Here is a 144,179-nt window from a genome sequence, read left to right as displayed (position 1 = left end):
CAGTGGCGGTCCGTGCATTTTGTCGTAGTGCCTTCAACTGGTAAAATCCACTTCCTAGCAGCATTTAATGATTAAATACAAATACTGGAGCTTTCTAGACATCAGAACCGGGCCCTTGGTATCATGCGCAAAATGGCAAAAATTGCACTAAAATGGGGTAAAATCCACTTCCTAGCAGCATTTAGTGATTAAATACAAACACTGGAGCTTTTCAGATATCAGAACTTCACCCACAATTGAAGTATTTCTGGCATAGTCCATCTTGAAAATGGCTTTAAATCAACACAACAATATATCTGCTTGTGCAGCCCGCTCCAAATAGTTTGGTAGCTCTGACTAGCCAATCATAGTTGGTGAAAGCGATGACGTATCCCTACGCCTGCGAGAAGGCAATGACGTATCCCTACGCCTGCGACAAGGCATTGTGGTGTTGCCAACTCGAGATCTGATTGGTTTAAGCAACAGTCTAATCGACGCTTGTTTAAAGCGGCAGAGCCCGCAGAACTGATTGTGAAGGCCTTGAGGCAGATTTCTGACCCTGGCAACAAATAATGGCTGAAATGTGATTGGTTAAATGCTTCAATATGAAAACACACATCTGGAAGCAGTGCAACCAGGGGGAAAAGCAATTAAAGGAAGCTAACAGACAATTTGTAATTATTTAATAAGTATTGATGGACAAAATATGATGTATGATTCAGATATTTCTTAGGCCAGCAGAGAAGGCCTTGAAGGCCCTGATGGCCCGCCACTGCTGTTACCATGTGACTGTCAATAATATAGACAATGATATAGACTCGAAATCATTTCAACAGTACAACATGTATTGGTTGATACACAAAAAGCGACTAATGTTAAGATTGCTTGTCACTTCCCTGACTTGGGGAAAAAGACCCCAATACTAAAACTCTTCCATTTGAAGCAGGACCCTTTCCTCAGGGGAGGGGCAAACTATTCCACAAAGGGCCGCAGTGGGTGCGGGTTTTCATTACAACCCATAGCGAGGGCACCTTTCCACCAATCTGGTGTCATACAAGTGCAATGTGTGGATTACAGTCAGGTGCTTCTTGTTTTCCGCAGAAATCTCATTGGTTAAACCCTCTGTGCTGGATCAGTTGGAACAAAAAGCTACACCCATGGTGGCCCTCGAGGACCAGTTTGCCCACCCCTGCCTTACCTGGAGAGTGCATACTTATCCACTTCTTTATTTAGTATGTATTTTCCTTTTTTCCAAAACTGTCCGTAATTTATTCTCAGTGGCCTTACCAAACTCTTCACATGTCTGTATTTTTTCCTCAGTGACCATTACTGCCACATTCCATATTGGCCAACCAATACCCATCAGTTCGTAGGGTGCCTTAACCTCTCTACAGCATCATTTAATGATGGTCTCCACACACTGGTTCAGCAATTGTCTCCATGGCAGGCATCGCCCATTCTTTGTGTGGTCATTACTGCGGTGGCTGAGCGGATTGTGGTAGAAGTAGTATCCATGGAAAAAAATTGTCAGACATGATATGTGTGCAGTTTATGCAGGGCATTCTTTCATAAAAAAATAAGGCTCACAATGTCTTTACTATCATATCCACAATCTGGTATTAAACACCACATTCTCCTCACAATAGTTCTTATACTGTAGTTTATTCTGTATTTGAATGAAATGTCAAAATATTTACCAGCACGTAACTGATCATTTGGATTACGCTCTCTTCCACAAGATCAATTTAACTGACAGAGTACTGAGCGCCATTTAACAGCAAACTTTATTCCATCTGTTTTCACGCTAGGTTACTCGTTTGCTCATTTGTACAATAGAACTGTCATCCTGGTATTGTCAGTTTTGGACCTGCAGCCTACCTTTAGATTTATATTCACACTGAGATTTATCTACTGTTCGGTCTTCTCCCGCTGCAAGGGCCCTGAGCTGAATACATTAAAACACTTAGCAGTGTCTTTTTGCAACAACAAGAAAAATTTAAACATCCTACACTTGGATGAAGACATTGGTTCAAGATTTGTAAGACACCCCATGATTTATTTGTGACATGTATAGAAAAGAACCAAAGTTGCTACAGTGTTTTAACGCCCATAGGGAACACGAACTGAAAGGGTGTTGTATTATAGCATGAACCATATGCTAGCATGGATGATAACATATGTTTTAAAAGGGCAGCAGGAGCAGTCCTCATCTTCTGTATCCGACATTAAGAGTTTGGCCAAGTGCACGAGCTTGCCGTCCAACTCGCTGGGATCCATCTCACTATAAGTTAGATTTCTCACTGTGGGGTGTGGGGTTCCATTTGGCGAAAGCTTGAACTACAGTTCTAGCTAACACTTTACCCCAGATATCCACAATCTATTCACAACTCGTTCCGTACCTTGCTCGACGCCGCCTACCACCCTTTATATAACAATGTTTGCTATCGGACAGCCATCCCACCCAAGCCGTTCACCTCAGATCCGCGGGAACTCAGCGTTGTCTTTCTAACTTGTTGAAGCTGATTTTCCAGCTTCCTTCATTTGCCACAAACCATGGACTCATTTATGTTGAGATGTCTCGCTGCAGCTCGATTTCCATGTTCCTCAAATAGCTTCCACTTTAAACTGTGTCTCGTTAGCATGTCTCTTTGCAAGTGCCATTTTCGGGGGTCAAACCGATATTGTTTTGCAAAATGCATACTTAATCTATATATTCCCTTTTCATAGACACTACGCACCAACTGATTTGGCGCCCCATCTATTTTAGAGAAAACGTTAGACTTTTCAGTGCGGCCAATAGGTGTGAAAATATGATACTTGTACTTTGATCTAAAAGATAGCAACAGTAAAAGTTGTTGATGTGTGCACAAAACATGAATCGTACAGGTGAAAACCATAAGTATCATAACACAAACACTACTCGAGTACAAATCGAGGCTTAATTTTAAAAGTGCATACACATTTGTGGGAGGATTCCCTTATAAGTGCTAGGATGAAGAGATGCGCTTGCACCCATCCAGTGATCTGTTATCCTTGTTGTTGTTTTTCTGCGAAGCCTTTCATGTTCAAAGCTTTATGTGTGATTCCGTACTCACTGCTATGAAGCGACAGATTGAGCATAATCTGCGTGAAAAAGCTGAGGTGAAAAAAGAGGAAAATATGTGCGTTACAAATGAAAGGCAGGGGGAGAATCTATAATTGAGAAACCTTGGCAATCTCATATCCACACAACATGATTATGACTAACCTCGAATCTAAATATAGACAGGTAGACATGTTCCTGTAGGTTACAGATGTCATATTTAATATTTTACATGATAATATTTCACAATAAGTTTGGTTAAATTCTCTTTTGCTGAATACAAATTAAAATGTATCTTTAAGGTGTTTAGCTATTACTGTATCTTGAAAAAATAGAGACATCTTTCCAATCACAAAATGTAACTCATATGGCTGTCTCCCAAATCCATAGAATGTGGGCTTACATGGGACTTTTTTGGTATGTTTGTTTACAAATTTGTACAATAGCCACTGAAGAAACTGCTGCAGTTGATATTTAAAAAGTGGTCCCAAAAATGGACAATGGTAAAAATGATTGATGACTTTACATATTTTTCAGTGGGTAAATAAATCTATGAGGTTGATGATTTATGTTATATTTGAGGAAGTTGGAAAACTTTGATGTAGGGTTATGGGTGCAAAACAATGTTCTGAATGTGTTGACTGTCAGTATCAATAATTTTTTCTCTCTCTTTTTCTCTGGACTGGTTTGCCTGAGCAAATAAGTGAGCTGTAGCAGTACTGCTGCCAGGATTGAATCGTATAACCCCCCCCCTTCCCTTTGGGGCTACCAGATAAGTGGTTCAAATTCGAGACTCAAGCTGCATTATCCTACCAATGTTTGATATCTATCAGAAAAGATAGAGGCTAACAAACTACAAATTAAAAACAATTAAACAATCTGTTGCATACAGAAAATTGAGCACACTCTACAGCAGTTGAATTTTTAGATAGGCCACAAGGTGGAAAAATATCAGTCATCATCATTCCATAAGCCTTTTCCAAATCAAATTATATACAGTGGTACCTCTACTTACGAATGCTTATACATACAAAACCTTCAGGTTACAAAACCCTTTGATGTACAAATTAATGTTCCCATATAGAAAAACAAGATTACAAGAAGCAAGTTACAAAACCTCCCAAAACATTAAAAAACATTTCCTGTATCCGTTATTTATTCCGACAAAAGTAAAGGGTGACATAAAGTAGCACTCTATTCTAGGCCAAATTTAGAAAATTACCTGCTGTCCTTGGTACGAGACACCCATTACTTCCAACTAAGCTATCAAGTCCCTTTGATTGCGAGCATATTATTTTTTCTGTGTGTTGTTAAGCCACTCTTCCAAAAAAGAAACAATGATAAAAACAACGTGCATCTCCGGAGAAATATTTATTTTCAGGAGTCATCTTTTGCTTCCCTTAGCTCTCCTTCAAAGATCCGCCCAAACTGAGTGATTAGGTCCCATGCCACCACAGAAAGCCTAGAACTTAAAAAGGTGTTTGTTGTTTCCAAAGAAATATTTAAATTTCCAGACAATTCCTGTCACTGCTATCTTTTTGAAACACACTATCTTTCAATGGGAGTTTAGATTATAGTTATTCAAGAATATACAATAAACTATTGTGTGTGTGTCTCTTTTCTTTTCATTGTAGCTGATTTTCAAGACCTCATTTCAAGGCATCAGCCTCATAGTTCTGAGATCGAGAGTTCAAACCTTGGGACCTTGTGTATCTGGTTTTCCCAGGGCTTGTGTGGGTTTTTGGCAGGTACTTTGCTTTCACCCCACATCCAAATAACATGCATGGTAGGCTGGCTGGACACTAACGTTCCCTTGGGTATGAGTGTGAGGTTGAATGGTTGTCTTGTGCTCTGCATTTGGGAGGCCGCCAATTCAGGGTGCCCCTCTCCTGTTGCCCATAGTTGGCTGGGATAGCAACACACATATAGATATATGTGAATTATGCTGTCTGTGTTTTAAATAGCATGTAAAAATGTGAAAAAAATAGGGCTCTATAGAGTACCAAATAGATTGTTTTTATTTTATGGGAAATGAGTTGGATTGTTCTCCTTAACCTCCAATCTGAGTGACCTGCTCTACCACTGCACCACCCAGCCAGAATGCCTGTCGTTAGTGAATGCAATATTCATTCAATTTCCAAACCGCTTATCCTCACAAGGGTGAAGGTGGTGCTGGAGCCTATCCCACGTAACTCGTGTGCACCAGGTGGGGAACATCCTGAATCAGTGGCCAGCCATTTTGCAGGGCACAATGAGACGGACAACCATTCACACTCCTCCTCATACCTTTGTAATATCTTCTCATATCGATGTATTCAGATTTGTTTAACAGACCCTGAGAGCAAAACACTTATTTATTAAAATATAAAAACACATTTTTGCACAACAGAGCACCATACGCAGTTCATGCATCATTGCAAAAGGTAATTGCTGTAATGGCACTGTAAAATGGGTGTTTGTTTTATGTATACTTTAACTGATTTTTTATCTCTTGCACTCTCTGCCTCTCTTGTTCTGCCTTCTCTCACCCTCCTCCCAAGAAACTTTGTTGGGCTACTATGGCTGTTGTATAACAAACAAGCCTGGAACCCTGTAAATATTATATAATCACTAACCTCCAGGATCTAAAATCCCCAAAACATGCATCCCAAGTTAATTGAGGACTCCAAATTATCAGTAGGTGTCGTTGTGTGTGTGGATAGTTCTCTATGTGACAGCAGAGGGCTAAAAATGCCTTAGTCTGATATTCTGATATGCCTAAAAACAAAATTTCCACAACAGCCATGCATTCCCTTATTAAATCAGGAAGGATACATTTATTAAATTACTACATAAAACAGCAATCAAAATGATGCTCATATGGCTAGTCTTTAGTAAAGCATGAAGACCTAGTATTCAATTCGTCTATAAAAGTTAAAGCTGCGATTGAACACCAATATATGTTCTGATTTTATAATGCTACCCTAAATGCAATAATAATAAGTCTGCTGTTACAATAATCCCACAAAAAACATTTAAAAGCGTGCCCTATAATTTCTCTTTAGTTTGCTTATAACCGTTGTCAAAAGTTTTAAGACACTATACAATTCAGTAGAATAACAGCGTGGATGTACTATATTATGGTCATCACGTGCAAGTAACAATCAAATTGAAAGCTCTCTGTCTTCTCCTGTCTGCTCCTACTGGGAAAAATACATGCAACTCTTTTTTCACAGCTAACTGACTCTGCAATACTCTGTATTACGCTTTAATTGCAGCACTTAAAGTTGTAACTATGCTCTTTATACTATCTAGTTAAGATAATTGTTTATTCTACAAGATTATTCCGTGTTGAATAATCAATAAGAATGCTGATTTCTGCCAAATTACTTGTTTTTTCCCTAAAATGAATATGAAAATGCAACTTTTCAAACACATTTGTCATTAGATGTCTTTTTTTTATTCGTGTTTTCATTCACATTCTGCTTATCCTCACAAGGGTCGTACAATAAGTCTATGAATTATTTTGATAACATTGTTAAACTGTTGCTAATCAATGAATATTGATGACAATTATGCATGCACAAGAGAGTGTAATGGAAAATATATACATATATATAGGATTAAAGCAGCGCGAAAGGGAGTGTTGGCACCACAGTGGTAAGCCACCTTTTGGTAAGCTCCTTTTGGTGCGTTCGGGACTCCGCTCTCTTAGCAGTGATTTCCAAATTTTAGCTCACAGGTTAGCGGAAGAGCCATATGAACCCATTTAGCTATATATGGCTCACGAGCCATAGGTTCCCCACCCCTATTCTATACTGTACTGTTTCCATGAGTAAAATGGGTGTGGTTGAGTAGCAAAGACAAAGTCTAAAAGAAATGAAAAATCTATAATAGCTATAATAGTGTTTAGGTATTAAAATGTCTCTGTCTGTTATTAGCGCTCGGTGGTGGAGCGAAGTTGGACCCAAGTGCAGAGATAAGGCAGCCAAAGGGAATGCGGCAAGCTGGCTCGTCAGGTGGCCATCCTGGCTGGCCCACGAGGAATCGATCAGGGCCCCCGTCGTCAGAGTAGCCACCATCAGGGCCCCTGCCGCCAAGGTCCCCACTGCCAGAGCCCCCGCCATCAATTCCACCACCGTTAAGGTCGCCACCGTCAAGGTCACCACCGTCAAGGTCACCACCGTCAAGGTCGCCACCGTCAAGGCAGGATCCGGCGCTTGAAAGCAATGAGCTTGTCATGGTTCTTGATTGTTTAGTGTGTGTCAGTTTAGATTCATTCTTGGTTATGCGGCTTCATTCTTTCTCTACGCTTTGTGCTCACCAGGTGTATCTCGTCTTGTTATTCTATGTCTGTGTATTTATTCTCTCCGCTTCCATTCAGTTCTTGTTGCGCCGTTGTCCACGTCCTATGTCTGCCTCTATTCTGCTTTACCTATTATTGCACAACCTTTGCCTCCCTGCACTTGGGTCCAGACGTACAAACAGGCAGACAGAGATCTACGTTATTTGAACAAAATGTTGTGACATTTGATCCGTACATTGTTCTCATCTGCACCACCCCCCAGCACACATAACACAACTTCCAACATGAGCTGTCTTATTTTATTGGTAACTTATGTCAAGTGTTTCTTTCATTGGTGCAAGACAGTCAGCTGAACATCTACTGGGTATACATTTGTTCCAAGATCCCTTGCAACAAAGCGATTGTGGAAAAGGAACATAATTGTGTACCACCTGTCAAATATAGACGCAGAGCAACACAAGGTTGAAGTTGGTGAAAGTTCTTCAGTTGAGTATTGGTGCATTGTGTCAACAGGTTGGAAAAGAATAACTCTAACTTGGCTGAGACGAATGTTGCAGTGATCCTATTTGGGAAAAAATCTATTGAATTTATGGGTGAACATTAACAATATTTTCTTGTACAACATACTTTTTAGGCATTTAGCTTTTAAGTCTTTCTTATTTGTTGTTTTAGATAACATTTTTTAAGAACTAAAACTGCAAGAGCAGCTCTGGCAAAAAGGTTGTATGATATCCGCCTAGGGTCCAATGTAAATATGATGTCATGAATCTTGTTTATACGACATATTTATTTGAAACTTTACTATTGTCTGTGTTTCAAACAGTAGGAGTTTGAACAGCTGCTCTGGCTTTCTTCCAATTGCTATGAAAAACAAGGCAGTTATCACAGAGCTGTGCAGTGTCACACTTTTTCCACACAGCAGGGAATACAACCCAAACAAACTCAGTAGCAAACAAACATCTAGGTTCGGGTGGGTAAAATGTCAGATTTTTCACTGACAGCCAACTAGAAACACAATTTTAGCAACTTCCAGCTGAGAGTAAATGGAAGTGTGACCATAAAGGAGAGAGCATATTGACCGATTTTTATTTTCCCCCTCAAGAATTTTTCACAGTAGAAAACGGTTTTGGTATCGGCACTTGATCAATGGAGGAACCAAAACATGTTGAGTTTAAATGTGTCTGGCCACATTCATTCATTAATCTGCCGTACCACTTATCCACATGAAGCTCACGGCGGTGTTGTAGCCTAGATATTGGTCGGGGGCAGGGTACAATGTGAACTAACCACAGGCAATCTGATTGGTTATAAAACAAACCGTCACCACTACCTTCAGGCCGACACGCTTTTTTGGCCCATCTACTTAAATGAATAGTTAAAGGTATGACAAAGCTATGAGATTTCTTGTGAAGTTCACAAGGCAGTTGAATGAAGAATTAGGTATTTTCGTATGCTTTCTATCCATAGGCAGAATAAAGGAAAATGTTCAACGTGTCTCCGGCATGCACCAATTAAGATGTCACATTTTTTGCTACAGCAGCATCATTAGGGTTTTTAATGAAGGAACAAAGTGCACTTTGATGTGAGACTCAACAGGAAGGGCATTCTTGGACTGCTGCTGGAACATATTCTTCCTGTTCTTTAGGCGCTAACCATTAAATCTTTATACACCTTGGGAATCAGTTTTGTTTTGTTTTTCCATGTGCAAAAGTCTAAGTTGGCAAATTTCTTTAGAAAATTTTGCAGTGTATGTCAACTCAATAGTCCACCTTAATATATTAAATATTCTTAGAAAGTTAAATGTTTAAATTAACATAGTACATCCATTGTATGAATGTCTGCTCAGTCATAGTTCACGTATAAAGAATTTAATAATAGAAGTAACTGTCTAGAAGCTTAACATTACATTAACATGGACCGTGAGACTTTGGGTTGTTTGGTTCAGTTCACTTGTGTAGCGTTTCGGTTTTGTTTCATGGCGTACCTTGAATCCATTGTTTAATTTTGGCAGAAAAGCAAAAGAAGTGATTTTTCTTTCTTCAAATCTAATAAGACCTGAGCTTTGATTTACAATTTTGATTGATTTGTTTCTCTATGATCACTAAATCTTCTTTCCTGGTTAAATATAACTAATATATGATCTGTATGGGCCACCTCATGGTACAGTGGTTCTTCCATCCAACTTTGGTGCGGGTGGTCACAGGTTCGATTTTCACTCGGTGGCAGTGTGATTATGAGAGTGTGTCTTCGTCTGTCTCTCTTTGTGCCCTTCGACTGACTAGCGACCAGTCTCGGGTGTAGTCTCCCTTTTACCTGAAGACAGCTGGGTTAGTCTTCAGCAACCCTTTCGAGGATGGGCCGTATGGAAGATGAATGAATAAAAATGATCTGTATGGGCACTGGGTGTAATGGCGTCATGGTTTGGCTGTTCAGTATAAATTGTTTTATTTTTCAAATGGATATTTTCTTTCGATCATCATTAAGGAAACATTCCACCTGTGACAGTTCACTAAATAAACTGCAGGTACCCTACCACCACCAACTCCTGTGTAAATTGAAAATTTCTTTCACAAAGCATTGTTTCCTTGAGTTCTATGCAACTTCATCATCGCAAGTGTTTGGGCTCCAAGGGATGTCTGCTTCACAGTGGAAGCCCCTTATTCATAAAACTGCCTCCTAAGGCGCATTACTTCCTGCTGGGATCCAAGTGCTAAAGTCTTTTCCTCTTCATTTTAAAATTTAATTACCCTTTAAATCCCTCGTTTCACCATGTTTTTCTTCTCTCCTGAATTGATATACATGTATTCAGTTCGCATATCTAATTGACCTCACATAAACATGACAATGTAAGGGCTACGGCTGAATAGTCCATTCCATGTAGGCTAGCAGGTTGTGTACTTTGTTCAGCTCCATTTAAAAATACGAGGAAACAGAATTATTGCAGCTTTACATGCTGCAAGGACAGGGACATTTCATTTAGACTGATCTACCTACATTTTGCAAAGCTGATGGTCAACAGATATTTCATCAGCTTCTTTCCGCTTGCCTTTAACATTTATGAATGATTGACCAAAATGAGTTATACAAAGAAAGATACACAGTGTCTACTGAGAAAGACAGAATAGAGTGATTTTCTCCAAATGTAGATTGAATAAGTAGTAGCAAATTGCTCATGGCTTTGTCATCATTCAGATGTATTTAAAATATCAAGAATTTTAATTACAGATTGGAATTTCGATTCAGGCCTATTATTGTTAAGCATTTCAGGGATGATGATTGAATCTTTTGAATAAGGGTCGAATAACACCTCTTGAATTCTGCAAGTACAAAACTATAAAAATTATAATTTGATAATATTTAAGATAGACAGTAAAATTTAAAACAGCTCTTTGAATATGTCTGCATAAATATATTATTAAACTATGCTTCTTTTATGGTACTGTAGCTGCAGCATTTAAGGCAACTGTTACTTGACCCTTATTCAAAAAACAATCTTGACTCTGAAACACTTTAACAATTATAGGTCTGAATTGAAAGTTGAACGTAATTAATTAGTCCTAGTAAAGCACTTTCGGATTATCTAAAAGACCAGTCCAAATGTACCCAGCGGAGCGCCTGAGCATTGAATTTCTTCTAACCTTTTTTCCCATGAATGTTTTATTAAAAAAATGAATTTTGATCTGATTTTTTTAATGGGTTATGCTTTTCTAACAGATCATTTGGACGAATTTACAATTTTCTATGCACGTTCACCGCTCTCTGCTTTTTTTTTACTTCTTTAGCTCTTCCTATTCTCCATTAGAATTTTTTTATTCCAGAAGGGAGAAGGGTGCTGTTTAATACTAAGTGCCAATTACTAGCACTCTAAGGTCAGCAGGCCAAGCCAGACCACTCTGTGTGTGCAGTCCAAGCACTTTGTCTCCAAGACAGCCAGCCCTCTAACCCATGCACATAAATGCTCACACACTGCAATAGGGGCCGACGTTTTTTTCCTCACTTTCTTCCCACGATGTTTCTCTTCTCTCTCAAGCATGCTCTTGTGCTTTCATCAGCTGGTTGGCTTTCTCTACTGGATCAAATGGTTCTCTTCGCTTCCTTCAATGATAAGGACCTGAGAATTCTTTTTAGCGCACTGGCGCATCACTGTGATAAAACAAATCCAAAACCTGGCCTGCGTTCTTGCATACATGGATACATATCTGTGTCTTTGTGTCTGCCTTGGTCTAAGTTGGTATTTGTGCACACTGCTGGGTAATGAATATCTGATGTAATACAAAAATAGCAACTTTCTCTTATCAAACGTAATATGCGTGTTTGTTTGAAACATTGATCCATCCCGCATGCCTCCCCTTGGCAATCCAAACTAATAGGCCGTCATCATCTCCCACTGTGCACATTCAAAGGCGACAGGCAGTGATTGACAGGTGCTGGAGACACTACTCGAATGAAGTCAAACACTCACACACCAACAATCCACCCACCCACACACTTAGCCCATACCTTTACTGTGAATACATAACGCACTGGATCCCTCACTTGAATCCTTACCTGTTTTGCTTGCATGTTCACATGAATCAATAATAAAGATGGCCATACCCTCTCAAGGCACAAGAATACAGAGAACTATTCATGCTCACATTCATACCTGGGGGCAATTTATAGTGTTCAACCAGGCTACCATGGATGGTTTTGGGATGTGGGAGGAAATCCGAGCACCTGGAGAAAACCCACGTAAGCCCAGGGGAACATGGCAATTCCCCACAGGGGATCTCAGGAGTGAGCTGCTGATGCGCTAACGACCCACCACCAGGCCGCCCCGCATTTAAAGCAGTTCATCATTAGTACATAACATAACATAACATAAGCAGTGGCTCCACACAGTGATGGCCCAAATGGGATCGAATCCTCAACACTGAAACTGTGAGGCCGACGCGGTAAAGACTCGCCCCCGAGCCGCCAATTATGCAATGTATGAATTGCTTTTTATTAATTTGTATCTTTACTTCGGGTTTCAATCATTTTTTGTCCTGTTTTGTTTTTTTTAAACTGTATCTCGCAACTTTTGCCTCCTGCTGGCTGACTGAAGGTAAGTAAGCAAAGTAAGCAGACAGTGGGAGGTAAGTGATCCATTTTATTCTTTGTTGACATCGGTGAGGCAAACCTTTTCGCAGTCGCCGGGATTTGGTTGCGCTCGGGAGGTGATGCGATGTATCCATCACGGCAGAGTGCCAGCAAGTCTGAAACTATCACTTGGTTGGGCTCTTGCCTGGGAAAAGCGCACTTTGTGGAGAAGCACTTTCAATTTCGTCATACGCAGCTGGGTATGATGACAATTAGGCTTTTGTCTAGTCAATGATGATGACAAGCCTAAGTCTGATTTTTTTTATATTTATTTTAAGTTAACTTCAACCATTAAAACTAAATTTGCCATGCCCTGTCGTCCGTCGCCTTCCAACACCTACTATATATAGATCAAATCCCATAAGCGGGACCAGTGAGTGGCCCAGCCTCATCTGCCTTGACTGTCATATTGCCATTGCGTCTACAAGCTCCTCTTACTGTAAAACATGCTCAATGTGTCATTGTCCAGCAAGGAAATTTACTCCAAGAAGGTCAATGTATCCCTTGAAAGAGCCAACTAAATCCACCATCGGCTTGCATGCAGTTGCTCAATTGTTCATCTTTTACGACAGGGATTAGCAAACCGGTCCTCGAGGGCAGGTTTTTGTTCTAACCTATCCAACACAGAGAGTCTATCCAACGGGGTTTGTGCTGAAACAAGAAGCACCTGACTGCAATGATTGCACTTCTATAATACCAGCTTGGTGGAAAGGTTTTCTCTGAAAGGTTGGAATGAACACCTGCACCCACTATAGCCCATTGTGGAATAGTGTGCCCATCCCTGTTTTACTAGCTTTTTTCCCTTTTATTTTCAGCTGCAGCTGTTTAATTTTTTCAACCATGTGGGGCTATTTTCATCAATCACAAAATAGCTAAACGCATGACCTGTAAATGCTTTGATGGGTTTGGCATTAGAGAACTTGAAAGGTAAATGAGTATTACACAAAATCTTCACCCTCTAGTTGCACATTAATTGATTATTTACAACAAAATAAAGAGAGAGAGAGAGAGAGAGAGAGAGAGAGAGAGAGAGAGAGAGAAAGAGAGAGAGAGAGAGAGAAGAGGGAGGGAGGGAGGGTGAGGGAGAGAGAGGGAGAGAGAGATAGAGGGAGAGAGAGATAGAGGTAGAGGGAGGGTGGGAGAGAGAGAGAGAGAGGGAGAGAGGGAGGGAAGGAGGGAGGGAGGGAGGGAGGGAGGGAGAGAGGGAGAGAGAGAGAGAGAGAGAGAGAGAGAGAGAGAGAGAAGTAAGGCTTTAGTCGAAACGTGAATTGAATTGATATGTATATGCATCAGTAAATTCAGTTATGAGCTTGCTTACTATACAAAGTAAACTAGCAAGATACCACAATATACACCATTCACACCACTGAATGCCAATTAAAATCCAGGCTGCCTGTCACACAGCCTGTCAAGCAAATGGACTGTCTCCTCAGTTGTCTTAGAACGTAAATAGCTGTTTAAAAGACAGAAAGCCTGGCTTTATTTTCTAACGTTCATGAAATAATTTTGTACTATGAATGATAAAGGTTTGAAACCAGCTCCTTGGGCATGTCTTTTATATTCAGTTGATGATGCAGTGATCGTAAATCCTGGTAGGAGAGTGAGGAGGTGTGCACGTGAGACTTTTTAATTCAATTCATAAATGATTCTCAGCCTATCAAGGCCTTCCTGCATATTCAATCAATAAACCTGGCACATCATCCCAAACCTAGATGTGTGGTGACTATAAACTATAAATCCAGGCCGCATTGCACTGTTTGTTGACCGCTTTGCAAAAACTCTCCTCCACTAGCTTTTATGACGCGTGTACCAATAGTATCATGTACAAATATTGTCACAAATGTTTATGATGTTAAACTTTTTTTTATCTGTTAAAAGCTTTAGATTTCTAGTTTCTTTTTCTGACCAATCTGCGTGCGTGTTGGTTAAACATGCAAATATGATATGGAAAAGCAAATGGGCTCAAAGGAGTGGCTGGAAAGTAATAATCTTGTGAAAGGAATTGATCCTGTTATCTTTGTCATGTATTGAAATGAATTGAATTGAATTGAATGCTTTTATTGTCATTATACAAGTATAATGAGATTTTACAGTAATACCTTAAGATACTAGCTTAATGCATTCCGGGACCGAGCTTTGTATAACAAAAAACAAATACCTAAATACAAATTAATCCGCCGGCCCGGTGGTTAGCGTGTTGGCCTTATGGCTCTGGGGTCCTGGGTTCAAATCCAGGTCATGTCCATCTGTGTGGAGTTTACATGTTCTCCCCGGGCCTGCGTGGGTTTCCTCCGGGTACTCCAGTTTCCTCCCACATTCTAAAAACATGCATGGTAGGCTGATTGGACATTCTAAATTGCCCCTAGATTTGGGGGTGAGAGTGCATGGTTGTCTGTCCCCTTGTGCCCTGCGATCAGCTGCTCACTGATTCAGAATGTCCCCAACCTCTTGCCCGGAGTCAGATGAGGTAGGCTCCAGCACCCCACACGACCCTAATGATGATGAAGCGATTCAGAAAATGAGATGAGATAAGAATTTCCATTTCCATTTCCATTCTCTGAAAACAACAACTAAAAATAGTATATTACATTGGAAAAACATGTTTTCAATTGTTCTAATTCACCAACTATGCCCAAAAAGTAACAAATGCCTATTTAGTGGTTATGATCTGCAATGAAATGTGAAATTATTATGTACAGTACTGTATGGAACATAACACATAAACTTTAAATTTTACTTAAATGAACTTAGATTACTAAAAACACACTTAAAAATAAGTTTTAATCTTACGTTGGCGAGGCAGCTCAGTCACACGCACACCACTCTCACTCATGTTTTTCTATTATTCCATGCTTAATATTGATTGTCATCATACGCTTTTTCTTCTCACTATCCTTCATTGACTCGGCTTGCTTTGGGCACATTGTTTTTTTCTCTCTACACTGATTAATGCAAAAACATGTGAAAAATGCAAACTATACGGCCGATGCTGGAGATATCTTTACGCGACGGAGATGCGGTGAGAAAGACAAAGCGATGCTGTTCTCATAAGAAGCATCTCATACCAATCCAATACTGTATTAAAAGTGTTGATTTCACTCAACACCAATCAATTCTGAACCTCTCCTTTCCTCTTGCACTTTCAACTCTTCCATGAAAACATCTCAGTGCAGAGGAGGACAAAACCAATACCCCTGATACTGGCCAGCAGAGAAAATTTTAAAAACGAAATCCAGTTGGGGCCGTTTTATGCCAGTGTGTCGTGGCAAAATGTTGCACCCTCCAAGTAGGCATCCTCTCTTGGCAGTGGGATTCATGGGTGTGTTGTTGCCATCCCAGGTGAATGTGAGGCTGTGGAGAAGGGGATGGCTCCAGGTAGATGTGTTAAGGTGTTTTCTGTCGTGTCTTCCCATTTGTTGCTTTTACATCTACACCCACCCCAGAAAACCTGTTCTGTCCAATGTTCCCTCTAAGCTGCGCGCGTGCACAATTGCGCACTACTCTCGTCTTCTCTGCGCAGCAGCAATCATATGGCGCGCAGTAAATAAAATCCCATTTTTTTATTTTATTTTTTTACCCCTTTCCCCATGATGGCGCCGTTTAAGCGGCAGCCAGTGGCAGTAGCTCTGTCCACTCTTATGTTTTTCGTGTTTTACAGCATGTTTTACATGAAAAATTAGAGGGAACATTGACATGCACCTGCTTGTGGCAGGTGTGATACTGGTGTGCCCATAGTGAGCAATGATGATGTCGTGACCGGATGATTCGCCTAAAGACATTTTGCCGACGGACGTTTGACAGACGGACAGGTCGCCGAATGAACATTCGTTCAAATAGCGTTTAATGATTAAATACAAATACTAGTATTTGTTAGTTTAATGATTAAATACAAATACTAGTATTTGTATTTAATCATTAAACGTTGTTTTCAGCTGGATTTGACCGAATTTGAGAGCATTTTGAGCCGTTTGGCGAATGGACGTATATGGACGTTTTTTGCCTCCATCACGACATCATCGCAACATTTTACCAAGGAATTCACTTCCCTGGGCTTGGTTCTAATGTCCAAAGAGCTCCAGTATTTGTATGTAATCATTAAACACTGTTTTCGGCTGGATTTGACCGAATTTGAGAGCATTTTGAGCCGTTTGGCCAATGGACGTATATAGACGTTTTTTGCCTCCATCGCGACATCATCGCGACATTTTACCGAGGAATTCACTTCCCTGGGCTCGGTTCTAATGTCCAAAGAGCTCCAGTATTTGAATTTAATCATTAAATGCTGTTTTAGGATGGATTTGACCCGATTGCTGTCATTTTACGGCTCGGTTCTGCTACATCTGCCCGCCCAAGAGTGCTTATTCCCGGGCTGCCATGCCCGCCCAAGAGTGCTTATTCCCGGGCTGCCATTGATGGTAGACTAACATTGATTTTTACTATAATTTGGACAACGCCGGCGGCGGGCCGGATTAAAAATCCTAACGGGCCATATATGGCCCGCGGGCCGAGGTTGAAAAACTTGTACACACGATCCGGGGGCGGGGCGAGCGCGCGAATCCCGTTTCGGCGAAACCTCCGTTCGGCCGAATGAACGTTCGACGGAACGTCCATTCGGCGACCTGCCCGTCTGTCAAACGTCCGTCGGCGAAACGTCTTTAGGCGAATCATCCGAGTACCAATGATGTCGCTCACACTGGTACTCAGTGCGCTCAGGGAGGCTGTCTTTCTGCCCAGACCAACGAAAAATTAGAGGGAACATTGGTTCTGTCCACAGTTTTTTTATGCACAAAACATACACCCAGGCTTTAACGACAACCTGCACAATTATTTAAAAGTGGTCACAAAAAGCTTAGCAGTCATCCAACCTTTTGCCAACCAACTGTCATTCTACATAAAGTACATTCAATGATATTAGACCTGATACACTGGATCATCTAGCGAAAAAACAGGTTCAGTGAGCCTTGCGAGTGCAAGAAAATTGGGTTGCACTAGCGTTTCTGCCTGGTCTGTTAATGTAAATAGATCCCTTCATGTCCATCAAACACCTAAAAACACCACAGCCACTGTGAAACACATAAACAGCTAAATATATAGTCATGTGCTTTTTTACTCTGCTCAACGTTTCTCGTCTCATAAAAAATACCACTATATTTCATCCAGCGCTTTTACTCTGCAAGCCCATAGGAAATCATTTCCTAGTGTGATTATTGTTATGGCTTGTGTCATAATTCTGCCCTAAATGTAATTTTACCATGATATTTTATGTGTATTCCTCATTCCAGTTTTGTACTTTGGGTTCTTTTCTGTACATTCTCGATTTGTCCTTTAATTTAGTTTATATCCATTACCCCCAGAGAAATAAATTTGTTTTTGTACTGAGATCAAATCAGTTTTTTTTTCATTTCATTTGTTTATTTTTGCTTTCATAGTCCAAATCTCCTGCATCCTCTCCTCTCGTTTCACTTGCTTCAATTTTGGAACAACAGATTAGGCAGATTAACATTCAGCACCAAGGACAGATCCAGCCCCAGTGAAAACATGGAGTATTTTTGCCACCTGTTGGTCACAAAACGCATAACAATTCCAATTGAAGATCTGAGAGTTCTTTAATGTTTTTCTTTCCGTATGCAAGACACGTGTCCATACATCCCCAAATTTCTCTTATTTATACCTTATATAGGTAGATCTGAGAAAGGTCGAGGTGACTAGTCTCTTCCATTTTTACCATGTCTTTTTGATCACATCCACTGAGTTTAGATCCAATGCAAAAGAGGAGTGGCTGAATGAAAATAAGGATTGGATTCCGGTGATGGCAGACGAAAGGAAGAAACAAAAACTTTCACACTCCTCTGAGACCATGCAAGAATTTATTCACAACCATAACCAAAATAAGACTTGAATATAAATTAGTCTATCTTGAGTTTGTGTGTGTTGTGTCTAAAGGCTGTGAGATATCCCATATATGTTAGCATTTAATAATCAAATATCACAGGTTAAATGGATAATACAGATTCTAATGGAAAAATGTTGAAGTGTGTCTGTTTATGTGTATGTTGACCATTGTGATTTGATAAATCCACCATATTTGTTAACACAGAGACACGTAGAAAGTGACTTATTTCAGTGGAATCCGATGGTCCGTGACAAGATGGCATTTCCTGTCTCAGAACCCAATCTCACAGGGAAGTCACCCCTTGAATATGGTTTGAGAAAAGTAAGAAATAGAAGAAGTCAGGAACTGTAAAGCAGGGTGAAGTAATCAATGCAGGCCTGTGGCAAAAAGGAAATAGGAATTGGCACAGGTTGGAATTCATGCTATTTTCTCCTAACCTTTTTTCCTACTTCCCAAGCCCATAGAAGCAGTAAGAGTGATGATTAGAGGTGATTTCAAAGCTTTACCAGTTAAAACACTGTGAGCTAAAAGAGAACTACAAAGGGGAAAGGGAAGCTTCAATCAGACAGACAACTTTGGTTACCCATTCCACAGGTACGCATACTTTAAGCATTTATTATAATGAGCATTAAAATAAAAAAAATTAAAAAACACAAATAAACATGGATCACAAGTTTGAACTGTTTATTTTCACAATAACACAAATCATTATATCCTTTTTACACATTTTCCAATTCATTGATTTCACTGGTTGAGTAGCTTCTTAAGATAGTTATATTTTCTCTTTTCTGTAGCCGTATTGCCACAGCAATGAAATCAATCCTCACCATTACGCATTTATGTAATCATAATGCAACTGTGAAGAAGAAAATACAAGTAATCCATACTGTATGTACGATAATGTGGATCATTCTAATTTTAAAACATGGCAAGAAATCAATTAATAGCAAAGGAAATGTGGCATAATAATGCTTGTACATTAAACAGGAAGACAACACAGAGCATGAGTGACCTTCATGTAAAAGAAAAGTAGCATTATTTTCAGACTATCAATCGCCACATTTTTCTCAACTTTTAGCGCTTTGTTTTATAGTCCAGTGTTTTTTAAATTAAGATTAATACAGGCTGATGCATGTCTCTTCATGTAAATGTCCCATTATACAATGTAGAAACATTTTATTTATTGTCCAATCTGGTCTACCTATGAACAAATGTAGTTTTTCTTTTAAGATCTCCAGGGTACAGATTATTAAAATTACAGCATTTAAATACACAAATCACAATTTATTGTAAACCCAACAAAAAATATTAACCCCTCACCTGCATGCACAACCATTGCTGTGACAACTGTGTCATCAGTTGTATGTACGCTTGCACAGCACATAAAAACTGATAGATTTAAACACCATACAAATTTACAACACAATAGTCAAGCAAATACTAACCGAATGAATAAATAAAAATGCATATTCCTGGCAAAGCCCTGCTAACACAGCCGCATAGATGAAAGGGTTCAGACAGTTTTGACACAGTACCCTTACTGGTGCCCGTAGTTAGCTGAGATAGGCTCTAGCACCCCCCGCAAACCTTGTGTGGATAAGCAGTATGGAAAATGAATGTATTTTATGAATGCTTTAAATAGCAAATCAGGAAAGGGGGTAAGAAAGAAACAAATATTAAGAAGGAAAAGCAGTCTGAAAATCCATTTAGCCACCTTGGAACACGACTTACACACGTGCAAAGTGTTACCTGCTAAAGAACTGGGTGTGTAGCAATGACACAGTGCTGACCACAGGGGCTCAAAAACATGCCCAACTGCACACACGCACACAAACGCGAACACAGCTTGACCACCCATCACTGCCCTCTGATTGCCACCACTTCCACACCCTCTCGCACCCGTTCTCTCCATCTCTCCAGCCTCACTCCCCAACATTCATCCACTTCCCACCATACCCCCTCTCTTTAACAGCCTCTAGCATCTTACCACAACCTGCTTCCGCTTTTTTCCCATAGATTGCCTTCTTAATTCTTGTCACACCATATTCACCCCTACCTTTCCTCTCTCTCTTTCCCTCTCCCACATTAACATATAAAACAACTCAACCGTTTAGGCTTAGGCTTAAGTTCTTGGTGGCTTAATCAGTCAGATGCATAGTCACTTAGTAGCTCATTTGCTCACTTGATTAGTCGGCTGCTTACTCACCTTCTCATTTACGTATTTCTTTACTTTCTCATTACAGTGGTACCTCGACATACGATCTTAATCCGTTCCGGGACTGAGATCGTATGTCGAGCTTTTCGTAACTCGAGCGGACGTTTCCCATTGAAATGAACTAAAAACAAATTAATTCGTTCCAACCCTCTGAAAAAAACACCAAAAACAGGATATTGGATTGGAAAAAAATGTTTTATTTCTTCTAATTCGCCATCTATTAACAAAGTAACACATAACTAGTGGTTTAATGGTAATAAAATGTGTTTAATAGAAGTAAAATTAGATGCATTTCGCGGCAGGTAGAGACAGTGACATACACGGAGGGGGGCGGGGGGGTGTTCGGGGGGACTTTGTCCACGGCAACAACGCACTCGTAAACGAACAAACAAATTTAATTAACTTGGATTAATACATACAGACACTCAAACATACGTTTAATGTAAGTTTACACAAAACTGAATTCTAATTTTGTTTTTTGTTTTTTTAACCTTCGTTCTGGCCGGGTTAGCTGTTTGCCACGCCTCCACCCTCACGTTCGCTATCGATGGGCTATTTGCTGTTGTATTCCCTTCAAAATATTCCGACAATGATGCGCACAAATGTCCTCACAATAGGATAACGCACGACCACTTGCCAACGAGAAGTAGTCTTGAATAAGCGATCGCGGGAGCTAACAGGCTAAGGAAGGAATAACAGGAAATGCAACAGCTGACCTTATACCCACGTATTGATTGTGGGTAATGACATTTTATTCTGAGAAAGGGTGCCATTGGCTATCGGTGTTGTGTGCACGAGTATACTTCATTACCCAGGAAGCCTGCTCTTTTTGCCCGCGCATGCGCGCTTTGCGTTTTCTGGTCCATGTGTAGCAGAAACTCGTCTGAATAAATCATTCAGTGCTCGTATATATCTGTTATACACAAAAGAGATGCAGCAAAAAAGACAGTGCGCTACAATGATAAACAGCCTCTAATGTCATGGCCACCTGGCTTGGTCGCATCTCGAAATTTTAATCGTATCGCGAGCGAATAATTTGATCGAAATTTTCGTCGTACCACGAGCATGTCGCAGGTAGCGCTGATCGTAGGTCGAGGTACCACTGTACTAATTTGCTTGTGATTTTCTGTCCTCTTTGAGAAGTCATTGTCAATTTTCAACACGCCATCACTGCTGTCAAAATTATTTCCTGCCAAACTTAAATAACATTTATTTTCATTCGGGTTTTTTTTGCTTAACCACTATAAAAATTCAACGCTGATATGTGTGTACTAGGCAATGCTTGATAACTTTTATTCTAGAATAACTTCCGGGAAATCCCAAAAACATGCAGGGTAGGCTGGTTGAACACTCTAGATCGCCCCTAGGTATGAGTGTAAACACGAATGCCGGTCTGTTTCGTTGTGCCCTGTGAATGACTCCACCAAATCAAGATGTTCTCTGCCTGGTGCCAGTAGTAGTTAGCTGGGATAGGCTCGAGCCCGCGCCTGTCCGCACTAAAGTCAGGCGAGTGAACCTCTCCACCATCAGGTGGCTACTATTAAAATATTTATGTTTAATTTTCTTATGCCTTTACATGACATGCTATGATGTTTTCTGTAAAATATGCAGTATTTACATGCATAGCATAGATCTAAGAATACCTCCTATCGAAAAAAAGATTAAAACTTGTCACACCAGTCTGAATATGAACTGTCATCACTTTTTGTGGCTGTTACAGTTACTTTGATGCTCAGGCCACCACATTTTTTTCATTCTTTGTAGTTGTATATCCCTCCACTTGCTTGAATATGCTGTTTTGCTTTCACACCAGACGTGAAACAGGATGCAAAATTGTCTTTGTTCTGGTTGTCAAGCTCTTTGTGGTGCAAACATTGTACACATCTTCATCAGCAGGTTATGCTCAGTCATGTTTTCTACCCAAAAGTGAAGACCTAATTTAAATTGTGTAAAAAAATAAATAAAAGAAAATTGTTTATAAAAAATACATAACTAGATAAGACTGGACTTAGCCCAATTATTTCAAATGATTTATTGGAGTGATTTTTTTATTCACCTCTTTGTAAATAGACAAAAAAAATAAGTACTACATGCTAGCATCTCGCAACAAGTTGACAAAAGGGGAATATAATTGCTTCTCATTAGAAGACTTGGACAGACAATCACATAAGCTGCAGGACACAGAGAACCTTCGCTTACTGCCTTCGACTTATCATCAGCCTTTATTGAGGAACCAGGGGGTCATAAGACAATGGCAGACATGGGGGCAAGGAAGCAAATTAACATTAATGCAGTAAGGCTTCAACATTCCAAATAACTAAATAGACGGTCTTTCTAATCTAATTATGACTATTTGTAAATGTGGTGTATTGATTATACTGAAAAGGGTCGCAGGGGTGCTGGAGCCTATCCCAGCTAACTACCGGGCGGGGTGGACACCCTGAATCGGTGGCCAGCCAATCGCAGGGTACAAAGAGACTGACAGCCATTCATGCCCAAACTCATACCTTATGGCAATTTAGATTGTGTGGGTTTTCCCCAGGTATGCTGGTTTTCTCCCACATGCAGGGTAGTTCTGGTTGAACACTCTAAATTGCCCCTAGGTATGAGTGTGAGCGTGAATGGTTTTCTTTATGTTTGTGCCCTGCGATTGGCTGGTCACCGATTCATGGTGTCCCCCGCCTTTGGCCCAGAGACAGCTGGGATTGGCTCCAGCACCCCCCGCGGCCCTAATGAGAATAAAGGGGTTCAGAAAATGAGGTGTAGGAACAAGTAGCTCGTTAGCTGGGATAGACTCCAGCACCCCCGGCCACCCTAAAAAGAATAAGCAGTTGAGAAAATGAATGAATGAATGAGAGAACATGCAGACTCCACACAGGAAGGTCTGAATCTGGGATTGAACCCTCAATCTCAGAACTGTGAGGCTGACGCACTGACAACTCGTCTTGACCATCATTTGTTTCTAAATACATTGAATATGTCTAATATCTTTAAAAACAAAACTACATCATCACAAGATTCCCTTGTTGGATTTTGCTTGCTTTTGTAATGACTTTAAATAAAGAGCCATTAAAATGAGTTTTAGACAGGTTATTTTATCATGTTTTGTTGGGGTTGTTTTACAAGTTAATAACACTGAAACAAATCCAAGTTGAAAAACAATGCAGTCAGATAAGAAGTAATAATTCTGCGAAAGTGGAGATATACGTACAGAGAAAAGCAGGTACTACTGTGTGTATTACAATCTGATAAAGCAACAAGCAAGATGGAATAGGAAAAAACAAGACAATCTTAATTTGATATTAAAGATATTAAAAAAATATGGGTCAAAACTCATTCTCTCTTAAGGAATATTTTAGGAGGAAAAGATCCATAAGATATTCCACCGGCTAGTTAATATAATGTTGCAGACACTAGATTAGACGAGACCAGGAAGTGGAAATGTCAGGTTTGGGAGGGACGTGCTTAGATTGCGATTCACCACCATCCCTTTTAATCACTGGCTCATGTAACCTAGCACGGAAAACTGCAAAAGTGTGTACACATGAGTGTGAGAGTGTGTACTTTTGTGTGTATCATGATAAGAGATACGTACATTAATGGAACCCCACATCTTTTTCATCGTCGCTCCAAATTTAAATGAGACATTTTCGCTTCTTGCCTTTTAGTTCTGAGGCATATTAATGAGATAGAGAAATCTGCTGAAAGGTGAGACAACCTTTTCCTCAATATGTATAAATTGTGTGTGAGCATGTTTGGGGGTGCGCACATTCGAGTGTGTGCCTGTGTTTTTTTTCTGTGCCGAGGGGCTTCAAATGTGTGTGCTTTGGGGTAAAGAGCATAAGAGTTACACAGTGGTGTAGATCAAAGAGAGAAAGGTTGATCAAACATTAGTTAAGGGTTCATTTCAGCTACAACCTCAGACTGCATGATGAGCAAGGTCGCCTGGCAAAAACACCGTCCATCTGGGGCAAACCCAAGCTGTTGGCCCACCTGACTATCCACTCAACTGCGATATAATCAAAATAATATACATATAAATTAAAAGAAAATATCTTTATTGCGGTGGCCAAGTGGAAGAGTGGTTAGCGCGGTGGCCTGACAGTTTTAGGGTCGAGGGTTCGACCCCAAGACGGTCCCCACTGTATGGCATTTGCAGGTTCTTTCTGTGCTTGTGTGGGGTTTCTCTGGGTATTCTGGTTTTCTCCCACTTCCCAAAAACATAGATTTGGCTGATTGAACACTGTAAATTGACCCTAGATGTAAGTGTGAATGCTTGTGCCCTGAGATAGGTGACCATCGATTCAGAGCGCTCCCCGCCTGGTGACTTTAGTTAGCCGGGATAGGCTCCAGTAACCCCCGCAACTCTTGCGAGGATAAGCGGTTCGAAAAAAAATGAATGAATGAATGAAGCTTTATTGATAAATCTAATGGTGTTATGATGAGTCATGCATGGAGTCATGCTGTTCACTTCAGAATTTATTTGGAATGTCAACATCTACAACATTAGATTAATTTGGTATTCCAAAAGAGCCCTTGATTTATCAATATTGTGTGATTTTGCAATGACGCACACAGCTGTGATTTACAGTTTTATAATTGCAGATAATTCTAAACTGTTGCACTGGCAGGCTTCAACACATCAGATCTGTCTGGCCCAGCAGTGGGGCAAAGCCAAGCCCAGGAAATGACATGCAATTTATAAATAAATTATTTAAACATTGTCACACCTATAGAGAGTCAATGACGTTAACATACAGTACAGCACATCTTTCTGGACTGTGGGAGGCATGCATAGTAAATTAATAGCTATATAATTTCTCACTTGATGAGTGGACAGACACCCCATAGAGCCTATTACAGCAGTTCTATACAAAATGTATAATGCCCACAATATTTCCACTTTAATTTTAGATCTAAATTGCCAGACACTAATTTTTGGACTATATTCTGAGCATAATGGCATTCTGTCTCAATTTCCGCGATGCCTTTAAAGGCCCTCAGTTTGTAATAAACCATGCAGTTTTTCTACTTCCAACAAATTGAATACAAACATCCTTGGGCATGATGATAAGAAAACAAAGATGTTTTTTCTTTTTAGTTTTTTTGCTGGTAGCCATCACAAAACTATACTGTATGCATTTAGGAATTTTGATGATGTTATTCAAGCCTGTGTGTGGACAATACACAGTTTGTACCTTGTTCATAGACTTGCACTGGTACCATCTTCAGTCAAATCCAGGGATGTGTTTTTATAAATCTTTGATGGCTTCTCAAAAGATAAAATGAATCAATTATACAAAAAACGAAAATGAGTGAGTTTGAGATAGTGAGAACACAGATGATGTTAACTCAGTGAAGTCTATAGACAATTTAAAAAAATGAGTGATTTGTGCAATGACTTAGTATTAGTGTTATAAAAGGGACTGACTGTTTTGAGACAGTTTTCAGACTGAAATAAACATAATAGAAATTATAATTGAATTGCAACTAATTAGATACTGTCTAATAATTTATATGGCAAACTACTGGATTCTCGCATTATGCATACATATCACCTTATTTTATTTTATTTTGTTTATCTGTGTGAAGTGGGATAGTTTTGACTGGGAAAAAATGGTTTAAAAATTAGAATATTTTTGTTTAGTTTAGTTTTTTGTTTAATCTTGCTTTGTTTTAAGTGTACCTTTCTATCAGACAGGGGAAATTTAATCACAGTCCCAGCAGTAAGCTAATGAGATCAAAATCCCTTAACTTGCTCTGGTCGTGTTCATTCCAATTCTATGATACACGCTATTGACGCCAGGCAGTGTCTATATCCACAACGCTTAAATGCTGAATGGAAATACTGAAGGTGTTCCAGCCCATTCCACCTTCCATCTGAGTCTATCGCTGTAACCTTGTGAGAAGTGCCTGTTATTTCATTATCACTTTACTGCACGGATGAACGTGTGCTTTGCCCTTATAGTACTGGTAAATATATATTGTTCCCTCCCCCAGAGCCATCAAATGTCACAGTGTCAGGTTTTCAGCTCAAAAAATAAAAAATAAAAGACATTCACAGTTGGAAATTCGATTGGAGCAACATGTCGAGCATCACTGGGACTGACTTATTCTTATAAAATATGAATAATGCACAAAAGCCTTGAGGTCTGAAAATCTACATAGCGATAGTGGGGGAAATCTGTTTTAATTGATTCATGAATTGATATGTACTTTTGATGTGCAAATCACAATATACTATTCAATAATCTAGACATTTCCCATAATAAACTGAATTGAATGCCTTTTGTGTAATTGCTATATATATATATATGTTGTATGAACAACATTTAAGAAATAGTTTTGTATATGTCTTCAGACGCTTTACATGAATTCCCATAATAAATAAAATTTCCATAATTTTTTGGGGTGATTAGGTTAAGTTCCCACGGTCCTCTGAAAGTTACAAGCTCAGCAAAAAAGGCCCCATCTTTGCAGTGAAATATGCCAAATGAGTACCTTGACAATTCTCCTTGAGGCTGACGTTGACAGGTTATCCAATTTAGCCACACACCCATGATCTACTGTTATGGTGATAATGCATAGAAATGTGATAAATGTGAGTAGTACTTGTAGTATAGATGATTAAAGCTGACAAATTGAGTTTCCTCAGAGGCTAAACATTGACAGGTGCTAACATCTTGACTAATGTAGTTTCTTAAAATAATCAACCTTGCCAAAAAGGAATGCATATTCATACATACCGTACTCTAATGAAAGATGTGCCAAATGTTGTTGTGAATAAAAGGATAATAATATAATGGTTCCATTAATATTGCTTCACTGTACTCAAACAAAACATGAAATGCATGTATACTTTATATCCACCATTGCTTCTTAATACAAAAAAATATCCTTTTGGGTAGATCAGGGGTGTAAGACTCGGGTTGGTTCGCGGGCCGCTTTAATGTCAACTTGATTTCACGTGGGCCGGACCATTTTAGATATAATATTTAGATGTTTTTTTTAATAAATGGATTAAAAGAACTGAATTAAAAACCCTGAATATTCATTTTTTTTATAGATCTAAAACAATGTTTATTTTATTTTTATATATTTTTAGATTTTACGAAATGACTTTTGAACTAAAAACACAGAAAAAAATATTAAAAAAATACAATTATTGATTTAAAAGGGGGAAAATCAGGAAATTTAATATACATCTATACTCTTCATTTTAATTTGATCCTAAAACTGAAAGTCACCACTCATGATTTACTTTCCCGGGCCACACAAAATGATGCGGCGGGCCAGATTTGGCCCCCAGGCCGCCACTTTGACACATGTGGGGTAGATTATCACATGGCCCTAATAATTTTTCATTTTTTCTACATGTTTTGAAGCCTGTCTGGTGCGTATCGTCGTGTTTTTTAAATGGAGAAAAAAGAAAAAGTATATATTCTCCAGTATTACATTAATATTCCTTAAGAGGGTTTGGAGTAAAAATCTATTCACCAGTCAACCAGAACACAATGATTGTCTCTCCTTTACAAGAGTGCATTTATATAATATTCCCACTGGTTGCTACGGTTAAATTTATGGATTGAGAATGTTCCTCTGCGCTGCTTCCGCTTTCTTCTGTCCTCTTCCACTGGCAGTCTGTTTATCTGGAGGAAGATGAAACGTTGACTTTTTGCTCATTGATATAAATAAATGGAGCTTGAGAGAGGGATGAGATGAAGCCATGTAGGAGGGTAGATACCCCTGGGGCAACAGAACTAGTAGATGTGTATGGACCATGCACAGTAAGAAAGATGGAAAGTGGATGTTGTTAAAATAGAGGAAAGAAATAGAGGAGTAAAGTGGGGAAAATCGGAAATGTTTACATACCACAATGCCAAAATAAATAAAGAAATATACAAGGCTTCACTAAAAACATTCAAGTGTGGCATTCTCAATGCTAAAAGTGTTACAAATGTTAACACACAGTACAGGCTGATGACATTAGGATGTAAGTGATAGTGTCTATCTTTTTTCTATTTGGAAACACATACATGTACATGTTTAAAAAAAAATCGTATCTACTATGCGTAATTGTGAGTCTGCCAGAACTGCCCATGAACTGTTTTTACGTGAGCTTGTAAGTGCACTTAACTCACAAATATGCATATGGTTTCAATGTTGTGTATAAATTAAAGTTGTGTTCAAAACTGCCACGAAGTAGTTTATCTTAGTTTCATAACATCTTTTATCTTGTTAATAATGAGATCAAGTCTGGAGCCTAACCCAGCTGACTACTGATCTCCTCGGCCCCTCCAACAGGTGCTGAGTCCATGGAAAAGGATATGGTAAATTTCAAAAGATAATAAATAAAAATATATTTTTCTCTCTATCTTCAGCATTTCTAGAATAATTTTGAACATAATTTTAATAATAAAAATATAAAGCATGAGTATAATTGTGCATGCTGAAAATTGGTCTGCACATTTGCTTGTCGGAATACTTTTTTTTTAAACACCAGTTAACCTTTCTGCCCTGTCTGAAGCCAATGCGTGATGGCTTTTTATTAACTGTGTCAGGTGATGTATTACCACACTCCCCCCCTGCAAGATTACATTACCTCTTAACTTTCTGCCCATATGTTGTTTCCTTTCCACTCTTTCTTATCTCTGCTCTCTCTGTCTCCCTCCCCCTATTCCTTTGGACTCCTATTACCTGTAATAACATAAAAGGGTAGGAAGTGACAAAAAGAGAGAGGCAGAACTAGCCAAATATGTTACAGAAGATGGTTCTTAAGACAAACCGAATTGAGAGTGACAGAAAGAGAGTGCACATTGCCACAGTTTACCTTGCAATGACTTGTTTTTAAAGCAGTCCTTGCAGCCTGTAATAACTGTTGTAATCTTGAAAACAAATAGTATCAGTAACTGTAGCCTTCGATACATTGGTTGTTGATGTCATGTTCTGTAGCCTACATTCTCTCTCTCTCTCTCTCTCTCTCTCTCTCTCTCTCTCTCTCTCTCTCTCTCTCTCTCTCTCTCTCTCTCTCTCTCTCTCTCTCTCTCTCTCTTGCTCTTTCTCTTTCTTTTCAGCAGCTAATCAATCCACAGAGTATACTGCCACAATCAGCAGACTGTCGGACTATTGCTTACAATAGATTTGATATGCTATAGATAGATGCTGTAATCTGTCTGAAAAATGGTCATTCAATGTCTTGAAGACCTTCATATACTTAAACATGATGCAGGTCTTACAAAATAGTAGATATAGTAGCTTTTGTTCGGGGTGTATTCAATTTTTAATTACACTAGACGTTCTTTCTCCAAGGATTACAAAATGAAGGTTGAGAATTCAAACTTTTACTTCATGGCTGATGAACTGATTGTCCAACTAATGCATTTATTTAGATTAACTGTGACCATTATATTGGGCAAAAACAAATTGGCCATGTCTCAAAGTTAGCTGTGATTGGGTGTAGCTAACCCTAAGGAGGAATAAGTGTTGCATAAAATGCATTGACATCTCATCACTACACGAAATGTTGTAATTGGTGATAACTTCAATATGTGTTAATATAGTCAGGGTGTAAAAAAATAAATCTTTGAGTCCAATTGGCATTTACTTCTGCACTCGCACATGTTGTCTGCTATACCTGCTGTAGGAGGTGGTCATGCATTAAACCATTATGTTTACATTCCAATTCTGATCGCATAACGGAAAACTTTGCTTTATTTATTCTAAAGCCAGCAGAATGCTAAGTGAATATTAACCGTTTGCGCAATCGACCTTACACAAAGCCTTCTCATCATTCTTTGACTGACTGTGGGAAAAAAAGTCAAATAGCTAAGAAGAAAACTTATTCCTGGACCATTCTAACATGCTGTGTATATCAGAAGCGGCAATTAATATGCACAATTTGCAATCTGGTCTTTGCTGGCATTGACTTCTGGATTAGTTGTCCATTTCCGACTTTTGGGTGTTTACAAATTGCAAGTTTCCCACTGTTCTTTGGTTTTAATATGTTAGAATCGTTATCAGAATGATTTATTAAAAAATAATTTGTAAATCTGACTTCTATTCACTTATTTTGGGCAAAGGGAGATAAATACAACATTCTCTTGTCCTATTTTATCTGCTATGGATTCATAGATGCAAAACGTTACAATTGCATTTGAAGGGATCAAATTGAGATCTTCAGTCATCTCAATAAATAATGTGTTATATTATTTTCAAACATTTCTTTTAGATGTGGTTTTAGAATTGTTATTAGAATTATTTATTAAAAAAATAATTTGTAAATCTGACTTCTATTCACTTATTTTGGGCAAAAGGAGATAAATACAACATTTTCTTGTCCTATTTTATCTGCTATGGATTCAGAGATGCAAAACGTTACAATTGCATTTGAAGGGATCAAATTGAGATCTTCAGTCATCTCAATAAATAATGTGTTATATTATTTTCAAACATTTCTTTTAGATGTGGTTTTAGAATTGTTATTAGAATGATTTATTAAAAATAATTTGTAAATCTGACTTCTATTCACTTATTTTGGGCAAAAGGAGATAAATATAACATATTCAATGTGTACTCAAACTTTTGTGGTGCGGTTTGACATATGAAACTCTCCGTGCGACGTTGTTTATTCTCATTTTAATTTCATAGAATTGCATCAGCTGGCTCTTTACAATGTTTTGGGGCTCACAGAGAAATCCACAGAAATTTGATAAGATCTGTAATGCAAGATAAATGTGGAGATGCATGCTAATAGTCAGGTTTGAAAAGGCCCTCACCAACACTTCTGAGTATGTACTGAGACTTTGCCTGGAAGATGTCAGCAGTCTTCTGAATTTGAATTTGTTTTCATTTCTCCTCTTTCAAGAGAGAAAGTATGGTGTCACTCGTGATGGAAGGTAGTGAAAGACATCATAGCCTTTTATCTGTTTATATTGCAGCATAAGGATCCATGACACATAACCCAGATAAATGCTATCATTAAAGGTGCTGCCTCTCACAGCTCACCCATTTGTCGATTGTCTATCATATCCATCATACCAATACAAACAACACCCATACACAACCACATAAACTTTTTAAGGCAAATCTGTATCAATCAGTCTATATTATAAAGTCTAAGTGAGATTTAGTTGTATGCCAAAATTGAGTCGGTGCCCTGTTGGTGAGTTTATATTAAACAATCGATTGATGTGGGCCAGATTGTGATTGTTCAGTCATACTATTCCTTTGAGCTAATGCTCTGTTTGCACCTATCTATGAAAGGATAGGAAAATTTGAGGACAGGGTTCAGCTCAGATGGGTATCGTACAGATATATATATATAGATATATATTGGATAACTTTATTATATATATATATATATATATATATATATATATATATATATATATATATATATATATATATATATATATATATATATATATTTCGTTATTTCTTTAAAGCGTACAGTATGTTTTTTTCTCATATTTTTTTCCTAAACTAAAATTCCAATTTATCAGATTTGCACTTTGTGTTAAAAGTGCAAAAATGTCATTTTAAACCATTTTAGTTGGTCCTTTTCTCTCCCTTCTTAGAAAATCACATTTCTCATCAATATGCAGCTAGCTGGATCCAATTTGAATATTCAATATTGTAGTGGGAAGCTCGTGGGCATAGGCCATGCATATTTTGACTTTGACACATCACAGAGACAGAAAAATTGTTCTTAAATGCTTTCCTATGTCACAATTATACAGAAATAAAATATTAATTCATTTGACAATCTCTCTTAACGAAGTTCCATTTGTACATTTGCACAGAGAGAAGTATTTGAGTGAGTTTCTCTAGGTCTAGGATGTCCTACAACCAAAATGCTTACATATTCTCAATTTCTAATTGAATAAAACATAGACTCACTCGAGACCAACAAACTCATACAGAGTGTCAAAGCTTGGTCATCGTCATATTGGAGATGTTCAAAAGTGACCCACAAGAGATCGCTGAAAAAAAAACAACTCCGTCACAACATCAAGGAGACGACTTTTTCTCGTGAGGAACACGAGCAAAGTGCCTCTGGGCTGTCCAATTAAATGGTGCACAGTGATGGTCATATGAAAACAAAGTCACTTTTTCTTTTTTAGCCCAAAACTCCTTCAATCCATGGCTGCTTTGCTGCTGCAATCAAATTGTGTAGATGTGTTGTATAATGACAATAAAAACCTTCAATTCAATTCAAATTGAATTCATTTACAAATACTGCTGCATATATGTAAATCACATCAGTTAATTTTGTGTAGTATATCCGTTATTTATCGTACAGTAAATACATACCGGACGGACAGTTGAGTGGTTAGCGCGTCGGCCTCACAGCTCTGAAGTCCTGGGTTCAAATCCAGGTCGGTCCACCTGTGTGAAGTTTTCATGTTGTCCCCGGGCCTGCATGGGTTTCCTCCGGGTACTCCAGGTTCCTCCCACATTCCAAAAACATGCATAGTAGGCTGATTGGACACTCTAAATTGCCCCTAGGTATGGGGGTGTGTGCATGGTTGTCCGTCTCCTTGTGCCCTGCATTCCGCTGGCCACCGATTCGGGGTGTCCCCTGCCTCTGGCCTGGAGTCAGCTGGGACAGGCTCCAGCACACCCCGCAACCCTAATGAGGATAAAGCGGTTCAGAAAATGAATGAATAAATACAGTACAGCATTTACAGCATGACTTTTGCCTTGCATGTTAGAGGGTCATTTAACATTTTGACTTAATATGTAGATGTAGCATTAGTGCATTAACTGTGTTTTTTTCTCATTCTGAAATGTTTCCAAGGTCATGTGGTACTTTTGGGGTTGGGGAATCTTTGACATGAGTCTAATTCAATATGTAACGAGGTACACAGGTCGATCTGTCGACGAGTTAGAGTATGAACTGGTCCAGGTTCAGTAGGGTACGGCAGGAGCTCTAACTGCTTCTCAAGGTATGTAGTGATCATTCATTCTTCTTCCAAAACAGTAATGCTCATGAGGTTTAGATATCGCAGCTAACGAAGGGAAGCAGACGGGGTATACGCTGAATCTGTTGCAGAATGATTCATTTAAAAAATAATTCAAAATAGATGTGTTTAATTGTAACCAGTACGTAAATTTTGTCATGTGTACTGTTTCATACTCTCCAGTAAAAGAACAAATAATAATAAGACTTACCAAACATACCAAACAAACAATATATTTTTATTTTATTTTACTGAAAAAATATTTCAAATTTGCCACATAATTACAAGTTTATAATCAAATAAATCCCTTTCATCAATCACGTATAAAATTTCCATTGTTGAAATGGATGCCACTCAGCTGACATGCGGGTATATAAAGGAGTCGATTAGCAGACTGATGATTTATATTTTGTATTGACCAGAGAAAATTGTATTTTTCTTACTGGTATCATTTGTTTCTGCCATTTCTGTTTATGCAAGGATAACATTTATCTTACCCCGTTTGTGGCATTCCAATTAATCCCTGTCTTCTGCATTTTGATTCATGTGTTCATGTAAATTGTGCCTACATGTTGAACAAATACAAAGTCAAAGCCCAGCAACAGATTTTCTGTGACTTTGTATGCAAATAAGAGGACAAATGCAATTGTTTTCGGAGGTAGATGATACAATGAGCATGTTTATTTGATCTTCTTCCTCAAATCAAAGTTGTATGTTTATGGCTGCGATCAAAAGCTCATGTTTTATTGTAATGTTACATGTTAATGTTATGTTCCTCATCAATATAATATTCACTTGCCTGGCTCTAAAATGTGCACTACATTAGTGTTGCTCTAGATTCTCTATCACTTCTTTCTGCTTAAAAATATAAATAAATCACCCACTCCAAGTCAATTTGATATCAAACACAACTATTTCCTGACATCTTTCAAGTTGAAATTACACAATTGTACTTTGGTAGTTATTTATGGACATAAAATTTAGGTTTGATTATTGATGCAAATGTCACTCTAGTATATGCATAATTAACTTTTGAAATCAATCCATCAATTATTAAGAGGGGGATATATTTTGGAAAACAATCATTCATCTTCCATTACACTTATCCTCACAAGAGTCACATGGGTGTTTCAACTCATCCCAGCTAACTATGGGTAGTATACGATGTCAAGCAAAATGCATAATCCAAAAGCTTTGCAAAAAGCACGGATGCAAATCGCAAAAACACAAAGGCAAATAACCCCAAAATAAAAACTCAATTGCCACAACATGTATGCAAACAGAAGATTTGGAAGTAAAGTAAATTCCACGGACATAAACATTAGAACTGCAACTGCTTCACACAGCAATATACAATATTTTCATTCATTCTGGAGCCTAACCCAGCTGTCTTTGGGCGAAAGGCAGGCTAGACCCTAGACTGGTCGCCAGTCAATCGTAGGGCACACAGAGAGACAAATGACCATCCACACCCCAATCATACCGCCACCAACGGGAATTGAGCCCACGCCTGCCCGCACCAAAGTCAGGCGAGTGAACCTTTACACAACAAGGTGGCTTCAATATACAATATATACATGTCATTTATGAGCAGATTTCTGCAACTTACATTTTTAAGCACTGTACATGTTTTTTAGAACAAATAAACGAAGAATTCACCACAACATACATTAAATAAAACACAGATGCCAGGGGTTCTGCCACCATTAAAAAGATAATTGGATAAGCAAGAGAAAATTAGATGGGTAGATTTTTTTTAAGACAGTAACACTTATTCTTCTGATTAATAGCGGATTGCAAACAAGTTTTAGTCTCAAACCACTTTCTACTGTATAAGAGTGTGAAGGGTAAGTAGTTGATAATTGTTTTTGAATCAAAATAAATCAATACAAACTTTTGCAGTTCCTAACGTATAGAAATTCTCTTACAGATTTACACTTTGGGACATTATATTAGTACTTTGTGCAGCAGCAACAGTGTTGTAGTGCTGATTTCTATTTCCAAGGAATTTAGACTAATTCCGAATCTTCAGTTAGCATTCATGCTGTGGCTTTTTGCATTTGTGTTGTGGCTATTTGCATTTGTGTTGTGGGGAAATGGGGTTCGTATTGTAGTAATTGGGGTTCATGTTGTCTTATTGGTGTTACGATCGCGCCGGGACGTCGTGGCTCGATCGGAGGGACCCAGTAGCGGGGAAGCAGGAGGGGACGAGACGAACTGTGCTCATGATAGTAACTTTAATGACTCAAACCGCCTTACAAAATAACAAGGACTTGTACATCCCAAAACGAAACAAAACCGGAGCATGGAGAACAGTACCTTTGCAGCGATGTATGTAGTATCACGCAGTACGATCCGACATTGAATGCCAATTCAGTCGTGTTTAAATACACACATCCGGAAGTAATCATAAATCACTCACAGCTGCTCGAACCTAACGGCAAGCCAGGAGGGACAAACGAGCTGCTCCTGACAATTGGGGATCATTTTTTGGCAATTTGCATTCGTGATTCGCTCAATCTCAATTCATGGTTTTCTTTTGCACTGATGATTTGGTGTTCATGATGTGGCAATTTGCATTTCTTCTTTTTTACTTTTTGCAAAGCATTTGCAATATGCAGTTTGGTGGAATTCATCTGGAATTGATTACGAGCCAATCGCAGGGTACAAGAAGACAAACAACCAATCATGCTCCCAGCATCCAATGCTGATTCCCTCATGTTTACCATACATTTCTCAGAGGAATTTTGTTCAGGTTTAACAAAGTAAAGCAGAGCCAATTGGAATCCAATCCGTTCAAGGATGGTGGCGGTGGATGATCATTATCTCTTTATCAGATATTAAAGCTCGCAACTTTGGGCAAATTATCACTTTTAAAACTATTTAAGCCTGAGCTGTTTCATTGATAACATTTTTCGAATGGCATTTTTGTCAGATAAAATCTCACATGAACACAGATCTAAATGTACATTGGTTTATGCAATATTTTACATTGAAAAGTACAACTACTATGAACAATATAGCATTTTCTGCAAAGGATAACATAATGCAATATTCTTTTATACTATCTTACTAGTTTCTGCATACAACTTTAACTTGGGTCTACATTACAGAACCTGAAAATGAGGTTAATTTATTTCTGATTTAACATTCTCATCTTACGAGAGCACTCTCCTCTCCTTGCACTATTTTTCATCACAACTTCATCCTAATTTATTGCTTCAAAGACTCTTTATACTTGAAGAAATGAGACCCTGAGTCCCTGAACAGAAGAGATAGGTCTGATGAACACCAGAAAGTTTCTGACAAGCACAAGTCCTAAGCTGAGTGTGAATGTTTGAGGTGGTGTGCATCTTTTCTTTGGGGATGAGAAAAAATCTTGTTCCTGCCTGTCTGCCAGGGATTTGGAATTAGACGAGAGCTACCTGTTCTTGCCCTTCTCTCTCATCTCGTCAAACTAATTAGAAGGAACTAGTGTTGAATCATAGTGGGGACACATCGTTTACTTTCACTCTGTTTCATAATTATGTGTGTGTGCCTGTGTGCGTTTGTATCGATTTGCATCAGTGTGTGACCAACGGATGATAAAGAGTGGGATTTTTTAGGCTAGCCATTGCACGTATTTCAAAGCCAAAAGTGCCAATTAAAATTGATCAGACTCACTATGGGCTTTTGGGCTGTTACAGAGACGAACAACACATCTAACATAAAATTCAATCAGACGATCCATCTGTTCAAGAGAAGCTGTTTGCCTGTCAGTGATGCCAGACAGAAACAAACAGGCTATCTAACAGCCAGTAGAAAAATCGGCACGAGTGGATTCTCAGGACAGTGAAAAGGACCAAGATTAGTCTGTAATTCTAGCCCTTTTTAAACTATTCCCCAGTCAATGACACTCTGAGTATAAATAGAATTCTAATGTTGTCTTTTTCAATAATAAAAACAGAACTGAATTGTTATCTGGGATTATACAAAAGTCAATCGAAATATTAACTTTACTGCGAATGTCTAATGGGTGCATGTGCACTTTTCACCTCTCTATTCTTTAAATACATCCATCAACTGACCGGCCCAATTACCTTATTTGCCTTTTGACACAAACATCGATTTCTCAACTCAAACGAGGAAAAGTGGCCTTAGCAACAGCAACTATTTGCTGCTCCCTGCTGGGCATCAATGAAATATGTTATAAATGTAAAGCTTGCATTTGTGAGGTATAATAAAAACGTAATTAACCAATGATTTAAATAGACTCAAGAAATATATTTAAATAAAATAAGGACACAAAACAGGCAACATTTAAAATTATTATAAATTCTTGGGTATAGAAGAGGAAGGTAGAGTGAGTTGTTTTTAATTGCTCATGCAACAGTGCAATGAACTGACCCAGAGCTTCGCCATGAGATCAACCCAGCTTTGCATAACTATACTAGTTTTCTCCGAATAGATGGAAATGTTTTCAGTAATTAAGGCTTTCATGTTTGATTTTGGAGTGTTGTCAAATCCCTGGTCTCACTGCGTAATGATGCGCACATTATAATAGATACATTTCAATGTTTACATCTGTTAAATGTATTTGAATAAGGGTTGATTTTGGCATTTGGGAATCCTGTGTGTGCACTGTGAGTGCACCTGCACACTTGCTAATTCTACATTGATATGCAGATGTGCTTGCTTGACTAAAAGCAAGGTTAAGTTATTCGGAGATTCGCCTAATTTAGTCAAAAACACACACACAAACACCTGAACGAGGTAGGTAACAATTTGTTGAATGTAAAAACTCAAATTGCAGGAGAGAGAGTCAACGCCACACCTCCATGTATAAAGTAATCTAAAAATAAGACATTTTCAGGGTTTTTTTCCGTACAGTAATGTTGTTGTTTTTTTCAATTCAAAATGGTTTTATGATTTTTAAAAAAAATGACTATATTGTCATCATTCCTATTCAAAAGGATGAGTCAGACAGATAATGTGGCCGGACGCACTTAGCGTCACCTCAAATTCTACAAGGAGTAAAGGCACAGTTCAACAGCACTATCCGTTAAAAAAAATACTCCATAGAGGAGGCAATTTAAACTCTCAATTTTTTCTCTTCATGCCTCTAATCAAATGTTTTCAGACAAAATTCATGAATTGTCATGTTCCATAGTCAAGCTAGTGAATTTCTTTGTACATGTATGTGTGAGTTTAGTTTTGTGTATTGCATAAACCAAAGAAAAAGCCCAAGGTCAGGCATAGTGTGCCTCAAGACTGTAGTAAGCAGACTCTTTTTAGAGTGGTGTTGCCGGTAACACTGACAGGGGTGTACAAGAGAACACAGGTTCGTTCACATTGATGTCTTTTTCTTCTATGCAGGCATCTAGCTGCTTGCTCACCTAGGTTATGAGACTAAAAAATAGATTGATTTGAGACTATAGGGTACGTTACAAATGGTAGAGATTTAAAGTATACTCCCGGACAGCTCCTCATCTTTTTGGGCCATAAAAGATTTGATTCAGTCTTTATGAGACTGATAAAAGCAAAACTTTCTTACTCAAAACAAAATGCAAAAATCACTTGGACTTTTTAAGACCATGAAAGAAATTAAGGACATTTACTGTGAAGTAAACAAATCAACTCTAGCATCTAAAACAACTAAATGTTTAAAATGATTATAGAAATATCTAGATAGATAAGTAACCAAAACATCAGTCGCAACTGACTGGTAGATGTCAAAGAGAGTGTCAGTCAATTGCATCCTCATTTTAAAATAAAATAAAATATTTGATCAGTCATATAATGTAACCCACTAAAGATTTAGAAGAGGAATAATACAGAGGAACACATCAGAGACCCCTATCGCACACCCACCATTGAGTTTGGCATTAATGACACATGCTGCACATCCATTTTTTTTCTTGATTACATTTTTCCCAAAGATGTCATTTTTGGAAACTTATGGACACTGACACTTAAAACTGAGAGGGAGCTCTTTGAACATGCATTGGAAAGAGTGTTTGATATTTTTTTATTTTCCAGAGGGCATTATACTCACCTGATTAGGACCAAGAATTAAGAATTTTAAAAAATTAAGCTAAAAGAAAAAATTACGTTATTGAAAACAAATACGGACAATATTTAGGATTTAAGTATTTTTAATGTGAGTTAAGGGACAGCGTAGGATGCAGGCACCTGTGGTCTGCGAGGATATTGTGCGATGTACATCTCGAATATATCTAAGGCAAGAGTGTGGGGTTGCTGCAAGAGGAAGCAGGTGCACCTGTTGTTTATATTGTATTTCTGCACATAGATCCCCAGGGAAAGCAATAGCCAGACTCTGTTATCTTATATTACTTCCATACTGAAAGGAACCATTAAATTAGCAGTCCTGCGCTGGCAAAGAGTTTCAGAACCAGAGTGCCATACAACAAGCAGTTATAGATAAATAAAATAAATCAAAAAGATTATTTCCATAGCTAGTATTGACATTGAATATGAAATCATTTGGCTGTAACATTTTCATGAACTGCCAACTGATAGATGGAAAAACAAAATGAATGTAGAATATGCATTAGCAGCTTCATTCCATCAATATTCATTAAGGCTTAGATGCACAAATGAGCATTTACCTATTATTGTAACCCTGAGTTGTTTTACATAAATGCATATTCGTGTGCGTGCGTGTGTGTTTGTGTATGTGTGCGTGTGTTTTTGTGTGTGCATCATGGACAGCTTTATTTAAAACCTATGTAGTACTTAAATTGAGCAGCCTCACAGTTCTGGGGTGGTGGAATATTCTCAGGTCAGTCCTAACTGTGTGGAGTTTGCATGTTGTCCGCGGACTTGCGTGGGTTTTCTCCGGGTATTCTGATTTCCTCCCACATTCCAAAATCATGCAGTATAGGCTGGTTGAACACTCTATGTCAAAGTGACCCGCCGCATCATTTTGTGTGGCCCGGGAAAGTCAATCATGAGTGCCGACTTTCTGTTTTAGGATCAAATTAAAATGAAGCGTATAGATGTATATTAAATTTCCTGATTTCCCCCTTTTAAATCAATAATTGTAATTTTTTAATCAAAATTTTCTGTTTTTAGTTCAAAATTCCTTTTTCAAAATCTAAAAATATATAAAAGAAGCTAAAATAAACATTGTTTTAGAGCTATAAAAAACTGAATATTCAGGGCTTTTAATCCAGTTCTTTTAATCCATTTATTAAAAAAAATATCGAGCCCATAGTTAGCTTGGATAGGGTGCGGCACCCCCAGTGACCCAAATTGACAACCATCTATTTTTACTTACTTTTATCAGTAATGAGCAGTTGTAAGGTATTACTCTTCTGAGTTTGTCTATATATATATATATATATATATATATATATATATATATATATATATATATATATATATATATATATATATATATATATATATATATATTATATAGAGAGAGAGAGCGAGAGTGAGAGAGAGAGCGAGAGAGAGAGCGAGAGCGAGAGAGACAGCGAGAGAGAGAGAGAAAGAGAGAGAGAGAGAGAGAGAGAGAGAGAGAGTGAGAGAGAGAGAGAGAGAGAGAGAGAGAGAGAGAGAGAGAGAGAGAGAGAGAGAGAGAGAGAGAAAGAGAAAGAGAAAGAGAAAGAGAAAGAGAAAGAAAGAGGGGGACGGAAAAAGAGAGAGAGAGAGAAAGATAATCATGTGACTTCACAGTTTCTTATTTAGTAATTGACAAATTGATGTAACAAAGGAAAAGCGGTCAAATGGTGATATAAGACAAGCTTTGCACTTTATTATGTATTCATGTTCTTAAGAATTAGGCATTAGAAAACATTGGTTGCTTATATGTTTAATACCTTTTCGAGATTAGTAAATTCAGGCTACATTTCCAATAGATGATATATATTAAAGGTCTCATGGACTAGCTCCGAAGAAGTATTTTTACATTATATTGGTAATTGCTGTGTGAGTGAACATGACGGATGTAAAACTAAAAATGGAAAGTGATGCTGAGGAGACTGACTGGTATGGTCCCATTGTCATTAATATAAATACTACATTTATTCATTCATTTTTCATACCGTTTATTGTCACAAGGGTATTGGGTATGGAACACACCCCAGCCAACTATGGGCATCTGGCAGGGGACACTCTGGATTGGTTCAACCGGGCTAGCATGCATGTTTTTGGGATATGGGAGGAAACCCAAGCAAGCCCAGGGAGAACTAGCAAACTCCATACAGGAAGGTCAGAACCTGGGATTGAAACCTCGATCTTTGAACTGAGAGGCCGACACTAACCACTCTTCTACCAGCCGCTCTATTTAGATACATAGGTTTTAAATAGATGTCCATGAGCTGATCACATTAATTTTCAGAGGATGTAAATTGGGTGAAAAGTTTGGGTTTCAAAAATGTTTGTTAATTTTTCCTAGAATTTTTAAGAGCTACATAATCCTAACAGCAAGCAAACAGCTCACTAAGGTAATAAAAAATTACAACAGTGAAAGAGAACCAAACGCAAACCTATGAGCCAGTAATAGACACGTTTTGAATTCACGTCTTGGCTGCTCATATTTCACTGCCCCAGCACTTTCTACAATTACAAGCTTATTTAATGTCATTTTAATCAAATGGGTTGCTATAAAAATATGTAGTGACTCTATCTTACAACACAGTACGGCTAAAATAATATTTTTGTCTTATTGTTTCAATAAATACATTTGATTCTGTCAATTTAAAGTCATGATGGCAAAATTTGAGAAAAGATCGCCTTACGTTTGCTTTCTAGTAAGAGCTAAATCCAGTAGGGGTTAAAAGCAAGTTATATACAATACATCATAAAGGAAATTGTAATAATAATAAATAATGTATGCATTACTCATTTAAAAAAAGAAAGATGCTACTTTGATTTGCAACACCATAAATAAACTGCTTCATTATAAAATCCTAAAATTCTCAAATAGAGGGAAAAATATTTGTAGTTTGTTAACTTCCCTCTTACTTTGTAGGTTCCACAGAGAGCTGGTGGAGCCAAATCATCCACAGATGCTTTCTATGACTTCAGGAGTGGATAGTAGCACTGCGGGGGAAAATGAAAATATATATCACTATGAGACTCAAGTCCAACTTTTTAAGCAGGTCTACATGTCTTCCTTTGTAATTTTTCTCTTTAATTAATTGTAGACCTAATATAAGTGCAATTGTTTAAAATATGACATTGCTTAATATAACCTCTTATACATACCCTATCAACATTTTAAGTGTTACATGTATCCATGCACAAGATACTGGACTCTCATCATTGTTTTATTTATTTTTTTATATATATTTGAATAGGAGCGGATGCAGGTTACAGAGCTGTGGCAAACAGCAGGATTGGAGATGGACGAGTTGGAGGAGATTTACCAGAAAATAGCCACAAATGAACAAAATGCCAACACGACAGGACAACAGCTACCAGTATTTCAATCTTAACATACAGCCCGGAAAACTCGGAACGAAATAAATAACACAGAAAATTGATAGATGTTTGAAATCATGCCACAATAATGCCAGCAATCATGTCTTCTGTCCCTTGCAGGCAAACTGTAATTTCTCAAAAACAATAACGGGACACAGCACAGAGATGGAAGATTTACAAACCCAGCTCAAGTAAGTAACATTTTGATACATGGTAGCTGTTGCAGAAAGTATTTGAAAGCAGACAATGGTTTTGATGTTGTCAGCATACCTGCATTGATTACTGTTGTGATGACATTGACTGGCAACTAGTCCTGGTCCTTGACTCTCATCCGAGTCAACTGTGAAAACGCCCCAGGGCACTTGCAATCCTAATGAGGTCAAGCGAGAGAATGGATTGATAATTACTGTTTTGCTTCTTGAGCAACATATCTGCGATAAAAAAAAAAAAAAAAACTTAAGGCTATTTCTTGTCCTTCCTGACAATGTTAAACACTTCCACGGCTAGTTTTCACTTTGAATTGAGAATTTTTGTAGTGAATGATGATAAGAGTGGCCACCTGCACATGAATGTCTTTTTCAAAATTATCTCACGCCCCGGCATTGTCAGAGAGCCAGTGAGAACAAAACCTCAAATAAACACATGAAAAAATGACCAAAATGTAGTTATCAAATCAAGTCATTCAAGCATGTTGTCGTAGAACAACCAAAACTGACCTGAGAACAGCCATGGCAAAGGTGGATGAGATGACCCATCAGCTCCAGACTCTTCAACAGCAGCTAAAGAGACAGGTGAACAAGGAAATTAATTATTTTGAGTAGAATCAAGAATAGAAGAATAGAGAATGTCACATATCCAAGTAAATTCTAAAACAATCCATAGGGATATGTCAAAATTTGAAGTATAAGCCTGTCCACATACTATTGTCAGTTACGAAAATAATTACGTTTTATAAAGGTTAATTACTTCTTCAAACTCTATGAGGTGAAGATGCAGAAATGTCCCAAGACTTACTCATGGTATTTTATATGAATTTGCCATTTTTATATCTTTCATAACTAGCACTACTGTTCTAATATTGAAATAATTGGGAAGGGAAAGTTCTACCAGATCTGGCTTTTCTGTAAACAACATTCATGCTTAGGAGGATGATAAAACGGGGGCCTGGAGGACAGAGGAAGCAGCACAGAGAGAAATCGAACAGCTTCAGACAACTATCAGGCAACAGGAGACCAGGTGATTGTGAGAGAGAAAAAACATGCTACATCCACCAACAGTTACTATTCTTATAGTGTAATTATTTATGAAATTCCTGGAGAGGTCATTCTGGGATTATATCAACACTCAACACTTTTAATGTCTACATTCACTCAGAATAAAAACTGCATCTCTAGAGGCAGAGACTGCGCTCAAAGATCAAACTATGTGGGAGAATACAGCAGGGAACCTAAAAGCCCGTTGTGCTGCTTTAGAGCAGGAGAAATATGAGGGTCTGGAGAAAGTGCGAGAATGTGTGCAGATGGCTGAGGAGGCAGCATTGCAAAAGGATGAGGTACAATACTGTATTTTATTTTCTATTTATGTTCATCTTAAAGATGTCCGATTATGAATGCCTGCGGTATACTGGTCTTTCATTTGAATTGGTGTGCAGAACCCTCCATAGATAACTTTACAATACAAAAAAGTAATTCTGTTTAATTTATAAAATAATAATAATAATGATAAATAAACAGATTGTTTTTATTTATATTTGTCAACAATTTTGGAACGATGGCAATTAGCTGTGTGTGCGCGAGTGTTTGTATGTATGTCTATATTCAAACTGCCTTTTGGGTGTGCCTGGTAGGCCTACATTTCTATGTATTCCATATCTGTGGCTCCCAAACACTGTTCAGCAAAAGTACTATTATATAATAATATGTTTTCAGTGTGCCATGAAAAATCTGTTTATTAGCAAGAATATTTATTCACTCCCAAAAAGTAAGATTTGTTTTACTCTTTGTCCATCTATGTCAGCATAGATTTACTTCCAGTCGTTTGAAGCATTAAGTCTCTGACCCAGGGGTGTCAGACTTGGGTTGGTTCGCGGACCGCTTTAACGTCAACTTGATTTCACGTGGGCCGGACCATTTTAGATATAATATTTATATATATTTTTAATATATTTTGAATATTCAGTTTTTTATAGATCTAAAACAATGTTTATTTTAGCTTTTTTTAAAATATATTTTTAGATTTTACAAAATTATTTTTGAACTAAAAACAGAAAAAATGGATCAAAAAATTACAATTATTGATTTAAAAGGGGGATAATCAGGAAATTTAATATACATCTATACTTCATTTTAATTTGATCCTAAAACAGAAAGTCGGCACTCATGATTTACTTTCCCGGGCCACACAAAATGATGCGGCGGGCCAGATTTGGCCCCCGGGCCACCACTTTGACACATGTGCTCTAACCTATGAGCTGACCCTCCATGTATCTCACCGCAGGCACAGTTAAGAGCAAAGCAATTGACTCAGGAGCTTGAGAAGACAAAGAAGGGTTTCCAACAGTTCATCCACAATGCTACTCTTTCTTCCAATAATGAGGTAGAGAATGCCATATGAGATTAGGAAGCAACAACGGCGGGCAAGTCTTTCAGCAGATATGACAGTATGCCAGTTTGAAAATGTGGGTCAAGTTAAAATATTAAGAGCTTTTTTTCAAGAGCAAAAGGGCAGAATGAAAAAGAGTGAAGATAAATTGAGCTGGACATGATTAACACTCTAAAATATTAATCCATCCATGTTCTTAACAACTGCACTTCATTAAAAGATAGATAAAAGAGAATGTATAGGTGATTTGTTCACCCTTGGGTCATCAGTCATGGCACAATTGACAATGTAAAGTTGGTTTTCAGTAGCTGTATTCAAGCTACGGACACAAATGGAATAGTGCTTGACAGTACAGGCAGACAAGTCTGACAGACATGGGGTGGCAATGGATGGTTATTGCAGGCACTGTGTTTCAATTGTGAGATTCAATTGTCTACACAAATGTGTTTTAAGTGTGATCATTTTTTAGAGACATACAATACTGTACAAATCCAATAGAGCTGCACAGTATGTGCTGCCATACAATCCAATTTCAAAATAAAAGATAGCACAGTGATACCTCTATACGTACTTACAATTTTAATTTTTGTCAGACGTGGCTTTGTGTCAAGGTTCACTGTTTAGACAGCCATATAAACATCCAAAAATAAGAGAAGATACTCCTTTCTGGTCAGGAGAACTCTGGCAGTTCTGCGCATATATTCTTAGAAGGCCCTATTTACATGCTGTCAAAAACTCTAAAGGGAGGGGTGAGCACAAGCAGTCTGGACGCTTGAGATTGGTCGTCTATGTCTCTGTATGTGAGTGGAATTTACAATGCATATGTATTAAGCAGCAACAAGGCACCCAAAAATTTTGTCTTGTAAATTTGGCAAGGCAGTTGCTAAGTACTTCAGCTTTCTAGCCTCATCTACAGCTTGCATGATATTCTCAATATTCATTTAAGCCAATTGACTGGAAAGGGGGCTTTTGCATCTGACAGTTACACTCACACTCCACCGAGGGCCGCCTAGAGCGTGCCGTTTTCCAGTCAGGCTTCATGGTGATGCAGCCCCACCAAGGTAGAGAGCCCAGTGGAGATAGCCAGTGGGAGACCAACTCTACCACAACAATTTGAAAATAAAATACAGGATTTTTGAATTTTATCAGATTTAGTGTTTCGTAACCTGCAATTTCTTTTGCATCCTGAGACAAAATGTTCCCGTTGAGGCCTTTTGTAACCTGAGTATTTTGTATGTTAAGACATTTGTAAGTAGAGGTACCACAGCACTTTACTTTATTTCTCACAGTGGTGGTCCGTGTATTTTCTCGTAGCGCCTTTAACGGGTAAAATCCACTTCCTTGCAGCATTTAATGATTAAATACAAATACTAGAGCTTTTCAGACATTACAACCGGGGCGGGGGGGGAAGACAGCGTTGGACGTCAATGGCGAAATTGCAAGAGTTGCACTAAAATGGGGGTAAAATCCACTTCCTAGTAGCATTTAGAGATTAAATACAAACACTGGAGCTTAAATACAAACACTGGAGCTTTTCAGATATCAGAACCGGGCCCACAATTGCAATATTATTTAGGAATATAGCCATATTTTACTCACCAAAAATCCTTCTTAACTGTACACAATATCCATCCTCCTTTCTTTCTTCCTTCTTTTCTATCGCCATCGAAGCTAATGCTGAAAGTCGAGGATGTCCTGTCGTATTTCTGGCATAGTCCGTCTTGAAAATGGCTTTTAATCAACACAACAATATATTTGCTTGTGCAACTAGCTCCAGATACAGTTTGGTAGCTCTGGCTAATCACTAGCCAATCATAGTTGGTGAAAGCGATGACGTATCCCTACGCCTGCGAGAAGGCAATGACGTATCCCTACGCCTGCGACAAGGCATTGTGGTGTTGCCAACTTGAAATCTGATTGGTTAAAGCAATAGTCTTATTGACGCTTGTTTAATGCAGCAGAGCCTGCAGAACTGATTGTGAAGGCCTTGGGGCAGATTTCTGACTCTGGCAACAAATAATGACTGAAATGTGATTGGTTAATGCTTCAATATGAAAACACACATCTGGAAGCAGTGCAACCAGGGGGAAAGGCAATGAAAGGAAGCTAACAGACAATTTGGAATTATTTAATAAGTATTGATGGATAAAATATAATATATGATTCAGATATTTCTTAGGCCAGCAGAGAAGGCCTTGAAGGCCCTGACGGCCCGCCACTGATTTCTCACCATCAAAAGATTGTACTTTAACACACTCGCCCACCGAAGGCCAAAAAATTCCTTTGTGCGGTTTGAACCTACTGGCAGCTGCATGAATACTGAGACTACATGCCTGTTGTTTCCTGTGTCTTTGTCAGTATTTCAGTTTTGTAAAGGGCAATTATCATTTAAGAATGATGACACGCTTACAATATACTCGTAAATGAAATTCGCTTCATTGACTGAAATTCACCACTTCTTTGACAGCTCACTAAGATGCGTCAGCAAAGCAACAATGAAACGCAACGTATGGCAGAGGAATTGTCTCTGTTGCAACTGGCAAGTTTTTCTCTTGCTTTGTAAAAATCATCTCTTCTCAAAATATGCTTACACTTGAATTCCACCTATTCCAAGCATTGTTTCTGATCTATGGCTGAATCCAATTCATCACCGACTCCACCTATTTGTAGGATTGTGTGGAAAAACAGTCTCAAATTGAGAGAGCTAAACGAGAGAAAAAAGTTTTGGAAGAGGAACTAACAAAGGTAAATATTACCTGATCCAAAAACAGAAAAATAGCTAAATACCTATACAGTCACAAACTTTCCTACATTTTATCATTCAACAGTTTTATTAATAAGCTTATTCTTACAGTTTATTTGTATGTTTTTACTTTAGGTGACAAAATGCAAGCTTGAACATGGGCTTGGGAGAATTGAAGCCCTTCACCAGAGGTGTCTAAAAGCAGAGCGTATAAGGGATGATTTAAACATCACTTTGCAAAGTACCCAAAGCAGACTAAAAAAGATGGAAGTGGAGTAGGTAGAATAGTTACATAATGATTAAAATCTATTAAATGCTATTGGATTATAACATGGTATCACTACAATATATTGCGCTTAGAAAACTGGGCTCCTTTATTGTCTATATATATATATATCTTTAGGCACAATCAGGAGTTGTCTCGATACCAGGATGAAGTGCAGCAACTCAAGAGCTATTTGACTGCAGCAAGAGAGGACTCTGTCAGAATCAGCTATGAGCGACTCCAGTTGCAACAGGAGAATGTTCAATTTCGCAAAGAGATGGATGAGCTGCGCAAAGCTTTCTTGCTGGTCCAAGAGAAGACCAAACAAAAGGTATACATTTAGGAATTTAAGAAAAAAATTCTTGGTTATTTTACCCATTCTTTTATATTTTCATGCATTTCTGCAGCTCTTTTGGGACGTTAGCAACAGATAAAATGCCAGCATATATTTATTCGACCACTCAAGGGACATGTACGTTTTCTACAATTGGAATTTGTCATGGAGAGTAATTTCCCTTGGGGTTTTTTAATCACTGAATATCTGCTATTTTTTTTTCTAATTTTTAGATGACACAGATGGAGCAAGAGTATTTAATGAAGGAGAAATCACTAAAAGCAAAGATGACTGAGCTAGAGGACACGAGTCGTAACTCAAGTGCCGATCTGATGAGCCTTGTCACTGCACAGCAGAAAAGCATCCACAGATGGAAAGTGGAAGCTCCAAAGATGGTTCATTCTTTTGAATCCAAAATTAAAAATCTGACGTAAGCACCGAAAACGATAGTTAGGGAATGGACGGTACAATTGCATTTTTTTTTTTAAAGTTCAGTGGACACTCATGATACAAGCTTTTTCATCGGCGAAAGAGTCTCATTATGCAAGTAAATTTTTATGATATGAGTGAATAAAAGAAAGGCCTCTTTCACTTGTCGTGTCCAAGAGACGGGGTAAAGAAAGGCCTCTTTCACTTGACGTGACTGGGAATGCCATCAGGAGGCATGCAGGTTCTTCCTTTTGCTTTGACACCCTAAGTTTCTCAGCGCCCGCTTGGTTGCATATGGGCATTTGACAATAACACAATCCCACATTTGCCCATCTAAAGCTCATCCTTGTTTTCTCCAATGATAAATTTTTTTATCACTGTCCATCTGCATCATTGCTACGTAGTTACAATTGAATTGAAACGAATGCTTTTATTGTCCGAACGGCTTTATTCTCATTGGGGTCACGGGGGGTGCTGGAGCCTATCCCAGCTGACTCCGGGCCAGGGGCGGGGAACACCCTGAATCGATGGCCAGCCGATCGCAGGGCTCAAGGAAACGGACAACCATGCACACTCCCACCCATACCTAGGGGCAATTTAGAGTGTCCAATCAGCCTACTATACATGTTTTTGGAATGTGGGAGGAAACCGGAGTACCTGGAGGAAACCCACACAGGCCTGGGGAGAACATGCAAACTCCACACAGGTGGACTGACCTGGATTTGAACCCAGGACCCCAGAGCTGTGGGGCCACATTGTTTTTATACCTTTTAATGTTTTTTCAGATTATTAAGTCTAAAAAATACCTTGAATTATATTCAGGAGTAACTGGGTCATGGAAGATAACATTCTGTTAGGTGCACATTTACATTGTTTGGTCGTGAAAAGTATTGGGCTTGTATCATGGGGGTCTATTATATCATGTCATGGCAAAATGAGGGTCATCATGAATTCATTCATCATCCATACTGCGCATCCTCGTAAGGGTTGCTGAAGCCTAAAATAATGGTTATAGTTTTTCTTTTTTTCAGACAAGAGCTGAAACAACACCAACAGCAATCATATGAGTTTCAGATCCAGCTCACAAAAAACAACAATACAAATGTTGAGGTTTGTGAATGAATTGAGGAGTTAGGTGGATAATATTGATATGTTTCAGTGTTTCAGCTTCTTCAAACTTTGTGAAATATGACTGCTTTGCCAACGATCCAGTACAGACCTTGCTTACACACATCAACTATTGAAGATAGGCTTGATTAATTTCACGACATTAAGTGTTAAACAGGATGGGTAAAATATAATCCACAAAGTAATCCCCTGATAAATGTCAATGACAAATATATGAAGGCTCACCGTGATTATTGGTGTTTCGGTCTTTGTCACATATTCAGAAAACAAAACACAGCGTGGTTGCACAGCCTTCATGTAAATAAAATGATTTTATTGATGGGCAGACGAATGCACATTTAAAAATCCACCCGTGTGTGTGCAGCTGCACATCCATATGCATATTACATTTTTATAATAATATATTTCGCGCGCCCCGCCCCCGGATCGTGTGTGTAAATGTTTTTCAACCTCGGCCCGTTAGGATTTTAAATCCGGCCCGCCGCCGGCGTTGTCCAAATTATAGTAAAAATTAATGACCTCATTCATTTCCCTTACCGCTCATCACTCTCAATTTAAAGTCTCAAATACGGGGAGATTTATTAGAGAAGAGTGGGTGGGCGTATTATAACCGGGCCTCTTCGGTTCTGGAGGGGTATTTTACCCAGAAATAGTGTCTCATGTGTGGGTAGATGTTTTATAGACTAATTTGTGTAAGAATATTGGTCCAGGAAGGTTCTGGGGTTCTGTTTACCCAGAAATAGTGTCATCAACATGGGTACTTAATTTACAAGGAGTGGTAGTATTGCAACCGGGCCCTGTCGGTTCTGGAGGGGTATTTTGCCCAGGAATGTGGTCTCATGTCTGGGTAGATGTATTTTAGACTATTTTGCGTACAATTAGTGGTCCAGGAATGTTCTGGGGTGATTTTTTACCCAGAAATAGTGTCAAAAACAGGGGTATGAGCGGTAAGGGAAATGAATGAGGTCAAAGAGAGCAGTCTTTAAAATGAGAGTGATGAGCGGTAAGAGAAAAGAATGAGGTCATTGATTTTTACTATAATTTGGACAACGCCGGGGGCGGGCCGGATTAAAAATCCTAACGGGCCGTATATGGCCCGCGGGCCGAGGTTGAAAAACATGTACACACACGATCCGGGGGCGGGGCGAGCGCGCGAATCCCACGGCGGCCGAACGTCCGTTCGGCGAACTGTCCGGTCGCCCAAATGTCCGTTCGGCGAACTGTCCGGTCGCCCAAACGTCCGTTCGGCGAACTGTCCGGTCAACCAAACGTCCATTCGGCGAACTGTCCGTCGCCTAAACGTCCGTCGCCCAAATGTCCGTCGACAAATCGTCCGGTCACGTGTAGAATGTGGAACACTTTCTGCTGCATTTCCCATTAATAAAAAAGTGCAATGTATCTCAAGTTTTGATTGCTAAAATATATATTCTGATTTTGCAGTATGAGAGACAGCTTGCAGAGTTTAAAAAAAAAAGTCAAATCTACAAGACAACTCACTGAAGCTAAGGCAACAACAGTAATGCCTTCACATCAGGTAAGACTGATGCTCAGTACAAGTGCAGTGATATGGTATGACGGAAGTACAATGTCCGTTTAAATCAAATATAGTAGGTAGTGTTAAACTCCAAATGACAACAACTTAAAAATACCATGAATCTTACAATCAAGCTGAAGCATCCCATTTTTTGATATGCGTGGTCTTGTGGAATTGAAAGGCTCAGCTTTGTACTTAGCTGTGTTGTAAAGTACCTTTACGTATATAGAAACACATGAAAGTCCTAATCACAGTGTTAACATTTCTTACTAAACAGGAATTATGGTTTGCATGTCTATGATCTGAAAAGTATTATAGTATATTTACTATTGTAACAACTATGTGACCTCCATTCAGTTCATATAGAGCCATTGTTCTCTTGAGTACTCGGACGTTTGGTCGCCGGACGTTTGGTCGCCGGACGTTTGGTCGCCGGACGTTTGGTCGCCGGACGTTTGGTCGCCGGACGTTTGGTCGCCGGACGTTTGGTCGCCGGACGTTTGGTCGCCGGACGTTTGGTCGCCGGACGTTTGGTCGCCCGGATGTTTGGTCACCCGGACTTTTGGTATAAAGGACGTTTGGTCGCCCGGACGTTTGGTAGAACGGGTTCAAACATGACAGAGAGTTTACTGTTGAAACCAGCTCTCAAAATTATATTCATGAGAGTTTAATATTTAAATACTGTTGAAACCAGCTCTCTACCAAACGTCCGGCGACCAAACGTCCGGGCGACCAAACGTCCGGCGACCAAACGTCCGGCGACCAAACGTCCGGTCATGGTTCTCTTGTCTTTAGTCGACATCTTGAAATAGTACATTGTTTAACATATCATGCTCTCTTAAATAAAAGCTATTATAAGTTTAACCTCCTATGACCTGGCGTGTGGACATCGCATTTTTGGTTGTCAAAGACTACAATGTTAAATGTTGGAATACAAGGCGCTAGCGTCCACTTATGATGTGGACATAATTTTTCTCATAAACTACATCATGTAAAAAGATAATTATTGGTTTTTACACTCATCAAGTCCCAATGAGCCTAAATATCAAAAAGAAAAAGGAATGCCTTGAAAGAGTCTGGGTCTTAGGAGGTTAAGCATATTTTCTATTTCTCTGACTAAGAATATAATCAGATGCAGTTTGGTGACCCACTTCAAGCAGAAATTGAATTAAAGTATACTATTTAAATAAAAGTGCATTCTTTTGTTGATTGTTTCACCCCCGCCAGCACCACCCCCTGGAGCTGTGTTTTGGCATCTCAGCGGAGGAAAACAAGTCCTGGTTCCTCTGAGGACAAAATAGCCTTATGCTTGTGTGTTAAGCACATTCATAGTCCAAGCCACCTGATTTGCAGATACCGAGTCCTGAGCCCAATACATCGGTACAGTGTGAATGAACAAAAAAAATGCTAAAAAATATAAAATATTTTCACACTCCAGAGATTATTACTCTTGCACAATGCTATCTAATTCTAATCATTCGCTTCTTGCGAGAGTTTCCAGAATGTTTGCCTTGAGACGTTGATTACTTCTGATTCCGCGCCTCCTTCCTGTGCTGCAATGTTGTGTGGTATACAATATTGGTTTTGATTTCTTTTGGAAATATCTTTGTACAATATTGTGTATTCCGAAAATTTAAAAATAAAAACATATAAAACCTGATCTTTTTCGACCGGTTCTGATCTTCGCACCTGTAGTCTAAAACATTGGTGATCAATGACGGACTGCCCGATGGTGAAGTGGTTCTTCCGCCTGACTTTGGTGTGGGCAGTCTGGGTTCGATTCACACTCAGTGGTAGTGTGAGTGGTTGTCTGACTCTCTGTGTGCCCTACAACTGACTGGCAACCAGTCTAGGGTGTAGTCTGCCTCTCACCCGAAAACAGTTGGGTTAGGCTCCAGCAACCCCCGCAACCCTTTCGTGGATGGGCAGTATGGATGAATGAATTAATGAATAAATGATCAATAACTGACAACTAATGCTTTCAGTCCTCAGTTATTATATAACAATTCACATATAGACAGACCCCACACTATCATGCAGCAGACAAAATAGTTTCAAATGAAAAGCATTGTCACAGGTTTACACCAATGTGGTATAGAAAATTCAGAAAGGGTATAGGAAATACAAAAAGTGGAAGATACACTTGGGTAAAATGCAGCGAAATTAAAACCAAAACAAAGTTCCTTAATAATTAAATATACGTACATGTTTGCTGATGAATGTGGTTACATGCAAATCCGGAATATACTCTATATCAGGGGTGTCAGACTCGGGTTGGTTCGTGGGCCGCGTTAACGTTAACTCGATTTCATGTGGGCCGGACCATTTTAGATATAATATTTAGATATTTTTTTATAAATTGATTAATTACAGAAAGTCGGCACTCATGATTTACTTTCCCAGGCCCCACAAAATGATGCGGTGGGCCAGATTTGGCCCCCGGGCCGCCACTTTGACACATGTGCTCTATATGATTGAGAGGATAAATCCGTTTCTTAAATGATCAGGGTTTCCCCTTCCATAGATCAGATCCTGGCTTCTCCCAGCCGTCCCCCATGATGCTTTGAAGGTGGAAATCACCAAAATACTTCAGGGCATGGCTAAAAGAAAACGAGAAGATAACATCTCATGCATAATGTATACATAAACTGTTACTGATTTTGGTGTGTAAATAGAGTAAGTTTTGTCTGAAATGCTGGATTTCACATCAATTTGTAAAAGTTTTTGATGATGGTAAATGCTTTGCAGCAAATTAAGAATGTAGTTCATTGCTAAAAAAAATAAACATGGTATTCTCATTATTCATATTATGGTGCTATAAATAGGCTGGAACAGTAGATGCTTTGTTATAAATGCATCATTGTTCAGTTGTATGGTCCTGCTGACATGCAACCCAAGTAAGCTTCAAATTTGATAGACTGATGGATAATTGTGCCATATGCTGATTTAGTGGAAAAATCTAATTGGTTTGTTGTCATAATTAGCTGTAAAAGAAAATAATTTTGTCATAGATTGTGGATACTTACAAGTTTGGCTTTTGTCCCTTGACAATCTCATTTTTGGGGATTGGGTAGAGTGCTTCGTATGTGCGCTTTTCCCCAGAGCCATGAATAGCATAAGAGTTCATCTTGTTTACATTGGGAGGAAAGTATATCCAAGGAAGTAGAGCCTCACCAGCCCATCTGTTGCCAGTGATTGTAGCATTAAAGACCATAGGCAGTTGTTGCTAGAACAGGTTACAGAAGAAATATTTTCAAACATAGCACAGCAATGTAATAACTCTTTAAGTAGCATTTGGTCACTTTCATTACATTTGCCTACCTGGAATGGTTGGCGAACCCCAGAGAGAAGTAATATTAAGTGCTGACCATGTCTGACGTGAAGTCACAGAAAAAGATGAAGAAATCAGAATTTTTTTAACATTTTTTAGTACATGTCCATGGCTGTGTCAAATATGATTGAAATACCCCTAAAATTTTACTTACGGGCAAACCTCCACCTCTAAGTAATTGTCTGTGGTACTATCAAGAAAGAAGGACTCCACAACTAATAGGATAGATGAAAAATATTAAAAAAAAACAAAATTATTAACATTTATAATACAAGATTACCGCATATTTTGACATTGCATTTGTTCCTTGGTATGCAAATTGAATTGCAAACAAATACATATACTTTAGACTGAACTCTTGCCCACCTTCATAATCCCAGAGCCCAGGGAAAGGCTGTCTAGGTTGTCCTGTTGGGGCTTCTGGGTCATTGAAGAATGGAGCGGAAACCCTCATTTTTAGCCCTTCAACACCAGGAGACAGGATGATCCTAATAGGGTCATGATTCACAGGACTGCTGTCCCAAGTGTATAGGATCTCATATTCAGATTGCATATTCAAGATGAAAGTAGAATTGCATAAGAACCGTGAAATTCCATATGACTGGAAAAAAAACAAAGTAATTATAGACTTAAAGAGAATCACAACTCAGCATCATGCAAATGGCTGTCACAAAATGTCTTATCCATGGTGTTTACAAGTAGGCTTGCCAACACCCTGAAATAAAAAATGGGTGACAACTTCGCCTGGTCCAATAACCATCACCCTTATTCATTTTTTTGTATGTTTATTTTTATTTTTTGTAAGTTGATTTTTTTTATGAATTATTTGAATCAAACCTGATTCAGTTGCATATTCGAGTCTTCTGAGCACAGGGTAAAAACAAGAGAATGAATGAATGTATTTAAATTTAAAGAAAACTACTAGAATAAAATACCTTTCCTGCATAATATAAGACTGTTTAACATGCCCCAGGTCTTTCCTTGTATAATTCTTCTTAGGAAAATTTCATCTATATGAATTGTTATAATTACCCATTAACCTATTAAATTACTATAATAGGCCAATAAACACACAAAAATATGTACTATTTCAGTCACAGTGAGTGCCCTCTAATGTCTAATGGACACTCATGCACAGACAAAATAAATTATTTATTCATTCATTCAATTTCCAAACCAGTTATCCTCACAAGAGTCGAGGGGGTGCTGGAGTCTAGCCCAGCTAACCATGGGCAGTAGGCGGGGGACACCCTTAAATCGTGGACCTGGATTCGAACCCAGGACCCCAGAGCTGTGAGGCCGACGCACTAAACACGCTCTCCACCGGGCCACTGTTTTTTTTTTTTTTTTACTTTAATTGCTTAATAAGGGGAATTACAATCATTAAAAGGGGGAGCAATTGTGCGAGGTTGACAGGTATGCTATGTGAAATATGTATTTCTTTTTTCACAAGTTCCTTTTTAAAAATATTTTCGACCATTGCGAAGAGCGGGATTTCGACTTGTTGTTGTCTGTCATACTCGTATGGTCATTGGTCACAAAGCAGGAGAGGCGGGGAAAATCTTTGCCTATTATTGTTCTTAAAAAGCCTCCAACCACCACGTGTTCTTCTTTCTACAAATCGGTAGTATTTTTGAGTTTCATGATAATAGTATACTTTAAATTCATAATGGGAGGCATACTTTCGTTTCTAATTACGTTTTTCAAGGGACAGTTGACAACCCTATTTACAAGAGATTAATTATGCATCGCTAGTTGCTGTCTTGACCACATAATCATGTTAGATCCTCGCTTTTAATCCGTTTACGCAATGTGCAGCCATATCAGATTAATATCCAACGGAGATGTGTTCGTCCATATTTTATTGACGCATAAACAAAGGTCAGAGGACTACCCGACGTATAGTTTCAGAACTGTCCTGCTGTTACTTTTGGGAAATTAAAGTGACATCACTTCCTAATGGTCATAATATAAAGTTCCCAAAATATATACCCGTATGTATTTTTTAATTGTATTAACATAGTTGCTCAAGAGTGTAAACTGCAGCAGTCGACATACCTCCGTACTACTTCCTTCTTCCACGGTGCGGAACCATTGTTGTTCGATTATGTACACCCCGGACCAATCGGACTGGACAGCATAACTGTCATTGGCTCCTGTTGTTTGGCTTCAAAACGGACGGCGCAACTCAATTAAAGAGCTCAGTGTAGCCGTACTTATTTTTTAAAATCATTTCAGAGAGCCAAAATATATTAAAACAATCCCTTCGTCTTTAATCAATGATTGTATTGGTTATTTTTAACATCTGAAACAGTGTTAGCGGACAAATTAGCTTGCTTCCTGTTTGCATCGGCTGTCATTTTTCACTCCTAAACTGTAATAATATTAATACAGCTAATGCGCGGCATACTTATTTGGTACGTGAACAATGCTTATGTTTTTTTCTAGGTTAGATCGAACCTAATTTTATGCTTTCTAGATTGCACCAGCAACATGGAAAGGGACGTCGAATATCTGCGTGATCAAGGTAGGGGAACTAGAAATAAGTAAAATGCTGGCACTTGTTTATGGCCAAGATGGTCCGTCATGCATACAAGTGGGTTTGGGAGCTTGTACAGAAGATTTTCCATATAATTTCTTCTTCATAACAATACCATATCTCAATTATTACAATGAACCAGACATTTTCATCTTTTTCAGCATATATATACATATATATTGAATGAGAAATTCATCTGCACTTGCATATTTTTAGAAGAAAATTTTAAAATTGTTTGTTTTTCTCAGTTCATAGACTAAATTCTTCACTCAGCCAGTATCAGCATGGGGAGCATGTTCCATCTCAGGTACCGTATATGTCAACAGCTATTATATATGCTAGTTATAAGAGTGTTAATAAATGTTTTGTAGTGTGACTGTGTAATAGACTGCATGTATTTTTTTTAGATGGAAATGTGAGTATGGCGGCCCGGTGGGTCGAGTGGTTAGCACGTCATCCTCACAGCTTTGGGGTCCTGGGTTCAAATCCAGATGGGTCCATCTCTGTGGAATTTGCATGTTCTCCCCGGGCCTGCGTGGGTTTACTACGGGTACTCCAGTTTCCTCCCACATCCCAAAAACATGCTTAGTAGGCTGATTGGGCACTCTAAATTGCTCATGTGCGTGAATGGTCGTCTGTCTCCTCCTGCCCTGCAATCGGCTGGCCACCGAGTGTCCCCTTCCCTTGTGCTGAAGTCAGCTGGGATAGGCTCCAGCACCCCCCGTGAACCTAGTGAGAATAAAGCGGTTCAGAAAATGAATGAACAAAAAAAATGTGAGTACAGGAACTCATTGCTCTCTTAACTCTCTCTATTTTTCAGGTTGAAGAGGAAAAGACTGAGAACGCTGCTCCCTGGCTTTCCGATAAAGGGTATGACACAATATATTCACTTTAAGACACAGTTTGATAACAAAACACCATAACTATTTGTAAATTGAGTTATGTCATGATGTTTTTAATTTGCTGTTCTACAACTGCTAATATAAAACATTGCACCCTCCTTCCCACTTTGTATTACAGTATAACGGCCCCACTTATAGCTGAATATGACCGGCACATTGATAAAATGTCTCAGCAGCTGCAGAAATACGAGGTGAAAAATTATGATTAAATAATTTGCTAATCCTCCAAAAGTTTTTAGATCAGATTTCTCAATTCTGACTAAGTACTATGTGCATCAGGTTAATTGTTGTACCAGAAAATTTTACACTGACAAAGGTTGTTTATTTGTTCCATTTTTCGACCTTAACCTGCAATTATCATTTGTGTTTTTTAACCTGTTAACTGATTCCTCTTACTTAACTTATGACTGTTCTTACATTTTAAAAAAATGTTTTTGGACCACAAATATTCTTCTTTATTCAGCTTGATTGTGTTTGGTATCATACTTCCATTCATGTCTACAGGTGTCGATGGCAGATGTGAAGAAAAAGTTGGAGTCTGTCATTCTAGAAAATGAAAGGTATTCGAGTTTTGTTGTTCGTACATCTCATCTCATTTTCTGAACCCCTTTATTCGCATTAGGGTCGCGGGGGGCGCTGGAGCCAATCCCAGCTGTCTCCGGGCCAAAGGCGGGGGACACCCTGAATCGGTGGCCAGCCGATCGCAGGGCACAAGGAGACGGACAAACATGCACACTCACACCCATACATAGGGGAAATTTAGAGTGTTCATTCAGCCTACTATGCATGTTTTTCGGAATGTGGGAGGAAACCGGAGTACCTGGAGGAAACCCACACAGGCCCGGTGAGAACATGCAAACTCCACACAGGTGGACCGACCTGGACTTGAACCCAGGACCCCAGAGCTGTGAGGCCGACGCGCCTACCACTCGCTCCACCAGGCCGCCTTGTTCATTTATGTTTTTGAATATGTTCTTTTTTTAACCCAGCGTGCGTGGGTAAGTTTCGTCTAATCATTTTCATGCGCATATGTGTATACATTTTAAGGCTCCAACACGAACTGTATTTTATATTGTGCTTGAAGTGTAATGTTGTTATTTTTTTCCTTGCTGACAGGCTCCATGCAGAACTAAGAGAATCAGTTGAGAAGCAGCTTCAGTCAACGACAAAGACCTCCGAAGTGGAGTGCAGCACTATGGAGGAGGAAGCAGTTGTTAAAAACCTCCAAGAGCAGATAAAGCTATCAGAACAGGTCTCATTACTCCTTCATTTGACAAGCAGCTGATGCTTTCATGTTATTTATTTATTTTAAGGGAATTTGTATGTCTATAATTAATGTTAGATTTTAAGGAAGTGTTGGGGTTTCAGTTAATCTCTCATCTGATTTTCTGAACCACTTTATGATCATTAGGGATGTGGGGGGTGCTGGAGCCTATCCCAGCTGACTCCGGGCCAGTGGCGGGGACACCCTGGATCGGTGGCCAGCCAATCGCAGGGCACAAGGAGACAGACAACCATGCACACTCACACCTATACCTAGGGGCAATTTAGAGTGTCCAATCAGCCTACCATGCATGTTTTTGGAAACTCCACACAGTTGGACATGACCTGGATTTGAACCCATGACCACAGAGTTGTGAGGCAGACGCGCCCCACCGGGCGTTAACGTGTAAATTGTTAGTGGTTTTGTAACTATGTCTTACCTTTAGTAATCGAATTGCAGTACATCCTGTTTGACACTTCCTTTTTAAAACTTTTTAAGACAATCTTATCATGTAGGGGCATATGTCAAGGCATTACTGTATATTTATATATATATATATATTTTTGTGTGTGTGTGTGTGCGTGCGTGTGTGCGTGTGTGTGTATTTATATGTACTATGTATTTATATGTATTGGATTAGGAACGGATGCAAGCTATGGAATTGTGGCAGACAGCAACTCTAGAGCTTGATCACCTCCAGGATTTCTACCAGAAGAGCCTCACAGATGGACAGAATGCCAATGCCAAACAACAGCAGCTGAAGGTAGTTGTCATACAATTTTATTCACAGATAAATTAGCTGCTACTTTACTACTTGTGTTAAATGCCATGGTTTGGTCTGGCCATGCCTAATTAATAAGACAATGCGATAAACTAAATATCTTCTCGTAGGATCAGATTGTGGTTACGCAACAGCACGCACATCAGCTTCAAGTGACCAATCAGGAACTGCAATTGGTATGTACTGGATAAAATATGATCATATTTAAGATGCCTTTCTTTGGCCGGGTTCTAAACTTGTTTGTGGATTAAAATAATTATTAATTTAGTCACCTGCTCGTTGCTCATTTAGTTACAACATTAACAAATGTTTCATTTTATCACCTATTTGGGCAACCCCCCTGATTTTATAAATAAAAAAAAAAAATTGCTGGTATTGTTAAACATCTATCATTTTCCCCTTCAGATTAGCTATATCATTTGTTACACATGCCAGCTTGTCTAAATATAGATATACCTCTATTTAGTTACTCTGTAGTCAATCAGTTCCAGAAGTGGTTTTGTAACTTGGATTTTTCATAAGTAAATCAATATTTTATATTGAATTAGCATAATTCGTTCAACGATCTTTAATAATACCCCCTAAGCCCTTTAAAAATAATGAAAGTATACTAATTTTGCATGAAATTTGTATACTAATGGATGTGTGTATGGCAATAAAGAAACAAAAAAGATAAGAATTATTTATAAAGTCATTAAAATGAATAAGAAATGCAACAACATTTTACTATGTGGGTGAATTGCGAGTGCCAGCGGAGTAAACATACTGTGACATTGACAAAGAAGTCCAGGAGAAGCTTTGTCAGGTTTTAATCATTTATCGGGGAATTCCAAGAACACAACATGGCTACTGTCCGCCGTGGCGACGCCAACAACACTGAACCAAAAAAACAAAATGCCAGATTGCTGCGGGTAATTCATGAGAGTTTCTTTGCATGTTTGATAGTTCTTTCTTGTATGTACCTGTGCACACAAATAATATGCATGAAGGCATCTGGAGACCTGATTAAAGTCAAATATATATGAGAGTAACACTATATTCAACTAATGTATTTTTAATTAGAGGACAAAACTGGGTCTTTACGTTGTAAAGTAGAGTTGTTGTAAATTTATGATGGAACTCTCCTGAGTTTGTTTTGAGTTTTAGAATACTAGAACCATGCCAAAGAGGTGCAAAGATTGTGTCTTGTCACACACAGACCAATCAGCAGCTTTTAATGACGGTTACAGAGCAGACTACAGAGATGGAGGCGTTATCCAGCCAGCTCAGGTAACTTTTTTATTTATATATCAGTACAATATCTAAGCCAATTACTCAAGATCAGTGATGGGGCAGTAGCCAAAAAGATTGTAAATTGTTTTTGTTTTTTTAAATTTTATGATCATGATCATAGGACCTCCAACTGCAAGCTTGTTTATGGTCATGAGCCTGTATGGTTATGTATGTATGTATGGCAGTGGCGGGCCGTCAGGGCCTTCAAGGCCTTCTCTGCTGGCTTAAGAAATATCTGAGTCATATATTATATTTGGTCCATCAATACTTATTAGATAATTCCAAATTGTCTGTTAGCTTCCGTTCATTGCTTTTCCCCCAGGTTGCACTGCTTCCAGATGTGTGTTTTCATATTGAAGCATTTAACCAATCACATTTCAGCCATTATTTGTTGCCAGGGTCAGAAATCTGCCTCAAAGCCTTCACAATCAGTTCTGCGGGCTCTGCTGCATTAAACAAGCGTCGATAAGACTGTTGCTTTAACCAATCAGATTTCGAGTTGGCAACACCACAATGCATTGTCGCAGGCGTAGGGATACGTCATTGCCTTCTCGCAGGCGTAGGGATACGTCATCGCTTTCACCAACTATGATTGGCTAGTGAGAGAGTGGATTAGCCAGATCTACCAAACTGTATCTGGAGCGAGCTGCACAAGGAAATATATTGTTGTGTTGATTTAAAGCCATTTTCAAGACGGACTTTACAAGAAAAAAAAAGCTGGACATCATTAAGAAAGGTCGGACAACTCCAAAGCAAGCATGCCTGTCACAACCGAGACCGAACATTTTCAGCACTAAATCAAATAAAAACGTATACCAGAAATACGAAAGGACAGGCTCGACTTTCATCATTAGCTTTTATGGCGATAGAAAAGAAGGAAGAAAGAAAGGAGGTTGGATATTGTGTACAGTTAAAAATGATTTTTGGTGAGTAAAATATGGCTATATTCCTAAAAATTATTTCAAGTGTATGAGGTTATTATTGATAATTTTTATGTGTCACAGCTTTAGCTGCAGTAGAGGTTTTATAGCCATAAAATAGCTTTTGAGGGTTGAATTGAAGGCATCGCTAGAAAATGCACGGACCGCCGCTGATGTATGGTATGCTTGGTTTATTGGAGACATGTGATTATCATTGCTACTGGGGCCTCCTGGGGGGGGGGGGAAAGTTAAATCTTATATGTTGAATTTAGAGGAAAACTGTGAGTAGCTATAAATACAAATCTTATATGTTGAATTTAGAGGAAAACTGTGAGTAGCTATAAATACAAATCTTATATGTTGAATTTAGAGGAAAACTGTGAGTAGCTATAAATACAAATCTTATATGTTGAATTTAGAGGAAAACTGTGTGAGTAGCTATAAATACCAGAGTAACCAGTGTTTCTTCTTAGCAAATCTAAATTAACTAAATAAGTGCATCGTGGTAAATCTACTCTTAGGATTATTCTTATTTCTGAAAGTTACTAAAGTGATTAACAGTCAATGCAATGCCCTACTGCCCACTTCTTAAGAAATCCTCCGCAATTTTGTTGTGTTAAAAAAAGTTTATGAATACAGAGTCCACTAACATGTTGTACTATACCAATTGAGGGAATATTGAGAGCTTTCACGATTACCTGAAATGTGTTGCAGAATGACCAAAAGTGATCTGGGGACGGCCACCAACAAAGTGGAGGACATGAACAAACAGCTGAAGTTAGTGCAACACCAGCTAAAGAGACAGGTGGACAAATAAATGTTAATGCAAAGGATAACTTCTTGAGTGGAATTGCTGAAGCAATTTTTTAAATATGTTTAAACCTTGAATGCACTGAAAAGAAAATTCCTGACCGAATCAGAAAATAAGGAAGCCAAAGTTGGAAACTGTAAAAGCAAAATGAATTACACAATTTTCTTTTAAAAAAACGGCTATATAGATGTGACCAATGTTCCCTCTAAGATGCGTGCGTGCGCAATTGTGCACTACTCTCGTCTTCTCTGCGCACAGCAAATCATATGGAGCGCACAAAATAAAATCCCAATTTTTGTAAAAAAATATTTTAGCTGTGAGGCCGATGCGCGAACCACTCATCTGCCGGGCCGCCCATTCATAGATATTAATCATTACATTTTATTATTACTAAATCATTTATGTGTAGTAGACATACACCTGCTTATGGCAGGTGTGATACTGCTGTGTGCCCATAGCGAGCAATGATGATGTTGCTCACACCGGTACTCAGTGTGCTCAGGGAGGTTGTCTTTCTGCCCAGACAAACAAAAAATTAGAGGGAACATTGGTTGTGACCCTTCTGTTTTTTGTTTGTGATGCACTTGCATTTTTCTATCGCTCAACACAGAGACAAAAAGTGCTTTATAAAACAGAACCCAAAGCAGAACAGAATGTACATAAAGGTTTTACACCATTTTCTCTTTAAGGACTAAGAGTAAATCCTTCTAATCCAACAACAATCAAATTGTTTCTGAAACAATAGTCAAACATTTCAAATTTACTCTGTGTATATATAGAACATACACAATCCTAAACCTTTCTAAGATATTTGAAGCTGATGCATTAGACATAGATGGATTGAAATCATACTAAACCTGTAGATTAGGAATAGAATGTCACTTAGATTAATAAGTGAGTCCAAAAAAAATCACCCCTAAGTGCTATTTGAAAACGGATGAGCATTTTATAGTACACATTCAGACTGTTCTGTGAGAGGTCATTCTGGTGCATCCCTTTGCAACCAATATAAGAAGTATTCTGGCAGTGCCTGCAGTGATTTTCCAGTTTTTCCAAGAGGAAAAATAATTGTCTGAAATACTGTAGATCTCACCTTCAACTCTGATTTTATGTGGTGTTTAGGTGACTCAGCCCTCTTAATAGGTTACCTGGTGAGGCATTACCTTTACATAGTAGTCACCCCAGCAGGGTGACACGCCAGAGAGGACCATTGGCAGGCTGGACATGATTTATGGTCTCAGTAACACCTAAATAAAATGACCACTAAACTGCTTAGGCTGTTGTCTTGCAACACAACCCCAGATAAATGAAAAAATGTGGATAACTGGTGAACCTGCTGTTTAGACAAAGGACATGCTGTGTGTTTCAGAAGGAAGAGCTAAATGAGGCTCACAACCGAGAAGAAGAAGCCGAGAGACAAATTCATCAACTTCAGTCAACCATCACTCAGAAAGAGACAAGGCAATGACATGAACTTAAGCTTAATGTTACAGGCACAATGCAGTGACGCATTTTACAATTCATTTGTCAAATAATTTTTACTTCTATTTCTTGAATATAATAAATGTGGAGATTGGGAAGACATCAATTCACCATTTTTATTCCCTTCACCCATTCTGCTAGGCTAAAAACAACATCTCAGGAGGCCGATGATATCCGAGGATTGCAAACTATGTGGGAGCATATGTCAAGTAATTTTAAGGCCCGATGTATTACCTTGGAACAGGAGAAGTTTGACGCTCTGGACAAAGTTCGTGAGAGTGTGCAGATGGCTGAGGAAGCCGTGCTGCAGAAAAATGAGGTAACCGGCAGTCTTACTTTGCTATCACAATGGATGCATTTGTCTATGAACAAAGCTCTGAAAAACGTCTTGAAAACAGTCAGAATTTGCAAAGGTGCATATCAGGAGAATTTAATATAGAAAATTATTATTAGTGCATCTGACCAGCAGAACTCTGGAATATTTGTCCCCTCACACTCTGTGAAATATCTTAGAAACAAGAGTTCATGCCTATATTTCTATTTCTGCATATTATTTGTGCTAATTTTTTCTTACTGTGTGATGTAATTCCTGGCATTTTCTGATTTTAATTATACAAGGTACAGAAAATAATGTTTATTTGCCATTATAAGCATTTGATATAAATAGTTTCAACAGTGTACTGGGCATATTCTGAGCACTCTTAAAATCAATGTTATGTGCTTGCTTTCTATAGGCTCTATTAAGAGAAAAGCAGATGATAGAAGAACTTGAGAAGACAAAGAAGGTCATTCCACAGCTAATTGAGGATGCTGCTTTGCGCACCAGAAAAGGGGTAAAGGGTATTTATTATTGCTTTCTGAAGCAAAAGGAATTTAGGATTATTTCTATCAAGGCTAACATAATGTAGTACTTGTAATATCTTTGTTGTGTTTTTCATCAGACACGGTCTGATTTATTCTCCATGTGAGCTCTTAATCCTAGTGCATTGTTGGATTTTAAAGTGCCACTTTCATGTTAGAAAGTCCATCATGGAATCAAAAAATGGATTTCACTGGGCCATAGCTCACAGATCTTTTGATCGTAAAATAAACCATAGAAGCCCCACCTGCAGTTTTAATCCCAATTTAGGACATCATTTGCCATGATGCATTTATGTTAAACAGGTGGATCTTATTCGCAAACAGTGCAATGTTGAACTTCGTCGTATGGCTGAGAAGGTGTCATTATTGCAACTGGTAAGAGTCTACCTCACAAACAGAAATGTTTCCAAATCACCAAAAATGAAATTTACTCTTCACCACTCTGTTTATCAACTCTGTCTTTTACTATCTTATTTTTGTGTGTGTTTTGCTTACTCCCCTTACATGTGTGCAGGAGTGTACAGACAAAGAATCTCAAAATGAGAGATTAAAGCGAGAAAGAAAAGCTTTAGAGGATGAGCTAGCAAAGGTGTGGTTACTCTGTAATTTAGGCTGTACCCAGTCAAATAATTATATAAGGGTTATTTTCTCATCTTCATGAAATATTACATTATCATTGTCAAGCATGAAGTAAATGGTTTGTGCTTTTCTTATCGTTTTTCATGATTAGATGGCTAAGGAGGGCAAAGCAGAACCAGATCTTGAGAAATTAGATGTTCTCCACCAGAGGTGTCTCAGTGCAGAAAGGATGAAAGATGAAATCAGCATCACCTTGCAAAATACCCAGAGCAAACTGAAAAAAATGGAAATGGGGTAAGTGGAATCCATTACGACTTTTCTTGATGACGTTTCCTCCCCATGCTCAGTTACTTCCTGTAATTTACAGTACAGTAGTCTGACTATCATTATCCAATTTCTCTCTGCCTCATTTTTGTCTTTAGCTACAACGAAGATTTGTGCCACAGTCAGGATGAAGTTAAGCGGCTCAAGGATTGTTTGGCTGTGGCAAGAGAGGACTGTGTTAAACTCAGTGATGAGCGGCTCCAGCTGCAACAAGAGAACTTTCAGATACGCAGGGAGATGGATGAACTGCGCAAAACTACCTTTCTTGTTCAAAAGAAAGCTAAACAACAGGTAAGGTTAACAAATATAACAGTCACACAAGCTACAAGAAGAAAGATTCCTATGATTTGAGATGAATAAATGAAAACTGTACCTAACCAGTCCTCATGCTTTTCTTAGGTGTCACAGATGGAACAAGAGTACAGCCTAAAGGAAAAGACCCTTAATGCACAGATGACTGACCTAGAGGAGAGTAGTCGCAACTCAAGTGCTGACCTGATGCGTCTTCTGACTGCACAGAAAAAAAGTATTCAGCGATGGAAAGATGAAGCAAAGAACATGGCTCAAGCCTTTGAAAATAAGACAAAAAATCTGAAGTAAGACCTGATAAACTATTTATTGAAATAATACTAGATCTGTTGTGAAATATTTCCACTGAAAATCACCTTCATCAAAAACCCTACTGGTAATATTGACTGTATATTCTATTGTAAAACTGCATAAGTAATTCTCAAAGTGGTTCGCAGACAGAAAATAACTTCATTAACTCTTTTTCACTAAGCCAGCTGTTTTTGTCTTTTTCTTTTATCTTTCAGGGCAGAACTCATTCAACATAAGAAGCAGTCACATGCGTTAGAACTACAGTTCAAAAATAACTTAAAAACTATTGAAGAGGTGTGTGAAACACAACAAGTATAAGTATATGTGCCAAAAGTGTCACATCCACATGAAACACATTTTAAACATGCAATTGAGACGTCTGAGTGTTTATCTATGTGCGTGCACCTGAGTTGATTCTTTAGCCTAGTATATGTGTACCAAAACACGTTCGTAAAAGTCAAAACAGATGCGGACCTTAAGGCCGAGCTTGTACTTTTTTTGCAGGCAAATGTATCGTAATAAAATGAAATTAAAACCCGGACAAGATACAATCAATAAAATGAAAGAATCTTATTTCGGACAGTGGATTGTTGCAAAAATAGTGTCACAATAATTACATGATCGTCTCCATTTAGATTAATTATGTGTTCTGTCTGTGCAGTATGAGAGACAGCTAGCTGAGTCTCAAGAGAAAGCCAGTCGTCTCCAACGACGTCTGACTGATGTTGAGCAACGCGCAGCTACTGCTTCACAACAGGTACAACTAATGTTTATTGCATGATTGACTTTATTTCTAATAGTACATGTGCCCTTATATTTGTTTTTGTATTTTCTTGCAGCAACATATAAGATACCATGTTTTAAATGATAAAAACGTGGGTGTGTGTAAAAGTAATGTAATTTTTCTGTTTCCCCCCACAGTTTACCTTAATGGCATCCAAGCAAAGAAAAAGTCATTTTTCTGATACAAAGAATGAATACACTAATCCCTCGAATATCGCAAATAATGTAGACCAGACATGGCCGCGATAATCGAAAAACTGTGAAGTAGGATCACCCTTATTATTACTACCATATTACAGTCATACCTCGACTTAGGAATGTCTCAAGGTACAAATTTTTCAGGTTAAGAATTTTTTTATATGCAAATGAGTGACTCAAGATACGAAAAGTCCCCCTAAAAGTAAATGCATTTCCTTATCCGTTATTTTATTTTGAAAATATTGTTGCGGACGCATTGGTTCTAACTTTAGAGACCTCGCTACCCTCTACTGGGCTCTCAGTCTATCTCATAATGACAATAAAAGCATTCAATTAAATTGGCTGTCTCCCAACTCCCAGCTCTCTTACATGCCTGTCCACCTCAGCTAAATGTTCCCCTTATTAATGATTGCAATTCCCCTTATTAAGCGATTTAAAAACCATACAGATGCAACGTGGCGCATATTTTCACACACACACACACACACACACACACACACACACACAGGGCACACGTAAAAGTCTAAAAATGTATGAAGTACTCCAAAGAGGACAGCTTTCGGCCCTGGTAGAACGGGCTCTTCCCGCCATCTGGCGGACAAACACAAGTATTACGTCTCCCAATATAACGGCCGCAGAGGGGAACTACTTTCAGTGGCGCTGGGAACATTTTCACATGGATTTTATACCATTATATTCATTTTAAGACATTAATAAATCATTTTCTTATAATTTTCTCTAATTTTTGTGTGTTTATTACATCTTTCATACAAAATTGGGACCATTTGAACAATTTTAAAGGGTTTAGTTGGCAGTTGTGTGAGGACCGTGGAATGAATTAGAGAATTTACATATAAAGTACACCTTTACTTGTGAAATTTTCAAGTTACGAAAAAAGTTCTGGAACCAATTAATTTACGTAAGTAGAGGTACGACTGTACATGTTTTTGCACCTTTTCAGAAATACAAGTACACTAGTACAATTATCAAGAAATGTATTTATTAAATATTACAGCTATTAGCTTATGAAAAGACTAATGTATTAACATCTAAATATAATCTATATATTTAAAAAAAATGTAAATATTTTAAGTATTGTAGTGACAGTGAAAATACTTCCTCTCCGCTTAATTTAAATGAAAAAAAAAACACAGGTTATTGGGAGCTTTAGTCCAAGTCATTTTCATCAGATTCGAGAGGCATTGGATGGATCATTGATCATCGTAGGGGAGCTTTCCAGGAGAAGCATTCGCGAGAGGTTTTCGGCGCACAAGGAAGATGTTGATGGGGAGTTTCTTTTTTGGTACAAATATGCTTTTGTCTAGGACAGGGTTCGGGAACCTTTTTGATGGAGAGAGCCATAAACAATTCATATCTTTTTAAATGTTAATCTTTGAGAGCCATGCTCCGAATTTAAAAGTCGACATACATGAAAATGTGTGCCTTTTTTAGTCACGTCACCACTTTTAAAGTACAAAAAGTCTCTGAATTCTTTTGACGACATTGTTCCGTTGTTGCTAATCAATGAGTATCAATGAGAATATCCATGCATAAGAGTGTAATGAAAAAAATACTATGATTATAAGGCGCTGTAGGTAGTGTCAACGCCATAATACCAACATAAAGATCCCATTCCTGTGGTTTCTCACCAGCAGTTTCCATAGTTTACCTCACAGAGCCATATGCACCCATCAAAAGAGCCATATGTGGCTCCCGAGCCATAGGTTCCCTACCCCTGGTCTAGGACATGAAACTGTCAAGATGATTGCCATATTCCATGGCCATGATCATGTTGTCATCAATCTCTGGGACACTTTTCTTCAAACTGTGAGCCATATTGAAATGTTCTTGCCAATTTCTCAAAGTACGAAGAGCATGTTCTTCATCTTTATTGCCATCATTGTTTTAAGTGAAATTAAACTTCCACTCCACGCAGTCTAGCCGTCAATTACCCATCCAGGGAGCTCTATTTTCAGATGAGAGGAACGACATCAGCCCGCTGACCAGACTTAAATGGAAATTGAACTTCAACATTGGTGCTCTGCGGCGTCTAGCTATCTGCGCTGCCCAACGGACTATTTTCGGACAAGGTCGATAGTGTCTGCCGATGTACTGTAATTCATTCATCTTCCATACCGCCCATCCTCGAAAGGGTTGTGGTGGGTGCTGGAGCCTAACCCAGCTGCCACGAAGCGGCCTTGTACAGTAATGTAAATGTAAAATAAGTTGCAACATATTAATAAGTGATGGGCTCTTTATTACTTTGTGTATGTGAGTTTATGTTTTCATAAATGTACCCATTAAAAAATAGATACAATGAACACATTTCCATTTCCATGGAAACATACCTTAAATCGATCTGTTTCTTTTGTGTGTGATTTTATTATTATTATTACTATTGTAGATTTGATCATCCTTGACAAATGAGTTAAAGATATATTTGTCTCCCTTTTTATCTCTTATTTCTGTCAGTGATTATGATGGTGTGACACATTTGTGCAGTCTTTTTACAAACAAATCGCACTAATTTCTGGGTAGTGTCGTCCCTGTAATTTGGGGTAGATGGAAACAATCTTAAATTATTGAAATGTACCTTTTTGCGCTGGTATTTTCTATTAAACATTTTTTTTTCGATTTTCAACTTTTAATCAACTCAACCTCTGCTTCTTTCAAAGTCATGTATGGCGTTACTGCCGACTATGTATAGTAGTAGTACGTAGTATAAACTGTTTGCAATGCATGTTGGGAAAACCTTAGGTTGCTTAGAGACCCTAAATATGGGCTGCTGGCGCAATGCTGACGCGATACTAGACTAAAATACGTATTCTGGAACGTATATATAAAGGTAGGCTAGTCTTAATATACTGTGTTTCATGATCACAGCAATATAAATTTAAACGATTAAATAGAATGGTGGTCACAGATTTAAATGTTAGCTTTTCCTATTTTTTTTAGATCAGAATGTTTAAATTATTTTAAATTCAAATTAAACGACGGCCTTCATAAAATTGTTATTCAGACAACTATGGTGAAGGGTTCAATAAATAGGCAAGCATGTTGCCATGACAACAAATCATACGATTATATAGTAGAGTAAGTGCAATACTGTATTCTGCGTGACCATGGTTACATCGGTAGCGTCACCATTCTATAGAAACCCTTTCACTAATTTTACAGCGTTATACATAAATTGACAGTATTATTTACGGCTACCGTCCACTCAATGAACGAAAAAAGTTAAACGTGTTTCAAAAGTATACATCCAGACAAGTTGAGATGCACGCCCTCTATAGATGGTGAATCGGTACTGACAGGTTAATACTTAGCATTCAACTAATTATTTCAACAACAACAAAATACTTTGGATATAGCAAATTTCGACGCCTCAAATGCAGGCATAAGCAAGAAATAGGTCGTCAAAGCTAAACCAGCAACAAATGTCGGACGCTTCCACTCGCCACGCTCCGCGTAACTATCTTTTATTTAGTTTATCGGCGCGTTTCCGCACGTGTAACACATTCCATGACTGATGTCATTCATATTTCCATCTCTTACGAAGTTTATGAACAACGTGTCACATTAATGGCCGTTTTTGCAAATTGACTCGCGACGGGATGGAATAAGAAATTGATTAACAGGACGTAATAGTGAGTTATAGTAATGCCACCCTGCAGTCTTTTGGACATTGAGAGAGAACATTTTTACCTGCAATGGCATCTACCTCTTCTGGACATAGCGAGGAGGAGGATTTCATGGGTAAAAAAGATAATATAACATAACAGTATACTTTTGCACTGACGGGGTCCTGTATTGGGTGCCTGCACATGTGCAGATACTAAATAATAAGATATAATTCAAGAGACATATTTCCAATGTGATTTGCAACTTTTGTTTACAGAATGGAAGTTACTGGTGTTCAATTACCCCTGCTATGTTAACTCTTAGCAGGATAATTTGCATACTGCTCAATTAATGTGATGCAAACATAAAAGATTATCCTTGTATGTTACTGCTTTTTATGTAGTAATCATTGCAGAGAGTGCATGGGTTCTTGATGATATTTTGATTGATGCAGACATGTCTTTATTTGTGAGCTTTAACATGACCATTAAGAGGATTCCAGTATTTTCCAATTCTGACACTATACAAATAATATATAATTTTAATCTGACAACTAATTTCAGAGCTCGAGCACCCACAGCCGAAAACCTCCAGCATGTTACCGCCACTCCATGATAAAGGCACACAGGTAAGACCAAAGATTGATAGAAGAGGTGGTACAGAAACAAGATATACATATGAAAAATTGAAAAGTAACTGATTGGGTTTTTTTCAGTTTGATCATTTGCAATGTGGATTACCACTCAGTAGCGGTGCAATTGTGAGAGCGACTGGTTGTCTGTCTCTGTTTGCACTCTACGACTGACTGGCGACCAGTTTGGGGTGTAGTCCGCCTTTAGCTCAAAATCAGCTGGGATGGGCTCCAGCAACCCACAACCCTGGCAGGATGAGCACTGAGTGGAGTTTACATGGTCTCCCCCGTGTGGGTTTTCTCTGGGTACTCCGGTCTCCTCCTACATCCCCGAAACATGCAGGGTAGGCTGATTGAACACTCTAAATCAGCGGTCCCCAACCTTTTTCTCACCGCAGAACGGTAAAGCTCTTCCTATCTTTTTGCGGGCTGTTGTGTGGGGAGGCTGACAACTTAAGACAGAAGTGTGGAGAAGGGGGGGACTTAAGACAGAAGTGTGGATGAGTATCTTCTACTGACGACGTCCACGACAGCAAAAAAAGCAAGTCCCAAGCATATAGCAATAGCATTTATTTATTATTATAACAACTTTCTCATTTCAAGTAGAGCAAGATTGAAAATACTAATATTTATTTCTCTGACAAACTGCCACCAGGTGGCTCGCAGACCGTAACCAGTCCCCGGCCCGGCGGTTGGGGACCCGTTCTCTAAATTGCCCCTAGCTAAGAGTGTGAGCTTGAGCATGAATGGTTTTCCGTCTCCTTGTGCCCTGCGATTGGATGGTCACCAATTAAGGGTGTCTGGTACCTGGTGCCTGTAGTTAACTGGAATAAGCACCACCAGCCCTCACAACCCTTGTAAGGCTGAAAGTTTTGGAAAATGACTAAATGAATGCCTGCTGATGATTTCTCTTTACTTGATATAGTCTCTGCTGAAGAGACGAGTGAAACGGAAATTTCCAAGTGAGGACCACCTAAGATCACAAGAAAGAAGATACTTCCCTGGGTGGCATTCTCGGGAGCCTTCATCTCAAGAAAAAGAGCCACCACTGAGACGCAGCGTTCCATCAGTTGTAAAACTGCCTCCATTGCAACCTAGCACCAAGGTCAGTGATACTCATGACCCATTTGACTGTGAAGTGATAATCACACATCCCCTACATTTTTTTTTCATTTCAATTTCTGAACTGCTTATCCTCGCAAGGGTTGCAGTGGGTGCTGGAGCCTAAACTAGCTGAATTCGGGCCAGAGGCAGGGTACAACCTGAATCTGTAGTTAGCCGATCGCAGGGCACGGGGAGACGGACCACCATTCACACTCACACACATACCTGGGAGCAATTTAGAGTGTCCAACCCGCCTGCCATGCATGTTTTTGGAATGTGGGAGGAAACCAGAGTACCCAGAGAGAACCCACAAAGGCCCAGGATAAACATGCAAACTCCACACAGGAGGAAAGACCTGGATTTGAACCCAGGACCCCAGAACTGTGAGGCCGACGCGCTAACCACACAATCACTGGGCTGCTAATATTAAAACCAAAAAGTACAATTCACATTTTCTTTTTACATTAAAGCTGTATTATGACTGCACTACAGTTTCTCCCGATGAAATGTGTGACAACATAGTTGTCTGTTTGATTCCAACACAGCAGGGTGGCAAAAAGAAGGGTATACAATATGCACACACCTGCTCCAACATGCGAGAAATAACATATACACGGAAGCATAGTCCTGTCCTTTTAATCTTGTTTTTACACAATATTTATCCATCTCAAAATCTTGAGAACAGACCTTACGATTCTATTAATAGCTTGATGTTTGAGAATTTAAGGAAATTAGCCAATTTCATTTTTCTTTGGACCAAATCAGTAAATGTGCAATTAATTCTCCCTTTATACATGTCAGGTTTACTAAACTCATGCATATCGTATTCTTTGGCTTTGAAAAAGAGTTTGGTTAAATGATGCAATGTGTTTGCTGTTTGTCTTGTTTGTTTCTACAAATATTGGATGTTTGGTTGAAATTGAGTGTTGTGGGCCTTGATAGAAAGATTTTACATTTTGCAACGCAGTGTTTAAATTAATGAACTCGGGATGAGCAACTCTTGATAGAGAGCCCTTCCTTAACGCAACACAGGATTTTGGTGATTAAGCGGAGTGTTTTATTTCCAGAGATTCACACTGTTGGAATAATGATTCAAACCTTTTAAATCATTATTAGTAATATTTAATTAAAAAAGGAAAAACATCTTTCAACAAACTCTGCGGCGAACTTGCAAGGAGATGCAATGTGACACCGTCTTAGCCCCCAGTGCATTCTGAATTGCAGTAACTGAATCATTGTATTTAATCGCGACACTCGAAAAACATGGTTATGTAATCAGTACAATAACACCCTCGCTGGTTAGAAAACAACAGTGTGAGGAATGCTTTCAAGGTAAACAAAGCAAAGCCGTATTTTCAAACAATAATGCGATTATCGCCATCTTCTGCTGGAGTCCCGTCAAAACAGTCCCGTTGTGTTCTGCCGAAAAGCGTGTGTGAAAACAATGTGTCCTCGAGCTGTGGGGCCTTGAGGAGACGATGTGGAGGAAAAGTGTCCATGGTTCGTGAATTGGTTTATAGCCTTATTACTTATTGAAAAATGCTTACAACACATATAGAATATTCCATAATAATTCTAACACACACCATTAAAAAAAAATTAATGTAAATTGCGTTAGACGCATGGATAATAATGGATCATTTTGACTTTATTTGGCCTTTGAAAAAATGATACGACTATTGTTTCATTGGTTGGAGTATGGTCAGATAATCCTTTAAGTTCTCTTGTTTATTTTACAAAAATGTAACAAATTAAATGTTTCTGATATTTTCATCCTTAAATTATACCCATCTCTCAGTAAGGTTTTTGTTTTTGCTTGCTTTCAGAATCAAACCTCACTATATAGAGCCTCAACCTCTTGTCCTGCAAAAAGACCATTTTCTCTTAAAGAAGATGCAGACCTGGGCACCCCTTCTGAAGTCCGAATTTTTGAGCACAGCAAGGATGACTTCACGATGGTTAGCAAAGATGGTGTGTTGTCGACGTGTCGTGAAAATTTTGACTTTGTAAGTCTTGAGCGGTTTGAAGAAGAATATCAACTGCACCGCAAGCTGGTCCTCATTCCCTTCTTTGCCCGCTTCAAATTATTCAAACCTTTCTATATCTGGCATAAAAAAGTCTGTGCCAAGAAGATGCATGCTGCTCAGGAGGCTCTCAAAGAGAACTTGTTCATGATCGATCCGGTAAGTAAATCTGTCTGTTTTACTCTCAGTAAAAATACAGGTGCAAGAAAGAAAACAAATCTGCTGAATGTATTACAATCTTTCATGAAGTTACATCTTATCTTCACGAAAGCTCATTGATACATGTTTTAATCATTGTCTTAGAACTACCATTAGGAAAAATCAAAACCTCATGCTTGGGAGAAAAATGATGACTCCTTTAGTCAAAATGTATTTGTGTTTGAAAAATAATAATAGGTGTCCGGTTTTAGTACACTGTGCTAAATTAATGAATTTGGTGGTACTGACTTCAGTTATTTAGAACGGATTTGAAAAAAACATATCTGTCATGCTTCAGCCAAAACAGCTTTCATTTGAACTACTTTCAAGAAGTGTTGAATGAAGAATCAGACTAGGTTTATATCGTTATTCTAATCATTGTGTGAATCAAGATGTGTAAAAATGTGCCCAAATTTGCAATTAGAGAGTAGTTGTATATAACACTGTATCCTTTATCTTGTGTTCCCATAGGATCTAAGCCCAGCACTGTCAGACATCAGGATAATGAGCTATGAAATCAGAACTACAGATCTGTGTCATATTGAAAATAGACACACATATACTCTACAGGAATTTTGCGAAGCTCAGTTCAGTCAAGTGAAAGAGGTGAAATTGTTTATTCCTGAAAAGTCTTAATGTTTGTGTGACTGCTAGTGTTTCTATTGACCTTCACATAACCCTCTTTGTAAACTGTTTTATTAGGCACTGAATGACCTGGAAAAATTCCATGACCTGGTAAAGGAAGTGACACTGTCTTCCTGTACAAACTTCTTGTCAGATCGTGTGTGCATTTTTATTTTCTTGATGGTTTTGAACCCAAATATAGGTAACGTATAAGGAAGTGGGTATTTTTTTTTACAGATAGTGACAAGCTAAGTGAAATTCAAATTCTGTTGGGGATCAACAAGGGCTTCTTCTGTCAACGCCTCACTTGGTTGGGTTCTCTTGTCTTGTTCATGGTTCTGTTTCCAGTAAATGTTTCACATAACCTCATAATTCCTCCCTCACCTCATACCCATACAGCTTCATACGACTTGTTGACTATTTAGTAGTCAACACCCTGCACACATTGTTTGTGAGTGCTGTGGACAAGCTGCTGGATGCATTCAAAGAGCAGCTTAGTCAAACCCCAAGCCATGATATCATTCAAACCTGGGGCCATGAGCTGAAGACTGATAGCAACCCTAATGAGGAAAAAGCAGATCGAAAGGTTGGGCATTACTTTTTTACAAGTAAATACACCTTTCATTTACTGAGTGTATTTTAAGTAAAAGGTTTCTACATATGTGTTAATAGGCTGGAGAGGCCGAATCTTCCCTAAGCAAACCAATGTTGATGAGTGAACTTGTTCTTGACACAAATGCCCTGTCCTACCAACCCTCTGAGAAGAATTTTCAGGTTAACAAAACATTAATTCATTTACTGATAAGAATTATTGACAATAATCCGAGCAATATATGTTTTCCTGATTCCAAAAGGAAACTGTTGCAGACATCATTAGGAAGTACCAGATGTCTGTGTTGTCAGTCCAAACACTAACAGCGGATGAGGATTTCATTTTACTTTTAAGTCATGAGTCTTATGAGGTATACAACACTTCTGTTTATTTCACAGGGCTGGTTGCCCTGCCTGTTTTGTCACTATGATACACTAGAAAAACAAAACAGAACAAAAAACAACAACTGTACAGTAAAGCACTGTAAGCTGTGGTTGCCTTCATCCAGTCTGCAGTAGCTCGGGAGTTTGACGTGTGACTGATAAGGTATTAGTTGGTTTGGTTTTGAATTCAAACAAAAGACAGTATACATGACAGTTTCAAATATTACATTTTTTACTACCATCATTTTCAGTTTTAAAAACTACAAAAATCCATCATAAAATGTACAGTTAATAAAGCATTACACTTTAATTAGGGATGTATTTTACAAGTGGCCCGGTGGATTGAGTGGTTAGCTCGTCGGGCTCACAGCTTCGGGGTCCTGGGTTCAAATCCAGGTCAGTCCACCTTTGTGGAGTTTACATGTTCTCCCCATGCCTGTGTGGGTTTTCTCCGTGTACTCCGGTTTCCTCCCACATTCCAATGACATGCATAGTGGCTTATTGGACACTCTAAATTGCCCCCTAGGTATGAGTGTGAGTGTGAATGGTTGTCCGTCTCCTCGTGCCCTGCGATCGCCCACCGAGGCAGGGTGTCTCCCGAGTCTGGCCCAAAGTCAGCTGGGATAGGCTCCAGCACCCCCGTAAACCTAGTGAGGATAAAGCGGTTCAGAAAATGAATAAATGAATGATGGTATTTTACAGTTTTTCCTCCATTCACTATAATCATCGGGTAACCACATCTGCCGGCATTTTACTTTAAAAGCAAGCTTATGTTGTTGTTTTTTAAAGAGTCGATGCCATTCTGTAATGTAACCTCTATTTTCCCTCTAGAGTCAATATAGGGATGCTCCTAGTTTGGAATCGGTCATTGAAAATGATGGCGACATTAAAAGTATCTGTCAAAAAATTAAGGTCAGTTACACTTTAAAACTCCTATTGGAAGTCACACTCCAGATTACATCATCTGACTTTCCCCTCAGGAATCACTGCAGTTCACATTTGAAGCTGCCCAAGTGTGTGCAAGCATGTTTCAGCGTTTTCAGTTGTATTACAAGGAGAATGAAAGTCTAGACTTGGATGCCCTCCGAAAAAAAGATCATGGTAAAGTCTGTTTTCTGACACTTAAGAATTTTTGATCCAAGGCTCACATCTAACTTTGAGATTATCTTCTTGCATATTAATCTTAATTATATTGCTTAAAAGATTTGGAGTTTTTTCGAACATCACTGGATTTATACAACCATGAGCATGAAGAAGCTGTAGCTCTCCAGCCACTGAGACATCTCGGCCTCCTCCTTGTGGACAAAACAGAGATGAAAGAGAAGCTTACCTCATCTCCTCTACGTTGCCTAAAGGTCAGAAGAATGCAGAATCATACTGAGATCGCAGCCACAACTGTGACCAAGACATTGGAGAACGGCACAATACTGAAGTAGTAGTTCACCGTTCTCTTTTATAGGTCATTAATGAGATACTCACACAGCAGGCCAAGCGAAAGCTAACAGGTGTCATGGTAGAAGCTGGTGAAGCTCAATTTAAACTACAACAAAGTCCCACTAATACAACTGAGTTGGCCAGCTTCCTCACTTTCCTTGATGAAATACCAGAAAGGGTAAATTATACATACACATAAATGCTTTTGTTAAAATAAGTATTTGAAGAGAATCTCTTTTTCTCTTTTGTAATATGTTGTACATTTTCTCCTCCTAGATGAAAATTCTGGAGCAGGAACAGGAGACAGTGTGTGAAATGTACAATCTGATCAACATGTCCTCACTTGCTATCAGCGTAGATGATGTGGCCTTTGCCTCGATGGAGCCTTATATGAACTCGTTACACAACATTATCAATGATGCAATGTTTGATAGATTCAAAATGATGGACAAGTTTTCCAAATCTCTGCAGGTAGACATAAAAGATCTCAACCAAAAAGTGAAGAAAATCAAGGAAACCTCACAGGTATGTTGAGGCATTATATTTTGTCATAAATAATTCAGTGATGAGTGTAAAAACATTTTGATTGCCTCTTCTCAATATGAATCCCTAATACATGCTGTAATCTGTGTATGATGTATAGGATCCACAACTCCTAGAAGTCACGGCAGATAACGCCCAAGTGCGTACTTTGCTCGGGGAGCTTCAGATTTCTATAGATGAGCTACAAGCCCAGGCTTCAGCATATACCTCCTACCAGAAACAGTTCAAGGTAATACACTAATTTGCAGTGGCGGTCCGTGCATTTTCTCGTAGCGCCTTCAACGAATCAATCCAACCCTCAAAAACTATTTCATGGCTATAAAACCTCGCGTGTGCGGTCGATTGGTCGCCGGTCTTTTGGTCGTGGTCTTTTGGTCGCCCGGACCGCGACAACGGGCGAAGAAAAGACCGGCGACCAAAAGATCGACGACCAAAAGACCGGCGACAAAACAAGGTAAAACAACACAGTCTACGCATCAATAAAAGCCAACAATGGCCCTGAGCAGTTTCACTGAGCCGACGTGTGAGTGTATAAGAGTTTGTATGTACATGAGTTGTCCTCATAGGAAGGTACGTCAGTCAGGGTCTTAACAAGTTCTCCAACAAAAAACAATAAAAGTACGGAAAATTTGGAGCTTTTCTTTAGCCTAATAATTAATAGGGCATTAAGCATGACTAAATAATAATTCGCAGTTTGTATTTAGGGAATTTGAGCAACGATTTATATGGTAATTATCAATAACCTTCCGGGCGACCAAAAGACCGGCGACCAAACGACCGAGTACCCTGGCGACCAGTCTAGGGTGTAGTCTGACTTTCGCCCCGAAGTCAGCTGGGTTAGGCTCCAGCACCCCCGCAACCCTTTCGAGGATCCGCGGTATGGAAGATGAATGAAAGCAAGAATGCAGATAATGATACCAAAATCATAACAATAATGCTAATAAATATGTATTGCAATTTTCTTAGCACTCAATAATTATCAAAATAACAATAATACGTTTTTTTTTAGGACTAGGACTGCCCCTCTCTACAGTATTGATTTTTTGTTGGGCATCACTGAAAACAAATATTTCCCCACAGCAATAATTTTCTCAAAAAATGTTTGAGGGCAAAAATAAACATATAGATATATATCTGTGGCTATCCCAAAGCCAAATTGCTCAACGGAATGATTTTGTTTCTAATGTACTAATTGCTGTGTATCCTCACCAAATCCTATTTTGTAATAACTGCAGTACAATTAATAGGATTGTTTTTAAGACTCCAACTTACCCACCCGCTTATTAATTTTTTTTTTCTATAAATCATGTAATTAATATAGTTGGAGGTGACCAAGTTTGATGATCTTGAAGAGCTAAAAGCTGAGTTCAGGCTGAAGAAGCTTCTTTGGGTTTCAATGGAGGAATGGGATGTATTACAAGTAGGATGGCGACAGGTGAGGAATTCTTACAATAAATAAAATGCTTGAAACATGGTGATGAATGTACTTACAATCCAACTTAACATATTTCAAATATTGGCATTTATTCATCTTCAGACCACACTTGAAAAACTGGACCTGGAACAGTTAAATTCACATGTCAACAAATACACCAAGTACATCAACCAGATGGAGAAAGGCTTGCCTCGTAATAATGTAGTGCCATGTCTTAAGGAAAAGGTTGAACTTATGAAATGCAGGGTGGGTGAGCAGCAAATAACCGTCTTTGTTATGCATTTCCATCAAACCAGAGCTTTAAAATTTGGATTTTCATTGTGATGAAATACTTTCTCCTGATGAATGGTGAGTGATTAGTCAGCTGATTATCATGATATGTGCATGTTTGTTACCATACAGGTGCCTGTGATCACAGACTTGCGTAACCCTTGTATGAAACCAGAACATTGGAGGAACCTAGAGTCTATTGTGGGGAGCTCCTTGAGTGTGGAGCTTACTGTGGCTGTTGTGGATGAACTCAATGTATTCTCCTATGATGCAGAGATACAAGAGGTCTCCCCTCACCTATTGTATATTTTGCTTGCATGTTGTCTGTCCTCAAAATTAGATGTTTTGTTCATTTATAGGAAAACTATACCATATTTATTTCTGAAGCATCCATATTAGGACTTTGAATTTCAATACATATCATACCATTGATTTTTGAATGTTTTATTTAACAGATACATATTAAAGAAACAAATATTTTTTATTTTAGGTGTCAGCACAGGCTTCAGGGGAGGCATCAGTGGAGACCATTATTAATAAGGTTGGTGGAAAAAAAGACTTTACATTTCTTCTTTTGGAGATAATGTCAGTCGGCAATTCAGCTCATTTACGGAATCTCTTAAACACATTAATCTCAAATTGAGCTGTTATCCAGGTGGGAAAAAAGTTTTTTTCCAGAACACGCACACTGAATGCCATGTTTTTTTCCACTTCATTTGCAACTCTTCTGTCCATTAGTGTGGTATTATTTTGTTTTTTGAGTGATTCTTTTTGGTTGATAAGTCATTGGCAAGTGTGCTTTTGGCATGTGACCCATCTCAATTACATGACAGGTGGAGGACGTGTGGTGGACCACCACTTTTACTCTTATGCAACATGGTGACTCCAAAGAGGTTTTCATCTTGGGAGGCACGGATGAAATCCAAGTAAGTTTGAAGTTAACATTGATATATGATGTATATAATATGTATTGTTTGTTTTTCTATTTTTTTAGGTACTTTTGGATGACAGCATTATTAATGTGGGCACAGCGGCAACTTCGCGTTATGTTGTTCCAATCAAAGCAAGGGTGGATAAACTTCTGTTGAGACTCATCCGTTTCAACCAAACTTTGGTAAATGCTTTGAAAAGAGCTGAAATGTACATGGTGTATTTTCTCTGCCTCCTTGAACTTGTGAAAGTACAGGGTGAAAAAAACAAAACAAAAAAATTGGATTGGAAGAAAAAGAGTAAAATGTATTTATTATATGATGTGTGATGTTCTGATAAGATTAAAATACAGTAATTAAAGATAGTCTCTTTTTACATCTAAGAGAAAAAAAATCAAAAATCAAGAAATTATCAAAATTTGGGGAAAAAAATTTGGGGGGTGTGGGGGTCACCCTCTATTTGGCTTCCCATTCACAAATATGAATAGTATTATTTCAAGCCCTCTCGAGCAGATTCAAATCAATGATAATAATAATAAATACTGGGTGATTATAAAAAAAAAAACAGTATTTCAAAAGGCCTGAAAAAATATATACTTTGCCAACTACTGCTGTATTTGTAAGATCTGAGCATCTCTTTAACATATTTATGTACCTATTCTTCCGGCACAGGATGAGTGGCTTAACTGCCAACGAAACTGGCTATATTTAGAGAGTATTTTCTTGGCCCCAGACATCAAGAGGCAGCTCCCTGCTGAGTCAAAAATGTTTCTCAAAGTGGATAAGTCATGGAAGGCCATAATGGCTAAGGTAAAAAAAATGCCCAATGCTCTCAAGGCGGCCACACAGCCTGGTAGGTAGCGATGGAAAGAAACGCATTTAAACCATTATTTTCACACCCAAAGATTTATATTATCCTACACAGATCTTTTGGAAACATTTCAAGAAAATAATGTTCTTTTGGAAAAGATTCAAAAGTGTCTTGAAGACTACCTGGAGTCTAAGCGAGTAATCTTCCCCAGGTAGGTGCATTCTCAACTTGTTGCAAATTAGTAACATGACCCTGATCATTCTTAGTAGTCTGTATTTATGCTTAATGTAATATAATTTATGCTGTGAATATTTCATTTCCTCGAATGATTGACAAAATTGTTGCATACTTAGCAATGTTTCCTCTCTCTAACCTTAATAGATTCTACTTCCTATCCAATGATGAATTGCTTAAGATTTTAGCACAGACAAGAAACCCCCAGGCGGTGCAACCTCATCTGAGAAAATGCTTTGACGCAATTACACATCTTGAATTTGCCTTGGAGACTGATCAGTCAACTACTGGTGCACCTACACTGGAGCCTGGAGAACAGGAGAAGGTCTACACCAAGGACATTTTAAATATGGTTTCGCCTGAAGGAGAGAAGGTCAGCTGTTGTTACCTTAAAGCCTGCTTAATGACATAGGGAGGACTTTTTCTAATTGGGTGTGGAAGAAAAACAGACAAATTGATGCCACTGACATGTAAATTTTCTTCGCGAACACTGTCAAGGTGACCTTACGCAGGGAACAGAAATTCCTAACTTCTACTTCTATCTCTCACGTCATTGTAACAAAGACAGAAACATTTGGCTTCACAGCATTCATAATTCGTCTTCTGTACCGCTTATCCACAAGAGTCGCAGCTTAGCCCAGCCATCCAGGGGCAGCAGGTGGGATACACCACAAATTTGTTGCAGGCCAATTGCAGGGCACAAGGAGACGGACAACCACCCTCGCTCGCAATCACACCGCCACCAAGTCGGAATCAAACCCAGACTGCCCCCGTGACCGGACGTTTGGTCGCCGGACGTTTGGTCGCCCGGACGTTTGGTCGCCCGGACGTTTGGTCGCCCGGACATTTGGTCGCCGGACGTTTGGTCACCCGGGTGAATATAATTTTGAGAGCTGGTTTCAACCGTAGATATTTAGATATTAAACTATCTCATGAATATAATTTTGAGAGCTGGTTTCAACAGTAAACTCTCTGTCATGTTGTCAAACGTCCGGGCGACCAAACATCCAGGCGACCAAATGTCCGGCGACCAAACGTCCGGCAACCAAACGTCCGAGTACCGACTGCCCCCGCCGAAGTCAGGCGGAAGAACCACTTTTACATCAGATGGCCGCTTGACAACATATCTTGCCCAACAGGCCCATTTTCTATTGTATTTCCCGACCTTTGCCGTTTTACTACTGACTAGTAATATAATAGAAACAATCTTTTGATGCTGTTGCTGATATTGTTCTGAAGCTCAAAACAAATGAAATGCAATCTTGATTTAGTCAAGTGAAGAAATTTTGTTTTGCCAAAGATATAGGATTTGATTTCTTGATCATTTCCTGAAGTAATCTTGGCACTTGTCACTTTCTGCTCTCGGTTGTCAGCGCAATTCAGTGAAAAATACTGGGGTAGTCTGAATTGTCCTGCACATTTTGAAATAATGACATCTCAATTTTTGTAACGACAGCAAGAAGCCATTTCTCAAGCCAGTAGACGGCGGTCAATTTACCATGTCCAGATTTTTCTGTCTCAGACAGTGTATGTCAACTTTGATGACAAGGGCTATCAGCCCTGTGAGCCCTTGATCATGTCAAGCAATTATTGTATCTGAGGTATAAAATGGATGAGTTTGATATATTCCTGTTATAACAGTCAATATTGTGCTTCTATGTGAAAATTTAGGTTGGTTTAACAAAAGGTCTAAAGGCAAGAGGTAATGTGGAAGATTGGCTCTGCAAGGTCGAAGAGGCAATGTTCAACTCACTGCGACAACTCAGCAAGGCTTCCATAGCAGATTACCAAATAACATCAAGGGAAGAATGGGTGGTGTCTGGATATCCTTCTCAGGTACACACACACACACACACACACTCAAAGTTCATGAGTTTAAAATGCTTACAACTAATGCATTTTTTAAACCCAAAGTTGACCGAGTTCCCTGAAATTGTCAGGAAACGGAGAATTTGATCAAAGATAACATTCAAATGAATTTTGTTCGATTGAGAAAAACACAGGTGAAGGAATGTGATGTAGATGTTGGGGTTAGGGTTAGGTTGTCTTGAGTGTCTTGTCAGAAAAGTGTCCGGAAGGTAATCCACCAAATGTTACACTTAATATTTTAATCAAATAATGAACATAGTATGTATTTTTGTGTGGTTGCTCACGTTACCTTTTCCTGTAGTTTTGTGTGGTGTATTATTTGCATTTGCTTGGGTGCATTATGGCATTGGGTAAGTCTTCATTAGTAAGGTTCTCCCAACCCAAAAGTTGTGGGTCCAAACCCTCATCCTGGTTACCATGCATAAGTGTCCATTAGCAAAATACCAAACTCCATGATGCTGCTGATGGAGTACATGAATGGGTAGACAGTTTGAAAGTGAAATTGTAAAAGTAAAAGTGCATTGCCCACTCTCTTTGTCACTTGTTATCAGTATCTGATCAGTCCAATCTCGCTCACGCTCCTCTTTGTCACTTATTATCAGTATCTGATCAGTCCAATCTCGATTATGCTCATTATCAATATCTGACCAGTGCAAGTCCCTTTATTTGTAAAATCTTAAGTCTCATTCCTTTAAAATTAGTTCCCATCTTTTTCCCCTTGTTTTGCTCATTGTTTGGCATTTTTCCCATCAGGTGGTGTTAACCATTTCCCAGATGATGTGGTGCAGGGACATGGAAGCTTGTTTGGAGGGAGATCATGATCACTTTGCTGCCTTGCAGGAATTTGAATACACCAACTTTGATGTAAACCACAGTTAATATTTTCCCTGAAAACATTGAAAAACAAATCTACTTGTCCAGTACTGAGTGTTCTTTTATTTTTCAGAGGTTAAATGCTCTTGCAGCTTTGGTCAGAGGCAAACTACCTAATTTACACCGTAATATCATAACTGCCTTAATCACCGTTGATGTTCACGCTCGTGATATTGTGACAGATTTAGTTGGACAGAAGGTGGAGTACTACAGCACACACAAGCACATACATGATCAAACACCTTTTATTTGTTTTTGTACAAGTTTCATTCATGGCATGTGGCTTTTCCTTGTATTTAATTATTGAAGTCATATAATATTTCCCAGATCATATGGCTGTTTAGTAACTTCAACCGTTATTTCTTAGGTGGACTGCGGGTCTAACTTTGAATGGCAGCGACAACTGCGCTACTACTGGGATCTTGACATGGACAACTGTATAGCCTGCATGGCCCTATCCACTTATATTTATGGCTACGAATACCTGGGAGCCTGTCCGAGGCTGGTGATCACGCCACTTACGGTAACACGGACTGCGTCATCCCACTTGTATAAAATAAGATTCACACTGGAAAAGGCACAGAAAGTGTGGAGCAGATAGACCTGTGTAACTTTTAAGCACATAAATGAAATCACAGGGTTTTTTTTCAATTGGCCAATCTTAAAATAAATTAGGAAGTTTATACTGTGTAGTTAGTGTTTTTGTGTTCCAGCAAGTTGTTTTGAATTGGAATTAGTTATTTTCTGGTAATATTATTGTAAGCATACAGCAAATAGAAAGTATAGATTTAGGTCTACAGATGACAATACCTTTACAAAATATGGGAACAACTGTTAAACATACCTAATTTTATCGCCATGTAGGATCGCTGCTACTTGTGCCTAATGGGAGCCCTACAGTTGGATTTGGGAGGTGCTCCAGCCGGACCCGCAGGGACAGGGAAAACTGAAACTACAAAGGATTTGGCTAAAGCCTTGGCAATTCAGTGTGTGGTCTTCAACTGTTCCGATGGACTCGACTACAAGGTCTAATTTGACTTTTGGCATAGCTATATTGCCAACATTTTAAAGTAACTATGTAGGCAACCTTCCCTATTAAATCCAACTGTTTACGGAGGAGAAATATTGATGAGAAATTGTATTTACAACTGAAAAAAAGCACACATTTTTGGGAATAAAAGTGTGCATCAATTTGAAAATGAAAATAGCTATTGCAGAAATAGATGAATTCAGGTAATAAATCTTAGTAAAAAGTGGCGATGAGTACGAATGACAGTAATTCAAGTGTCCAACTAAATTGCTGCTGTGAGCAGGTGGGCTTTTAGGTATCACTGACCAGAAGGTTAAACATAAAAAAGAATTTCCAAAGTACTCAAAACATGCTACCACATTTTGGTGGTTATCTGAAGATGATTGTGCACAGGAACTTTGCACCTACTTGGATTTGGAGTGCCTTTTCATGTGAAAATGTTCAATGTTAGGTGAATTCAGGCTTGTGCTATTGCTTGTTTTATATAGTGCTGTTAGATGGCACTGTTGCCAAAGGAATGAAACCTACTCCTTGCTCCTTTTCATCATGCTGAACAAATGAGATGCAGTATTTTACTTTATATTAAATTCAATCCAGGAATGTTTTAATGAGGAAGATTTGATAACCACAATGTCCTCTCAGACATTCCTATTAATTTATCATTCTAATTGCTACTAATTCCAACCACATAAATGATTATATCCTCCATTCAAAATAAAGACAAAAACATCTTTCTTTCAGATGATGGGGCGTTTCTTCAGTGGACTTGCACAGTCAGGTGCTTGGTGCTGTTTTGATGAGTTTAATAGAATTGATATTGAGGTGCTGTCAGTCATTGCCCAGCAGCTCATAACCATACGAAATGCTAAAGCTGCTAAGGTAATGTGCATACATGTACATGAACAACTATCACCACCATCTGACACCTTTGCACTGTGGAATACAAATTTCTTTCTATTTTTTTTAGATGACAAAGTTTCGATTTGAGGGCAGAGAAATAAAGTTGGTGATGACCTGCGCAGCATTCATTACCATGAACCCAGGCTATGCAGGGAGATCAGAGCTACCTGATAACCTTAAATCTCTTTTTAGGCCTGTAGCTATGATGGTGCCAAACTATGCACTGATTGCTGAGGTAAATGTTTTGCTGTACATGCCAAATTTGAACATATGAGCAAGTTAGTAGAAAATACAAGTGCCTCATTGCCTAATACAGTGGTACCTCTACATATGAAATTAATCCGTCCGAGAAGGTAAGTAGAGAAATATTTTACATTGAGTAAGCACAATCTGTTCCACAATCTTTAAAACTACATCCTAAACCCTTTAATGATTATAAAAGTATACCAATTTTATATGCAATATGTATTCAAATCTGTGTATATATTTAAAAAAATAGAAAAAAAATATATTCATTCATTCAGTTTTTGAACCGCTTATCCTCACATGGGTTGCGTGTGGTTCTGGAGCCTATCTCACCTGACTTCGGGCATGAGGCGGGGGACACCTGGAATTGGTGGCCAGCCAATCGCAGGGCACAAGAAGACAAACAACCATCCACACTCACACTCATACCTAGGGGCAATTTAAAGTGTCCAATCAGCCTACCATGCATGTCTTTGGAATACGGGAGGAAACAGGAGTACCCAGAGAACACCCACGCAGGCCCGGGGAGAACATGCAAACTCCACACAGGTGGACCGACCCAGGTCTCCCACTGTGAAGCCGAAGCGCTAGCCACTCACCCACTGGGCCGCCCTAGAAAAAAGATGAGGAAATTATTTATTATGCCATCAAAATGACTAAAAAATACAAGGACAAAGACATGTTCCAATGAGGTGGAATTGCGAGTGGTAGCTGAGCAAAGATACGTATAGACACGTAAAGGCACAACTTAACAACTTAAAATTATTTTACGCGCACTCATAAAAACTCATATAAACAACTCCGGGTCAAAGGCACACAAATCAATGCCAACGAGTCTGAAATTATCACTTATTTGGGCCTTTTGCCGGGAAAGCGCACCTTGTGGAGAAGCACTACCAATTTCGTCATACGCAGCTGGGTATGATGACAATTAGGCTTTTGTCGAGTCAATGATGATGACAAAGCCTATGTCCGATTATTATTATCAGGAACCCACTCAAGGGTTGCTCCGCCGTGGTCCCGGAAAGAGATGAAAAAGTGCCCCTAAAAGGGCTTTTGTTCAGGCGGTCACATTCATACTCTGGTGGTGGCCGCTACCCTGAGTGAGACGGCTCTCCTGTCACTTGGAGCATGCCGTTTTCAGGTCGAGCTCGCGCGTTCCTTCAGGTTGGAACCGGTGGCCGCTACCCCTTCATAGGCCGGTTGTAATGTCTGCCTACTGTACATTAACCTTGGTATCATCATCATCGAGATTTAGCTTTGTTCTAGGCAAAGGCAGGCCATAGAGGTATTGGGAGCCAAAGGGAAAGCAACACTACCACGCCAATTTAAAAAAATAACATATATAGGAAGTGTATTTGCTTTTTGGGGGATGGTTGATTTCATTTGACATTTCGTGACTTGGACTTTTTTCATATCTTGGAACAAAAGTTTTCCCATCGAGGCTTTTCTGAAATCAGAATATTTCATATGTAGGAGCATTGGTAAGTAGAGGTACCACTGTATTGGCTAAATGGCTTTTGGAGCTTTGCACCTTTGTTTGTACTGAAATCTCAACCTTTTTTTCATGCAGGTGATTTTATATTCTGAAGGATTTGAGTCCAGTAAGACTTTGGCAAGGAAAATGACCCAAATGTACAAGCTTTGCTCTGAGCAGCTGTCCCAACAGGACCACTATGACTTTGGAATGAGAGCTGTCAAATCGGTTCTTGTCATGGCAGGGTCAGCAAATCACACATACAATATAGTGTATAACATCTTTAGATCTGTTAGATGTGCAATATTTTTTTTATTTTCTTTTTCCTTGAACTCAGCATACATAGTGTTACTTACGATTTTGTAGAAGTACTATGACACGACATACTGACTAATCAATTGATTCTTTTTTTTTCAATCGTGTGTTTAAGCATTTTAGGTCAACCACTGATGATCCGTGTATGAAAAGGCAGCTGCCAGATAGTTACTACTAGATAACTTTTTTTTCCATTAATTGGAGAACATTAGCAATTGACAAGTGGTCTTATGCCTGTTCGTTGCTCGTTCCATCTTCTTTCTAATCTTCCAATTCCACACATTCTTTATCCACCACTTTAATGACTATATTGCTCTTGGCCCTTAATAGATTGCCAACCTCAAGCCGTCAGCACATTGCTGGTTCAGATGAATGCATGCATCTTTATCACATTTACATTTAAGATGCATCTATTTCTTTCAAAGTTTGCTAAACTAACCAATCTTTCCTCATTTCAAAAAATTAACCTTATCTATCGTAACTAACCTTAACTCTCAACATTCTTCAATTAAGTCACAATTATATTTAGTCTAAAGCATAACCTTATTGTGTAATTTTCTCAAATTATTTGAAATACTTATTATTACTTATTATTCATGTAAACCCCCATGCGTATAGTGTAATCTAGGATAGGGCAAGCTACAGCAACTCATTGTGCTTGTACAATAAATGTTCACATCACCTGATTCATCTTTAGGTCTCTGAAGAGACAGAACCCTGACCTCATTGAGGATGTGGTTCTGATCAGAGCACTGAGGGATTCCAACCTGCCAAAATTCTTAACAGATGATGCAGAACTGTTTGGGTAAGAGTACAATTTTTATAAGAAAAATAAATTTTATCATTCTTTTGCAGCACTTCATTTGTTGCAGCCTTAATCAAAGCAGCAATTACTACTAATGTCTACGTTCACTTAATGATTTATCAATAATTAATGGCAGAGATCATCACCATCGCACAAATGTTCTTTTTTTAAATACGTAAAATATGATTCTGCATACTTGGTGCACCTATTCTCTACATTGCCCCTATGTATGAATGTGAGCATGAATGGTTTATCCGTCTCCTTGTGCCCTGCGATTGGCTGGCCACCAATTCAGCGTGTCCAGTGTCAGTGCTCCAGCACTCCCTGCGACCCTTGTGAGGATAAGTGGTCCAGAAAATCAATGAATGAATGATTGTTGCACCTATTTTACCTTTGGGCAGTCACCCCAGTCCTCCTTGCAGCACCTTGTTGCGTCGGATTGAATGGTGAGCATCGTTGTACAGCTATTTTAATTTCTATCTAGAGCTGTTCAATCAAATTCAAGTCTAGATTCTGTTTGGGCGATACAAAGACACTTACAGAGTTGTCCTGAAGCCAAGCCTTTGCTATTTTGGCTGTGTTCTTAAGGTTGTTGACCTATTCTGAGTACGTGGGAAGGGGTGGCATTGAAAAAACGGGATGTGTTAAAAGTGAAACACTGTGAATACATCCCGTATACATTGTATGCATACTCAGTGAATGTATATATATCATTTAGTGGTATCCTGTCTGACCTGTTCCCTGGTGTGTCTATCCCTGAGCATGACTATGGTATACTGCACTCAACCATTGTGGACTGTTTAGTTAACCGGAACCTGCAGCCTCTAGCCAGCATGGTCAATAAGGTACATTATGTATTATGCAACATTTACATGGGTCTTGGTACTTTGCAAATTGACATTTAGTTTGGGGAAACAACCGAATATTGAGTACATGTCCCCATTGGCTGCAATAATACTGTGTCTAATACCCTAGGTTATCCAATTATATGAAACCATGATTGTACGTCACGGTGTGATGTTGGTTGGACCCACTGGTGGTGGAAAGACTGCTGTTTATACCATCTTGGCAGATTCGCTTGATATCCTTTCTAAAACTGAACACAAGGAAGACAACCCTTTTTTTCAACCTGTGAAGACATATGTTCTCAATCCTAAGTCTGTCTCAATGGGTGAACTCTATGGCGAGGTAATGGCCGTCTCGAAAATTTACAACAATTTCTATTTGATTTTTTTCTTTTTTGTCTTTTATTTTATCTGCTTCCAGATTAACACACTTACTTTAGAATGGCGTGATGGTTTAATGGCGCTGAGTGTTCGTCATGCCAGCGACACTCCCACCGATGACCACAAGTGGGTTATTTGTGATGGACCCGTTGATGCCCTGTGGATTGAGAACATGAATACTGTACTGGATGACAACAAGATGCTCTGTCTGGCTAACAGCGAACGTATCAAACTTTCATCGTCCATACACATGGTATTTGAGGTAATACTAACAGAAGAACAATTTTAGACGGACGCATTTTTAAAATGCACATCCATCCACATGAACTGAGTTTTTTTTCGACAATTGCATAACTATTTTCAGGTTCAAGATTTGGCTGTAGCATCTCCAGCCACAGTCAGTCGTTGTGGGATGGTCTATATTGATCCAGATGAACTCAAGTGGATGCCATTTGTCCAGACATGGATCAGTGGACTAGAATCCAAAGTAGGATTGTGTCTGAAATATTTCTTACAGTTAATTTTTTTAAGATTGGCAAATAAGTTTACAATCATTCGTACCATAGTGTTGTTACAAGCTGCGTTTCCATTATGTAGTTATAATATTTAGTAAATTGATACATTCATAGTCAAGACAAATGGAAAACAAAGAGTACCATGAGAAATTAAGTCAAAGTTAGAACTTTTTTTTCAGTCCATTTTATATATTCACGTGCAAATATGAATACTAATAAGGCTATAAGTGTACTTTACCTAGCCAAAAGTCTGTAGCTCATCTTTCAAATATGTTTGTAAATAAAAATTATGGACATATAAATCTCCCAGATTTAGATGTCAGTTCCTTAATACGGAAGTGAAAGTCTAAACATCTTTTGTTGCCTGTTTATGTTACTTAACACTTGGAAGCACATATTTGATTATAGCCTCCTCAGTTTCTAGTCATTTGAGATTAAAATAGATGTGTTGTGCTCTTGCAATTGGATAGTTTCTTGTTCTTTCATTCAAATGTGAATGATGACCAATTTGCTCAAATCGCTTAACTTAATGTTAGTCCGTGTTTTACATCTTTCAAGCTTCCAGACGCTGTGAAGACAATATTGCTCGAGTTATTTCAGCAATATGTGGAGCAAGGTCTTCGCTATGTGTGGAAAAATTGCATCCAAGCTATTCGCCAAGTGGACATAAGCAAAGTCTCTACTCTTTGTTCACTGCTGCAGTCACTGCTTCTCGGCAAAGATGGACCAAATTTCAACATGGTACTTGATTCATAGATCATATCCTAGTACACTTAAGTACTCTGGAACATGTTTATACATTTGTATTATTATTTATAACATTATGTTCTTACAACATATTTTGTGTGTGTTGGTACAGGATTCCAAGCGCCTCACTGATATATTGACTCAGACCTTTATATTTTGCTACTTATGGTCAATAGGGGGCAACCTGCCCTGCGGTCACTGGGATGATTTTGACAACTTTATCAGAGAGCAATTTAAAGACAACAATAGTGCAAAGGTACAACATATCAATATAGAGACATGACAGTTATAAACAAGATTGTAGTGTTGCTTAGTCAAATGAAGGAACAGGTTATGCTCATCATCATAATAAACATTTTTATGAAACGCAATAAGCCTTCCTAGCACAATTTGTAAATTACGTACATACAGACAAAAGAAAATGTGTTTGCCTAAAAAAGAAATGGGGGAGGATGGCAGTAGTTTCCCCTATACGTATATGATGGACCAAGGGCATGCCCGCATGGGTTGCAATATTTTTATTCATTGTTCCAAGTAATGTGATAATACAATAGAATGCAACATATAGTATGCATGTGTTTGAAATGCAAGTTAACAAAACAAAAAACACTTTAATGTGATGCTGAATATTTTTAAGATTTGATTTGTTATAGATTTGTATTGCTGTACATGTTTGCATCTGTTCTAGTGATTAATTTTTATTTTGTCTTTATAGCTCCCTACCAACGGATCCCTGTGGGATATGTACATCAACTTTGAAAAAAATTCTTTCGTCCAGTGGGAAAAAATAATACCTTCGTTCTCATATGACAACGAACAAGCCTTCTTTGAAATGCTGGTTCCCACCGCTGACACTGTCCGCTATGGTTATCTAATGGAGAAATTGCTCGCAGTACGCCATTCTGTACTCTTCACTGGTTCCACAGGAGTGGGAAAGGCAAGTGGCAGCAAGTAATTCTTGCTGGTTGACTAAAAGATGAGGTTCAAAGGGATAGTCATTGAATTGCGATTGTTAATGGGCGAAGCGCGTCGGTCTCACAACTCTGGGGTCCTGGGTTCAAATCCAGGTCACGTCCCACCTGTGTGGAGTTTGCATGTTCCCTGCGTGGGTTTCCTCCGGTTCTCCAGTTTCCTCCCACATTCCAAAACATGCATGGTAGGGTGATTGGACACTCTAAATTGCCTCTAGGTATGGGTGTGAGTGTGCATGGTTGTCCGTCTGCTTGTGCCCTGCGATCGGCTGGCCACCGATTCAGGGTGTCCCCCGGCTCTGGCACGGAGTCAGCTGGGATAGGCTCCAGCATCCCCCGCGACCCTAGTAAGGATAAAGCCGTTCAGAAAATGAGATGAGATACGGTTTTGCGGTGGCGGCCCCTGAGGGGATAAGCCGAAAGTCCACCACCACCATTCTATTATTTTTGTTGATAGCTCAAATGCATGTACTAAATGTATTTAAACTGATGATTGTTTGGCTTGGTTCATGGCAACTTTCCCTGAATGTTATTTTTTTTTATGACAATGATGAAAGAAATGATTATTATTTGCAAACAAACATTGTGTGTTTTGAATTCAGAAGTATTTGCAAAAAATGTTGTGTGTTTTGCAGTCAGTGATAGCTCGGGGCCTTCTTGACAGTATCCAGGAAAAAAGTGGCTACATTCCTGTCTATATCAACTTCTCCGCTCAGACGTCGTCTGTCCGCACACAAGAAATAATTGAGTCTAAGCTGGAGAAAAAGAGGAAGAACATGCTTGGTACAGACGACAGCACACTTATTTACACACCACAATGTAAAAAAAAAACTGTTTTACATCCACATTATTATTTATAACATTCCTTCAGAAACCTTCAGTTTCTGAATTGTTTGTAAAGGGTAAGACATGATGTGCTTGTCATTTTCAGTGCTGGAAGCTTACATAATTAATACATAAAATATAGTGGTGATTTTTTTTCACTTAATTGCAACTTTTTTATTTTTATCTATGTAGGCGCACCTAAGGACAAAAGGATAGTTGTGTTTGTTGATGATCTCAATATGCCCAAATTGGACAGTTATGGGTCTCAGCCACCCATCGAACTTCTGCGTCAATTCCAGGACTTCTCTGGGTTTTATGACAGAGAATTTTTCTTCTGGAAGGAAATACAGGTGCACAATTTTGAAAATAACAATGAAAAGCTTAATAACCATTCATATCTGTGTGTGATTGCTTTATCTCTTAACTTTGTAAGAATGTTTCAGAAATGGTTTTGTAACTTGGATTTTTCGTTAGTAGAACATTTCACATCTAAATCTTTCCAATCATTCTTAGGCCCCCAACACTACCCTTTAAAAATTATACCAATTTTTAAATGACATGTTTGAATCACGAAAGAAGAGAAGAAGAGAAGCCATTTATATATATATATATATAATTGAATAATGTGATTGCCTACTTCTTTGCCTGACATACTCTCTTCTCTAGGACATGACTATTGCTGCGGCATGCGCTCCCCCAGGAGGGGGACGCAACCCAGTGACACCCCGATTCATTCGCCACTTCAGTATGCTTTGTCTGCCTACGCCCTCCGAGCAAAGCCTTAAACAGATAATCATTGTCAGTATAAACATTTTACTAGAATAGATCTCTCCATAGTCATTAACTTTACTGTGCTAATGTTTTTCTGCCTAACTTTCCTCAGGCCATCTTGTCTGGTTTCCTCAAAGAGTTTGCACAACCAGTGAAGGACTGTGCAAAACAGATTGTGGATTCGGCTGTAGAGATTTACAACCGCTTAATGGTTGATCTGCTTCCCACTCCAGCCAAGTCTCATTATGTCTTCAATCTCAGGGACCTCTCCAAGTGTGTCCAAGGTGAGCAGTGAGCATGCATACTGTCTACCCTAGCATCCGTATTTATGCATGCAGCATTGTTACCGTAAGCACAAGGCTGATGTTTGTTTTTATTTCATAATTCACTAATCTTGAAACACACCCTGGCTAAGTACCGCATTCTCTAATGCCACCGCTTATCACTATGTATCAATCTCTACCAGCATAGCTGACTACAAGCAATTACCAGATGAATATTTATCAGAAATCTTTAAACTACTGATTTTTGTCTATAATTTTAACAGTATAATTTGAATTTTATTCATATTCTTCAAAGAGTGGATTGACTCACGATCAAGATATGTAGGTTTTCCCCTATCTCCTAGAAAAACCTTGTTGGCTGGCTCATTTATCACTTAAGATCCATTGCAGTTCAGTAAACAAATGCAACCCTATTATTGTGGTGTTTTTGATAAGTCCATTATGGGCACACGGCATAGGTTTTTTTCCATCAATTATCCTCACTAAAGTCAACTGCATCACAGAGTGTCTCTCCTCTAGATGTGTCCAAACTGTCCAAGTCTGCTCTCTCTAACCTTATCTCCAAAACATAACCTTGGCTGTCCAGGAGCTAATCTCAAATCCCATGGAACCTTGTAAATAGAACAGTGTTATTTTCTTTTCGCATTTGATTAGGATGCCCCTGGACGCCTCTGTGGGCAAAATCAAACTGTTCGGAGATGGAGGAGAGAGGAGCCCAAAGCAGACAAGGGAGAGTAGATTGGCTGTGCTTGTAATTCAAAGTTTCTTGACTATAGCGTGAGGAATGCAGCAAGTGCACAGGCAGGCAGGTAGGCAGGCTCCCAGTGAAGAGGATGCGGTATCCAGGGTACAGGCAAGGAGGCAGACAAGAGAGATCCTACGATGGAAACAGGATAATCAAATTAGCCAATTTCTCAAGAATGTGGAATTACCTTAGTGCTGAAAGCAACTGTCGTGGTGTACGACTGTTGAGTTGGCAAGTAATGGTAATGGCTTGTACTTGTCGTCTCCCTGTAATCAGGAAACTGGACCGGCACTCATACACACAGAACTGTCTGGGGGTCAGTGCAGCGGGAGCCCTAACAGATAATTATTTTTGCCTCAATCTTTTAATTCAAAATCTTGTTTTGAGTGGGAATAAGGAACAACAACCATCAAGCATATCACTCTGTAGCAACTGGTTGATGCAAGGGAAGCCCACCCACTTTTAATGTATGCATGGAAATTCACGAGGGAGATAATCTTGGAAATTAAAACACTAGACACAAATATCAAAACACTATACATTGTCCAAATCTTCAATAATGCCCCGTATACTTTTTTTCCAGCTGACCACCGGGGATAGGCTAAATGAAACTATTCATTGTTTTGTTATATAAAACAATAATTATTCATTATTCATTGTATTCATTGAAAACATTCCTCCACCTGCTCTTCGCTTACACTGAAGATCACAGTGTCATCTGTTCTCATACATTCCCTGTACTATTCTATGCAAAAAAAAAATCATCTTCAAAAATTCTTTAGAACAGTGTTTCCCAGCCTCTTTTTAGCTGCGCCACACTTTTTGCATTGAAAAAATCTCAAGGGACACCACCATCTGAAAATCTTTTAATTTAAAACTATGTCGCTTATATTACCAAGTCATTCTCATCAAAGTTTCATCAACAGGAATCACATAAGCCTCAAAAATTATTCCAAAATCACATTGTTCACACTGACCTAATGTCACCAAAAGTTGATGTCTGTGGACCCTGAACAACTTCCAGTTCGAGTGATGCAAAAATAAGTAACGTAATGTTTTTAATCGCATAATTTTATGAATTTTCTCCAAATATTACTTAAATCTCCTAACATTACGCAAAAAAAATTGTGCTCACACAGATGTTACATCGCCAAAAGTTGATGCCCTAGAAACCAAACAACTTCCAGTTCATGTTAAAGAAAAATAAGCAACAAAATGACTGTTTCACAATTTGAATCTTGTAATAGTATAATCTATAATTTAACGTTCATCATGTTTTGATTTTAACCTTGTAATGGTTCAATTTTAATCTCATCATATTAATATTTCTCTCTGAATATTACATTGTTTGACTTTTTGCAATTTCCCGCGGCACACCTGACCATTGCTCACGGCACACCAGTGTGCTGGGGCACAGTGGTTGGGAAACACTGCTTTAGAAAGCCTAACCAAATGGGGCAAGCGTTCAGATATATGAAATGGAAAAAAAGGAAATATTAAATATATTATTGTGTCTCTTTATCTGAAGGTATGCTGCAATGTGAAGCAAGTCAGATAAGAGAAAAGACTCAGATATTTCGCCTTTTCTGCCATGAATGTCAGCGGGTTTTCCATGATCGACTAATCAATGGCGAAGATAAAGAGTATTTTAACACCATTGTCTGTGAGACAGCCAGTAAGAACAACTAATACACTGTCCATTGGAACATTTAAAACATGCACTTCCTCATACTTGTTGTTAAAACCCTTTACTCTTGTCGCTGTTTTCCAGGCAAATATTTTGGTATTAACTTGAATCCCTCATACTTTGTGACTGAGCCCATAATATTTGGGGACTTCATCAAGGTATTACTCACCACAACGGACTATCAAGTTAATCTGATTCAAAAGGGTGTTTGACGTTGATTTGATCAGATTTAAGGAAACTTTCAGATAAAGTACTGGTGGCGGATGAGTGGTTAGCGAGTTGGCCTCATAGTTCTGGGGTCAGGGTTTTGATCCCAGGTAAGTCCTGACTGTGTGGAGTTTGCATGTTCTCCTCGGACTTGCATGGGTTTTCTCAAGGTACTCCGGGTTCCTCCCGTATCCCAAAAACATGCCTGGTATGCTGATTGAAGACTCTAAATTGGCCCAGGGTATGAGTGTGAGTGTGAATGGCCATCTGTCTCCTCGTGCCCTGCAATTGGCTGGCCACCAATTCAGGGTGTATCCTGCCTGGTGCCCATAGTTAGCTGGGAAAGGCTCCACCACGGCCCGCTATCCTTGTGAAGATAACCGGTTCAGAAAATGAAATAAGAAATTTAAAAAATAATAATAAAGTTTTGGTTAATTTTATGCCTTTAGGTTGGGGCAGAAAAGGAAGAACGTCTTTATGAAGATCTTGACGACCTTGATAAGATTCAATCTGTTCTTTTGGACTATCTTAGTGACTACAATGTAACCTATTCCAAGGAAAGCAAATTGGTCTTCTTCCAGGATGCTATTGAGCATGTTTCCAGGTACTTGTGCTCATGCACCCTGACTTTACTCATGTTTGAGGTGGAATATTTGTACTGCAATAGGAAAAAACTAAAATATTAAATAATGTGAAACATTATAATACTATCTAAGGACACATTAATGTATTTTAATTTGAAGACTGCAGCAATGATTTGTTGCAGTCTTTGTAAAATTTGACATTTAGAAAAAAAGCTGTTACTTTTGGCAATCGTATTTTTTAGAATTGCTCGCATGGTGCGCCTGGAGCGAGGCAATGGTCTGCTTGTAGGAGTTGGGGGCACAGGCAAGCAGTCCCTTACTCGATTGGCATCCCACATTTGTGACTACCAATGCTTTGAGATAGAGCTAAGTCGAGGATACAACTATGACAGCTTTCACGAAGACTTGAGAAGGCTTTATAGGATGGCTGGCGTGGAAAGGAAAGATACAGTGTTTCTTTTTACAGACACTCAGGTATGTCTAAAAAGAAAAATTACTCCATCAATCCAAGTCTTGAGAAGTTCTTAACCTGTATGTTTTAGATAGTAGTAGAGGAGTTTTTGGAGGATGTCAACAACATGTTGAACTCTGGTGAAGTGCCCAACCTCTTTGAAAAAGACGAGCTAGAACATGTGCTTGCTGCAACCCGCCCAAAAGCCAAAGAAGCTGGAATCAGTGAAGAGAACAGAGATGAGGTAAGTATATGCACATACTACTCTAGTGCATACTATACATATTCAAACCGATACCGTAACCATCCAGTAAGTACAAATGCAATATGTATGCAAAAGACTCACTGAATTACCATGCAAATACTAGATCATTTCACATCTACATCTAAGATGATTTTAGAAAATAATTGTCTCAGAATAATACAATACCTGTGGTCCAGAAGAAAGATTTCTTGTGGGTAAAAATTACACTGACATTTCACAACAAGAAGCCAAAGAGCTCTATTAAGACATTGTTTTAAAAAAAAAGGTGCATACATTGTGATATTACTGTGATCCTTCACCACTTCGCGGCTTCAGTAAATCGCATTTTTTATCTTAAGTATAAAAAAAGTTTATAAAAATGTCAAAATCAATGCTGAAACTCGCAAGCTGAAGACGGGATAAAAATTTGGGGAAGTCAGAGCTCCGCTTCTTCGGTGCTGAATTGGGCGGCACTCGGCGCTGAAAAAGAAGCAATATTTCACCATAGAAGAAGAATTAAAGGGCCAAAATCCACGACATCTTGCCATCTAAATATTCCTAGATATGCTGAAGGCGTAGCATGCCTTTGCGGCATCAATGAATCTACACTGTGGCATTCCTTTGTACATAATTCACATGGTAGGAACTATGTTAATGTTAATGGTCCCCGAGAGCGTCTATCCAGTCTGTTTTCCATATCTCCCTCCTCTACCACACCTGAATCAAATGATCAACTCATCAGCAAGCTGTCCAGAAGTTTCATACCAATCCCGATTATTTGATTCAGGTCTATTGGTGGAGGGAGATATGGAAAACAGACTGGATAGGGGCTCTCGAGGACCGGAGTTGGCCACCCCTTATGTAGTATATCGGGCACTGCGACAATGTGGCTGTGACAAACGTGTTGTATGTTTGTGATCTTCAGGTGTTTCAATATTTTATCTCCCGTGTACGAGAGAAGCTGCATATTGTGCTGTGTATGAGTCCAGTCGGTGATGCCTTTAGGTCCCGCTGTCGCATGTTTCCCTCTCTGGTTAATTGCTGCACCATTGACTGGTTTGTGGAGGTATGCTAAGGTTTCTCACTACAGCACTTCATTTGTTTTACCTTTTTGGAGTGTGTATGATTTGAGTGGCTTGATTAAGTTTGAGGAACATTTTTGTTCACATATCTGATATTTTCCCTCCACTTTTCTGAACTCTACAATTTATAGCCCAGTGTGGGGTTTTGAAGGATAAAAAGCTGCATGTCTTTTGTTGTTAATATATAATAATACAATGTAAAATGCATTTTTTTGTCAAATTTTCTGGTTTTAGCTTATAGTCAGGGGCGACCTATGGTTTACAATTCACGTTTATAATTAATTCATGTTTATATTTAAAAAAGAATAACTTTTATCTGTTCTCTACCTGTTTCCCCCTTTTTTCTCCTTCCTTGTGTAAATCCAAGTGGCCCCGTGAGGCATTGCTTTCTGTCTCCCAGGCCTTTTTCCAAAATATAGACTTTGGTACAGAGGAGCTTAAACAGAGCTTTTCAGATTTGTGTGTGGAGACGCATCTCAGTGTGTCAGTCATGGCTGAACGATTCTACTCAGAACTAAGACGTCGATACTATACCACGCCTACCTCCTACTTAGAACTCATCAACCTGTACCTGTCCATGCTTGGCCATAAGAGGCAGCAGCTAGTGTTTGTAAGGCAAAGCAAAAAAAACATGGAGCAAATGTATATAAAATTGTGTATGTAATGGATACGGTCATATTGTAATTCTCACGGATATAGGCAAAGGACCGTGTGAAGAGTGGTCTAACTAAGCTCCTGGAGACCAACGAGCTTGTGGCCACTATGAAAGTGGAACTTTCTGGCCTTGAGCCACTTCTTAAACAAAAAAGCATTGATGTCGATGCCCTAATGGAAAAGTTGTCTGTTGACCAAGAGAGTGCTGATGAGGTATTTCCTCATTTATTAGGGTTCCTTTGAATGTAAACTTTGCGGTAATGAAGCCAAAGTTTTAGTGTATTTAGCGCATGTTTTTTTAACCTTATTTCAGACACGCAGAATTGTGAAAGAAGAAGAGGCAATAGCAAAAGTCAAAGCTGAAGATACACAAGCAATAGCTGATGATTGTCAAAGAGACCTGAACGAGGCCCTGCCTGCCCTGGAGGGTGCGAACCAGGCTCTTAGTGCTCTGGATAAGGCAGACATTTCTGAGCTCAAAGTGTTCACCAAACCTCCTGATATGGTCATGACCGTCATGGAAGCTATATGCATCCTGCTCAATTTCAAGTCTGTGTGCTTCTTTCAATCTCTTTATTTAGAACAATGCCATGCCTAAAAGTGAACAATTGATATCTTATGTGTATCATGTTTGAGATATATTTCTGACATATTCAGGAAAAACTGAAAATACAGATAATGAAAATGTACTAACACGTCATTAGAACCACCATTATTTTCTTTCTCTTTTTTTGTAAACTATATGTGTATCATCTACTTCACAAAATATTGGATAGGCAGATACAAAGGTATTTAACATGGTGCAAAATCTCCTCCAGAGTTCTATTCGTGTCTGTACACCGTCCAAATCTAGATTTTACCCATTAGTTTGGGTGAATGAATGTGCCATTTTTCAAATTGTTAAAGTGTCAAGCTTATTCTGAATGTGTAATGAGTCTCTTATAATGTATATTTTTATTGCATTGTAAGATTTTTCATTTTCTTTATACAGACCAGACTGGAACACTGCCAAAAAGTTACTGGGGGATTCCAATTTTACAAGATTTCTGACTGACTATGACAAGGACAATATTAAGCCTCAAATTCTGGCAAAGCTGCAGAAATACATTAATAACCCTGACTTTGTACCTGAGAAGGTATGTTTAGATTTTTTGTCCAAAAATTATATAGCATGTATTGTATGCAATAGTTTTAAATGATGTTATTATAATTTTCATGCAGCCCGGAAGATAAGTGGTTAGCACCTCGGCCTTACAGTTCTGGGGTCCTGGGTTTGTTCCCAGGTCAGTCCTCCTGTGTGGAGTTTGCATGTTCTCCTCCGGGTACTCGGGTTTCTTCCCACATTCCAAAAAACATGATTGGTACGCTGGGTTAACACCCTAAATCGCCCCTAGGTATGAGTGTAAGCGTAAATGGTTGTCCGTCTTTTCGTGCCATGCGATTGGCTGACCACCACTTCAGGGTGTCCCCCACCCCATGGCCGAATACAGCTGGGATAAGCTCCAGAACCCCCGCGACCCCTGTGAGGATAAGAGGTTCAGAAAATGAATGAATGAATATAATTTTCAGATTGAATATCACAGATGGAATCAAGTTATTTTCATATTTGGTCGAATATATACATTACACTAAAATGTACCATTACAATTTTATGGTTGGAGTACATTTGTAATTTCCCTGATCCATTTTTATTCTTATTTTTTAGGTGGAGAAAGTTTCCAAAGCTTGCAAATCCATGTGTATGTGGGTGAGAGCTATGGACATATACTCCAGAATCCTCAAGGAAGTCGGTCCAAAAAGAATAGCATTTGCTAAGGCCCAGGTCAGCATGTTAGTCTCCAAACATGCACAAACCCAGTGGGGTTGTATCCACACACTTATAACAGTTTCAATGTCACTCTGTCCATATTTGCTCACACTTAATAATAATCATAAATACTGCACTTTATTTATACCTTTCTAATATAGGCAGAACTGGAACTTACAATGTCAACACTGAAGGAAAAGCAACTATTGCTCCAGAGTGTGGAAGACAAGATCAGGATTCTACAAGAATCTTACGACAGCAGCCTTAATGAAAAGCAGGAATTGGGTGACTGCTATGTGCCAAACTGGAAATGATAAAATTAACCTTGAGTTAATTTTTGAATATACACCATGTTGCTGTATTTGCTCATAGCAAGTATCCTTTATTTTATCTGACTGTTTTCTTTTTTGTGCAGTTAACACTATGGCCGTGACACAGGCACGGTTGTCCAGAGCAGGAAAGCTAACATCAGCTTTAGGAGATGAACAAGTGCGTTGGGAGCAAAGCGTTTCCACATTTGAGCAACAGATCATCGATGTCGTAGGCAATGTCTTCATCGCAGCTGCTTGTGTGGCCTACTATGGAGCATTTACCTCTCATTATAGAAAACTGGTAGGAAGTCAGAAAAAAACAGTGCCTTGTGTATGAATGCACGCAAGTTGCGGATGTATTTTGTTTTTCACGTGATGTTTGCTATTTGATCCTCAGCTTGTTGATGAATGGATTATACAGTGCCAGAACCTGAAAGTTCCCATTAGTTCCAGCTTCAGCGTGATCAATATTCTGGGTGACCCATATGTTATTCAACAATGGAATAATGAAGGTTTGCCCCGTGACACAGTTTCTACAGAGAATGGAATACTGGTGAATGAGGGTCGCCGCTGGCCTCTCATGATTGACCCTCAGGATCAGGTAATTCAACAAAAAGAGGAAAAAAAGAATAAAATCAGAGTAATTGACCACTTCCTCTCAACGGAATGTTTGCTTGAGAACTGCTCATATTTCTGTCGTCATTTTCAATTTATTAATAACTGAATATAATTATTTGATAAACGGGGGATTTCTTGTTAGAGTACATATTCTATGTAAATACAGATTTAAATGTTCACAGAAAATGATATTCAACCATTTTACCATTCCCACTGTTACAGCGAAACATGTGCAGAAATCTCATTGGTTGAAATATTGTCTTACCCTTAACTAGAATTTCTGGTAGCATGCATTACGGTGAAAAGTTTTAGCCGGTTCAGACATGCATTATTAAAATGGAACATTTATTTTTCATTAGGCTAACCGATGGATACGCTCAAAGGAGGCGAAGCATGGTCTAAAAGTGATCAAGCTCACGGACCCAAACTTTCTTCAAAAATTAGAAAATGGCATTCGGATGGGAATGCCTGTTCTGCTGGAGGAGGTAGGGACGTAAAATGTTGAACTTAAATACAAATTTGATTAAATTAAGCCCATATCTTGCAAACAAAATGGGTCCAGAAATATTTTCTACAAGTAAAAGTTTTGGCTTTATAAATAAAATTATCATAATATGACTTGAAAAGGTGGTGTTCTGTTTTTAACTTTTGAGCTTTAACAGACTGTGAACAAAAGTAGTATGTCAAAGGCCAGGAAATCAATGCAAGATAAATAAAATTAGCTAATCCCAAAAACTTTGATTTGGGCAGGCTCCACTTGTATCAGAATGACGAAGAAAAATCATTGTCAAAAATGATGTATTATGATATGGGCATATACCACTACTGAATAGGTTCTACTAGAAAAGCCTGTACGGTGTGTATTCTATGTTACAATACGTACAGTATGAAAATGCTTACAGAAAAGTTAACAAAAATAACAAAATCTGTCACTGCCAATACTTCCTACAATGAGTAATAGAGCAAATGATGCTTCTTAACAAGGTCTCTCATGAAATACATGAACAGTGACCTGTCTACATTTATGTTTTCTTCTGCACATGTAGTTAAAGGAGAACTTAGATCCTGCTCTGGAACCCGTCTTGTTGAAGCAGACATTTGTGGCAGGTGGACGGACATTGATCCGACTTGGAGACTCCGATATTGACTATGACAAAAATTTCCGGTTCTATATGACAACTAAAATGGCCAATCCCCACTATCTACCAGAGGTAGTAACAAAAACTGGTCACACAATTCAACATCATTCAATTTATTATATATATATATATATATATATATATATATATATATATATATATATATATATATATATATATATATATATATATATATATATATATATATATATATATATATATATATATATATATTTATAAATATATATATATGTATATATGTTTTAATTTTTGTTGGATGGATATTTGCATATTGGTGTGTTTACTTCTCAGGTGTGTATCAAAGTTACAATCATCAACTTCACTGTGACCAAGTCTGGTTTAGAGGACCAACTGCTTGGGTATTACTGTACACCAAAAAATATACATATTTTTATCATTCAAACATTTTATTAAAAATAATGTAATGAACAATGACCAGTGATACCATAACATTTTCACATGCCAAATCCTTCTTTTCTAAGTGATGTGGTTTGCCTGGAAAGTCCACATCTGGAAGAGCAGAGGAACGATTTGGTTGTGCGCATCAATAATGATCGCATTCAGCTCCAGGACATTGAAGATCGTATTTTAAAGCTTCTCTTTACCTCTGAGGGAAACATACTTGACAATGAGGAACTTGTTACGACTCTTCAGGAATCAAAGGTATTTATTTTTAAATTCAAAATATAGGGTTAATGCCATGTGTGAATATATATTTTATTTCTTTGTCTATTTGCATGGTGTAGTTCTAAGCACAACTGTTTTATGTTGCAGATCAGCTCAGCCCCACTGCTCCAATTCAATGATGTTTTAATTTTTTTATTTATATGTATATTTTTTAAGTTTTCTTTTCTATTCTCATTAGGTGACATCAGCAGCTATAAAACAACGACTACAGGAGGCAGAGGCCACTGAGTTAATGATCAATAATGCAAGAGAGGGTTACCGATCTGTAGCTACCCGAGGCTCTGTCCTGTTCTTTGTCGTTGCCAGTCTCTCTGAGATTGATCCAATGTACCAGTTCTCACTTAAGTACTTTTTAAACAAGTAAGAAATAAATATTTTCTTTTTTTATTGGCATTGTTGAGGAAAACATGAGTTTAGAATTCTCTGAGGAACAGATTGGGGTAATATAACCTCTTCATATTTCATTCGTTCTCTCATCACAGCTCTTTAACTCTACCATTGAAACATCGGAAAAGAGCGACATATTAGAAGAACGTCTTCAGATCCTACTCGACCAGATTCTCCTCAACTCCTACATCAATGTTTCTCGGGGCCTCTTCGAGCAGCACAAACTCATCTATAGCTTCATGTTGTGTGTTGAGATCCTGAAGTACCGTGGAGAAATCTCTGAGCCGGAGTGGCAGAGCTTCATTAGATCTACTGCAGGCATGGAAAAGGTAGAGTAAAATTATGTTTATACAGCTTGTTGAAAAAACTCTTGCTTTTGAGGTTCCTAGGCTAAAAGCCCATCAACATTTTAGCCTTCAACACACAATCAAAGGCCAAGGCCAATTTCAAGTTTCACAAAGCCCTACTCCACTGTACAACATAATTCTAAACTTTACATAAGCTGGGTAAAGTTTTGTGAGGCAGAAGAGGTGGTGGGTACCTTGACCATCAGCCGTGTGGTCCCCACAATTTTGCCTGCTCTCATTTCATTTTCATCTTGTCACCTGCGCTTTCTTCAGACTTCTACTTAAAATCAAACAATTAAAGGAGATGATATTAGACTGTTATTATCCCAACCTTTTTGGTCAGGCTGGTGTTTCCAGACATGGTTGGGATCATCAATTGCTCCATATTGTAGCCCATAATTCGTCCTATGTTTGTTTGTTGTTTCATCAGTGATGTTTCCCAGGACGCTTTTAGCTTTTGTAGATTTAATGCAGGTTGTCAGTCTTTCTCAGGCATACACGGTGGATGACAAAACAAATATATTTTATATGCTTATGAGTAGAGCTAGAAGGAACTTAAATTAACAAAGAAATTGATTTACTTTTCTGTTTTTGAAGAATGTTTCGTTAATCTGATTTAAATCTCTCTTGGGAACATTTCTAAACAAAGCATTTTTTCCAATATGAAATATTTCCTTTTTTTTTCTTCTTGGATTGTCGTTATTCTTATATAATTATAATATTATATTATTATAATATATTATATATATATATATATATATATATATATATATATATATATATATATATATATATATATATATATATATATATATATATATATATATATATATATATATATATATATATAATATATTCTTGGATCTGTAAAATTAAAGTTTTCCTGTGAGGAAAAGCTTTTTTCCAAACCTAATTTTAGAGGATTTTCTAGGTCATTTGTATTCCTGTTAATTAACCACAGGCCATTAAATTTCTAGTGGAACAAATAATGGGGTGACTATTTTGATTAACGGGTTTGAAGACCACAATGCAAACTGCCCTGGTTTTGATGCCATGGTAAATGAGCCTGGCAATTCCGGCTGATTGGTGTTGTGAGTGTCATTCCAGCAGTCACCTTCCTTTTTCATTGTCGCTATCTTTACACATTTCATTGGTTGATTTCAATTTTCAATTCTTGTACTAGTAATATTCACTGTTTTTTAATATCTCTTAGGAATTTCCAGAGCGGCCAGAGATCCCGTGGCTAAGTGATTATTACTGGGAAGCTTCGTGTGAACTTGAGGAAACATTGCCCTGCTTCAAGGGCCTTTCCCAAGAAATCATTGCGACACACATCCATGTTCAGCTCGGTAAACTTGCATCCCAATTGCAATACCATCCATACAAGGAACCATAATGTGTTTCTCTTTGATATGAAAACATTTTTATCTCTATTCAGGACGCTTCGAGACAATTTTTAATCCGGAAACCTGGGAGGATTATGTGTCACAGTTGCCACCTCTTGATATGTCTGAAGAAGGGAACAAAAAGGGAGGAATTCGAGGCCACTGGAATGAAAGGTTGACCTCTTTCCAGAAACTGGTCTTCATCAAAAGCTTCATGGAAGAGAAGGTAGGCTGGAATCAACAACGCAACATTATAGTGGCATCCTAAAATATTTTTGGCTAAAATCACAGGGAGACTTTTTCTGTTATCCAGCACTCTCATTAAATAAACTCCACAACCATCAAATTCAGAAGTACACATAGGCTTTCAAATGCTACAATCGTCTTTTCAAGGTGCCTAAATGTTCAATGTGTTCGTAATCCAAATAAGTCTATAATTTTTTTAAATTGTATTAACCTTTGGCAACACATTGATTGCAAGAACAGGGCATGAGTTCTTTGTTCTTGCTATATTATTTCTGATATCACACAAAAGGTGATTTACTTATTTATTTTTTTGCCAACCAGTCAGTTGTCTGCAGTATTTCAAACACCACACACAATGATGATGTTTGCCTAATGTGAAATAATGTTATCAAGATAACATCTGAAATAAATAATGTGCAAATTATATCATTCTTCCTTGTTCAGGTTGTTTTTGCAGCAACCGAGTTTGTGATTGTCAGTTTAGGGAAGCAGTTTGTGGAAAACCCTCCCATTGATCTGGCTAATCTTTACAATGACATGTCCCCATCCACACCACTGGTCTTTATCCTTAGTACTGGATCAGACCCAATGGGTGCCTTCCAGCGTTTTGCAAAAGAGAGAGGCTGTCTTGATAGGTAAGGCCATGTAAAAGGTGGAGCTATATGAAGATCTTTAGTTCGCATTTTTAGCACGTGCTGTTGGTTGGTGGCAATATGGCAGCAACATGATGGCAGGCAGTGAAGACGCGACGAACAATTTAAAGCCCCACAATTATATTAGTTATCGAAAAAAAATAACAATATAACAGAAATGTAAATGTACCTGCATTTTAAAAATATTCATTTATTAAATGCAGTTGATTGTACGTCAAATGGGGTTAGTCCATATTGATGTCTACGAATTAAGACGTATTATAAAATGCGTTGAGAAATATAGGAATGGGTATGTTAATCTGACATGGTTTTATCTAATTTGAATTCCCAACGCTCGAAGGGACCTATGGTTGCAAAGAGTTCTATTGTACTGAGGCAATAAATTAATAATTGAACAATAGGATGTATGTGCGGGCGGCCCGGTGAAGCGAGTGGTTGGCGTGTCGGCCTCACAACTCTGGGGTCCTGGGTTCAAATCCAGGTCATGTCCATCTGTGTGGAGTTTGCATGTTCTCCTCTGGCCTGCGTGGGTTTCCTCCGGGTACTCCTGTTTCCTCCCACATTCCAAAAACATGCATGGTAAGCTGATTGGACACTCTAAATTGCCCTTAGGTATGGGTGTGAGTGTGAATGGTTGTCTGTCTCCTTGTGCCCTGCGATCGGCTGGCCACCGGTTCAGGGTGTCCCCCGCCTCTGCCCCGGAGACAGTTAGGATTGGCTCCAGCACCCCCCGCGACCCTAATGAGGATAAAGCGGTTCAGAAAATGAGATGAGAATGTATGTGTAAAAATAATGTGATGTTAACAATAATTTTGAAGTTATGCACTAAATTATGAATTAAATACTTTCTTTCTAATTATTAGGGTTGAGTCCATATCACTGGGTCAAGGGCAGGGACCCATAGCAGAAAAAATGATCAAATCAGCATTGGAGAAGGGAGGCTGGATTTTCTTGCAGAACTGTCATTTAGCAGTTTCTTGGATGCTCGCCATGGAGGAGCTCATCAAGACTTTCGCTGAACCAGGTAAGAAAAAAATCTGTCATTTTGTATATACATTATCACGCAGACTCTGATGTTTGATATTTGACATGACATCACCTGGTCCACCTGGAATTGAGTTCACCTTTCTTCCTCTGCTATAGCAGTTGGTTTATTTGACTTGAGTTATTGCAACATTTTATTTTTTGTATGTTCTAAAAATTGAGTGAGCATTTTTTTTTCCTTCAGAAACATCAATCCATGAGAACTTCCGCTTGTTTCTCAGCTCCATGCCTACTAAAGTGTTTCCTGTAACTGTTCTACAAAATTCTGTCAAGGTAAACTTTATTTATAAGACATCATAATAATTTAATTCCATTCCACTTTTAAAGTGCCCTTACATTATATTCTTTCTTTTTCTTATTGCTATTTAAATATTACACAAAATAATGAATGATTTGTAAAAATATATATATAATTTCATTATCATGTGATTCTTCAAGGTAACAAATGAACCCCCGAAAGGCTTGCGTGCCAACATTCGACGAGCCTTCACAGAGATATCCAACAATTTCTTTGAAGAGCATCCACTTGGCCTCGATTGGAAAAAGATGGTTTTTGGGCTTTGCTTTTTCCACGCTGTGATTCAGGTTCACCTAATATATATTCAGTGCTTGCTAAAATGCTTTTTGTTATTTTGCTTCTTATTAGTATACTGTCAAATGTATGCCTTCTTCACATGCATTCTTAGGAGCGTAAAAAATTTGGTCCTCTTGGCTGGAACATTCCCTACGAGTTTAGTGATAGTGACAGAGAGTGTGCTCTGCTTAACCTCAACCTCTACTGCAAAGATGCTACTATTCCATGGGATGCTCTTACTTATATCACTAGTAGGTGAACCTTAATACATGACTATCAGTATTTTGTTTCAAAGGTTTGATGCTGAAATGCCCACCTCTTGATGCTAGATAGTGGTTTGTTGACATAAAAGTAATTCACGTGTTTTCCAATTTATGAATGTACTAATTGAGGTTGTTCACTTGTTTAATAGCATTGGTTCACTTCTTGAGTAATGTGAATCTGAGTGTAAATTAGTTTGTCTCTGTACATTGATTTGATACAGATCCAGCTTGTGTATACTTTGATGTGATGCTGTGATAGGCTCCATTTCCTGGTGTGCTTAAGGAGGATAAGTGATATAAAAAAGTGGCACTGGATTTATTTGGGCTCTCATTAGTATCAGGCAAAATTATTATAGTTATTGTTATAGTGACAAACTTTTTTTCATACTTTACGATACCTAAACAAATATTTGCATGAAAAAAGTTATTTTCCAATTTAGTTTTAACACATTTCCATGTAAATGTTATTTAACTTTATATAGAATGTTTTAGTTGAATCCTTACTTATCAGTTATATAGTTTACCATTTTAACTACAAAGAGAGCATACAATTTCTTAAAACAATATTGAATATATCGTTTAGCTTGTTTTATTGAACACTTGCTCCTGCTGAGATAAGTGTTTTAATGTGCTCATTATGGTACTATCTACATAGAGTCATGCATTTCTTTGAGTTAGTAAGAATGAATTATTCATGTCCAAAGACACTCGTATGCACTGGCGACAAGATACTCCCATACTATTATATTTTGGTGCATGTTGGTCCACATCATTATGTCAACAGTTTAAAAACTACCAGTAGAGAAAATGTAAAAAAATAAAAATTGGATAAACTACTGGGAAGGGGTGGAAATCACCAATTTCATGGTGATACGGTATTGATTCTTTGGACAAAGGTATGTTGTTGTTTTTAAATAGAGTCAATTAATCGAGCATCTTTCTCTCAAACGCTTAAATGTTACTTCATAGTTTTGTTAGTAGAAGTACATAAGGAGGATTAGCACATTCCATCTTGTTTGTATTCCTAGGTGAGATCACATATGGAGGCAGAGTGACAGATTCATGGGACCAACGTTGCCTCAGAACAGTCTTAAAAGGCTTCTTTTCACCTCAAACCTTGGGGTCTTGCTATACGTTCTCACCATCAGGTACCTCTAAATTTCCATTTGTCCCCGTGACTGTTTATGGATAATTCAGTAAAGCTGTCACAAGTTCATATTAACATAAATTAATGTATTCTTCCTTAAGTAATTTGGTCTACTATGGTTTTTCTGATCTAATGGCCCCTTGTGTTTTCTAGGCGTCTACTATGCCCCTGCGTTAACCACACTCGATCTATTTATTGATTATATTGAGACTCTTCCAATCATTGACGACCCAGAGGTCTTTGGCATGCATGAAAATGCTAACCTGGCCTTCCAGGTACTTTGTTGCACTAGAAAAATCAGTAGAAATAGTAGTCAGTCTCTAGTCATTATGGTGTTAATCAGTTGATTTGTTGGCTGTTGATTAAAGTATTTTAGCATACCTTTTGTTTTTTAATGGAATTTGGAAATATTTTTCGGTTTATTTAGTACGATTGGAGGGACTGACAAAAAAACATGGTCACTGACTGAGGAGACATCAGGATTTCTATCTGTAATCAAAGAGAAAACCACTTTGGGTAATTAAACTATAAATCATCTGAATGCTTTGTATGTGTTTGTGTTGACAGCGTCAAGAAACCACAAATCTTATCAACACAATTCTCGATGTTAATCCCCGGTCTTCAGCCCAACTAGGAGGCAAAAGCAATGATGAGATTGTGTGCGAACTTGCTGAAGCCATTCTAGCTAAGTTACCTGGTAAATAGTCTAGCTGTGCTTTTTTGTGCTCTGTGGTTAAATAAGAGATTGTTGAAGGCAGTATTCTGTTCCTACAGTAAATAACACCACCGGCATTATGTTTTTGTGTTTGTCTTTGTAGAACGCCTTGACATGGACGAGGCATTAGAATCTTTGTTCGAACGAGACGATAAGGGTCGACTCAACTCCCTAACAACTGTGTTGGGCCAAGAAGCTGACAGGTTTACCAAACTGATTCGGCTACTCAGGGTAGGTACACATTCAAAATTATGAGAATAGTGTTTATTCGAGGTGGTCGAGTAGTTAGCTCGTTGGGCTCACATTTCTGGGGTCGTGGGTTCAATCCCCGGTCAGTTTGCATGTTCTCCCCAGTAAATTGTCCCTAGGCATGAGTGTGAGCGTGGGTGGTTGTCTGTCTCCTTGTGCCCTCCGATTGGCTGGTCACTGATAGAGGGTGTCCTCCACCTTGTGCCCGTAGTTGATTGGGATAGGCTCCAGCACCTCCCCTGACCCTTGTGAGGGTAAGCGGCTCACAAATTGAATGAATGAATGTTTGTTCAACTTGTGTTGCAAGGAACTGACTGAAATATTCAATGCAGGTGCAAATCTACAGCGAATGTTGGGCAGTATTCAAGCAAAATTTGTCAGATAGAAATATTCTTTTGACCAAAATAAGGTGCAATGAAATATGACCGGGCGTCCCGGCAAATAAGGTGCAATGAAATATGACCGGTCGGCCCAGCGGAAGAGTGGTTAACGCACCGATCTCACAGTTCTGGGGTCATGGGTTCAATCCCAGTCCCTCACTGTCTGGAGTTAGCATGTTCTCCCCGGGGTTTCCTTGCACATCCCAAAAACATGCAGGATTAGCTGGTTGAACACTCTAAATTACCCGTAGTTATGAGTGTGAGCGTGAATGGTTGTTCGTCTCCTTGTGCCCTTCGATTGGCTGGCCACCGATTCGTGCCCATAGTTAGCTGGGTTAGGCTCCAGCACCCCTCACAACCCTTCTGAGGATCAGCGGTTCAGAAAATTAATGAATGAATGAAATATGACCAACATAGATATGATTGTTTAAGCAGGGCTGCATAAGCATCGGGCCTCAGAACACTATGTTTTATTCATTTATTTAGTATTAGAGCTGATTGATTACTTGTTGGCCCTTAAGCCTTACTCACAGGTCTGGCCAAACTATGTGATAAAAAGTATGAATTATAGTGCAGAAAGTACGGTAGTTCTTTTAATTCATTCATTCATTCAACTTCCGTAACGGACATCCTCGTAAGGTTTGCGAAGGTTTGCCGGAGCATATCCCAGCTAATCTCAGGCGAAAGTCAGACTAGTACACCCTAGACTGGTCGCCAGTTAGCCGTAGGGAACAAAGGAACATCCGCGCTCACAATCATACCACCATCAGCGGGAATCAAGTCTGCGCCTGCCCGCACCCAAGTCAGGCGAGTGAACCTCTAGTGGCAGTTCTTTAAATTGATTAAACTACTTTCATTATTCCAGGTGTCCCTTATGACGCTGCAGAAGGCTATTGCGGGTCTTGTGGTGATGTCTGAGGAGATGGACCGGATCTATACAAGTTTTGTCAACAACCATGTTCCCGCCCAATGGTCCAACTCCTCCTACCCATCTCTAAAAGGCTTAGCTTCCTGGGTCAAAGACCTGTACCTTAGGATCTACTTTGTTGAGGTGATATTTTACGTTTACTTGAGTATTGAGTATCACAGCTTTGAGTGATTTATTGGCAAGGGTTGATATAGTCGTCCAGCCAAGATGTCTTGTTATTAGTCTATTTTCCATTTTGTGACAAAAAGCGGTCTGTTATTGAAAAGATCATTTGAAATCGTAGGGGTTTATTTCATTCATTTCATTCAACAATCTGGTTGTATCGGAATGTTTTATGTACAAGTCTCTAGACTGCTTCACTTCTATGTGCTTGCATGCACTTTTATGTATGCACTTTTTACCTGGAAGTCACCTCTAATAACACAAGGACATTCCAGCTATCTTCATGAGTTAGTTGAAAAGATGAGCTTCAAATATTTATTTATATTTTTCTCCTTTTAGACATGGATCGTACGTGGCCACCCCAAAACCTTTTGGGTATCTGGATTTTTCTTTCCTCAAGGCTTTTTAACTGGTAATAAATACTACTACACTAAAAACATTTTCCCTTTTATGCTTTAATGGTGATATGGCAGATCTCTAAGATTAAAGAATATATATACAGTGTTCTATATTCACGAAAATTACCCGAAATGGTAATGCATACAGTTCATTAAAAATACTTTTTTCACAGCTGGAAGTAGATTAGACTATTAAAAGGATGTTTGATGAAAAGATATTTCAAAGTAACAGATATTGCCTCTTTAATAGCGGTCCTGCAGAATCATGCCAGACGGTACAATTTGCCCATTGATGAGCTGAACTTTCGCTTCAACATGATGCCCGTATACAGGGACCAGAACGCAGCGGCTGAAGCTCTGCGCAATCTCAACAGCAATGCTGAACTTCCAATGGACTCAGAGGTACTGTAAAGCAATCACATGTTATGAATGTCTTTTAGATATTTTATATATAACTATATATATATACACATATATATATACGTATATGTATACACATATATATACGTGTGTATATATATATATATATATATATATATATATATATATATATATATATATATTTATATATATATATATATATATATATATATACATATATATACGTATACAGTAAGATCTAAAATATTGTAGTCATGGAGTCATGTTTTCAGAAAGATGAGTCATAGAACTTCAGCAAACCAAATCTTAATCGACCAAAATGCGCAAATGTCCACAAATTTGAGAAGACAAAGCTCTACAGTTTTATTGTTTCTTGTATACTCTGCATGCTTGTCTGAATGGGGTTAGGGTTAGGGTTGAATTTAGAAAATAAGATCATAGTAATATTCAAATAATTAATATAAATTTCTTATTTGTTGATGCAGTTGCCGTTACCTGAGAATGGTGTGCTTGTGCACGGCATGTTCATGGATGCAAGTCGTTGGGATGATGACAACATGGTAATCGAAGATTCGTTGCCTCGAGTGATGAATGCTGTTCTGCCAGTAGTGCACTTTGAGCCACAACAGAACTACGAGCCAGAAACTGAGCTCTACAATGCACCCCTATACAAGACCTCAGCTAGAGCAGGAACTCTTTCCACAACAGGTGCGTATGTTACATACATAATTCAAGAATAATTAGTGTATTCCCCATTCTTCCTTTTTCCTTCCTTGTAGGACACTCAACTAATTTTGTTGTGACTGTATTGCTTCCCACCAACCGACCAAGCGACTATTGGATATCCAAAGCCTCGGCTCTGTTGTGCCAGTTAGATGACTAAGTCTTTTCATGCACACATAATTTTTGAAAATTAATGAAAGATTTACCACACTTAAGTTAGTAACTTGAATTTAGATTTTAAAGCATGTTCACAGATTTTACTCTCTGTTATTCTACACACTAACTGTACTACTGAATGTGTTTACTCAAGGGGTGGGCGAATTATTCCTCAAATTCCTCCTCAGTGGGTGCGGGTTTTCATTACAACCCATATAGAGGACATCTTTTCAACAGTCTGGTGTCCTACAAGTGCAATCAGTGGATTGCAGTCAGGTGCTTCTTGTTTCCGTAGAATCCACATTGGTTAAAGAGTCCGTGCTAGATCGGTTGGAACAAAAACCTGGATCCACAGCAGCCCTTGAGAACTGGTTTGCCCAACCTTGGACTCTACTCAATTGTCTCTCTGTCATTACACACACTAACTGTACTACTGAATATGTCTACTCAAGACATACTGTCATGAATGGTCTAAAGTCACTGGATACACATATGTCCAAATGAGATTTACAGACACATTTCTTTCCTAAGGCAATTGGGGGAAAAAGACATTTGAGTTCATGGAGCATAAATGGAAAAGACAAGATTGTTAAGCAGATGCACAATTATTTAAAGTAATCAAGCAAGGGTACTGTATGGAGTCCTGATAATCAAATCAAGAAATGTTTCAACCACAGTCATAATGCCACACTCTATATTCCTGTACCAGTCAATTATCCAGTATAAGATAGATGGCCTTTAAACAAGAAAGTGAATTCTGAGTTTAATGGTGCTTCCATGTCAGGTGATAATGTGTGTGTCCATGTATGTGTGCTTCATGCCTCTGCAAAGCATATGATCTCTGAGGAGCAGGTGTGTCTTCTGAACAAAGGCCACATTGTTATTACTTCAAGTTGACCTGGCACCAACAGTTCCACCAGATGAAGCCAACACAATTTACAAATAATTGGAACATAACTTCATATGTTCCAATGCTTGAATCTTTAAACATAACCAATGTTAGAACTAATGCTGTTACATTCGTTACGTTACATAACAAAACTACTTTTTAGCTGTAACTTCTAACATAAGGCCTCACATTTTTCAACATATAACAGCCCTATAGTTATTCTTCATGGGTTACCCAATGCTTGATTCAAATTAAAATGTCTTAATCTGTAAATATGAATGGAGTCAGACACAGTCTAAGCAAATACGATTGACTTTTAGTCAACTGAACATCGCCCTCAAACTTCATTAGTCCCAATCCCTCAGCCTGCAGGCAATTTTCAGAAGCACATCTTTACTGGCACATTAGTCTATCTCATTTACAGACTCTGCTTCTCTCTCCGGGGTGTCTCAGTTGGCTGCGTTGTGTTCTTGAACAATCCTCAAGAGTCCACATGGCTCTTCTCCCACCAACATGAATAAAGCACGTTATGGAGGAGGTTATTGCTTGGCTATCATAGGGTAAGCTAATCAGAGACAATTTAGAGTAGGGCGGATCTTACTAGTATGACACACAGTTTACGCACACACACAAAACTGTTAAAACAAAAGCATGCTGCAATGGCAAGTACGAATCACGCAGAGTGGAGGCTTTTCAGAGTACAAATACAAACATTACTGGGGGTCCTGGAGCCTATCCCAGCCAACTATAGGCACCAGGCAGGGGACACCCTGAATTGGTGGCCAGTTATATAATTTTTTGTACTCTTCTTTTTTTTGAAAGTCAAGTATTAGTTATTTTTATCATTGAAAAACTAGTAATGTTACATGATTCCTTTCAGAAAAGTAAAGATAACTTTTTACTTGGCACTGAATATAACCTTTTCTTTTTCACACACAAATGTAATAACTCAAAATACACTTCAACTACTGCTAGTTGTGCAACCTTCTTTGAACCAGCCTGCCTCTACAAAAATAATTAAAACAAGGACAGACACAATTTATTAAATGCAGTCATGCTCCATAAGCATGGCAATCACATTTTCAATGCCATTGCTGAACATGCGTCTAACAACCTTTCAAAAATCCACAGAACTACACCCTTTAGTCTCCGCAAATCTCAAAACTCAATATTTATATGGAATTAAAACAACAATGGTTAATCTCATAATAATTTAATTTATTTATCGCCTCTGCTGTGTTTGTTGTAGGCAAAGATAAATATATATAGATCTTTACACAGAATTTGGAGAGAAAACATGTTATTTGTAGACCTTTTTATTCGGTTATTTTAAATATTAATAATAAAAATAAAACCCTCCTACAGCATGATCAAACAGTACAACAAGGAAGTGCAGTGTGGCAATAACATGTGGATTAAATAAGTTACGAAAAAGCAAGATTGTGCTCTCAAGTCTTCACATTACAGGACATGAAAAAAACATGTCTGAATTGGTTGTGTCCTTCAAAATCTTGTTGGTCCCCAGGATTTAGAAGCACGGGGACGATTACTTTGTGTAACATGATCTTTTCCGCTCTTTGCTCTGGTCGCTTAGAGATCCGCTTTATGTAAAATCCTTTGACACTGCCTCAATGAAATTTGGAGCAGACATTAGAATGGTGAAGGTGCAGATAATGGAGAAGAGCGAAAAGGCCACGAGGCATAAGCGATCCACCACCGCCGCTGCAAACTTCCACTCGCTGCAAATAGCCTCGCCCTCATCCTGCTCTCGGAAGCGCCTGGCAATATATTGTACTTCCTCAAGGATCCGAGACATTTCTGGGAGCCTCTCCAGTGGCCTAGTCAGTGTTTGCTCTGTATTGATATCACCCGGGGATAAACTACTTGGGTTCCTGTCGCTGCCTCCACCAACGACACTAGGATCAGTGATCGATGGGAAAGGAGTGTTATCTGTGTCCATCGAATGATATCCCAGGTACGAGTTAATGTTTCCATTTGTGTTAATTGACTGGGTAGAGGCCTGCCCTGGTATGGGGCTCATCTGAATGTTGTTGGTGCTGGTGTGGTGGGAGGGGGCATGAGGATACTTGTAGGCTAAGCAAACACCAGACTGACCACTTTTTTTTCTTGCCACTCCAGGCTTCTTCATGCGCAGAAACCAGGCACACCAGTTGAGAAGTATGACTTGAACCTGGATGGGGAGGCAAGAAAGAAATCAAGCAAAAAAATATCTACATTGGGGTACGACATACTGATATTATAATAACATTTTATTCTCGCCCATAGCCAGCATAAATGAATTGTATTCTGTAGTGTGGAGTGAGTTAGGATTTTTTTTATCTCTGTTGCCGAATTATAGCAAAAATGTTCATTTACATCTGCAGTCCCTAGGCAGGTAACAAAAAAGACAACAAACATAAGAAAGAGCATTGAGGTTTTAAAAATATATGTCTAGATAGATAGATATAATATTATGAAGGAATGTCACACATGCAATGACATTGGTTTTCTATCAAAGTTGGTTCTATGTTTTTGCATGTTGGCCTATCTTTTTTTGCGTTGTCTTCTACTATTATTTCTCCTTTGTCTTTTCAATCTGTTTGGATACATTGAGTATCACGTTGCCTATCACAGGTCAGTCTTTGTATTGCGGTCGATATTGTGCCAATATTGTTGTATGTGGTGCGACTGCGTATTTTAGTCAACGAATAGTCTTCACCTACCCATTTGGGCATCTTCCCTCCCTGGGGGTCATGGTGGTGGAACTGTAGAACCAGAACAGTCACCACCACTGATAAACCCACAATCATCATTGTGCTGGCAAAGTATTGAGCTTAAAAAACAAACAGAACAAAAACATACTTAAAATCCTGTAGATGTCAGTTATCATGTTGCCAAAGCATCCACAATGTGTATTGGCCATAATGAGAAACCATGACAAAAGTTGTTGAATTATTTTAAAATTGGTTTACATGGTCCAAGTGTAATTATTTATTTAAAACAAACTTTCTTATTTTGTTTATAAACGTTAAAAGAATTGAGTCATTTTATGATTTAGAAAGGTTTTGGCGCGGCTGCAACTCATTTATAATTTTTATATTGAATATTTCTATATTTCAGGGGGGAAAGATGATTAGAGATATGATTGTTTTCCCTTGCAAGAATCTGAACCGCTTTATCCTCACTAGGGTCACAGAGTTTGTGGGTGTGTTTCAAATATTTTGACAATTTCTTTCCATTCCAATAACCAATTAATAAGCAATTATAACTGTTCTGTTTTGTTTCAAGGAAGTTTAAATGAGCAACTTACACATTTGAAAGGGGTTGTACAATGTTATTATAGATATACTATATGTATTATAGAATGCATATTGTTTAGGCCTCTATTTAAAATTGTACAAATGTCATGGGCCCTCCTAGTTTTCTCTGATCTGCATGCTGTAGTTACAACACTGCTGTAATAGCTCATTTGCTTGTCATCTTTCCTGTCATGTTTGTTTGTTGCAGCTCCATTAAAATTTTAAACGACCAAAGAGATTACAGTGAGTTGTTAAGCATGATTACACAAGGGCACTCCTATTACAATTTTCCAGAGATGTATTAGGAGCAACTAAAAAACTGTCTTTGCAATTTGTAGACATGACAGAACAAAAACTTTCTCAAGGGGAAATTCAACTTGTAGCTTCTATTACATAGTTTTGCTAAAGAACCCAAAGATGAAAGTGTATCCCAAAAAAATGTTAACATTAAAAATTGACTGATTTGATACACAAAAGCTCTATGAAAACATGTTCTATGCGTAACCTGAGCAAACCTAAATGAGAAAGCTTGATATTCACTTGCATTATGCTCTACAGAGTTTTTAACTTGTATAATAAGTTCACGTTAAGTTTGTCAAAATGTAATATCAAAACTCATACAAAAATAGTACATCTTACCAATCAGTGGAACGGAGTCAGATGTAGCAGGCATTATCTCTGCTACCAGCAACATAAACACAGTGAGAGACAAGAGCACAGTAATGCCTGGAACAGAGATGTTTTTGATTAAAAACAGATTTGGTTCCAGTAAATGTGCCCTCCTAAATCTGCAACTACAATTATTCAGTCCTTTACAATCCAAAAATGTTTTCAAATGGTTATGCCTCACAATTTGTAACTGACGTCATTTAATGGTTTAAACACCACCATTTGAATAATACTATAACGGTTGATGACTTGAAAATGATGTCACTCACGTTGGCTAGTTAGTAAACTCATTAGCAGAGTCATTTCCAAAGCAGAATATTAATGTTGGTTTGTATAGGATTAATGATCCTTATGTAAAATAATAGTGGGAAGAGGTACATAAAAAGTGGTACTACTATTCTATAGTATGTAAGTTCCCAGCCTTGCACTAAAATGTGTGGGCAACAGGACCTTCACAATTTAGGCGGAGAGTACAATATTAACAGTCATAAAGTAGTCACATTTGGGGTTTATGTTTAATGTAAGCCTTATTACTGTGTGTGAGTCAATCTGTTTTTGTGTCTCACCCAATGAAATCTTCTCCCCAGAGTCTGCAGGGAGTAGAAAGACTAGCAGGGCCAGACCAGAGATAAGCACACATGGAATAAGCAGGTTGAGGCCGTAGTAAAGAGTCCTACGGCGCATGGTGACAGTGAATGTCACATCAGGGTATGGTTCTTTGCAACATTCGTAGTAGAGCTCATTTCGCTTGACTGGTACACCTTGAAGTCAATGACAGGGGAAGAGGTACAAAAGTCAGTAAGTTACGGGTTTTTATAATTTCAATTTTGGCATTAAATTTAAGTAATTCGTTTTCTGAAAGGCTTATCCTCACAAGAGTCATGGGGGCTGCTGGAGCTTATTCCAGCTGACTTTGGGCACAAGGCGGGGACCACCCCGAATAGGTGGCCAGCCAATCGCAGAGCACAAGAAGCCGGACAACCATTCACACTCACACTCAAACCTAGGGGCAATTTAAAGTGTTCAACTAGCCTACCCTGCATGTTTTTGGAATGAAGGAGGAAACCGCAAGACCCGGAGAAAACCCACGCAAGCCCGGGGAGAACATGCAAACTCCATACAGTGAGGACACACCTGGGATCAAACCAAAGACCCCAGAATTGTGAAGCTGACGCGCTAACCACTCAGCTGCTGGGCTGCCTGGCGTTAAATTTAGATTTCTTTATTACTACAGCTTACTGTATTATTTCTATCTGAAATGTTGCTACTGTGTTTGGCTGATTGAAAGTACACCTCACTCCACTTTGTCCCATCTAATCTATCTAATGGAGACATCAAGGCTTATAGTCTTAAAATTATGTTAACTGCCTGAGGATAGTTTCTTTACTGTTTTTCCTGCTGAGCCTGTGCTTTAGTACAAAGTCTCAAATATGTCTGCAGTTGCCAAAAAGGGAAAAGGAAACTATCTATTGCTGGTTGTAGGCTGTCGGTCCGCAGTGCATTATGGGATTGGGTTTGCTAGGAGACCTTTAATACCTGGCTTGGAGACCTTAATAGTAATGTGCTTGCCCAATGCGGGTGTGATACCTGGCTTGACTTTACATTATTTTAGGAAACGGTCCATTGTTTTTAGTTATAATTATTCAGTCCTCTGCAACAAATCTAACATTTTAGGCAACAACAAAAAAATGTAATATCATATTTGAGGCAACTGCATACAAATCACAATGACTGTGAGACAACGGGGGGTGGCTAAAGGTCACCGGCCATTGCCATGTATGCTGATCAATTTTCCAAAACTGTCAAAAGATTTGTCAGAGCCAATGTTCCCTCTAATGTTCTCTGTGCACGGCAAACATATGCAGTGCACAAAATCAAAAACTGACAAACACCGTGTGCAGCCAATGATATGATGCGGTTCAGGTCACGTTTCGTGTGTTTACTTCCGCGGCATGAGTTCATTTTGCAGGTTATAGCCAACAACTCGATGGAGCTGCTGCCAAGCCTTTATCATGGCCAAACGAGTCAAAGTAAAAAAGAAATGTGGTTCTTCTAAGATGGAATGGCTGTCGGAGCAAATAGAAGAACAAGTGGTGAAATTCGGTGAGAACTGTCGAAAACTTTGCCAAGTGTGCGTCTGTGTGTGTGTGTGTGTGTGTGTGTGTGTGTGTGTGTGTGTGTGTGTGTGTGTGGTATAGGTCATCGTTTGTCTTCAATTTACACGATGGACTATAGATGGAAATTAGCCCTTGGCTGCAATCTTACACATTTACATATGTATGTTCATGAATGTGCTGTCCCTTATGAAATAAATCAAATCAAAATCAAAGGAAAGTTCTCTGCAAAACATACAGTGAAGCTAAAGTTGTAAGCCAGTTTTCCGATGGAAAAATAATGCACATAAATGGACGCTTGACTATCTCGAGTGACACATTCAGCAGAAAAGTCATTTGAAGCAGAATGAGAAGTGAGGACAGATGTGGAAAAATGAGGTCAACTTGAAGTCAGATTTGTGCAGATTCTAGTGTCATTGATTTAGATATTTTATCCACAGATATGAATCATTACATTTTATTAGGACTAGATCATTTATGGCTAGTAGACACACCTGTCAAGGTATACGTTTTTTGATCATTTCAAATTGTGTACGCTGTATAACAACCTTTGTACGGGAAAAAACGTTTTCTTTTTCTAAATACGTTTTTACGATCTCGTTTTACCCATTTCGGCTGTAATCCGGAACGTTTCTGTTGCCGGTAGCAGAGGAAAACAGCATCGTCAATTGCTATTATTGTCAAGCATGATATGCGCATGTGCATTCCTCTTTCACCCGTCCGCCTTTTCACCATCAAAAATATAGCAAGCAAGGTACCCCGACATGCACCTGCTCATGGCAGGTGTTCTACTGGTGTGTGCCCATAGCGAGCAATGATGATGTTGCTCACACTGGTACTCAGTGTGCTCAGGGAGGTTGTCTTTCTGCCCAGACAAACGAACAATTAATGGGAACATTGGTCAGAGCAATCACTTGCAGATGAGAAATGTACTAATTGGTGTACTGAAGGAAATGTAGTACTGCCGATACGTCAGAGTAAAAAATATTAACTTTTTAATCTCGCCCTCCCACTTAAAATGAGAAAAGTTGTTATAATAATAATAAATAATTGCTATTATGCTTAGAACTTAATTTTCTTTTTTGCCGCCGTGGGTGTCGTTCGTGCACCAACCCCACCCCCACACAATTTTGTCTCAAGTTGTCGCCCTCCCCATTAACCAGTCCGTGAGAAAATAGAAAGAGCTTTACCGGTCCGCGGTGAGAAAAAGGTTGGGGACCGCTGCCTTGCAAAAGAATGGATAGTTGTCACTTCTTATTGATTACTGAAGTAAACCAAAAGAGGGCTTTAGCGATAAAACAGAGGCAATTCTTTCATCTGAGTCTCGTCACAGGAGCCATGATATGAATGAAAACTGTGTACTAGTTATGAAGTCCCATTGCCAAAATCATGAATACTGTGATAGAGATTTGCACATTTATATCTAGTGTCAATACTATGAGGATACACACAAAGGTAGTGTGCAACATTATGGCAAAGTGTAATACTGATCTTACAAGTAAATTATTTTACGTTTGTGAGTAGGAGAAAATAGCTGATGAGAGGTCTGGTGATTTTGTTGTGCAAGCTTTATAGCATCTACCGTTGGAGGCTGAGGGTATGATATCCTCATCCTAAAACCCAGGATAGGTACGTGGGTAAACATTATGTAGTCTTGAATGTACAGTAAACACCATATAGTCATAGAGTCTCAGCATTTCCATCTGAACGCCACCTCCTTCTTATTTTATTCCTTCTGTAATCCGTTAATAATTCCATATTCCATTCTGCTTCAAAACCCCAAATTCAGTAACTACCAAGCTGCTCATAATAATGCCATCCCTGTTGTCAACATAATAATTTTCACCCACTAATCTGTCTAATTAATCCGCAACCAAATATAGGTCAAAGTAACCTTCAGGTGGAGAAAGTCAAACATAAATTTGTGCGTGTGCGTGTGTGCATGTGGATGTGAACGTGCCTTTTAAGCACCATGACAGTGTTCTTTTGGCAAGCTTGATGCCTGAATTAATTGAACTATCCTGGGCCAGCTGTCACTAGTAGTGACTACGCAAATACATGGCTCCCCACGCATTTCTACAACTAGATTTATTGAGACAAAACTAACTTTAACCAAATGTCATATCACAAAATGTTGCAGTATAATGATGGTTTCATTTCAATTTGAGCCCCTATTCACTTTGCCATCGTTAGTTGATTACCAAAAACAAAGAGTACATTGAAATTTACTGACTGAATTAAGAACTGTAAATGAAGCATCTTTAAATTGTATTCTTACCCACAAGGTCCCACTCGCCATTGGGTATGTAGCTGGAGATGTCCACATCAATCATTTGAAGGTCCAGCAACCAACCATTATGTGTCCAGGAGCCAAATTTCAGGTCACACTTCTGCACATCAAAAGGGAACCAGCGCACATCAATGTAGCAGGTACTCTTTAGGATGCCTGGAGAAAGATGATTTTTTGACTCTTTATATACCATGAAAATGTGTTTTAGACAGAGGAGAAAAACGGTAATGAAAGCTTAAAAGTGATAATAAAGTTTGCTCTTCTAATTGTCAGGAGCAGCTCGTTTGTCCCTCCTGGCTTGCCGTTAGGCTAGAGCAGCTGCGAGTGATTCTTGATGACTTCCTGATGTGGGTATTTAAGCACCACGGAAGTGGTAGTCATTGTCAGATCGTACTGCGTGATACTGCATACATCGCTGCAAAGGTACTGTTCTCCATGCTCCGGTTTTGTTTCGTTTTGGGATGTACAAGTCTTTGTTATTTTTGTAAGGCGTTTTGAGTCATTAAAGTTACTATCATGAGCATAGTTCGTCTCGTCCCCTCCTGCTTCCCCGCTACTTGGTCCAAATCCCTCCGTTCGCGCCACGACGTCTCGGCGCGACCGTAACACTAATGCATTACACAATTACGTTACATGTACAGTGTGTTCAACTTCAATGGCTAACCTGGTGGGATGTACTGACAGGATCCTGTGGAATTTACCAGTACATTTGTATGGAAAGTTGCATCAAACCTTTCATCAGCACTGCAGAAAAATAAGATGAAATTTAAAACAAGCAAGTAAATTAACAATTAAACATAGTGAAGCAGGTTAAAATGAAAGTGATGGTACGGAAAGAATTTGGAGACTATATACATACATAGACAGAGTATCTTTGTTTATATTCATGAAGCACTAGAAAATTGTCGTAATTGTGGTATAAAATTTGGAAATATTAATTCTTAAGAGACATTTAACGTGTGTCTAATGTTTTATGGCTTATGTTCAAAACATTCAAATATGGGACACCCTGTTTCGGTGCCCAGCCAATCGCAGGGGACAAGGAGACAGAAAATCATTGACCCATGCAAGCCCAGGGGAGAAAGTCCACACAGGGGGATCATCCCCCAACCCCAGAATTGGGAGGCTGATATGCTAACCACTCATCCGCCAGGCAACTTTCCTAGCTATGTAGTTGTTTGAAATTCTAACCTGTTGTAGAGAAGAATATCTGGGACCCATATCATGTTGGAAGGGAACCGCAGTGTTTGAACACCTGGGTAGCCCTCTGCATCCCATGTAAGGTATACATCTGTCCACTGCTGAAAGAAACAAGGAAGAGATGTAAAGTGAGAAACACATGAGGACTTTATTATTATTATTATTATACTATATCATGGCAATGGTGTAATTTTTTTGTATTATTCAATTGACTCAAATGGGAAACTTGAGGAGGAAAACTTGTGAAGGAATAATTTTGAAGACTGCATTACATTCACTATTTTACTATCATTATATTTATTAATACTTCAGTATTTGAAATGTCCCATGATCATAAAATAGTTGAATGAGCCATTGAACAGTTTTTTACAGAAAAGTTGAGCCCAAAGGTTAAAAATAGCTTACCGTATTTCCACGACTATAAGGCGCACCCTCGATGAATGACACATTTTAATTTGTTTTCCATATGTAAAGCACACTGGACTAGAAGGCGCCCTGTCTATTTTGGAGAAAATTTAAGACTTTAAGTGCGCCTTATAGTCGTGAAAATACGGTATATAAATGAAAAAAGGGTAACACAACAGAGCCAGTTTTGATTGTAAGCACAATTTTTCACAAACCACTTTGTTAATAAACCAAGGTTCCGATGTAGTAAAGGAGACCTTAGGGCAAAGCCAAATCCAATCAATTTTCCTATCCAGACATCTATGCTCTGTCTATGGGAAATTTATAGAAGACCTTAAACGGCATAGGTCAATGGAGATTATAACACTTCCATTGTTACAATCAATTTTAAATCCCAACCGTGCGCATAAAAGATATTCATTGCTCGATGAACCTGAAATCCTATAATCCTCTACGGTAAAATAATGCCTGACTGCCATCATTCGTTTATCATGAGAGAAAAGGCTTGTAGATCTCAGCTCTCCTTAAAATCTGCTGCATCTGCAAAGCCCATTCTAGCTCTTCCTTTTGTATGGATGCCATGTTAAAGAGTTGGCTTCCCAAATAACTGAATCATTTATAATATGCAGGGCAGTCAGCATCTGACTCAGACAAACCGGATGTAGACTGTGACGGTCATAGTGTGCTTTGCTCATGGGTATTGCGGAGGTTGTACCTGCCTGACTGGTCTGATGTCACATTAACAATTAACTACTTAGATATCCTTTAAACAGCCTTCTGTCTAATGTGTGCACACTGATGTATTTCGAAAGAATTGCACATTTCTGCATGACTTATGAAGAACAATACCTCTGAGGCATCCATTCAACATTTTGCTTTAGGTTTGGGGGTTTCTAGGATGAAAGCTGTTTCCAAAGGAATAATTGAAAAAAAGAGAGAGATCGTACATGGGTGATCAAGTTTTGGAGCTTTACTACATCCTAGCTTGGCACGTGTACCATCTATTACGTGCCTATTTGGATGTGCAATTCATTGTCATACATTGTCCTTTTTATACATTACTAGCTACACATTTTAAATTGTCCAAATGAAAAGACATTGTTAGATTAAAACAGACATGAACTATTAGGTGTAATTCTGGGTCTAACTTTATACCAGTTGATGCAACTTTGGCGTGGGGTCAAACAGAACTTTTATTATTTGCATTTTTTAAGGTAACTCATGGTCAAAAGTGAAATAGCGAAACTTTAGGGGTCACTTGTACTAAGTGACGAAAATGCACACACACACAAGGTTTAAATTTCAACGTTTCTCATACAAGAGAAAGATTGAAAAGATACGGACATTTCCCATCTATTTTAGAATTAATGTTATATGGCTGACACTAGAGTCACTATTTGAAATTAGATCTGGAATGAAATCTGACATTTTTCCCCATACTTTTCCAAACTGTGTTATAAGAAATGACAGTGATTACACAAAATAACTCAAAAAAGACTATACCAACTGAAGCCAGGCATTTGTGATCAAAACTTGGTTCTTCTCATCCTGTAAAAGAGGTAAGAACAACTGTAAGTCAATGTATCATTTAGTAAAGAATATATTATTCATAGTGGTCTAATACTAAAAGAAATTGTTTCATATCTGATGGACAGGGTGAGATTAAGAACTTCGGTCTTTGACTGACAGCTGCTGTGCTCACCGACTGAAAATGCCAACTGCTTTTGGAGATAGTACATGATTTAAATACAACATGTTATGAACAATTGTATGAGAAAAAGGTCACTGGGGAAAATGGGAAAAGTCAGACAGAGACATTAGAGACTTGGAAAACTTCACTAATCTGATGCCTTAGGTTTGTGAGCATGCACTCTGAAATACCAGGTGAAAGGAAGACAAAAAAAGGAAACCCCTTGCCCCGGTGGAAAGAGGTGTGTAACGAGTTGTATGGGTTCCACCATTAACCAATGTCAGCGTCGATGAAAGTGTGAGGATTAATAAATTAATGGACCTGAAGTAGGAGCCAAATGGCAGGAATATTTCACCTAACCACTTGTTGGTTTATGTCATTTGGAGACACCAGGTACAGTTGGGACGAAATGTTTAGACTATGAATGTTTACTTTTCTTTTCTTATTAGGTGTTATAAAAAAAATGAATAATGGTTTAAATTATGTCTGACTTGTGAGGGCAGGTGAAAGTCACGCTGCCAATTTATCCTCAACAAGTTCAGAGCCTCAAATGAATGTTATTAATGAATTAATAAAAGCAATTGATGGGATGCATTCGCCTAACCTCAAAATTAATGTCATGAATGAAATGATAAAAGTCATTGATGGGGTGCATTTGCCTAACTTTGGGGCAGATAGTGAGGGTTCATTTGATTCTCAGTCAGTGTAAATATTCTATTTAAAAAACTAATATTTTCCAGTGTCAGGGTGACCACGTCCATCCTCATTGTATCCTGTCTAGTTGTCAGGTTCGCGATGAAGGCATTAGGCTGCCCTAATTCCCTCGTTGGAGTTCTACACAGTACCATATGGAAGAATCATAGGCCATGTTGCGTGTGCCCACAAAAGTGGACCACCACCCACCACTAACGAGCAAAATTGCAGAGCAGTTATTATAGCGTGTTCTGGGAGGAGCCTTTGCTATTTCATTTGTTTAAAACACAAACAATGTAATTGACTAACTGACAATTAGTGAAATTTGTTCACAGACTGAGTAAGATATCTCTTTTATGTTTCCTCGTGTGCTTGTTTGTTTGTTTTGTCTTTCACTAACAGTTACAATTCCATCATTTTGAACTTCATATTCTGCTTATGGTGGTGTCCAAAATGTTCTTTACTCAATATATTCAGGGACATGAAAACCACAAACCTCATTTGGCAGTTTTTAAAGGTTATTGTGATTGAACACACAATTCTAAGACATTCAGTATGTATATTCTCAGATTTGACTATCTAGCCTAGCCTTTAAATCTTCTGGGAGAGTAGTTCATGAATGCCATCAGACCATATGACCACCATCATAGTAATGTAGTATGTATATCATTTAAACTTCCTTCCCGATAGTACAATAATCTTCTTTAAGTAGGTTATATAGAAATATTATCAATATGAAGGAGGAAATGTAGTTATGCAAAAGAATACTCCAGCAAGATATCCACACGAAAAAACAAGTCAGCATCTTCTCTTTAAACACACACACAAAAATGATGCTTGAGGGAAGCCATAAGCCCCGCATTCATGTTTGAAAATGTTGGAATTAGATGAGGCAAAGAAAGCCACAATACAGAATGAGATGTGACAGAAAATCCTCCTAAAGCACATATGCGTCAAAAGCAGAGGACAGCTTTTACTTTGCTGTGATTCCTTCAGTAATTACACAGAGCACAATGAAAAAAATGGCCCAAACCCTAAGCCACTCTATTTTCGGGACAAACATGGCTAACATTGCCACAATAATTAATTCATTTTTCATAGTGCTTATCCTCCCAAGGCTTGTGAGGGTGCTGGAGCCAGCCAACTATGGGCACCAGACTGTGGATACCCTAAACTGGTAACAAACCAATCACAGGGCACAACGAGACGGACAACAATTAACCCTCACTTCACATTTAGATTGTTCAACCAGCCTATCATACATATTTTTAAGATGTGGGACGAAACCGGAGGATCCACAGAAATCCCACACCTGCCGGGGTAGAGCATGCAAACTCTGCACAGGAAGGTCAGAACCCAGGTGGGAGCGAACCCTTGATCTCAGAACTGTGAGGCTGGCGCGCTAACCACTCTCCACAATAAAGAAAAACAATTTCCCAGTGGACAACATGCTTTGTTTTGCCGATCCGATCCTCAACCATTGTCTCACATGAATCGAGTTTTGTCCATGATGGTCTGGAATTTTATTGGTTGCTGCTTGTTTTTTTAATCATGTGCAATTTTTAGTCAATCAAGATCATACACAAAAATGACATGATTGTTACGTAACCTCCAGTCAAATGTCCTTGAATAAGATGTCACACTTGTCCTTTGCTTGATATCACATTCCTCACGTATCATTTATATAATTAATCAATAATAAAAATGACAGTTTGACAGTGGAGGTGTGTTCTTTGTTTCCCATTCATTCCTATAAAACATTTTTTTTTTCAAAATAGAGAATACGCACATATACCTGGGCCTTCAATAGAATAGTAGTACCACTTTTTATGTACCTCTTCCCACTATTATTTTACATAAGGCTCATTAATCCTATACAAACCAACATTAATATGCTGCTTTGGAAATGACTCCGCTAATGAGTTTACTAAATAGTCAGCGTGAGTGACATCATTTTCAAGTCATCAACCGTTATAGTACCATTCAAATGGTGGTGATTAAACCATTAAATGACGTCAGTTACAAATTGTGAGGCATAACCATTTGAAAACATTTTTGGATTGTAAAGAACTGAATAATTGTAGTTGCAGAATTAGGAGGGCACATTTACTGAAACCAAATCTGTTTTTAATCAAAAACATCTCCTCTGTTCCAGGCATTACTGTGCTCTTGTCTCTCACTGTGTTTATGTTGCTGGTAGCAGAGATAATGCCTGCCACATCTGACTCCGTTCCACTGATTGGTAAGATTGAAGACTGCATTACATTTACTATTTTACTATCATTATATTTATTAATATTTCAGCATTTGAAATGCCCCATGATCATAAAATAGTTGAATGAACCTTTGAACAGTTTTTTACAGAAAAGTTGAGGCCAAAGGTTAAAAATAGCTTACCATATTTTCACAACTATAAGGCGCACTGCATTATAAGGCGCACCCTCGATGAATGACACATTTTAATTTTTTTTCAATATATAAAGCACACTGAATTATAAGGCGCCCTGTCTATTTTGGAGAAGATTTAAGACTTTTAAGTGCGCCTTATAGTTGTGAAAATACGGTATATAAATGAAAAAAAGGTAACACAACAGAGCCAGTTTTGATTGTAAGCATAATTTTTCACGAACCACTTTGTTGATAAACCAAGGTTCCGGTGTAGTAAAGGAGACCTTAGGGCAAAGCCAAATCCAATCCATTTTCCTATCCAGACATCTATGCTCTGTCTATGGGAAATTTGTGAGTGGAGATGAGTGTAAGATGTACTATTTTTGTATGAGTTTTGATGTTACATTTTGACAAACAATACTTAACGTGAACTTAAGTTAAAATCTCTGTAGAGCATAATGCAAGTGAATATCAAGCCAAGTTTGCTCAGGTTACGCATAGAACATGTTTTCATAGAGCTTATTTGTGTATCAAATCAGTCCATTTTTTGTAGGTTGATTTGAGAGCTGAGCAATTTTCATATTCATCCCATGTCTACCTTCTGATATTACTCAACAAATGAACACACTCACCACATCGATAATCTGTAGCAAAGTGAGACCAAGTTCTACGACGACAGGTGCAGAGTCGTTTTGAACAGGTCTTTCCAATCGATTGTAGTTGACCATCAAGTCCCGGTACAACTTCCTCTGATAAACTCCACCATAACAGCCTACAACAGCAAGCAGAGAACATGATTAATTCAATGTCAATGAAGCAGTATTGATGGGACGAGAATGATAACAAACAATACGAGGGCCACCTCCCTCTTGTGCGGCACCCTAAAACTATTTGACACAGTGGGGGACATGAGGACGATTTGATTAAGTGCTAGGAAAACCAATATAAATATCTCATCGTATAATGTGGACACTTACGGCCTGATTGTCCAGTACATCTTATACCGTAAATCACCTGTGTCAAAGCGGCGGCCCGGGGGCCAAATCTGGCCCGCCGCATCATTTTGTGTGGCCCGGGATAGTAAATCCTGAGTGCCGACTTTCTGTTTTAGGATCAAATTAAAATGAAGATTATAGATGTATATTAAATTTCCTGATTTTCCCCCTTTTGAATCAATAATTGTAATTTTTTAATATTTTTTTTCTGTGTTTTTAGTTCAAAAATCATTTTGTAAAATCTAAAAATATATTTTAAAAAGCTAAAATAAACATTGTTTTAGATCTATAAAAAAAACGGAATATTCAGGGATTTTAATCCAGTTCTTTTAATCCATTTATTTAAAAAAATCTAAATATTATATCTAAAATGGTCCGGCCCACATGAAATCGAGTTGACGTTAACGCAGCCCGCGAACCAACCCGAGTCTGACACCCCTGCTGTAAGTGAACAAACACAAGTTTCTCATCAAATTTGGTGAGTGAGCCTTATAGTCAGGAGCACATAATAGTACAAAATGACAGTCCTTTATAATCGTACATTTATTTACTGAATAAAACTGTGGAAATTTGGTTTGACAACCAAGCCAAGCTATGATTTTGCACATATGTATTCCATCAATAAAGTAATCCTGACTTTTAGGGCTGTTAGCTGTTTCATCCAAGCAACCTTTGAGTACTGATAAATTAAAGATGATAAAACTCAACTCCAATGCATTACTTTTGACACAAATAATATTAATTTCAAGGTTATGGAAATATGAAATTGCTCATTAAATGAGATTAATCTACATAAACTATGGCTTTGATTGGCTCAGTAATTATGAAAAACATTTACATTGTCGTATAACTGCCCTGAATGGTCATCAGCAGTTAAGACCTCACATTGTGTTTTGCCGGAGGAACACAGCAGCAATGAAAAATGTCCTTGTGCAACCTGAATCACAAACAGATGGCCTGCAGGTGATTCAAAAATATTTTTTGTTGGTTAATGGCAGAGTCTGGTGCATTTATTTTCATTTAATTCAATTCAATAGCATTTCATGTTTTTTATTACATGAAAGGGGCTATTTTATCCAAAAGATTTCTGTGAAGCAGTTATGGAAATTAACACTTAAACTCATTGTGGAGGAACATTTAGAATGACTTGCTCTTAGACAGACTTCCTGAAACAACAGCAGGTTGTATCTGTTTAAACTGTGTGTTACAAGGAATGGGAAGATATATTTTCAAAAATTCCCTTCCAAAAAATAAGGCTGAATTGATATTAAGGTTATCCCTTGCTCAGTTGAGACGGTTTCAAATCAAATGAAAAATTTGGTCGCATCTGTGCCAATGGATAAATGGTGGCCCAGACAGATGGGTGATTAAGCTAAACTTAAAAAAAAAAAAAAAGAAAGAAAACAGCTTTGCTTTATACTTTTTGCTTTGTTGTTCTGTCTAATCACCCTCTTGCTACTGTCACAATGAAATTTCCCAAATACGGGATGAATAAAGTTATCCAATCCAATCCAGCAAAGCCATTGTTCAGAATACTATTAGGAACAATGGCATTAGGCATAAGAGCAGATCCATAAACCATGGTTTCTTTTGTTTCTTGTTAGAATGTATTTCTTTCTGAATGTCACAATCTCGAAAGGAAGTAAGCCAATCATGAATTTGTATTAAAATAATTTATTTTCTCAAGCTTTTTTTCTTCATATTCACAAAAAGGCACTCGTGATGCTAAAAAGGAAAGATGTCACAAGGGCAAATAGAATATTCTGCAACTTTGGAAAAGAGTTTGGGACAATTGTAATTGATTCAGTTGACCTAAAAAAATGACCAAAAAGAGATATCCATCATTTGGTTGGACTGTAAATTGATTTTCCTTTGCCAATCATTTGAAAATGTGTTTCTCCTGTCAGCTTGCACCATATTGTGCCTATAGCATGCCAGATGAAGTCAGGCCCCTGACAGCTTGTTCCTTCCAGCAACACTTAACTGCCCACTGAGGAAAAAGTCCATTAGAGAATTTTTCAAAACTGGACACAAGTGAGGACAATAAAATGAAAATAACTATTCATTTATTCATTTTCTGAACTGCTTATCCTCACAAGTGTTGTGGGCGAGAGGGGTGCTGCAGCATATTCCTGCCAACTATTGGCACCAGGCAGGGGACACCCTGAATTGATGGTCAGCCAATCACAGGGTACAAGGAGATGGACAACAATTCACGCTCACACTCATACCTAGGGGCAATATAGAATGTACAACCTCCCTACAATACATGTTTTTGAGATGTGGGAGAAAATTAGAATAAGAATAAATGATGAAAAAGTGACATACAACAAACATGTCATGCTACTTTCTCAGAAGTTTGAAATGTATTTTAATGTTAGACACAGACTAAGTAGCTCACAGTTGGACAGAATGCAGAATGTTGCCAAGGGACCAAATTCAGACAATTGACACAACACTAAACATTTGGGCACAAAAATTATTTAATTTTATATCTTGGGATATTAGGTATCATTACATTTAATTAGATTTTTTTTTTTTTAAACTATACATTAGATGTGATATACTTTTAGATATCCTTTCTTTAATGCTTGATAATATATATCAATACATAACAAAAAGAGTCAGAATGTTTACCACACTAATGCTGCCAGTTGCAATATTTTCTGTATGTATGCTTTTTCATATTAGGTAAAGCAAGATGAGGCAATGCTAATTTATTGAATGTCCATTTATTACATTAAAACCAGCAAGGATCAAAATAGAAATCCAAAAATATTGAATTGAATTAAATTCCTTTATTTTCTTTATACAAGTATAATGAGATTTAAAGCTTCACCATGGCCAAATTAATAATCAATAAGTAATAAATAATAATAAAGCAAACAAATTTCTCCTGTATGAGATGACACTAACTACGGTACATTCAAGATGATGAGATTGCCAATAAATTGGGGGAAATTATCTGTTTATAAGACAAGATAAATCAATAGAAAAACAATGTCATTACAAGTTACCTGCTATGTTTAAAGCAACTATTGTTTCCACACATGTTCACCACAGAATGATTGCCAGTTACAATTTTAGTTAATAATTTTTGATTGGCAAGCTTTTTACATGTATCATTTGTATCAGTGGGATTTGACTATGCCATGTTACCCTTTAAAGTTCCCAGTGACATTATATTTTTGGGGTATACTGTGATTCATTTCCTTCTCATTTCAATTTGCCACAAATTGGGATCACTTGCACCCACGCTTCCAATGAGGACAAGCTAGAGAATGAATGGAAAACTAGATGAAGTGATTAAATTTAACACAACCCAAACCAGTGGTTCGCATAGATTTTAATTAAATACTGTAATAAAATTCTAGCCTACCCGCTAACGTTGGAATATGGAAATGTCGTAAGCCAAACTGTTTATAAAAAAAGCTGAGGATTTAATTAGTATAACAGTGCGTTCGAAATCCCAATTTCACAGGGTTTTTACAGGGTTCATTCAAGAAGTCTGTAGATAAGATTATTTCTCAAGTGAAAATTGTATACAAATACATGTTACAAAAGAAAGCATTATTTTTCATTCATTCATTCATCTTCCAAATTGCTTATCCTCACAAGGTTCGCGGGGGTGCTTGGAGCCTATCCCAGCTAACTGCGGGCACCAGGCATGGGACACCCTGAATCGGTGGCCAGCTAATCACATGGCACAAGGAGACAGACAATCATTCACGCTCACACTCTGGCAAGACGTCCAGGCGAGGAAGCGGGGAATAGGACCCAAACGCAGGGAAGCAGAAGAGGAAGGTGGTGCTCAAACCAAAACTTTAATAACTTAAAAAGGGTCTTAGAAAATAAAGACTTAAAAATCAAATCACATAACCAAACCTGACAAGGGGAGACACAGGAAAGCAAGGACCGAGGTACATGGAACATGGATCGAGGTAACGTGGAAACAAACAAAAGCAGACGGTCCGACAAATGATATAAAAATCAGTGGGGTTTAAATAAACTGACATGGGTTGACGAGACGATTAGGAACACCTGGGAAACACACAAGGGAGCAAGCAGGGAATACACCAGGGGCGGAGAAACGACAGCTGAACACAATTGGCAATCACTCAGACAGGACACTAGGGGGGGGAAAGCATAAAACCAAGCAACCCTAATACCTAGGGGCAATATATAGAGTGATCAGCCAGCCTACAATGCATGTTTTTTGGGAAGGGTGGAGGAAACCAGAGAAAACCCACGCAATTCTGGGGAGAACATGTGAACTCCACACAGTGAGGGCCCACCTGAGATCGAACCTTCGGCCTCAGAACTGTGAAGCTGACGGCCGAACCACTCAGTGGCCTGGCTGCCAACTATTTTTCATGTGAAACTGATATAGTATAAAGTCAACTAGAGCTTAACTGACTCTAATTAATCTACTGTAGTTTTAGGCTATTTTTACATTTTAATTCAGAAACTATTTGTGTGTCATTGGTGGGCGTACACATAACCACTTAACCACATCTACCACACTTTGAGTACTGCTGCTCTAACCCATTTAATGAGTAAAGAAAGAAGGGAAAACAAAGGCATAAATAAATAGGATGTATGACTTCATAACACAACAATGACGGATATTACAATTAAACCAGTGATTCAAACTTGTTAAAGGGCTTTACTTTAACTTCATCTGATGTTTTTTTTCTGGTCCACTTAGCATGCATTTAGTTTTGACTGCAGATTACTCTGAGGGGATGAACAGTCCCATTGGGTTTTGTGCATCATTGCCGGTGTGCCCTCCTTTTTTTGCTCAGCCAGATGTTGTTGTCTTAAGAGCAAGTGTTACTCAAACACACTGACCTGCACTTGCACTCCAGGCACACTGCAATGTGTTCATCTGATGTGATGGAAATCCTACACGCTAGAATATCACACATCACACTAACGCGTCATGGAATATGTCTTTGTCGCTGAGGACCAGACTCGAAAGTAATCAAATATAAAGGCTTAAGAGCATGATATTCTGGACATATTGGCATGTGTAGGAGTCATTCAGCGACCTACCTTGAGAGCTAAGACACGCCCAAAGGTAAAATCCAACCAGGATTGATTCACGCATCCTCAGTGACTCCATAACAGCAGTGCCGTAGGTCTCCTTTTGAGCAAACAGAAGGTGTAATAACTTGGACAGCTTTATCAGATATCTCTCTCTCTCTCTCTCTCTCGCTCTCACTCGCTCTCTCGCTATCTCTGTCCCTCTCTTTCCCCCCCCTTCACGGAATCTCACATTCACATTCTCTCTCTGAAAACAAACATCTCAAGCATACATGTGCCACCATTATGTCTCTGTCAGTTTTTATCAGGCACCTGTAACCATGTCACATGAGGGAAATATTACAGCACTATAAGAAACAAAAACATACGTTTTTATATCTGTGTAACCTTCATGATTTTGTCTCTCTTTACCTAAAAATCTATTTGTTGTGAATCAAACCACACTCATACCTAGGGGCAATTTAGAGTGGTCAAGAAGCTTATCCTGCATGTTTTTTTGGGCTGTGGGGGAAACCAGGCTAACCGGAGAAAACCCACGCAACCTCGAGGATAACATGCAAGTTCCACGAAGTAGGACCCACCTGGGATTGAACCGTTGACCCCACAAATGAGAGGCAGACGAGCTATCCACTCGTCCACCTACACCTGTTTAATACATAAAAAAGGCTGATATATTCAGATAGATTTGGTAGCCAACCAAAGAATCTGTGATTCTGAAATCGAGGAATTTACCATAGATTAAATGTTTCCCCGCAAATCAAAATAGTCCACAGAATATAGTTGGTCAAGGTGCAGAATCATACATTTTAGTGTAAATTTCATCACGGCCACTAGATGTTGGCACACACAAAAATGCATTTATTTTTTCCAGCTGTATTTTTTCAAACGTGGATAAATTATTCTTAGTTTTAAATATTTTTATTTAATGTCGTGTCCTGCACCGTATGAGTTAGTTTTATTCTGTTCCAAGCTACAGGCCTGTTTACAATATCCAGGTCAAGTGGATAGCTCGCAATTTAAGTCTTTCCTTCAATTCTTTCGTCTCAAGCCTATTATTTGACGGAAATTTGTTTTGCAAGTTATAAATAATGCAAATATACTTGTCCAAGAGTGCAAAGACAATATAATTCCTTTCCACATTTTTGCAGTGTTTCAGGCTGCCAAATCAAAAATTTCTTATCAACACCTTTTGGTTTATTACTAATTCTATTTCTACTTGCTTTCCCCTGTAGAAGGTTATTTGTTGTATTAGCAGTGACCTTTTGCTCATTTTCTCATTAAATTGACAGATAGTTTTAGTAGATTTCAGAATTCAATCTCATACCATACTCACACCATCATGTGTGACATTATCATCAATAAAGATTAAATTCCAACTCAGATTACAGCCAGAATCGCTAATTGAACTTGCTGATGTGAATTGAAATATGAAATAACCCACAACAAGGATTACTAGGTTACATCAGTCCTGATGACGGAGAGAGAACTTAAATTTGGTAGATCCTCTTTCACCTAGACTTCTGCAATAATGAGATAATCTGAGAGTGCCATTTTCTAAACAATGAATGAGCTATTTGAAGGCATTTTTGTAATAATGAAAGAGCAGCGCCCAGCGTGCGTAAAAGGTCCACGAATGTTTGATTGAGTATTATTACTTGGGCGATGACACCTGCAACAACATTGGAATACAGACCTCAATCACAATCCTAATGTGGTTCATAACCATGAATTCATTTATGATCTGTACTGCTCATCCTCGTAAGGGTTGCGGGGGGTGCTGGAGACAATCCCAGCCAACTATTGGCTCCAGGTGGGGGACAGCCTGAATTGGTGGCCAGAAAATTGCCGGGGAAAATGAGACGGACAACCATTCACACTTACACTCATACCTAAGGACAATTTACAATGTTCAACCAGCCTACCATGCATGCTTTTGGGATATACGAGGAAACTGGAGTACCCGGAGAAAATCCCAGGGAGAACATGCAACTGAAAGGTCTGAACCTGGGTTTAAAATTTCGATCTTAGAACTCTGAGGGCCTTTCTCCATGTTGTACTGTTGGATTATTTTCTCTCAGTTTTCCATTTATTATACTTGTGTTTAACTGTCAGCGTGCAGCAGATGCAGCGTTGTCCTAAAACCATTAGAAAACTGCCTGCAGTGCTTCCTTTGCTCTCAGAATTTATCACCCTTCATTTCATTTACTTTATTCTTAAAGCATATAGCTCGCACCCTCCTCTCCCCATCTCCCTTTTTATATTTCTGCTTCTAGCTATGTAGGCATGGTGTCTTATATGTATGTTGATTGCCGTTATCTTATATTGCGAAATGGTTTATTGGCTCACCCTGCAGGGATGGGACTCTTGCTTGAATGTATATATGCTAGATCATAATGCTATGTACTGTATTTCTATATGCCAATTTCGTTTCACTGCAACTGTGCAAATGTTCATTTATGCTAGAGTCTTCTGAATCTATAGTGTTACAGAGTCTTATAATACAATAATTCATTCATTCATTATCTGAGCTGCTTATCCTTACAAGTGTTGCAGGGGTGCTGGAGTCTATCCCAGCCAATAGCAGCCTGTAGGCAGTGTACACTCTGAACTGGTTCCCAGGGCACATTGGAACCAACAACCAGCCACACTTAAACTCATACCTAGGGGCAATTTAGAGTTTTCAACCAGCCTACCATGCATGTTTTTGGGGATGTGGGAGAAAACCAGAGTACTTGTAGAAACGCAGGCGGAGGCAAAACATGTAAACTCCACAAAGGAAGGCCAAAACTCACCGGTGATTGAACGCTCAATATTAGAATTGTGAGGCGGACACGCTAAACAGTTTCCACCATGCCGCCACTCTTAGAATACAAACAATACTTATAAAAAGAGACACTGAAGTGCTGTCCTTATTTTTCTGATGGTTTTCCATTAGGCCTGGATGATATCTCATTTACATCGCAGGAGATGCAATAATTTATTTATTTATTTATTTGAACACACATCTGTGTAACAGCACTCATTAGTGATACATTGATCTTGGACACTTAAACTGTTCCACAATTATACTTCAATTCGGTGCCTTGGTGATGATGAAAGCTGTTTCAGGTGCCCTCCCTCCAAACTTACTGCCGAGCAAGAATCCTTCAACAATATATTTCTTAATAAACATATGGGTACAATAGATCATTTTGAATTGGTCATTTGTTTAGTATATCAACATACATATAAAAGCTTAGCTTAATTGGTGGTCAAGACATTTTTCCAGTTGAATAAGATTAATATTCTTTGTGTTTGTACCAGATGGTGAACCTGGAGTTTGTCTTGGGATTTTGGTCAAATGTGTCCAGTGATGAGTTGGTATGTATGTTTATGTTCGGTTATGGAGCAAAGCTATTTGTATGAGTTAACATGTTTTCATTATTTTATTGTTGATGCCAAGTGGGTGTTTTTTGAAGTGGCAATATGGAAGTCAACAATTTTGTTGTTCTTGGAAATGTTTAAATCCAGACAGTCCGCACTGCACCACAGTGAAAATTCAGTCTATTTTAAGTACCTGGGTTTTCACCTCAACAACAAACTAGACTGGTCCACAAACATAGATGCCCTGTATAAAAGGGGCCAGAGCCGCCTCTACCTGCTGAGGAGTCTACGGTCCTTTGGAGTGTGCAGGACACTGCTGAGGACTTTTTACGACATTGTGGTGGCATCTACAGTGTTTTATGCCATGGTCTGTTGGGGATGTGGGAGCACAGAGAGGGACAGGAACAGGCTGAATAAGCTGGTCATTAGGGCCAGCTCTGTTCTGGGCTGTCCTTTGGACTGTGTGGAGGAAATGGGAGAGCGGAGGATGCTGACCAGAATGATGTCCATCATGGACAGCACCTCCCACCCCCTGCATGAGTCTGTGGAGTCCCTCCAAAGCTCTTTTAGCAATAGACTGCGGCACCCTCATTGCAGGAAGGAGCGCTTCCGCAGATCCTTGCTCCCATCAGCTGTCAGGCTCTTTAACAAAGAAATGGCTGAATGTTAAGAACTACCGTATGCATGCATGTACATCTGTGTATGTGTATATATGTATATATATATATATATATATATATATATATATATATATATATACAGACACTCCTCAACTTACGAACGCAATTGGTTCCGAGCGATTGTTCATAAGTTGAATTTGTTTGTAAGTTGATTTAGTGCTATATTTTGTATTATAATTTATGTTTAAGGCCTATATAAGTATATTGAAGGTTTATATAAGTGCATTTGTATGTTTAAGGCTTGTATAAGTAACACGCATTGGTTTGTACTGAAAAAAAAAACATTTAATAAAATGGAGAGAATATGTACAGTACTGTAGAGAGAGAGATAGATTTATGTATTAGAAACTGGCCAAAAGAAGCGACCTAATGACGATTGCACAGTTTTCTTCTTTTTTTCATCATAAATGATGCAGTAGCACTGTATGGCATCATTCAATTGATTTGCAAACTTTGTGCAATGTTCAATATTTGGGTCCTGCTGCTCGATCTTTCTGTTTAGAAATGGTACTGAATGTGCAACGCTCAACCACTCTCACGCGCATCAAGCTTCGTTATTATTGCCACTCGTTTCAAATGAAATGGCTTGCCTCTCCCTTGCAACTCCCTCAATAGAAGCCTTTAGCTTTTTACCAACCATATTCAATATTGGATGCATGAGATATTTAATGATACAAATGAAAAAGGTTCTTTGCACACTGGAGATACATTCACGCACTTCCGCATTGCAACGAAGAAGGTAGATGCTGGGTGAGCTGAGCTCTCACAGCGCCAGGCGTCGGTATTAGCGGCGGAAAGAAGTACTACTCCGAAAAAGACGCGAAATACAAAATTGGACTTGCGAACATTTTTGGACTTAAACGCAATTTGCAGACATGTTCGTATGTACCGTTGTTCGTAAGTTGAATGTTCGTAAGTAGGGGAGCGTCTGTATATATATATATATATATATATATATATATATATATATATATATATATATATATATATATATATATATATATATATATATATATATATATATATATATATATATATATATATATATATATATATATATATATATATACATATATATCATATATATATATATATCAGCAACACGCTTATTTATTTATACAGACGCTCCCCTACTTACGAACATTCAACTTACGAACAACGGTACATACGAACATGTCTGCAAATTGCGTTTAAGTCCAAAAATGTTCGCAAGTCCAATTTTGTATTTCGCCCCTTTTTCGGAGTAGTACTTCTTTCCGCCGCTAATACCGACGCCTGGCGCTGTGAGAGCTCAGCTCACCCAGCATCTACCTTCTTCTTCGTTGCAATGCGGAAGTGCGTGAATGTATCTCCAGTGTGCAAAGAACCTTTTTCATTTGTATCATTAAATATCTCATGCATCCAATATTGAATATGGTTGGTAAAAAGCTAAAGGCTTCTATTGAGGGAGTTGCAAGGAAGAGGCAAGCCATTTCATTTGAAACGAGTGGCAATAATAACGAAGCTTGATGCGCGTGAGAGTGGTGAGCGTTGCACATTCAGTACCATTTATAAACAGAAAGATCGAGCAGCAGGACCCAAATATTGAACGTTGCACAAAGTTTGCAAATCAATTGAATGATGCCATACAGTGCTACCTCATCATTTATGATGAAAAAAAGAAGAAAACTGTGCAATCGTCATTAGGTCGCTTCTTTTGGCCAGTTTCTAATACATAAATCGCTCTCTCTACAGTACTGTACATAT

The 144,179-nt window shown here is 38.5% G+C and overlaps 4 protein-coding genes, 2 long non-coding RNA genes and 1 pseudogene across 11 annotated transcripts in view; 4 read left to right on the top strand and 3 right to left on the bottom strand.

The window, feature by feature from the left end:
* The window catches only part of LOC144078094 (uncharacterized), a 14,116-nt gene extending 4,238 nt beyond the window's left edge, over positions 1-9,878 (top strand). The window contains exons 2-4 of the long non-coding RNA XR_013301171.1: positions 1,081-1,211; positions 1,300-4,809; positions 6,982-9,878. This is a non-coding gene — a long non-coding RNA (uncharacterized LOC144078094). The remainder of the gene's footprint in view (positions 1-1,080; positions 1,212-1,299; positions 4,810-6,981) is intronic.
* Positions 9,879-41,051: 31,173 nt separating this feature from the next.
* On the bottom strand, positions 41,052-46,967 carry LOC144076977 (uncharacterized). The gene is made up of 3 exons (XR_013300842.1): positions 43,686-46,967; positions 43,529-43,598; positions 41,052-43,339 (listed from the first exon to the last, which is right to left on the bottom strand). It is a non-coding gene; the product is annotated as an uncharacterized LOC144076977 (long non-coding RNA).
* LOC144076974 (sodium channel and clathrin linker 1-like) lies at positions 41,331-52,491 on the top strand (annotated as a pseudogene). The gene is made up of 15 exons (XR_013300840.1): positions 41,331-41,532; positions 42,518-42,647; positions 42,846-42,968; positions 43,090-43,160; positions 43,670-43,760; positions 44,114-44,205; positions 44,344-44,521; positions 45,466-45,564; positions 48,038-48,109; positions 48,241-48,315; positions 48,449-48,588; positions 48,717-48,909; positions 49,146-49,342; positions 50,373-50,451; positions 51,910-52,491. The product of XR_013300840.1 is annotated as a sodium channel and clathrin linker 1-like (transcript).
* Positions 52,492-53,979: 1,488 nt separating this feature from the next.
* On the bottom strand, positions 53,980-57,438 carry c7h4orf33 (chromosome 7 C4orf33 homolog). Its single transcript, XM_077604390.1, has 6 exons — positions 57,393-57,438; positions 55,701-55,935; positions 55,489-55,549; positions 55,325-55,376; positions 55,030-55,229; positions 53,980-54,603 (listed from the first exon to the last, which is right to left on the bottom strand). Exons 2-6 carry the CDS (start codon positions 55,885-55,887, stop codon positions 54,507-54,509), a joined length of 597 nt encoding a protein of 198 aa, XP_077460516.1. The 5' UTR covers positions 55,888-55,935; positions 57,393-57,438; the 3' UTR covers positions 53,980-54,506.
* Positions 57,439-57,450: 12 nt separating this feature from the next.
* Positions 57,451-69,392, top strand: LOC144076973 (sodium channel and clathrin linker 1-like). Of its 2 annotated transcripts, XM_077604386.1 has the most exons (22): positions 57,451-57,751; positions 57,814-57,861; positions 58,122-58,180; positions 58,694-58,743; positions 58,894-58,966; positions 59,280-59,335; positions 59,892-60,027; positions 60,680-60,802; positions 60,931-60,996; positions 62,019-62,089; positions 63,727-63,817; positions 65,193-65,284; positions 65,447-65,624; positions 66,040-66,138; positions 66,470-66,541; positions 66,681-66,755; positions 66,897-67,039; positions 67,168-67,360; positions 67,469-67,665; positions 67,885-67,963; positions 68,331-68,426; positions 68,591-69,392. In XM_077604386.1, exons 2-22 carry the CDS (start codon positions 57,828-57,830, stop codon positions 68,699-68,701), a joined length of 2,094 nt encoding a protein of 697 aa, XP_077460512.1. In that variant the 5' UTR covers positions 57,451-57,751; positions 57,814-57,827; the 3' UTR covers positions 68,702-69,392. The 2 variants fall into 2 exon arrangements, with proteins under 2 accessions (XP_077460512.1, XP_077460513.1); XM_077604387.1 differs by lacking the exon at positions 57,451-57,751 and having other exon boundaries at positions 57,795-57,861.
* A 2,610-nt stretch (positions 69,393-72,002) lies between these two features.
* Positions 72,003-118,138, top strand: dnah6 (dynein, axonemal, heavy chain 6). The gene is made up of 81 exons (XM_077604994.1): positions 72,003-72,406; positions 72,835-72,899; positions 73,828-74,007; positions 75,833-76,189; positions 76,700-76,834; positions 76,931-77,009; positions 77,090-77,162; positions 77,252-77,438; positions 77,525-77,626; positions 77,707-77,814; positions 78,659-78,739; positions 78,808-78,928; positions 79,031-79,182; positions 79,287-79,439; positions 79,538-79,786; positions 79,905-80,033; positions 81,126-81,239; positions 81,342-81,485; positions 81,642-81,794; positions 82,000-82,050; positions 82,343-82,435; positions 82,504-82,623; positions 83,111-83,291; positions 83,364-83,460; positions 83,631-83,856; positions 85,155-85,319; positions 86,106-86,216; positions 86,299-86,424; positions 86,593-86,748; positions 87,090-87,251; positions 87,997-88,134; positions 88,223-88,390; positions 89,975-90,123; positions 90,891-90,998; positions 91,717-91,843; positions 91,974-92,186; positions 92,265-92,486; positions 92,589-92,711; positions 93,298-93,480; positions 93,599-93,742; positions 94,202-94,423; positions 95,093-95,240; positions 95,475-95,632; positions 95,949-96,080; positions 96,166-96,337; positions 98,611-98,757; positions 98,854-98,927; positions 99,426-99,580; positions 99,803-100,034; positions 100,103-100,255; positions 101,181-101,321; positions 101,705-101,947; positions 102,037-102,204; positions 102,305-102,540; positions 102,983-103,127; positions 103,697-103,813; positions 103,960-104,083; positions 104,214-104,410; positions 104,507-104,710; positions 105,087-105,212; positions 105,774-105,938; positions 106,179-106,246; positions 106,370-106,550; positions 106,753-106,926; positions 107,051-107,290; positions 108,522-108,657; positions 108,747-108,919; positions 109,384-109,574; positions 110,456-110,616; positions 110,821-110,909; positions 111,075-111,221; positions 111,323-111,461; positions 112,502-112,621; positions 112,774-112,895; positions 113,188-113,317; positions 113,439-113,566; positions 114,830-115,015; positions 115,394-115,466; positions 115,703-115,854; positions 116,319-116,541; positions 116,613-118,138. Exons 1-81 carry the CDS (start codon positions 72,361-72,363, stop codon positions 116,714-116,716), a joined length of 12,087 nt encoding a protein of 4,028 aa, XP_077461120.1. The 5' UTR covers positions 72,003-72,360; the 3' UTR covers positions 116,717-118,138.
* Positions 118,139-118,898: 760 nt separating this feature from the next.
* LOC144077333 (neuronal acetylcholine receptor subunit alpha-7-like) lies at positions 118,899-138,502 on the bottom strand. 4 transcript variants are annotated; one of them, XM_077604990.1, is made up of 10 exons: positions 138,400-138,502; positions 132,982-133,121; positions 129,082-129,126; positions 127,165-127,271; positions 126,638-126,717; positions 125,962-126,129; positions 122,136-122,330; positions 121,540-121,626; positions 120,325-120,434; positions 118,899-119,792 (listed from the first exon to the last, which is right to left on the bottom strand). In XM_077604990.1, the coding sequence occupies exons 1-10, from the start codon at positions 138,467-138,469 to the stop codon at positions 119,205-119,207; spliced, it is 1,590 nt and encodes a 529-aa protein (XP_077461116.1). In that variant the 5' UTR covers positions 138,470-138,502; the 3' UTR covers positions 118,899-119,204. The 4 variants fall into 4 exon arrangements, with proteins under 4 accessions (XP_077461116.1, XP_077461115.1, XP_077461117.1 ...); XM_077604989.1 differs by having other exon boundaries at positions 118,900-119,792; positions 127,165-127,274; XM_077604991.1 differs by lacking the exon at positions 138,400-138,502 and adding an exon at positions 137,230-137,312 and having other exon boundaries at positions 118,900-119,792; positions 127,165-127,274.
* Positions 138,503-144,179: the final 5,677 nt, after the last annotated feature.

Source organism: Stigmatopora argus, chromosome 7, assembly GCF_051989625.1.
Source record: "Stigmatopora argus isolate UIUO_Sarg chromosome 7, RoL_Sarg_1.0, whole genome shotgun sequence".
Classification (NCBI taxonomy): Eukaryota; Metazoa; Chordata; class Actinopteri; order Syngnathiformes; family Syngnathidae; genus Stigmatopora; species Stigmatopora argus.
This window is presented reverse-complemented; position numbering and strand designations above follow the sequence as displayed.

What these genes read in the sequence shown, in the direction of transcription:
- c7h4orf33 (XM_077604390.1), bottom strand. Translation starts at nt 55,887, where the DNA reads ATGCAATCTGAATATGAGATCCTATACACTTGGGACAGCAGTCCTGTG. An exon ending in TGGGCTCTGGGATTATGAAG is followed by an intron (nt 55,550 to 55,700) that starts GTGGGCAAGAGT and finishes CTATCCTATTAG; the next exon opens with TTGTGGAGTCCTTCTTTCTT. An exon ending in AAGGGACAAAAGCCAAACTT is followed by an intron (nt 54,604 to 55,029) that starts GTAAGTATCCAC and finishes GTTTTCTTTTAG; the next exon opens with CCATGCCCTGAAGTATTTTG.
- dnah6 (XM_077604994.1), top strand. Translation starts at nt 72,361, where the DNA reads ATGGCATCTACCTCTTCTGGACATAGCGAGGAGGAGGATTTCATGG. An exon ending in TAAGTCATGAGTCTTATGAG is followed by an intron (nt 77,815 to 78,658) that starts GTATACAACACT and finishes TTTTCCCTCTAG; the next exon opens with AGTCAATATAGGGATGCTCC. An exon ending in ATGATGCAGAGATACAAGAG is followed by an intron (nt 81,795 to 81,999) that starts GTCTCCCCTCAC and finishes TTTTTATTTTAG; the next exon opens with GTGTCAGCACAGGCTTCAGG.
- LOC144076973 (XM_077604386.1), top strand. Translation starts at nt 57,828, where the DNA reads ATGGAAAGGGACGTCGAATATCTGCGTGATCAAG. An exon ending in CTTTGCGCACCAGAAAAGGG is followed by an intron (nt 66,139 to 66,469) that starts GTAAAGGGTATT and finishes TATGTTAAACAG; the next exon opens with GTGGATCTTATTCGCAAACA. An exon ending in CAGCTACTGCTTCACAACAG is followed by an intron (nt 68,427 to 68,590) that starts GTACAACTAATG and finishes TTCCCCCCACAG; the next exon opens with TTTACCTTAATGGCATCCAA.
- LOC144077333 (XM_077604989.1), bottom strand. Translation starts at nt 138,469, where the DNA reads ATGGAGTCACTGAGGATGCGTGAATCAATCCTGGTTGGATTTTACCTT. An exon ending in TGGGGAGAAGATTTCATTGG is followed by an intron (nt 121,627 to 122,135) that starts GTGAGACACAAA and finishes TCTCTGTTCCAG; the next exon opens with GCATTACTGTGCTCTTGTCT. An exon ending in TGACTCCGTTCCACTGATTG is followed by an intron (nt 120,435 to 121,539) that starts GTAAGATGTACT and finishes TTGTTTTTTAAG; the next exon opens with CTCAATACTTTGCCAGCACA.